General features: G+C 32.7%; 13 protein-coding genes, 1 long non-coding RNA gene and 2 pseudogenes across 19 annotated transcripts; 6 read left to right on the top strand and 10 right to left on the bottom strand.

Moving 5' to 3' along the window:
- Positions 1 to 6,094: 6,094 nt before the first annotated feature.
- LOC114193998 (putative LRR receptor-like serine/threonine-protein kinase At3g47570) lies at positions 6,095 to 6,516 on the bottom strand. Its single transcript, XM_028084016.2, has one exon. The coding sequence runs from the start codon at positions 6,446 to 6,448 to the stop codon at positions 6,155 to 6,157; it is 294 nt and encodes a 97-aa protein (XP_027939817.2). The 5' UTR covers positions 6,449 to 6,516; the 3' UTR covers positions 6,095 to 6,154.
- A 72-nt stretch (positions 6,517 to 6,588) lies between these two features.
- On the bottom strand, positions 6,589 to 9,323 carry LOC146884451 (uncharacterized; annotated as a pseudogene).
- A 6,084-nt stretch (positions 9,324 to 15,407) lies between these two features.
- On the bottom strand, positions 15,408 to 18,652 carry LOC114195517 (uncharacterized). The gene is made up of 2 exons (XM_085665525.1): positions 15,955 to 18,652; positions 15,408 to 15,841 (listed from the first exon to the last, which is right to left on the bottom strand). Exons 1-2 carry the CDS (start codon positions 18,650 to 18,652, stop codon positions 15,486 to 15,488), a joined length of 3,054 nt encoding a protein of 1,017 aa, XP_085521651.1. The 3' UTR covers positions 15,408 to 15,485.
- A 2,519-nt stretch (positions 18,653 to 21,171) lies between these two features.
- LOC114195132 (uncharacterized) lies at positions 21,172 to 23,757 on the bottom strand. The gene is made up of 2 exons (XM_085665990.1): positions 21,859 to 23,757; positions 21,172 to 21,756 (listed from the first exon to the last, which is right to left on the bottom strand). The coding sequence occupies exons 1-2, from the start codon at positions 23,755 to 23,757 to the stop codon at positions 21,172 to 21,174; spliced, it is 2,484 nt and encodes an 827-aa protein (XP_085522116.1).
- Positions 23,758 to 29,737: 5,980 nt separating this feature from the next.
- EGY2 (ethylene-dependent gravitropism-deficient and yellow-green-like 2) lies at positions 29,738 to 35,623 on the bottom strand. The gene is made up of 12 exons (XM_028082752.2): positions 35,330 to 35,623; positions 35,168 to 35,231; positions 33,948 to 34,079; positions 33,399 to 33,449; positions 33,185 to 33,295; positions 33,028 to 33,102; positions 32,824 to 32,929; positions 32,639 to 32,732; positions 31,473 to 31,626; positions 30,654 to 30,861; positions 30,287 to 30,447; positions 29,738 to 30,136 (listed from the first exon to the last, which is right to left on the bottom strand). Exons 1-12 carry the CDS (start codon positions 35,491 to 35,493, stop codon positions 29,888 to 29,890), a joined length of 1,569 nt encoding a protein of 522 aa, XP_027938553.1. The 5' UTR covers positions 35,494 to 35,623; the 3' UTR covers positions 29,738 to 29,887.
- A 622-nt stretch (positions 35,624 to 36,245) lies between these two features.
- On the bottom strand, positions 36,246 to 38,254 carry LOC114193985 (uncharacterized). Its single transcript, XM_028084000.2, has 5 exons — positions 37,960 to 38,254; positions 37,690 to 37,791; positions 37,488 to 37,592; positions 37,204 to 37,378; positions 36,246 to 36,819 (listed from the first exon to the last, which is right to left on the bottom strand). Exons 1-5 carry the CDS (start codon positions 37,987 to 37,989, stop codon positions 36,440 to 36,442), a joined length of 792 nt encoding a protein of 263 aa, XP_027939801.2. The 5' UTR covers positions 37,990 to 38,254; the 3' UTR covers positions 36,246 to 36,439.
- Positions 38,255 to 49,069: 10,815 nt separating this feature from the next.
- Positions 49,070 to 53,979, bottom strand: LOC114194635 (auxin transporter-like protein 1). The gene is made up of 9 exons (XM_028084983.2): positions 53,265 to 53,979; positions 52,905 to 53,107; positions 52,617 to 52,802; positions 52,428 to 52,540; positions 52,049 to 52,232; positions 51,815 to 51,912; positions 50,822 to 51,029; positions 50,367 to 50,624; positions 49,070 to 49,610 (listed from the first exon to the last, which is right to left on the bottom strand). The coding sequence occupies exons 2-9, from the start codon at positions 53,073 to 53,075 to the stop codon at positions 49,389 to 49,391; spliced, it is 1,440 nt and encodes a 479-aa protein (XP_027940784.1). The 5' UTR covers positions 53,076 to 53,107; positions 53,265 to 53,979; the 3' UTR covers positions 49,070 to 49,388.
- Positions 53,980 to 68,588: 14,609 nt separating this feature from the next.
- SYP31 (syntaxin of plants 31) lies at positions 68,589 to 74,778 on the bottom strand. The gene is made up of 5 exons (XM_028084913.2): positions 74,225 to 74,778; positions 72,087 to 72,235; positions 70,948 to 70,986; positions 69,375 to 69,572; positions 68,589 to 69,194 (listed from the first exon to the last, which is right to left on the bottom strand). Exons 1-5 carry the CDS (start codon positions 74,687 to 74,689, stop codon positions 69,035 to 69,037), a joined length of 1,011 nt encoding a protein of 336 aa, XP_027940714.1. The 5' UTR covers positions 74,690 to 74,778; the 3' UTR covers positions 68,589 to 69,034.
- Positions 74,779 to 77,632: 2,854 nt separating this feature from the next.
- On the top strand, positions 77,633 to 79,735 carry LOC114194754 (large ribosomal subunit protein uL10-like). Its single transcript, XM_028085146.2, has 5 exons — positions 77,633 to 78,077; positions 78,199 to 78,267; positions 78,619 to 78,717; positions 78,953 to 79,345; positions 79,423 to 79,735. Exons 1-5 carry the CDS (start codon positions 77,820 to 77,822, stop codon positions 79,564 to 79,566), a joined length of 963 nt encoding a protein of 320 aa, XP_027940947.1. The 5' UTR covers positions 77,633 to 77,819; the 3' UTR covers positions 79,567 to 79,735.
- A 9,576-nt stretch (positions 79,736 to 89,311) lies between these two features.
- On the top strand, positions 89,312 to 90,976 carry LOC114194435 (nematode resistance protein-like HSPRO2 pseudogene; annotated as a pseudogene).
- Positions 90,977 to 93,160: 2,184 nt separating this feature from the next.
- LOC114195676 (uncharacterized) lies at positions 93,161 to 95,608 on the top strand. Its single transcript, XM_028086223.2, has 2 exons — positions 93,161 to 94,643; positions 95,070 to 95,608. The coding sequence occupies exons 1-2, from the start codon at positions 93,442 to 93,444 to the stop codon at positions 95,317 to 95,319; spliced, it is 1,452 nt and encodes a 483-aa protein (XP_027942024.1). The 5' UTR covers positions 93,161 to 93,441; the 3' UTR covers positions 95,320 to 95,608.
- Positions 95,609 to 95,765: 157 nt separating this feature from the next.
- On the bottom strand, positions 95,766 to 100,033 carry EPC1 (Nucleotide-diphospho-sugar transferases superfamily protein). Its single transcript, XM_028086224.2, has 5 exons — positions 99,587 to 100,033; positions 98,312 to 98,708; positions 97,474 to 97,637; positions 97,288 to 97,358; positions 95,766 to 96,149 (listed from the first exon to the last, which is right to left on the bottom strand). Exons 1-5 carry the CDS (start codon positions 99,787 to 99,789, stop codon positions 95,989 to 95,991), a joined length of 996 nt encoding a protein of 331 aa, XP_027942025.1. The 5' UTR covers positions 99,790 to 100,033; the 3' UTR covers positions 95,766 to 95,988.
- Positions 100,034 to 105,961: 5,928 nt separating this feature from the next.
- LOC114175801 (uncharacterized) lies at positions 105,962 to 112,251 on the top strand. 5 transcript variants are annotated; one of them, XR_014984261.1, is made up of 4 exons: positions 105,967 to 106,871; positions 107,046 to 107,103; positions 107,350 to 108,554; positions 110,292 to 112,251. It is a non-coding gene; the product is annotated as an uncharacterized LOC114175801 (long non-coding RNA). The 5 variants fall into 5 exon arrangements; XR_014984258.1 differs by having other exon boundaries at positions 105,962 to 106,483; positions 106,601 to 108,554; XR_014984259.1 differs by having other exon boundaries at positions 105,963 to 106,871; positions 107,046 to 108,554.
- Positions 112,252 to 118,721: 6,470 nt separating this feature from the next.
- Positions 118,722 to 122,726, bottom strand: LOC114194354 (Fasciclin-like arabinogalactan family protein). 2 transcript variants are annotated; one of them, XR_003606382.2, is made up of 3 exons: positions 122,445 to 122,718; positions 119,102 to 120,006; positions 118,722 to 119,004 (listed from the first exon to the last, which is right to left on the bottom strand). XR_003606382.2 is itself a non-coding variant. In XM_028084520.2 (2 exons), exon 2 carries the CDS (start codon positions 119,905 to 119,907, stop codon positions 119,305 to 119,307), a length of 603 nt encoding a protein of 200 aa, XP_027940321.1. In that variant the 5' UTR covers positions 119,908 to 119,998; positions 122,445 to 122,726; the 3' UTR covers positions 118,722 to 119,304. The 2 variants fall into 2 exon arrangements, 1 of the variants encoding a protein (XP_027940321.1); XM_028084520.2 differs by having other exon boundaries at positions 118,722 to 119,998; positions 122,445 to 122,726.
- A 5,775-nt stretch (positions 122,727 to 128,501) lies between these two features.
- Positions 128,502 to 130,033, top strand: LOC114194353 (putative aquaporin PIP-type 7a). The gene is made up of 4 exons (XM_028084518.2): positions 128,502 to 128,906; positions 129,001 to 129,299; positions 129,394 to 129,534; positions 129,648 to 130,033. Exons 1-4 carry the CDS (start codon positions 128,570 to 128,572, stop codon positions 129,738 to 129,740), a joined length of 870 nt encoding a protein of 289 aa, XP_027940319.1. The 5' UTR covers positions 128,502 to 128,569; the 3' UTR covers positions 129,741 to 130,033.
- Positions 130,034 to 142,830: 12,797 nt separating this feature from the next.
- On the top strand, positions 142,831 to 143,912 carry LOC114195476 (WUSCHEL-related homeobox 5-like). The gene is made up of 2 exons (XM_028085962.2): positions 142,831 to 143,231; positions 143,327 to 143,912. The coding sequence occupies exons 1-2, from the start codon at positions 142,883 to 142,885 to the stop codon at positions 143,530 to 143,532; spliced, it is 555 nt and encodes a 184-aa protein (XP_027941763.2). The 5' UTR covers positions 142,831 to 142,882; the 3' UTR covers positions 143,533 to 143,912.
- Positions 143,913 to 144,179: the final 267 nt, after the last annotated feature.

Here is a 144,179-nt window from a genome sequence, read left to right as displayed (position 1 = left end):
ACAAAATGGAAAATGGAAGAGAAAGAGATACAAAGAGGAAGATGGAGCTGTTCCCACAAGCCCTAACACTCCTCCAAGCTCTCCAAATCGCGTTACTCGAGCTCCAAAATGTCCAAGATAGGTTTCCCCTCGCGAAAACAGAAGAAAAAGAGCCAACTTGCCACATCAGCGAAAACGGGCGCCTGGCGGAAGGGTCTCACCGCCAGGCGCTAGCCATCAAACAGTGGGCAAATTCCTCATCTACCGCCCGGCGGTGGCCAGGTGCCGCCAGGCGGTGACTAGCAGTAGCGCTTGTCTGGCGCTTGTCTGGCGCCTGGCGCTGGCGGCCTGTTGCGCCTGACGCTGTCTTTGTGTCGCCGGGCGCTTCCTGTTGATATTTTTGCTCTTCTCCTTGCTATTCCGGGTCACTCATTTATCCGGACTTTTGGAGCAAAGCTTCCAATCTACAAAAAGGATACAAAAAAATGGGGATTAGGGTATATTTGGATCAATGCAACTCACAATGTATTTATTTTCAAAAGTAAGGTAAAATTGAGGATTAAGTAGGTTAAAAGCTTTGGAAGAGATGATTTTGCTAATGAAATATAGCTTGGATAATGGTAAAAATTAACATTATCAGTATCACAAACAAACTTAGATAACTTATCATTTGAAGGAAACATCTCTAGATATTTATAAATATAAATAACCAAAGATTTTTTTTTATTAAAAGGTATATTAACCTTTACAAGACACCCTCACACTTTGAAATATTTTAAATGTGGTTCTTTTTTCTTTTATAATTCATAAAAAGTTTTATCTCAATCTTTTGTGTTCAAAATATGGTAAGCAAGATATAGAACTTCACTAATATAATGTTAGGCAAGCTAGAACTTGAAGCATAACATTTACCATATCAAACAAAAGCATTTTTTTTCTTTCGCTGCCCCATTACATTAACACCATATGAATATGTTACTTAATGAATAATACCATGAGTTTCACACAAAACACTCATTTAAATATACATGTATTGTCATTTCTCTATTTAATTAATTTTGTACCTCAAAATTTAATAATGTGAATGGTCTCTAACCAAAATTTCTCAATATATAACATGATATATAACATCTTTATCAATGGTAAGAATAGACAATATTAAAGCATAAATTAATATAACAACATAAGCATGAGCTATAGACATCACAAAAAATTATTCAATGAGCATGAATTTTATTTATCCATAATTTCATTTATTGTTACCAATAGAAATAGAAACAATTATACACCTCAATTTTTAAGCTTAGTTGAAACTGATTTAAATATAACCATAAGAAACACATTAGTTCATAAAATTTGTTTTCAGTCTTCAATCTATATTATTTTTAATTTTAGAAATGAATGCAGATGAGTAATCAAAAACAAAGAATAACAAACACGTTTTCTCTCTAAGAATGAAATCAAAAAAATAGAAATAGCAAGATAATAAATTTTCTCTCTAAGAATGTTAGAAAATGATTACTCAAATAATACTAATAATAATAAAAATATAAAATGATATAATAATAATTATTAAATCAATAATAATACTAAGACATATATATAAAACAATGAATATTAATCAGATATAATAAATAATAGATAAAAGGTAAGGAGTAGAAATATCCTGGGTTGAGGCACGCATAGCGCTATCCTTAGAGAGAAAATGCCCCTATTGCACAGGGCTAAACAAATATATCAATACATAATCATATCTGTTTCTTATCATATGCGTTTCTCTCCCAAGATACAACAACCCGTCAGATCGATCGAGTGCAACGAAGGATCTCCGAACCTTATCAACACCATTGTTTTAAGATAATATAGAGAAGAAAACTTTTGAGAGAACTCTAGTATTTGTTGTTTTGTTGTTGTGTCTTTTCCCATGCACCTAGGTGATATTTATAGGTAGAAAATGGAGACAAAGAGGTAAATAATAATTGGAATATAGCCATTAGCCATAAAAATCATTAACCCATAAATTAAAGGTCTATAAAAACTTCAGTAACAGTAGAATTTCTATTTTAATTATTTATTTTTTAAATTATATTAAAATATTTCTAACACTACACATATCATATCCATGCATCATAGATGATAACATATACACTTGTTTTTGTGTAAAAGGAAGTTGTTGAGTTTTGCCACCGGATATACTCTACAACGAGTATTTTTCAATAAATAATAATTTGTAATCACAATTATTAATAATATTATATTTAAATGTATAAATTCGTGTTAATTAAAGTTTATGAAGATAAATATTTTTAAGTTTAAATATATTTTTAGTCCTTAAACTTTGACATGAAATTGAAATTCAATTGTGTTACAAATTTTAATACAGTTTAATCTATAGTCTTTTTAATTCAATTGAGTTTAATTTTTTTGACATATCAAATGAGGTTCCACCTCAAATGTCAATTGTCAATCTAAAACATTGTTTAATACGTACAAAAGAAATTAATGTCACTGGATAAAAATGACTATATCGATTCATTTTTAAAGTGTAGGGCCAAACTGTATTAAAGTTTGAAACATTGACAAATTCTAATTTTTGATCAAAATGTAAGAACTATAAGCATATTTGATTCTATTTTTAATATATAATTTTATTTTCAATAAAAATATATATGATTGATGTATAATATTTTCGATAAAACAAATACTTTTTTAGATATTGTTAGTATTTGATAATGTAGGGAGTTGAACTCAGAACCCCTCTCACCTTCCTTTCCAAACCCATGAAACTAACCTTATGTTTTCAAATTGTTAGTAGAGAGAGTTAAACCAACAACTTCTTCCATCTTGCCTTCCAATTTTATCACTAAGTCATCATTTTCTTATAGAGTTTAGTAAAATACCAATTTTGTTATTTTAATTATATGTGAACATTACTTTACATTTAGTTTGACTTAGGAAGACTTTTAAGAAAATCTCAATCTCTCCTTCAAACCATGCATTAGAGGTCTAATAATGTTAACATCAAAGTTTACAACACAAATGTCTAATTTGGATATTTTGGTGGCAAGATTTCACGGAATGAATATTAAGTTTTTCTCCTACCATCCATAATACTTCTTGAGTCAATTCAGTATGAGCTAACTAAACTCTTACTCTTGATTTTGTAATGTCTATAGTGAATTAGGTGTAACATAAAACACTCTTCAATACAACTCAAAAAGACATTACCAAAGAAGAAAATTAAATTTTTTCCTAACCCTCAAAAGCCCTATAATATTTGTACCTAGAACTTCTCTCATTGGTAATGGGTTTGAGATTTCCATCATATTTCCCATGACTTAAAAGTTTCACCAAAAAAAGAACTCAATAACTTTATCCAAATTATCTTATAAATACCTCAAACTGAGCATTTACTCTTAACCTTCATTCCTTGAGACAAGATATCTCCGTCATCTCTTTCGATTTACTTTAAATAATCAAAATATCATTATAAAATTTTATTTGTACTTGCTTTGTTCATCACTTCAACCTAAAAAGATTTCCAATCAATAAGAAATTGAGAACCTACAACTTTATCCGAACCAAAAATTTCTAAATTAGTAAAAAGGAAGAACCTTCAACTTTAGCTTCATCAAATAACTCTAGTGTTAAGTTATTGTTATAATTCTAAAAATACATATCAATGATTCCTTCTTAAAACCAAAATCTCGTATTTTATCATTTGAAATATCACAATAAAAATTGTTTGACAAACTATCTCAACAGCAGAAGTTTCTTTTATTCATATTTCATTTTATGAATGACAGAAATTCAGAAAATATTTTGGAGCATTAAATACATAAATTAAAAAAAAATAACTTTTATTTATATACTAATTCATATATACATAAGAAAAAAAATTGAGAAGACCAAGACTCCTCTATAGACCTTTTAAGATCCATATCGACCTTATTAATCTTTTCCGTAATTATAAACAAATAAATTATTGTACTTTCAAGCTCTATGAGTTTGAATTTTAATTTAATTAATTTGTTAACTGATTATTCTCTTCTTTTCCATATATTATAAATATCAAAGGAAAAGAAACGCGAGTTCACGTTGAGGTAATAAATCTTGATTATTTATCCGCACAAAGTCAAGGAAGACAACATTAACTCATCTTTTAAGGATATTTTTTCTATCAACATCTCAAAAAGTTTTGATTTATTTATTAAAATAACTGGGACATTTATTGTTAAAGTCGAGGAAATTTTCTTTCTATGCCTTCTTTTAAGACGATCACCGATGAATAAGTTGGCAAAGTAATAATTAATAACTTTCCCATTTTGTTTTAGACATAGAATTATTCTTCTTTTGCTTTGACTATTTCTAAACATTCATTATTTACATAATGTTGATGATAATAATCATCATGTTTATTTGGTATTAAGGTCTGGGCTCGTATACATGATTACAGAGTATCGTTTAAATTCGTCCCGTTTTTACGAAAATTTTTTACATTGATTGAATATGAGTATGAAAAATATCTCATTTTTTCGATTGGATATATATATGGATATGTAGATGTACATATCCGTCTCATTCCTCTCTCCATACCCATTTTCGCCATATCCTCGTCTTCGTTTAAATTATTAAAATATTTATAGCCTATTAAATAATCTTATATATATATATATATATATATATATATATATATATATATATATACACACACACTATACATTATTTTTTTATTTCTTCTAATTGTTTGACTTATCGTGAAATTCATTTGTATCTTCAAAATATTTTTTATCTTATCATTACCTTTATGCAATAATGTTCAAATGATGCATGTCAATTAAATATTTTTATGTCTTACATTTAAATATTTTTACTTTTTCTTAATATTTTTATTTATTGTGTATTTTATTTTCATATGAAAATGTTTAACCCTCTCAATTTAAGTATTCAATAGCATAAACATTTTATTTACTAGGAAATATAAAAAAATTATCTTATTTATTATATAACTATTAATTTTTGTTTCATTTGAAAAACTTCTTTGTTTTACTAAAATAATTTTTATTATCTCTCAATCATCGACTATGTTGATATTTGAAACTTAGATATTTAAGTTATTTTTTATTTTATCATACCCTTAATTATACATTTGTTTTCCTTTGTGCGATCTCATTCGATGTCTCTTTAACTGTTTTTCAGACACACATTTGTTTATTTTTATATCTAGAATACTATTTTAATTTTTTTTATATAATTATTTTATTTTCTAACTCATTATCATATATATAATTTTATCACTATAATTGTATAAATAATTTTTATTTATTATAATATAATAACTTAATGTAATTACCATGAATGTTTTTCATTACCATCAAACATATATTGAAGTTCACTATATGGAAGATTCATATTAAAAATTTATTATTATTAGTTTAATCTTTGTTCTTTGTTTGATATTGATAAAGTAATTTATTATAAGTTTTATTTGCATATAGAAAGTGTTCTCATTGAATTTAAAAATTGAATAAACAAACATTTTAAAAAAAATTAATTTAAATTTTTTTTCCTTTTCAATTTTTTTAAAAATATTTTTAAATTTTATCAACTACTTTTCGTTAATATTTGCAAATTTTATAAATGTTCTGGTTCTAATCAAATTTTATTTGGTACTGTAATTTGAAATGTATATAATTATAATTTTTTTTTCTAAATATTTGATATTGAAGAAACAACTCTCATTCTAATATTCAATGTTTGATAATTACATATATCTTTCATCGTAATTCTTTATTATTTTATAAAAAAATAATTAATTAATATTAAAATAATAAAAAAGTGGTTGCTACCGTTATTTAGTAGGAATAAAGATGAGAAAAAAATATGATACATGCGACTTTTTTTTTTTCAATATGGAAAGTATAAATATAAGTATAGAGCAGATATAACTTGGAAATAAACCGGACCATGGACAGTAAAAAGAATTTGAAAACAAAGATTTTCGGTTTTAGGAAACACATATATAAATATTTTCTGTCTGAAGGTCTTTTTTTCAAAGCCTTTTTCATTATTGAACAACAAATTACACCACTAGGCAGAAACTGAAGAAGTTGAAAGGAGATTAACACGTGAAAGAAAACATACAAGTGATGGACGAAGACTTAAAAAATTGTAACTATTGACTCAGTGACAGTTTCTCTTTGATTGTGTCCAACTCCAGTACCACATCTTTTATGTCCATTCGCTCAACAACTAATTCTGCACAACATCTAACTCCAATCCTAACTAAGTCAACCAAACACTCCCTAATTTCTGTTTCCATCACCCTTCTTCCTTCTTCACCAGTTTGCACAAGCAAACGTGAATCCACAATCTCAGTGATTCCTTCTGGAATTGCCACTTGGCAGAATTTGTGTAGGCTTACACCCTCACCAAACATTGCATCTGTTGGTCTCCTTCCTGTCACCATTTCCAACACAAGAATTCCATAGCTGTAGATATCTCCTTTAGTTGATACTCCACACCCTGTTCCGTACTCTGTTTCCACACAATTTTTTATCACAACAAATTAAATACATACATATATATACTGATGTTGCCACTGGGTAATTAAAAAAGCAGAGGTAACCATTTTAAAGGATAGAGAAGCATTGCACCTGGTGGAACATATCCAATGGTTCCTCTAATTGCAGAGGAACTAACTTGATCTCTGCTGGAATTTCCCGTCGCCACATGAAGGAGTCTTGCTAACCCAAAATCACCCAAGTGAGCAACCATGTCATCATCAAGAAGAACGTTGCTTGGCTTAATATCACAGTGAACTACGGCTTCCTCAGAATCATGATGAAGATAATCCAATGCATTAGCAACGTCAAGAGCAATATTTACCACAAGATCAAGGTTGAGACTCAAATTTCTAGATTTGGGCTCTACTTTGTCGTGCAGCAAACTTTCTAGACTGCCATTAGGCATGAACTCGAGAACTATAGCCTTGAAATCTTTACCGTTATAATCAATACTTGAACAACAAGTCAAGATGTTGACAAGATTCCGATGCATGATCCTTCCTAGAGCCTTGCACTCAGCTGCGAAGCTCTTTGACGCCCCAACTGTTTCAAGATTCAATACCTTCACAGCAACAGGTGTTTCGAAAGGGAGAAGATATCCACTATATACAGAACCAAAGCCTCCAGACCCTACCAAATTGGATGATGAAAATCCATTGGTTGCGTTATGCAGATCTCCATAAGAAACCTTTACGTACTTATTTTCAGGAGAACATGAAGTTGATGGTGTTTTGGGCCTTTTCCTGAACAAATAGATGCTGATAAACACTGTCAAAGCAACCAAACACATTCCAACTTCAATTGCAACGATGAGAATGAGTTTCTTTCTAAAAGACCACTTGTGTTTCTTTGAGGGCAACTTAGAGCATGCAGGAAGCTTCAGTTGAGGTATCCCTCCACAGAGATCCTTATTTCCAATGATTGAAATTACTGTAACATTATTAAAGACTCCCCCTATGGGAACCTCACCATAAAGATGGTTAAAAGACAAGTTCAAAGTATACAAAAAAGTCAGATTTTGTAGTTCAATAGGGATTGTGCTTGAGAAGTTGTTGTTAGAAAGGTCTAGGATTTCCAGGGATCGTAAGGAGCCCAAGAACAAAGGTATGCTTCCCCGGAAGAAGTTTTTCTGCAGCAAGAGTTTGGTTAATGCGGAACAAGCTGCAAGTTCAAGAGGAATTTCACCAGACAACCTGTTTTCGTATAGATATAGTACGGAAAGGTGCGTCAAGTTTCCAATTTCTAAAGGAATGGAGCCAGTGAAAGAATTGTTGGATAAGTCAAGATTTATCAAATCTTCTAGATTGCCAAATGTTTGGCTAGGAATATCACCACTTAAGTTATTGTCGGAAACTCCAAATGACTGCATGCGTGTGCAGTGTTTGAGACTTAATGGAATGCTTCCTTTCAATTTATTGGTGTGCAGATAAAGTTCAGACAACATAGTAAGATTGCTGATGGCAGTAGGAATATTACCAGACAATTTGTTTTCTTGCAGGGCCAATCTTACTAGATTTTTAAGCCTTCCAATTGAATCTGGAATAGTTCCCTCCAGATAATTGTCTATCATGATTAAGTCGGTTAAACCGATTAGCTGCCCAATTCCTTCAGGTATCGTTCCAGTTATTTGATTAGACTCCATACTGAGCGAAGTGAGATTGGTAGAAAAATTGCCAATAAGATCTGGCAACACACCACCAAATTCATTCGAACCCAAAAAAAGTATCTTCAATCGAGTACAATTGGTTAAAGAGGAAAGGAAATCTAAATCTTGAGCTCTCCCACTTCCAAATCTATTATCAAAAATGCTAAACGCCTTAAGTTTAGTTAAGCTTCCCAAAGTGGGATGAATTTGCCCACTGAAACCATTTAAGGAGATATCAAACGCTTGCAATCCGGTGATGTTGGATATTGAAGACGGGAAAGCCCCATTCAACTGGTTATCTCCAACAAAGAATGCTCTAAGGTTTGGAAAAGCAAGTTGCATTTTTGATGGAAGAGTACCAGATAACCGGTTTACCCCGAGAACAAAAATTTGAATATTGGAAAGGTTATAAAGAGAATCAGGCACTACTCCTGAAAAATTATTTAAACCAAGATTCAGCTCCTTCAAATTTGATAATCGGCCCAAAACATGTGGTATACTTCCCACCAAATGATTTCTTGCCACTGTGATATTTTGGAGCGATGAAAGATTCCCCAAGGAAGATGGGACAGTACCAACTAGATCATTGGCACCAAGAAGCAACTTATTAAGCCGTGTCATGGATCCAAGTCCGAACCAGGAGGGAAGTTTTCCATTGAGTTTGTTGTACAACAAGTTAATGACCTCAAGTTTAGAGCAGTAGAAAGGTGTACAGGAATCTGACCATTTAGACTGTTGTGGCTCAAGTCAAGAACCTGCAACCTCTTTAATCGACCAATTTGTGCGGGAATTTCCCCATACAAGTTGATGTTGGAAAGAATGAGGGTTGTGAGGAAGCTTAGATTTCCCAAAGATGGTCCAAGAGTGCCACCCCAGTTTTCATTTTCCAAGTGCAAGACAGAGACTCTCATGTGACGATGTCCGCATGTAACACCCTGCCACTCACAGAAATGCAGAGAGTTGTTCCATGATGGAAGAGCATTGGCGACTCCATTGGTAAGCTTATGCTTCAAAGCAAGTAAAGCCAGCTTGTCACTCTCTGAACTCAAAGAGAGAGCAACTGTATGTGGCATCATGTACACTAAGTTCTGTGAAACAACACTGAGAAGAAACATGAATAGAATTACAGCCATTGTTTTGCATAAAGGATGTGGTCTTATGTTTTTTATCTGCATCCTTAAAATCATGTTTAAGAAATCTATAGCGTATGTTGGATGTTGAAGCACGTGTAATTTTATATGAAAGCTACTTGGTATACTATTGATTTTGCATCTTCCAAAAGATGGACGCGGTTTCCTATATTATTGGGTGTGCTTCCAAAAGCAATGTTCAAATCAGTCGCAGTCACTACATAACTTGAACTGTAGACTTATTGAAACTTAACGGTAGATTTGCTAAATTTACTTTGACTTTTGAGATGACTGATGTCGAATTACTTAAGTAAATTCAATTCCATTATTATTTTTAAGATGCCATGTAAGTAAATGCAATGTAGCTATGTTTACAAATAATTAAAAGACGCAGGAAGAAATGTTTTAGTTTTACTTGTGTTAACAGTTGTAATTGAAGATGATATAGAATTTATATTTGTAACTAGACTCAAAAATTTCTAAGTGGATTCTGTCATAGTGAGAAACACCAAAGAAAAATTGATGCATTTTGTCCCGTTAATGTAAAATATGGCTTTATTCTATTGTTTGACATCAATCCTTGTCGTTCATATTGACATTGCCCTGCCTTATGGAAAGTGCCAACTTGAATGATTCTTTATCTCTTGAGTGGGGATTGGAGGCAGTGGAAGACGGGGTGTTAAAATGGACCCAGGAATGTCAATTATACCCTAAAAGTTTATTAAAAAATTACACTTAAAAGAGTTAAATGTCTATATTATGAATATAAGTGAATGATAACTGTATTCACCAAACATAAAGAGCTAAAAGAAAAAGAGAACAAAACAATTTTAGAGTTTTACTTCAGTGAAATTTCAAATATGATTGAAAAACAATACATGCATTACTCATGATATTGAATGTATTTTTTTTCCCTAAAAAAGTGTCTTCTATATATAGTAAAGATTCATTAAACAAACTATTATTTGGATCATAATAATTTTGTAACGGATAAAGAATCAAAACAAATTTTATAACGGATCATAATATTATTGTACAACAGCTAGTATTTTTCAATAAATAATTTTAATCACAAAATTAATATTATATTTAAATATATAAATTTATGTTAATTAAAGTATACTATGATAAATATTTTTAATATGCGATTTTTTTTTCAATGAAAATATTTATGATTGATGTATAATATTTTAAATAAAACAAATAAATTTATTTGTAGTGTTTTTTATTTAGGTTAGGGTTTATGATTTTTCAGTTTAAATGCATTGATTCAAAGTTATATATAAAAAACAAAAATATTTGTAATGCTACACTCATTACAAATTAGGTGAGTGTATGAGATTTAAACGAAAATTCTATTAACTTTATTACATAATAATCTTCTAACATTACAATTTAAATATAATGAATAGTAGATTTGAGGAAGTTAAAATGAGTGGATTTGAGAAGAAAAAAGAAAATGTAAGAATAAAGTTGTTTAGATTAAAAGATTTGGAATGAAAGTAAGATTATAGAAGTTACCGAATGTGATAAATTTAATAAATTAAAAAATATATTTTAATTGATAAAAATAAAATTATTATTATTTATATTTACTACTATTATATTTTATTTATTATGGCTACTATTATTTATTTTTTCAATATTATTATTATTATTTAATTTAGTGTGTTTTATTTGATTTTAATATTTTACCAATCTTTACTGTAAGGCCCCTTTTATTTCTGCCATCTTAATCTTTAGGGCTGCCCTACAGCAGTGGGCCTAAAAGGCTGGCCCATGATATAAGAACCCTTCGTGTTGTCCTAATTCCATATTTCATTCACTTTCAGAAAAGAACCAGCCGTCATCCCCTTGCTCTCACGGGCGCTCTGCTAGGGTTAGGGTTCTACCGTCTTCGAGCTAGTTCGAAGTTGTTTTCCTACTCCATGTAAGTGTTGTGGCAAGCCCATACTTGTTTCTATTGCTCATTTCGTTCTTTTCCCAGCTAGGGTTCCTAGTGACCATATCGTGCTTCTGTTCAGCCATCTTTTCAGCTCTTACGTTCGCTCTTTGAGTTGTTGTGCTCGTGTGTTCGGTATAAAGGGCGCGTCGAGTCGTTTTGCTAGCTATTCCTAGGTAAGGGAAGCTAGAACCCTACTGTCTGATACCATGTTGTTAGTTTTGATGGTGTTCTGTAATTTTTCGAGTGTATGTGCGACTGTGAGTGTATGGCATGATTTGGGTTGTTGTTTAGACATGAACTGTGTTGAGTACAGCGAAGATCAGTGGCGAGATCTGTTAATCTCGCCCAAGCGAGTCAGTCTCGCCTAAGCGAGATGAACAGGAAGCTCGCCTAGGACTTTTGCGCGAAAGGCCGCCTAGGCGACCAGCTCAACGTTTTGAGCGAACGAGCACCTCGCCCAGGCGAGAGGGATCTCGCTTAAGCGAGATCCCGTGCGTGCTCCTGCCCCCTTTTTGAGCCCTCGCCTAGGCGAAGAGGGACTCGCCTGAGCGAGCACGTCTCGCTTGAGCGAGACCCTTCAGCCCTGAGCGAGGGGCTGGGCGAGGCAGTGTGCTGTTTGGATGTTTGGTTGTTCCTGGATGGTTAGTATTGGTTTGGAAATGAATGGGATAACGAGAAATATGTATATAATGGGATGTTATGTATGCTTGGCATGATTCGTGAATTTGCGTATGACGGGTTGGGTATGATCTTGGCATGTGAAATGAATGAGCTGGAACCAAAGGAATACGGTATTGACATGAGACGAGACCCTAGACTCATGGGATGGTGATGATCAGATGTGTGGATTCAAAATTGATGCGTATGAGGAATAAATCTCATGGATGGGTATGGAATTGTAAACATGATTTTGATGTTCTCCTATTATTGTTTTATAAATGTTGGTCCGGGTCAGCGTGTAATTCCTTGGGGTCTCTAGGTGAGACCTCCGGGGGTACGCTTCAGTGGTCGGGACGTAATTTCATGGCCCCTGTTAGTGGGTGTCCATGGTGGTGCCCCATCTGTATAACTAGGTAAGGATTCAAGGTAAGGACTGCATCTTGACACTCTAAGGGGCCAGTTAGTCTCACTTAGAGCGGACTGACTCCTGTGGTGAGAGTAGCAGGAGGTCTGAAATTCATTAAGGGCTAACCTTGTGGTGAGAGAAATTTGATTCATCGTAACACTTGTAACACATAGCTCAGGATCGAGCAGCTCAGGGTCGAGCAGAGGTATCCATCACAAGTGCAAGCATTCGCTGAATCTGACCAAGTTATACGTATCCGGATGAGTCGAGTCGAGTCGTAGTGTATTAAATGAGGAGTCATAACATGTTTGGTTGTTATATGGATATGAGATGATGAAAATATATTTGACTGTATGATGAATATGTTGTTGGCTTTAGCTTACCCGTTTTGTTGCATGGTTGTATTGTATGTGGTTGTTCTTCTTGCGATGATCATCAATTTGATTGATGGGAGCAGATGGACGAAGTTCTCATGGTCAACAAGGGAATGGCGAGTCCGCTGCTTAGCCATATGGGCTGGAGTTGTTCTATTCACTATTTCTTTAGGGCTACGACCCCTGTATCGTTTTATGCTTTCGTACTCTACACTCTTTGTTAGGATTGTATATGGTTTATGTTGGCATCGTGGTGTGCCCAGGTTGTAGGGGTTGTGTTGAGGACCCCAAGACTACGCTACTATACTTTTATCGCGTGACGTTTCCTTTAATTTCGTCTAATAATTAAATGGGACGTTACATTTACCACAAGGTGTTACTCCCAATTTCATTGAGGTCCATATTCATAAAATATATTTGCATGCTGATGCATAATAAAATCGGGTCTGATAATAGAAAATATTCTCTTCAAGTAAAATCAGTATACCCTCTTTGTAAGAGTCTTGCTTAATTGTTGGAAAAAAGAAACATTTAATTATAAATTATAATGTGACAGATAAAATAAAGTCATATATCTGCATGCCAAATAAAAACTTCAGGTCACATACTCCCATAATCTATTTTTTATGGAGAATTCCCTTCAACTATTTATGGTAGGCATTTATGAGGTGTTATAATGGAGAGATAAGGGGTTGAATAATAAAGAAGAAAAATCATATTTTGACTCACATTTTGTATCATGTGGCTTAGTGTGGAGCATTGAGTAATGTAAATGCTAAGTCACGTCTCAGGAAGTACAAAATGAGAATCAAAATATCATTATCCAATCAAGAATAAACTTTAAAGGCGAATAACGAAATTAAATAGAACATTAAGAAACAATAAAAATAAAGGGGAAACTTAGATGTTAGAAAAAAGACGAGGATAAAGGGGCTAATAATGCTAAGAGAAGAAAAATTACTGATGCTTTGGTTAATGATCTTAAATTTATTATGTTTTTAAGAGTTTTTATATATTTTTTCTTATGCAAATATCACGAATAATATACTATTATTTTTAAAATAAATATATAAATGTAACATATACATATCTTATTTGATATACATATCCTATCCATACAACATAACAATTATTTTATTCATCATTTCAACTCAAAAAGATATCCTATCATTAAGAAATTAAGTTAAATAAAAAATTTTAAATTAGTAAAAAGAAGGAACCCTTCAACTTTAGCTTCATCAAAAAATTCTAGCGTTAAGTTATTATAATTTAAAAAATGCATGATGATTCCTTCTTAAAACCAACTAAGTTAGCAAAGTAATAATTAATTAATAATTTTCCTGTTTATTTTAAAAATAGAATTGTTCTTGTTTTAGTTATTTTTAGACATTTATTATCTATCACTATATATAAAGATGATTTCCTTTTTTTTATAATTAGACATAAAGATGATTCATTTTTTGTCCACAATTACTTATTTCTAATTTATCCTTTACGATATAATTATTTATTTTTTTAAAAAAAATTAACAATTATTTTTACATATTTTCTACAAAATTATTCTAACAGTTATATTTTATTTTTTACATTCATTAACGGTTATTTTCATTTCTTCTCTCTATTATTTCACTTTATTATTAATAAATATAAATTTATTAATATAATATCCTATATATATATATATATATATATATATATATATATAGGATAATGATATTTTAACCTTTTTTTTTTACTCACTCTTAATACACTACTTCAATTACCATTAAATAATCTATTTTAATTCTTTTTAGTGATTTTTAATCATGTAATATGATGATATAATGGTGATTAAAGTACTGAGCTAGAAGAAGTAGGTCAAAAATAATTGGTTAAAGTATTGCTATCCATATATATTTAAAAAAAGTGTAACCCGCAACGGTGTTTACCTAGTTTAGACAGATTGTGGTTCCCTATGGTTATAATCATATTTTTTATATATGTGTTATGGTCATTGAGAGATTGTGGTCGGCATATATATGGTTATATGACATTAGTCTTACACATATAAGACCTTAGACAGCACTTTAACCCCAAAACCTTAAGGCAATGTTGTTATGGGTCTTTATTCTTATACAGTGTTTAACTTTGTCTTTTCTATCAAATGTGAGACTTTGACTCACACTTGGACTATTCCCAACACTTTGATATTCAGGATTGAGCTCTCATGGACCAACCATACCTATTATTGGTAATTTTATCTCACATATTTTTCTTTATGATCTTTTATTTGTTTAGTTACATTAATATTCAACCGTTATATTATTCCATTTTCAAATAAAGATACGAGAAGTTGCACACTCTTATTTTTTTTTCTTAATCAAGTAACAAATGTCCTTAAAATTAAAAGGATTTACATTTCCTTTTCTTTAACATTAAATAAAAATGTGCACATTATAATTATATCATTTCAAAATAAAATAACAAATAAACCGTGTTTGAATAATTCAAAATTGGACCATGGCAAATAAAAATATATAAATACAAATATAGGGCAGATACAAATCGGAAATAAATTGGACCCTGGGCAACAAAATGAATTTCAAAGCATAGATTTCTTAGCTTTTAGGAAATACGTAAAAATGTGTTCTATCTCAAGGTCTTTCTTTCAAAGCCTTTCTCATTATTGAACAACAAATTACACCACGAAGCAGAACAGGAAGTTGAAAGGAGATTAACATGTGGAAGAGAAAAGATACAAGTGATGGAGGTAAGACTTAAGAAAAAATGTAACTAGTGACTCAGTGACACAGCCTCTGTTTGATTGAGTGCAGTTCCAGTACCACATCTTTTATGTCCATTCGATCAACAGCTAATTCTGCAGAACATTCAACTCCAATCCTTGCTAAGCCCACCAAACACTCCCTAATTTTTATTTCCATCATCCTTCTTCCTTCTTCAACAACTGGTACAAGCAAACGTGAATCTGCTATCTCAGTGATCCCTTCTGGAATTGCCATTTCGCAGAATTTGTGTAGACTTGCACCTTCACCAAACATTGCATCTGTTGGTCTCCTCCCTGTCACCATCTCTAACACAAGAATTCCGTAGCTGTACATATCTCCTTTAGTTGATACTCGACAACCTGTTCCGTACTCTGTTTCCACCACCATTTTTATCACAACAAATTAAAATACATATATACTGATGTTGCCTCCGGGTATTCAAAAAGCAGAGGTAGTCATTTTAAAGGATAGAGAAGAACTGTACCTGGTGGAACATATCCAATGGTTCCTCTAATTGCAGAGGAACTAACTTGATCTCTGCTGGAATGTCCCGTTGCCACATGAACGAGTCTTGCTAACCCAAAATCACCCAAGTGAGCAACCATGTCATCATCAAGAAGAACGTTGCTTGGCTTAATATCACAGTGAACTATAGCTTCCTCAGAACCATGATGAAGATAATCCAATGCATTAGCAACGTCAAGAGCAATATTTACCACAAGATCAAGGTTGACACTTAAATTTCTCGACTCGGGCTCAACGTTGTCGTGCAGCAAACTTTCTAGACTGCCATTAGGCATGAACTCGAAAACTATAGCCTTGAAATCTTTACCGTTATAATCAATACTTGAGCAACAAGTCAAGATGTTGAGAAGATTCCGATGCATGATCCTTCCTAGAGCCTTGCACTCAGCTGCGAAACTCTTTGATGCACCACCTCTTTCAAGATTCAATACCTTCACAGCAACAGGTGTTTCGAAAGGGAGAAGAGATCCACTATATACAGAACCAAAGCCTCCCGAACCTACCAAATTGGATGAAGAAAATCCATTGGTTGCTTTATGCAGATCTCCATAAGAAACCTTCACGTACTTGTTTTTATGAGAACATGAAGTCGATGGTGTTTTGGGTGTTATGGGCCTTTTCCTGAACAAATAAATGCTGATAAACAGTGTTGAAGTAACCAAACCCACGCCAACGACAATTGCAATGATGAGGATGAGTTTCTCTTTAAAAGACCACTTGTGTTTCTTTGAGGACAACTTAGAGCATGCAGGAAGCTTCAGTTGAGGTATGCCACCACAGAGATCCTTATTTCCAATGAGTGAAATTGCTGTAACATTATTAAAGACACCCCCTGTGGGAACCTCACCATAAAGATGGTTAAAAGACAAGTTCAAAGCATTCAAATAACTCAACTTTTGTAGTTCAACAGGGATTGTGCTTGAGAAGTTATTGTTAGAAAGGTCTAGGAATTCAAGGGATCCTAAAGAGCCCAAGAACGACGGTATGCTTCCGCGGAAGAAGTTACTCTCCAATGCAAGCTCTGTTAACCCGTAACAAGCGCCAAGCTCTTGGGGTAATTCACCAGACAATTTGTTTCCATGAAGATACAAACCGGAAAGGTGCTTCAAGTTTCCAAAGTCTGAAGGGATGGAACCAGTGAAAGAATTGTAGGATAAGTCAAGCTTTGTCAAACCTTCAAAATTGCCAAAGGTTTGATTAGGGATATCCCCATTCAAGTTGTTGGTGGAAACATCAATTGACTGCATTCGCATGCAGTATTTGAGGCTTAATGGAACGCCTCCAACAAATCCATTTGTGTGCAGATCAAGTTCAGACAACATAGTAAGATTGCCAATGGCAGTAGGAATATTACCAGACAATTTGTTTTCTCCTAGGTTTAATCGTACTAGATTTTTAAGCCTTACAATTGAATCTGGAACAGTTCCCACTAGATAATTATTTTCCATGGTGATATCGGCCAAACTGATTAGCTGCCAAATTCCTTCAGGTATCGTTCCAGATATTTGATTCGACCCCATAGTAAGAATACTCAGATAGGTAGAAAAATTGCCGATAAGACGTGGCACTGCACCACCAAATCCATTTCCATCCAAACGAAGTATGCGCAAATGAGTACAATTTGTTAATGATGAAAGGAAATCCAAATCACGAGCTCTCCCACTTCCAAAACTATTGTAAGCAATGTTAAACCTTTGAAGTTTATTTAAGGTTCCGAAAGTGGGAGGAATTGGCCCACTAAAACCATTCGAGGCGATATCAAACGCTTGCAATCCGGTGATGTTGGATACTGAAGACGGGAATGTTCCACTGAACTGGTTCCCTCCAAACAAAAAGGCTCGAAGGTTTGGAAAACCAAGTTGCATTTTTGATGGAAGAATACCAGACAACTGGTTTACCGCGAGAGAAAGAATTTGAATATTAGAAAGATTATAAAGAGAATCAGGGACTACTCCTGACAAACTATTTAAAGCCAGATTCAGTTTTTTCAAATTTGATAATTGACCCAAAACATGTGGTATACTTCCCACCAAATGATTTCTAGCAACTGAGATATTTTGAAGGGATGAAAGATTCCCCAAGGAAGGTGGGATGGTACCAACTAGATCATTGGCACCAAGAGACAACTTTTTTAGCCGTGTCATGGATCCACTTCCAAACCAGGAGGGAATTTTTCCAGTGAGTTTATTTTCCAACAAGCCAATGGCCTCAAGTTTAGAGCAGTTGGCAAGGTGTATAGGAATCTGACCATTTAGGTTGTTGTGGCTCAAATCAAGAAGCTGCAACCTCTTTAGTTGTCCAATTTGTGTGGGAATTTCCCCATACAAGTTGATGTTGTAAAGAATGAGGGTTGTGAGGAAGCTTAGATTTCCCAAAGATGGTCCAAGAGTGCCACCCCATGTTTGATTTTCCAAGTGCAAGACGGAGACTCTCATGTGGCGTTGTCCGCATGCAACACCCTTCCACTCACAGACATGCAAAGAGCTGTTCCACGATGGAAGAGCATTGGCGACTCCATTGGTAAGCTTAAGCTTCAAAGCAAGTAAAGCCTGCTTGTCACTCTCTGAACTCAAAGAGAGAGCAACTGTACGTGGCATCATGTGCACTAAGTTGTGTGAAACAACACTGAGAAGGAACATGAATAGAATAACAGCCATTGTTTTGCACAAAGTAGGATGTGGTCTTACGTTGGAGTTGAAGTAGTTGTAATGTTTGGATGAAAGCTACTGGGGGACCATTGCCTTTGCATCATCCAAAAGATGGACGCGGTTTCTTATGGTACTGGGCGTGCTTCCAAAACTACACTTCAAATCAGTCAGCCATTACACATAACCTGGACTTAAGACTTACTACACATTGGTTGAATTTTTCTCCCCTGGACAATCAATGACTTTAGTTGTAGAAACTTAACGGTAGATTTGCTAAGTTTACTTTGACTTTTGAGATGACTGATGTCGAATTACTTAAGTAAATTCAGTTCCATCATTATTTTTAAGATGCCATGTCAGTAAATTCTGTTGGGTTTATATATTGATGTGACATGGGTCATAGGTTTGTAGTCATTGAAATTATAGTCATTGAAAGATTGTGTATCACATTATAGTCTTACACATATAAAGCCTTTGACATGGTTTTAATCCCAAAACCTTAAGACAATGGACTGTTGGGTTAAGACAACGGTAGTATGAATCTTTATTTTTATATAGTGTTTAATTTTTTCTATTCTATCTAGTGTGAGACTTTGGCTCACACTTTGACTATTCCGGACAAATTCAAATTCAATGTAGCTATGTTTACAAATAATTAAAAGACGCAGGAAGAAATGTTTTAGTTTTACTTGTGTTAAAAGGTGTAATTGAAGATGATATAGAATTTGTATTTGTAACTAGACTAAAAAATTTCTAAGTGGATTCTGTCATAGTTTGAAACACCAAAAAAAAAATTGATGAATTTTGTCCCGTTAATGTAAAACATGTCTTTATTCTATTGTTTGACATCAATCTTTGACATTCATATTGGCATTGCCCTGCCTTATGGAAAGTGCCAACTTGAATGATTCATTATCTCTTGAGTGGGGATTGGAGGCAGTGGAAGACGGGGTGTTAAAATGGACCCAAGAATGTCAATTATACCCTAAAAGTTTATTAAAAAATTACACAGAAAATAATTAAATGTGTATATTATAAATATAAGTGAATAATATAACTGTATTCACTAAACATAAAGAGCTAAAAGAAAAAGAGAACAAACCAATTTTAGAGTTTTACTTTAGTGAAATTTCAAATATGATTGAAAAACAACACATGCATTACTCATGATATTGGATGTATGTTTTTTTCCTTAAAAAAGTATCTTATATATAGTAAAGATTCATTAAACAAACTATTATTTGGATCATAATAAATTTATAATGGATAAAGAATCAAAACAAATTTTATAATGGATCATAATAATGTTATTTGGATCATAATATTAATGTACAACAACTAGTATTTTCTAATAAATAATTTCCAAGTGAGGAACTTCCAGATCTGGACCGGTGGTTGGGCGAGTAGTACTAGTTGGGTGAGCATGGGCCAGTGGCTAGGCGAGCATGGGCCAGTGGCTGGACGAGTGCTACTAGCTGGACGAGTGAGTCAGAGCTTGAAACTTGTATTTTTGAGTTAAATTGGGTGGTATTTTAGTTATCATAGAAGCTTTGTAATTATTATGAATGATGAGTATATAATATGAGATTGTTTATATGAGATTGAGTTGAGATTAGTTGATGTTACCCCAAGGAGGATTAACAGTGGTTGTGCTAGGGTATGCATTGAGGTAGGGATTGTCTTGGCAGTTATCCTGACGCTCTAATAACCATTCAAATTCTCAAGTAGAGAGGAATGGAGTATGTGGTGAGAGGAGCAGGAGGTCCTAGCCTAGAAGTTTTTTCTTGACCATAGGTATTAACGGACTTACCTTGTATGTGATAGAGTTTTCACTCTTAATCTATCACCCTACAGAGCATGAGATGTCACTACAAGTGCATAATTGACTGGATCCGACCTCAATGCATGTATCCAGATTAGTTGAGTCGTAGTTTATAAATATATATGTATGTGAATATCTGCTTGTCTGTAGTTGTTAGATATATCAATATTATATAGTTTAAGAAAATTCTTTAAAAGTCATTAGCTTACCCTTCTTCTGTGTTTCTGTCTTGTGTTGTATGTTTTCCTTTTACGATGATCACCTATTCGGTGGGAACAGTGGTGGTTATAGTTTTAGAGACACCTCTGAAGGTTGAGGAGCCATCTTTTAGGTCGGAAGGAAGTTTTCATGGAAAGTTGTTGTAAGTGGTTAGCTTGTGTTTAGAGTTAAAAATGTTTGGTATGTATAATTAATATATTTATATAGTCCGATCATTTGTAAGACAGTATTAATATACTTTATACATTTGTTTATCTATTTTGAACGCAGGTGGAATATCCTATTTTATTAGTTTTAAGTTGTTAAAATTGGATGTTACACATTGATTCAACGTTATATATCAAAAACAAAAAAAAAAATTATAATGCTACACTCATGAAAACATTCTTATATTTTTGTATACAATATAACTCATTCTTTAAATGCATAAAATGTAGAATCTAATAGTCATATATATTACATTAAAAGGACAACAATTGAAAAATAGTTAAGGAAAAGTAAAGTAATAAACTATGAAAAACGGAAAAATGTTGAGACTGAAATTTCTCGACTCGGGCTCAACGTTGTCGTGCAGCAAACTTTCTAGACTGCCATTAGGCATGAATTCAAAAACTATAGCCTTGAAATCTTTACCGTTATAATCAATACTTGAACAACAAGTCAAGATGTTGAGAAGATTCCGATGCACGATCCTTCCTAGAGCCTTGCACTCAGCTGCGAAACTCTTTGATGCCCCAACTGTTTCAAGATTCAATACTTTCACAGCTATAGGTGTCTTGAAAGGGAGAAGAGATCCACTATATACAGAACCAAAGCCTCTAGACCCTACCAAATTGGATGAAGAAAATCCATTGGTTGCTTTATGCAGTTCTCCATATGAAACCTTTACGTACTTGTTTTTAGGAGAACATGAAGTCGATGGTGTTTTGGGCCTTTTCCTGAACAAATAGATGCTGATAAACAGCGTTGAAGAAACCAAACCCACTCCAACGACAATTGCAGTGATGAGGATGAGTTTCTTTCTGAAAGACCTCTTGTGTTTCTTTGAGGGCAACTGAGAACATTCAGGAAGGTTTTGGGTTGAGAGTGGTGTCAATGTCTTATGTGGTTAGGTTCAGATCTCATTGGTGTTGTTCTCCCCAGTGAAACCCCCTCTGTAAAACTTGACAGAAAGCTTCAGTTGAGGTATTCCGCCACAGAGATCCTTATTTCCGATGAGTGAAATTGCTGTAACATTATTAAAGACACCTTCGGTGGGAACCTCACCATAAAGATGGTTAAAAGACAAGTTCAAAGTATTCAAATAACTCAACTTTTGTAATTCGACAGGGATTGTGCTTGAGAAGTTGTTGTTAGAAAGATCTAGGAATTCAAGGGATCCTAAAGAGCCCAAGAACGAAGGAATGCTTCCGCAGAAGAAGTTACTCTGCAACACAAGCTCTCTTAACCCGGAACAAGCGCCAAGCTCTTTGGGCATTTCACCAGAAAATTTGTTTCCTTGAAGATATAATACGAAAAGGTGCTTCAAGTTTCCAAACTCTGAAGGGATGGAACCAGTGAAAGAATTGTATGATAAGTCAAGATTTACCAAACCCTCCAAATTTCCAAATGTTTGATTAGGGATATCTCCATTCAAGTTGTTGGTGGAAACACCAAATGACTGCATTCGTATGCAGTATTTAAGGCTAAATGGAATGTCTCCAACGAATCTATTTGTGTGCAGATAAAGTTCAGACAACATAGTAAGATTGCCGATGGCAGTAGGAATATTACCAGACAATTTGTTTTCTTGCAGGGCCAATCTTACTAGATTTTTAAGCCTTCCAATCGAATCTGGGACAGTTCCCTCCAGATAATTATCTGCCACCACGAAGTCGATTAAACCGATTAGCTGTCCAATTTCATCAGGTATCATTCCAGATATTCGATTCAACCCCATACTAAGAGTTGTCAGGTGGGTAGAAAAATTGCCTATGAGATCTGGAACCACGCCACCAAATCCATTACCATCCAAAAGAAGTAGGCGCAATTGAGTGCAATTGGTTAATGATGAAAGGAAATCCAAATCACTGGCTCTCCCTGTTCCAAAACTGTTGTACGCAATGTGAAACGTCTGAAGTCTCTTTAAGGTTCCCAAAGTGGGAGGAATTGGTCCACTTAAACCGTTTGAGGAGATCTCAAACGCTTGCAATCCGGTGATGTTGGATATTGAAGACGGGAAAGTTCCACTGAACTGGTTCCCTCCAACCAAGAATGCTCGAAGGTTTGGAAAAGCAAGTTGCATGTTTGGTGGAAAAGTACCAGATAACCGGTTTACCCCGAAAACAAAAATTTGAATATTGGAAAGGTTATAAAGAGAATCAGGCACTACTCCTGACAAATCATTTAAACCAAGATTCAGCTCCTTCAAATTTGGTAATCGACCCAAAACATGTGGTATACTTCCCACCAAATGATTTCTTGCCACTGTGATATTTTGGAGGGATGAAAGATTCCCCAAAGAATGTGGGACAGTACCAACTAGATCATTGGCACCAAGAAGCAACTTATTAAGCCGTGTCATGGATTCAAGTCCAAACCAGGAGGGAATTTTTCCATTGAGTTTGTTGTACAACAAGTTAATGACCTCAAGTTTAGAGCAGTTGGTAAGGTGCATAGGAATCTGACCATTTAGATTGTTGTTGCTCAAGTCAAGAAGCTGCAACCTCTTTAGTCGACCAATTTGTGTCGGGATTTCACCATGCATGTTGATGTTGGAAAGAATGAGGGCTCTGAGGAAGCTTAGATTGCCCAAAGATGGTCCAAGAGTACCATTCCAGTTCTGATTTTCCAAGTGCAAGACAGAGGCTCTCATGTGGAGGCGACTGCATGTTACACCCTGCCACTCACATAAATGCAAAGAGTGGTTCCATGATGGAAGGGAATTAGGCACTCCATTGGTAAGCTTCTTCTTCAAGGCAAGCAAAGCTACCTTATCACTCTCTGAACTCAAAAGAGCGACCGTAGCTGGTGCCGTGTACACCAAGGTTTGTGAAACAACACTGAGAAGAAACAGTACTACTGTTAGAGTCATTGTTTTGCAGAGAGCAAGATACGAAGTGCATACATGAAATGTTTATCTTAGGTAACTTATTTCTTGACTAAACTTTTCTCCACTACATCACTCTTGATTTAAAAAAGAAAAAAAAGGACATTAATTTATTGACTAAACTTTTTTAATGACTAAAATCCAATGGGCTAAACTTATTTATTGACTAAACTTTTTTCCACTGTATTCACTGTTGATTTAAAAAAAATAGATATTAATTTTTCATATTTCCATAATTGGAGTCCTGGTAAAAGACAGTTGAAGAAGTGCTCTTTTTATTTTGATATATTATAAAAATATTGTTGTTAACTAGTATGATAAATAGATCGATTCATAAGTTTTAAAAAGCTGTACATGTTTAAGAACATTTTTTTTTTTCAAGAAAAGATTACTTTACAAACTTTTCAAAACAGGTTATAACAAGCTACTATTTTTATAAAAAAGAGATTACTTTTTAATTTACAGATATAGTTCACTTTTTTTGAGGTTTCACTTTAAACTAATCTATTTTTTATTTTTTACAATGAAGAACAATTCAATTTGTGTTGATCTATTTCTTACAATTAAACAAATTTAACCGTGTGCGCTTATATTAATTTATTTAGAAAAGTATTATTATTATTATTATTATTATTATTATTTTAAACAACTTTCAAAAATAAGATGTGCATATAGATTTAGATGATGTTTAGATAGTGTTCGTGCATCTAAAAAACATGTAATTCAATTTTTGCATGTGTGTTAGAGGATATATATTATCGATGAATTTATTCTATACCTAGGTTTATATTTCAAGCAAAAAAATAGCAGTCAATATGAAAGCAAAATAAAAATAACATTGCATGTTGATTTTGTCTAAAAAAGTAGCAAGAACGAGAGTTGAGAAGGATTAAAGTCCCGGTTTCTTATATGTCGTCATTCCAAAAATATATTTGTGAGTAATTTGTATATTTAAATGGTTAAATTATACTTTTTGTTTTTATTTTTATATTACTAAATTTTTAAAAATTTTATGTTCATTTCAATTACCAATTTTGTTTGGATTTATTTTGGTCTAATTAAACCTTAGACCTATCATATTTATATAAGGTATAATAAAAGAATAATTTAACTAATTAAAATATAACATATATATATATATATAAGACTAAAAAATTGATTAAAATTCTAATCTTTCAAATTTCAGATATTAAAATGAAGAAAAAAATAGAAATTAAATAAAAAAAATATTTGAAAAAAAACATAAGGCATCCTGGCTATCCTAAGTAGGGCATTATTAAATAATGAAGAAAGTGGAATTAAAAGCATTGGCATAATTTTATTCAATGATTTTGTTGAAAGATAGGAATGAGTTGGCAACAAAGAAGGATCTTAAATTTTTTTTAGTGAGACTTGGAAATTAGGAGTCTTCGGCTTTGTAAAACTAAGGGGCTGTAAATGATTAGATAGAAAGAAAGTGAGGCCTGTAAGAGAGCATTGCCATATTTAAATAAAAAGTTGTACGGAAAGTTTGTAACATTTACATCTCTATTGCATAGTAATTGTCATTAATTTGGGTCATTAATCTGGTTTCACACATTAATTGTCCACCCAAACTTTAATTTCTCTGATGCAAAAGAAAAACTACTTCAATATGACAAGAAGTCAAGATTGGGTTCATAAAACAAATATCTCAGTGATGTAATTAGTGAAAATTAATCAAAACACCATGATCATGGCAAGATTCTACAAACCCACTTACACCAACAAGGAGTCCACCACTCCAAAAATCATTTAACATGTTAAAGATGCATTACAACCTCATATTCGTTAAAATAAGATGATTAGATTTAATTATATGTAATATACTTATCTCTTTTGAAATCTGATAATTTTAGTTTAATTTTATCAGTAAAAGTGTTGTGATGGATTAGAAGAAGAAATGTGTGACGTCCCATTCTCAATAGATTAAACTATTAAATAAAGCATCACAAAATTATAGTAACGAGAAGCACTCAGATGAACATAAACGTAGAAAAGGTAACTGTTACAGTCATCCAGAAGTATACTGTGAAAACAAATTTAGGCATACCACTATGTCATAAACAACCTAAGAGAAAGTTAACAGTTTTACAAAAACACAACAGGAACATAAACAGAAATGCAAGGGTAAGCTAGTGTAATTTAATCTTATCATGATACAACGGACAAGTACTTAAACATTCCTTAACATGCAACACAACAGGCACAGAACATCATGTTATGGCAAACAAGCAGGACACTATGACTCAATTATCAGGATAAATATATTAGGATCGGATTCACTGGACGCTTGCACTTGTGGTGGCCTCTACTGCTCTGCAGAGCCATTGCCAATGGGTTTCACCCTACCACACACAAGGTTAGCCTTTAAGCGTCTAAGGCCATTATCCTGCTATAGACTAGGACCTCCCGCTACTCTCACCACTTGGGTCAGTTTGCTCTATATAAGACTCACTGACCCTTTAGAGTTTCGAGATGCGGTCCTTACTTGAATCCATATCTCAATATACACACTACACGCCACCATAAAGTCTCTCCACAAAACTTATGGAATTACGCCTATTTCACACCAATCTCATGTTTCGTATCTCATAACCACCACTTGTTATCTCCACATTCATTTCTCATGCACATTCTCAACAAACCAAACAAAATTTTATATATTACTCATGCTAACACACAGATTTCAGTGCATACAACTCCTACAACTCATGAAATCACACCATAATCTTGCATGTTCGAGATAAATAGCCACACCCAAGGTAAACAGGAATCCAAAAACATAAAACTACACTATTCTCGCCTGGGCTAGAAGACCTCGCCTAAGCTGCAGCGACTGTCTCGCTTAAGCTAGGCTTTCTCGCCTAGGCGAGGCCTGGAACAGTGGCACTCTGCGAGCCCTCGCTTGGGCGAGTCCAGCTCGCCTGGGCGAGATTGTCATTCGCCCAAAAATATAAAACCCCTCGCCTAAACGAGGAGGCAAACAGAGTACACTGGCTTTCCTCGAGTACTCGCTTGGGCGAGCCATTCTCGCCTGAGCGAGACAACGCGTCGCTCAAAACCAGCTTTGGTCGCCTGGGCGAGATGCTCGAGCAGCACCAGGGCGAGCTCTCTGCTATTCTCGCCTGAGCGAAACAAGCTCGTTTAGGCGAGAATACCAGTTCTCCCCCACTGTTTCACACATGTAGCACCACAACTAGACAACATTCATCAAACAGTTCATTCACATACAAGCACCTTATTTTAAACCATCCCATTCACGAAATAAAGCAAAAATATATGGAAAAGCACTAAGATTTCACAAACAGAAAAACTAGCTCCCCTTACCTTTTCTAGACACGAGAAAAGAGCAGCAACCTAAAGAACGCAACCTGGCACAACAGCTTTACGGACTACAATAGTGAGCTAAAACGGAAACCCCAAGACCCAAAACGAGAGTGAGAAATGGAACCCTAACCGCAACAAAACGCCAACTAGAAGGAAGTGAAGGAGAAAAAGGAAAGGCTATAATAGATCTGGGATACTTACCAAAGAAGAACACTGAGTTTAGCTTGAAGATGGAGTTTTCTCTGTGGCCTAGCAGAGCTCCTTGCTTGAGTTGTGGGATGGAGAGGAGGGTTGTTTCTGAAAAGGTGACAAGAGTCTGTCAGATTTAAAGAGGGGGTTTCACTGGGGAGAACAACACCAATGAGATCTGAGCCTAACCACATAAGACACTGACACCACTCTCAACCCAAAACCTTAAGGCAATGGGTTTATGGGTCTTTATTTTTATATAGTGCTCTACTTTCTCATTTCTGGTCAATGTGGGACTTAGATTCACACTTGTATTCCTAACAATCTCCCCCTCAAGGGTGAGTCCCTTCAACCACATTGGTACACCCCCCTCCAGCGGAAGCTGCCCAACCACGAGTACTCCTTTTCTGCCCTTTTCTGTACCCAACCACGAGTACTCCTTTTCTGCCCTTTTCTGTACCGCCGTTATTCTTAACGGGACACGCTTTACCTGGAACCCTTATCTTGGGACTCTTGCCAGGAAGACTTTCGATACTAGGACCATACTGGTACTGCACTCGTCTGAGCCGGTATTAACCATCGGCTCTGATACCACTTGTCAGGTTTTACAGAGGGGGTTTCACTGGGGAGAACAACACCAATGAGACCTGAGCCCAACCACATAAGATACTGACACCACTCTCAACCCAAAACCTTAAGACGATGGGTTTATGGGTCTTGATTCTTATATAGTGCTCTACTTTCTCATTTCTGGTCAATGTGGGACTTAGACTCACACTTGGATTTCTAACAATCTCCCCCCCAAGGGTGAGTCCCTTCAACCACATTGGTACACTCCCCCTGCAGCGGAAGCAACCACGAGTACTCCTTTTTTCTGCCCTTTTTTGTACCGCCGTTTTTCTTAACGGGACACGCTTACCTGGAACCCTTAACTGGGACATTTGTCAGGAAGACTTTCCATACTAGGACCATACTACACTCGTCTGAGCCGGTTTTTAACCATCGGCTCTGATACCACTTGTCAGATTTAAAGAGGGGGTTTCACTGGGGAGAACAACACCAATGAGATCTGAGCCTAACCACATAAGACACTGACACCACTCTCAACCCAAAACCTTAAGGCAATGGGTTTATGGGTCTTTATTTTTATATAGTGCTCTACTTTCTCATTTCTGGTCAATGTGGGACTTAGATTCACACTTGTATTCCTAACAGAGTCAAATGAGACAACTGAGTGGGGTATTAGGGTTCTGCTGTAGGGCTGGCCTTGGGTCTACGAAGAGGCCAGGCCCAACACATGAAACTGAAAATAGGGCTTACAAGATGTCTATAATCTGAAGGATTATCTTGTGATATAAATTTTTTAATGTATTGAATTTGATATTTTTATTATAATTGTCATTAAAAGATGTTGTGATGTTTAAGAAAAATAAGTATTTATAATATGATATATACTGTTGGAGGTAAATTAGCTGATATATCAATGCATTAGAGTTAAATAAAAAATGAATCAAATCTTTTAAAAAAAATTTAGAGTACAAATATTTTAGAAGAAATTATGAGTGTCATTTTAAGTTAGCTTCTAACTTTTATTAACAAACAAACCTGTTTAGTCAATTAGTAGTATTTATTAAAATAATTGATTTAATAACTTGTAATATTTTTAAGATGCTTCTTTAAATAACATTTTAACTTCTAGTTTCTTAATCATTATTTACTGTCCTTAAAACATTTATTAAACTTACATTTTTTCCCAAGGAGGAATTTTATTATTCAATTTTTATTTTTATTATATGCACTAATTTTTTTTTATACATTTTACTTTAGCTACTCACTATTTACGTATTTATTTTATTAGTTAACACTACATTTATGATATTAATATACAGTCATATTACCATATATTATTATGCTTATTTATAATGTCTATCATGTTATTTTCATTTTAAATTTAATTGAAACATTTAAAATATAAGATTGAGAAATATGAAGAAAAAAATGAAACCAATAAATTAATTACAACATTTTTAAATATAAACAAAAATTACAAAATTTTAAGATTAATTCAAAACTAAGCTTGTAATTGCTCAAAAATATTTTTATTATAAAATAAATTAAGATTTATAAAACATTTATCTATTATTTAAATTGATAAATTTAATACGCCATTTTTAACCACTTTCCTTATTCAACTATAAAACTACATCTGAAACAGAGTTGACCTTTTCAACTTTAAACTGACTCATATTACTTTTGCCGAACAAAATGTAAAACATCCTCAAACTTTAAAAACATGATACATATCTTGCTTTCAAAATTTCAAGTATTTTTTCTATTTTCCATCCATTATACGTTGTGGAAGTTGGAATTTAAAATTAAAAAAAGAAAATGTTCATGTTAATGAATCATGAATAACTAAACTATGATGTTTGCAGCCTAAAAATTTGACGTGTGATTATTCACCCGGAATGAGCAAACGTTGAGAGTATAATTCACCAAAAATCCTACCTTCTAATCTGTTATAAAATTTTCTAGCAGTCTAAAGGGACACTGCCAGAGTTCAATGAGGCAACTATGTCTAGAAACTTGTGAGGGTTTCGTCTGTAAATGGGAAAGGATATGGGAGGCATACTAACAAGCCTAAGAGCAAAACTGTTATTCCAATGGCAACATATTTCTCATCAGGATCAGTTATTTCCTCAGAGAGTGGTGCAATTGGACCTCTTTGCAAGAAGAAAATGAGAACTACCCAGTAGAAAGCTACATCATTAACCAGTGACGAGAGTCCCAGTAACGCAATTGAAACTCCTGTGAAGCGTAATGAAGCCTGTGGAATAGACTGAAGTCAGTATCTTCACGTAAGGGAAACAAAGGAAGCAACTATGTGATGTAATTAGTCAAATATTATCATGATACTCACAAATCAAGTTTTGCTTATAAGAGTTTGCTTGTTCAAAAATGTTACTAAATCTTGTACCTTTCTTCCCCATAGGGCAAAAGAAATTCGCCCTCCATCAAGCTCTCCGGCTGGAATACTGTTGATGGCATTGATAAGGAGTCCTGCCCAAGCCCAAATCACAAGAGGGTTGATAGAAATTGCAGTTCCTTCCTTGAGAACGTTACCCAGAAGCAGCTTTGCTAAAAAAGTAAATAAAAATGGTCACTATATATTGATAAAAGTATTTAGTACTACATCGGGCAGCCACCGGATTTAATTTGTTGCTCCTCTGTGGTAGTAATAATAGCAAATAAATGCTCATTTTAAATTATTTTGATAAACCCATAAATGAATGCAGACACAGTCTATCTAAATTTCTTTATGCTTACTATAGTGAGTAGCTTACCAATACCGCCGGCAAGAAACGACTCGTGAAACACAGAAGCATCAACAACAACACCAAGACCATCACTGGGAGGCAAGACAAAACCAATAAGCAGAAGCAAAAGACCCAAGAAATAGCCAGCTAATGGTCCGGCAGCTGCAACCTTGAGCAGATCTTCACGATTGGGTACTATGTTTCTTATCCTCGTAATGGCACCAAAGGAGCCTATCTGCCGACCAAATTACGCATCAGATTTCTGTATCTCGTATTAAGATGCTAGAAATTCTACATAACAAGAGAAAATTTGGCCATTGGCCAATATCTAATTGTACATATCAGGAAAATGTCCGTTTGAATATCGACACCAAATTATACCATATTAAATTAGTTGGCAATAAACATGAGAAGAAAAGACATCACTCCATCTCTACAGCACCACAATATTAACCAATCCAGGAGAATTAAGATGAATGCCACCATTTTCAGACACCAATTACAGTCATGCAATTCCGAAGGCAAGATTTGACTTTGTAGAAAAGCAACAGAAGCAATTCCCAAATGACAATGTAACAAAAGGTCTCACGCAATTTAATACCAACCACCAGTTATAATGTGCAAGACAAGCACAGATGGAATGCTTCAAATTGTCATGCATCAACAAGGATAAAAAATAATCCAACATAAAAATAAATGCATGCTCTATGCAAGTATACATACTCCGAATAATTTAAGTAATACATACCAGATGAAAAACATGATACCCTCCATTATTGTCATTTAATTGAAGAAATATCTTTACCAAAAAAATATGATAGAAGATAAATAATTTTATCTTATAACCTGCCAGCTAGGAACAAAGTACGGGACCCCAAGTTTAACTCCAGTGTCTTTGGCAGCTAAAAAGTGACCAAGCTCATGTACCCCCAGAATAAGTGCAGTAACAAGGGCTCCAGGTAGGCCATCCTTTAACAAGTTCAGATTATCGAAAGATGATCTGGAACATTAATAATAGTAATTTGGTGAAACATAAAAAATGTGTAGTAAACTAACAAATATCTTCTTATATGTAGAATAATTATTCATAAACATTTAAGAAATAAATCTTTAACTGATAATCAAGTGCTAAAGCCTATGCACACCAATCTAAACTTATGCTGTAATTAGAACCTCCAATATATGGAAAATACTTTCACTAGCATTTGGTTCAAAAAAAAGTTCTGTTTTTTTTTTCACTTTTAATTACAAGAAAAATCACTTTATTTTCACTTTTCTCATTTGCAAAAAGTTTGCATGACATGTCTTTGTTTCACACAAAAAAAAAAAATGTTCAGTTTTCTTTTTAAAACTTTCACTTTTACTTGAAAATTCTCCTTATTTTCACTTTCGTTATCTTCAAAAAGGTTTGAATGAAAACAGTGAAATTAAAAGACATGTTGTAATTAAAAGTGAAAACAGAATAACTTAGCTAAACCAAGTGATTTCTAAATTTTATTGAATAATTATAAATGCATACCAAATTGAAGCATAATGGAACAACTAATCAACCAAGATAATACAAAAAGACCAATGAATTATTCCTATGAAAGCTGGACCAGAATTCATCACTAGTTGAAGTAATTATTGAACCAAATGACACCTAAATTTCCCTTTGTAGTTATAGGTGCATACGAAATTGAAGCATCTATAATACGAAACAATCAGTCAACCAGGAAAATGACAACAAGAAATAAAGATTTATTCCTATGAAAAAGACAACAATTCATCACTAATTAAATTATTTTATGAGACCATCCTATTTAAGAATATACAGCCTGGAAGATAGACATGTATTTACCTAAACAGTGTATTTGTAATACTTTTGAACTTATTACTCAAGCGAAGGAGTATACACGATTGTATCAGTATAGTAAATAAAACACATGAAATAGTTTTGTGTGACAGAACACTCTTGCCTAAGACATATCAACGTATGAAGTGACAATTTAAGGCATAAGAAAACAGCTCACAATAAATCGGATTGCAAAGCAGGAACATTGCGAATAAGTAAGGTAAAAACCGTAACCAGTCCAAAAGCTCCAGCAGCAAACCACTCAGGTACGGCTGCCATTATAAGTAACACCAGAATTACAAATGATGAGCTTTACAAAAAATAATTTTTGATCCACAATGTTGCAAAAGCTAAAACAAGTACCAGTTGTCTCTGGTTGTAAGGTTGTTCTTGGAACTACAACAGCCACTGGCTTGTCATCCTCTGGATTTACTAAAAGAAAAAGCTTGTACTCGTCTCCAAAATTATCCTACAATAATAACCATGCATAAATATAGTTCAGACATTGATTTAGACTAGAATCGCTCACAAAATCACTTAAGCAGAGAAATAGAAAATACTACACACTTTCAATCTCTTAGAAATTTTATCATAACTTTTAGCAGCTTGCCCTCGCAAGTTCCCTTTGAACAACACTCCACCCTGGCAGAAAAGAAGGACCCAAACTTCATACAAGACCTCTTCACGTTAGGAAAAATACATTATAGGAAAGATAGGCTCACACCTCATAAGGATCTTGGCTTGTTACAAAAAAGGTATCGAAGCCAAAAACTTGGTTCCTTAAAATTTCGATTGTTTCCTTAGGAATTTTTATTGCTTCATCCAATTTCTGAGGCTGTAAAAACACATAAATAACAGAAACATGGAAAAATTAAAAACGAAAACAGAAAAGAGAATGGCTCTTCTAAAGGAGGAAATACTTGATACAGAGTAATCACCTTCACACCTGGCAGAGGTGACCCACTGGCAACTTCATCGCTATCCAAACTCTGTTCTAACCATAAGGCCGCAGAATGAGAGATAATAAAAGTATCACATAATGTTCCTAACTTCAAATGACAATTTTATTTTCATCTTTTCTCTTTTTGAGTACTCAAACTGATATTGAATCCATGAAAGAATAGTTATAATATTTATTAAGGAGATTATAGCAGCATACAAAATTGATGGAATCAGAGTGGCAAAACTAGGTATCATTTTAAGGATTTAGTTCTGACAAATGGTGGTGATGCAGACTTATTAAAAACATTGTATCGCAGCCTAAAAAATTCTTTACACATTATAAGTAAATAAGAAATGAAATCAATTGCATAAGATAAATTCTTGAGTACATTATGTCCGTGAGTAACAGGTTTTATAGAAGTCTTCAACAATAAGATAATAAACAATGAGAAGAGAGTGCATGTGTGTGTGTATACTGAACAACCTTTGCCAACATATTTGTGTCTAATCAAACTTATAATGGAAATTCACCAAGTCAAAATTACCTGCACATCATTTTGATCCTTATTTGCATCACTAAATTCATTTAGTTGTTCTCCATCTACAGGAGCAGAGGTACTTTGCACAGAGGAATCTTCCGAAGGTAGTGTTTCTCCATTTTTATATGCTTCTTTCTCCTAGGTAAATTAAAAATTGCATATTGTCAGGGTAAAAGCATGTCTAAATTGTGTTTGAGTGCAAACAATATAAGGAAAAAAAATATTTATTTTTATCCTAATAACTAAAACACAACCCATTAAATTATGTTGAATTAAAATTTGCTGAAAGGTCCACATTCCAACTGACAACTTTTGCCTTTTTGATCCCCTCTCTATCTCTATTCAACGTATAAGCTGTTTTCAAGGCAAGAAGTTTGTTCATTTGAATTGATTTTTTGTCTAAATCCATCCATGTGATCCACTAAAGTAAGCACAGCTCTCTAACACATTTTGTTTTTCATTTAGGAGACTCAAAAGATTGTCTTATCTGAAGAAAACCTAACTCCTTGGCTTCTTGCACCAAAAGTTATTCGTTATGTATTCCAATTTGGCTTAACGATGTTTTAAGTACCTAGTAAATTTAGGTGTTTTGATTGAGTCTGTTAAAAGATTTTACTTTCTATTGAGGTAATAAAACTTAATTAAGGCTCCAATTTATCCACCATTTTCATAAATTGAAATGAGAGAGAGCATTAATAGAACGTAACGGTAGTATAATTCATCCTCATACTTCTCCTTCACAATCAAATATCCTTTGGGAGTTGAGACCTCAAACTAGCCAGCTGCAAGCGTTAACAAACGAGTTCAATAAAAAATCCAACTCTCATCAAATTGTGCTGAAATACGGCAAGCCTGTAAGGAAGCCTTTGGCTTAGTTGATGAAGATAAGTAAACGTTCAAGAGTGTCATACATTGAATGATAAATTTAAAATATTTAACGAAAAATATTTATTAAATTAAAAGCACAAACACTATATTAAAAGTATTAAATACTACTTAAGCATTGTCTTATTATCATTCGTTAGCAGACCCGAAAAGAAAACATGCAAGAAATTTCGAGCAATTATGGAAAGTTAAATTAAATTCAAGTCAGAAGTCATCATGATATCACACTTCAACTTCTGAAGCCTAATGTCAGTGAAAACGAACATGCTGACTCCTGAAGAAAAATCCAGCAACAAAAGGAGTTAAAAAAAATGCAAAAACAGGCAGCAAACTGAAAGTACCGTCTCGTCGCCGCCGTTTTGTGGCTCAGTAACACTACAAGCAATCCCTCGCCTCCGGCTCGATCTATTCCAGTTGAAAACCCAACGGCATTTGAAGCCAAATCAGCAACAATCGGAAAACAGAACGATATCCGGTACATAGAAAAAGAAACTCGTACCTACCTCGGGTTCCGGAACAACTTGAACGAAGTAAACCGACAACGCGAATGAGGAAAGCCGTGGGAGCGGTGAAAACGGAGATCAAATTCGAAGCAAGAGGTGCAGCGGGACAGAGGAGGGAGGAGATTCCCGCGAAAAGCTGATGGAGCTGCTAGCGAGAGACTCATGGTTCCGTTTGGAGCGAGCAGTGCCTCTAATTGAGATGAAACCCTAGCGCCATTGAAACGAATGAAGATTGAAGAAATCGGTGGAGAAGATGAAGCAGTGGCAACAAGGAGGAATCAATTATCCGCTATAATTTTTCTTAAATACCCGCGCAATGATATTTTCTGCAGGGACGAATATGAAGCGGGCGGAGTTCCGAAGGCCAATCAGCGCTTGACACCTAAGCGGATTAAACGACTAGATAGAATCCTTTTGTTTTTCTTTATTAATTTTTTTTATTGAATTTGCAACGTGGAATATAAACAGGACACGCGTTTGTTATGGGAATTCCTTGTCCTATTATGCAAACTTAATGATAAACATAACTACCGTAAAAGTCATGTTTATTGCAATATATTACAAATGAAAATAAAACCACAACTTTTCATTTTAATAAAAAATAAAATCTTTATTTGTCATCAATTTGTTATTATTATCTATTTTTTAAAATAAATCAAGATATTTAATATTGTAATCTTCTTTAAACTTCAAATCTTTTTAAGATCCCTATAATAGTTCTTTTTAGAAGATAATCACAAGACAAAACATACGTCACTAAAGTTGGTTTTACCTCTTTTGACAAAACATAGAAGTTCAACTTTTGTCAATATACTTTAAAATCATCTATCTATTGACTACCGTGTTGAATTTTTTTTATGGTTTAGATTAAAGTCCTGCTTCATAGTTTAGATTTCAAATTCATTGGCCCTGGACAGAACAGAACATGACAAATTTTAACTATTAGTGGGAGAACAATTTAATTGCACTTTTGTTTAGGATCTCATGTTAATGTTAGACAATGTAACAAAAATAAATCAATTGAGACATCTTGAGTGTCTCATGGATAACAAGTGGATACGTATGAGCCTAGCCTACTTGCAATGGCAAAACAATGGTCAATAGATTCATTTACTTGCATTCTGGTTTTTCATCCCATCTACACCTGCGCCTTCTACTACTGCCACTTCGAGGAGCTTCATACTGCCCAATCATCTTTTCAATTTGTTCAGATAATGGTGGAATTGGAAAGTGGACATATTCTTTATCCTCATCACCACCATTACCAATCCATCCATAGTAACCTTCACGCTTGTGACTCGGAAGAGGATTAAATGCTTTTGAAGATTGAATCATAAGAGCCTTGTCAGAAGGGCTCTTAACTTTGTTCACAATGGTGCTATTATCATTGATTCCTTTGACATGATCTGAAGACTTTTGCTCATTTTTTGACTTGTTCGTGCCTTGTTCAGGTCCTCCTACTGCAGCCTGCAAGGCCAGATCCCCAACATCTACAAATTGACAGGTTTAGCATAAGCAGAATAATAGTCAGAGTAAGTGTTACTTTACTCTTCTGGGAAATCAGACATTTTTCTCAAATGTGATGCAGTTAAGCAGCAATTATCATGTCTTTGAATTCAGAATCAGAACTATTGTTTTGAATTACAGAAAAAACTTCAACTTCTATCTTAGTTTTGGTTCAGTTTAATGAATTATAAATACTAGATAATAAGTCTAGTGAATAAATAATTGTGAATGTCATCCAAAGAGATATACCAATTATCAATTATCAACCTTGATAATTGAAGTTCAGAACGCTAAAACTCTTGATGGCAGTGAAGGGTTATGCTAACATATTTCAAATGGGTGTAATTGAGAGGATGTAATAAAATTACCAATTTCTAGATTGTCGAGTAATGCATCTCCTTGATCACTGGATTGAGTAGTTAAGTCAAAAGCATCACTACCAGTATGCAATACAGTGATTTCAGACACCAGTCCAGAAGAACCAACATCAGAAATCCCAGCACATGGTGTCACATTATTCACACCATCTCCTCTTTCACCATCCTGCAAATAAAGTACACATTACTTTGCCTAAAACAAATAAGTAACATTCAAGAGAATTCTTTCAAAAAAATCATTTGATTGTACATTCTGCAGATGCTAAACATTTTACCTTATCTTTTTCTGCAGCAACTTCTTGTTTGCTAAGTAAGGTCTCGATTAAGAGCTTGTAAGAGGTCTCTTCAATAAAGGGCCATCCTTGAGTTCCACCATACACCTGAAAAACCCCACAGGTTAAAATGAAAACCAAAACTCTAAAAACGAAACATTTAGCATTTTTCTTCCTTTAGATCTTCAGAGAAGAGAAAACCAACATCGAGAAGCTCTTCAACCGTTTCTCGAGTCAGTCTTGTCCCAAATCCAAATTGACGCATTGCGTCCAGGGCAGCATCCATGCGCGTGGTACCCGTCGTCCTCTGCAGACAAAAGAAAGAGGAACACTCGAAAACACGTTAAAACGAAAGAGGAAGAAAAAATTAAAACTTGATAAACATAACATGAAAAGATTCAGAGGTTTTAGAAAAAAAAAATTAAGGAAGGTGAGAAATAAGGGGGAATGAACAAGAAAGCTTGAAATGAAGGACCTTTCTGGGTTTTCGTTCCCTTGACGCCATTTCCAAGCCTCCTTTCAGCGCAAGAAAAAAAAAACTTTCTTTCCTTCTAGTTGAGTTGGTGAGGAAGAGAATACGGTGAATAAAATGAAAGGGAAAAAATACACTTCAAAATTGAAATGTGTAACTGGTTCGGTATCCTCTGCGAGCTTCACTAAGAGAAGGTTCCATGAGAGTGTATATTACAACTTATGTAAATATTAACAAAGGTGAACAAAAACAACATTTTCATTTGGGGAAATGTTTCTTTGACACTCAACTTATAAGGGGAATATAGTCGAGAAAATGGAACCCTTTCATTTATTACATTTTTGTGCGGTTGCGAGAAAACAAACAGAGGATGGAAAGAGAATAAAAAAGAAAGAAAGAATTAAAAAAGTATGGGAGGAAGAAGAAGTTTGATATTTTTACCTAGAACACGGTATATGAATTAAAAAATTACTTAGATAAATAAATATGTGTATAGCATAATTGTTTTAGGTCAAATTTCGATTTTTGAGAACATCTGATTAAAAGAAAATTAGTTAAAAAATAAATCACAACTCGATTCTCAACAATAAAATTTTAAATTATAACTTAAAGGAAATGGATTAAAAAAAAGTTAGAATTTTTTTTTTTCATGGTTCAATTTTTCGGAAACCAAATTCTAATCGGAAAAAAAAAAACACGCTTGATATTTGAAGAGGAGTAAAAGAAAATATTTGTATAATAGGTTATTATCATTATATGTCGGAATATTTTTATGTTAATTGTAGTGTTTTTTTAACCTTTCTCCTCTTCCAAACCATTTTTTTTTTCCTTCTCTTCCGACCAAACTTTACGTTATATTGTTGAGATCAATCCATTAAATTTAATTAAACAAATATTAGTATTAATTAATTTGACAAATAAATATATATATATTTTGATAAAAAATGATTGTGAAATATTGTCACGATATGTAAATGCTAAAATTTTTTATATACTATATTATTATTGGATTATATATTTTTCATATATGAATTGCAGTGAAAGAATGTAATTATATATATATATATATATATATATATATAACATTAATCTTTTATATATATATATATATATATATAAACTATTTAATATTGTATTTTTGTTTAAAATTTTAAGATAATACGGTTATGGTGTTATAATTAATTAACGAATTAATTCTAATAGTGACTCATTTGAAATATTATGATGGATCCAATTGTGATTTAATAAAATATAAAGATTTATTGGTTATTATTATGGGAATTGATAATAAAATAAAATAAAGATAAGATAAAATAAAAACCAACTTGATGGACATTGGTATAAAAAGGAATTGGGTTCTGTCTCTGGTCATAAGGTTTTTTTTACATTAACCCATCAAGAACGTGTGAGAAGAGAAAGAAAGGTGAAAAGATAGATTGGGAAACAGTGATCGAAGAGCACACAAGATTACAAATTTGAAGAACGCATATTCACAGGATCTCTCATTGATCAAGGTTAGTGCTCTATTATGTTTTATTGTGAGAATCATAAATCTTAAATATTCTTAATTAGTTTTTACATGTGATATCAGAATAAGGTTATAGGATTTATGATTCTCCTATTATATAATGTTTCTCTTATGTTTTTCCCTAATGTTATAAACCCTAATTTAATTTTATAAACGATGCTGCTGCCATTAAAATATTGCATTCACTATTGTCATTAATCAGAATTTATGTGTGCGCGTGCTTTACTGTAATGGTGTTTTGTTTTTAATTGGCAATTGAATGAAGATATAATAATACTGTTATGTGTGAAAGTGTTATTATTATTATTATTTTATTTTATTTTAATTTAGAATAAAGTAATGTGTGAACGTGTTTTTTGAAATGAGGTAGTGAATGGAATAAAACTACCCATGTCTGAACGTGCTTAGGAAAAATAGGTAATATTTTGATTGGTTTACGTCACCAATAAAATTAATATTAATTATTTTATTTATATAAATAATTAATTATTTTATTTTAATTTATAATAATATTTATGGTTGTTATTGTTAAATTAAAATTAATGAGGATGCTATATAAATTTTATAGCAATTAAATGTATGTGTATTTATTTATTTGAAATTAAGTATGATAAATTTTGTTAGTCACCAAATGGCCAAAATTTTAAAGTTTATATAATTTCAAATTATTAATGTTTTTTATTTTAATTACCCATAATATGGATGCTAAATTATGAATAATTAAATTTATGGGTTAATTGAAATTCATTAATTATAAGACATTTAAGGATCGCCGTTGATTAATTATTCTCATAATTAATGAACATGATTGTAGATAATTTTGTATGCGTCACTAGTTTTATTTATATACCCAAAGGTAGTAGGTGATTCTAGTTGATGCATATTTTAATTATCAATAATGTTATAATATGATTAGCATCATTATGTTTATGTTTGTATATTATTGGATCTCCCAAAGGAGAACATTAGTATGCATAGAATGATTGTTTATATCTGAATCTGTTTTTACGTTTAGTTTTATGACTCAAAGCATTGATGTTAGGCATGTGTTAATTGCAGCCTCTATTCCGATATCTTTACACTCGTATGCTTCGTCTGTTCCGGTCTTTAATGGGTTGAATTTCCCTTACTGGAGTGAGCAAGTCCAATTTCACTTAGGTGTGTTGGATCTTGATCTAGCTTTTCAAGTTGAAAAGTCGGCTGCTATCACGGATGCTAGTAGCAATGAAGAGAAAGCCCATTACAAAGCTTGGACAAGATCAAACAGACTTAACTTAATGTTTATGAGAATGAGCATAGCAAGCAATATAAAGTCAGCTCTTCCCAAAACTGATGACGCAAAAGAATGAAATTTGTGGAAGAACGCTCCCAAACTGCTGATAAGTCTCTCGCAGGGACACTGATGAGTACGTTGACCACTATGAAGTTTGACGGTTCGCGTACTATGCATGAGCATGTGATCGAGATGACAAATATCGCAGCAAGACTTAAGTCTTTAGGAATGGCAGTGGATGAAGGTTTTCTCGTGCAGTTCATTCTGAACTCATTACCGTTTGAGTATGGTCTGTTCCAGATGAACTACAACACCATGAAAGACAAGTGGAATGTGCATGAATTGCACAGTATGCTAGTTCAGGAGGAGACCCGACTGAAGAACTCAGAAAGCCACTTTATTCAATATGTGAAGAATCAAGGAGTTGTTGGAAAGAAAGTTTCTAAGAAACATGGAAAGGGTAAAGGACCACTGAAGATTGACAAGTCCTCAACCAAAATCCAGAAGAAAAATGACAAATGTCATTTCTGCGGGAAGTCTGGACATTTCCAGAAGGACTGCATAAAGCGTAGAGCTTGGTTCGAAATGAAAGGTGAGCATAATGCTTACGTATGTTTTGAATCAAACTTAACTGAAGTTCCCCATAATACGTGGTAGATTGATTCTGGATGTACGACTCATGTTTCTAATGTGATGCAGAGATTTCTTACAACCCGAACCATAAACCCAAATGAGAAGTTTGCCTTCATGGGCAATAAAGAGAAAGTTTCAGTGGAAGCGGTCGGGACTTATCGTCTAATCCTCAACACTAGATATCACTTAGACCTTATGGATACTTTTTATGTACCTAGTATCACTAGGAATTTAATTTCTTTGTCTAAGCTTGATGTTGCTGTATACTCTTTTAAGTTTGGGAATGGTTGTTTCAGTTTGTTTAAGCGTACTTTTATGATTGGATCTGGTACACTTTATGATGATTTATATAAATTGAATTTGGATAATTTATATGTTGAAACTCTTATGACTTTGCATCACAATGTTGGCACTAAACGTAGTTTAGTGGATGAACGATATGCTTATTTGTGGCATAAACGTTTGGGACATTTTTCCAAAGAAAGGATGCAAAGATTAGTAAAGAATGAAATCCTTCCTGATTTAGATTTTACTGATCTGAATGTGTGTGTGGATTGTATTAAAGGCAAACAAACTAAACACACAAAGAAAGGAGCCATGAGAAGCACTCAGCTTCTTGAAATCATACACACCGATATATGTGGTCCGTTTGATGTAAATTCTTTCAATAAAGAGAAGTACTTCATCACCTTTATTGATGATTTTTCGCGTTATGGACATGTTTATCTACTACATGAGAAATCTTAGTCAGTAAATGCCTTGGAAGTTTATATAAATGAAGTGGAAAGGCAATTAGACAAAAAGGTGAAAATCGTAAGGTCTGATAGAGGTGGTGAGTATTATGGAAGATATGATGAAAGTGGACAACACCCCGGTCCGTTCGCTAAGTTCCTTGAGAAACGTGGTATGTGTGCTCAATACACAATGTCAGGCACACCACAACAAAATGGTGTATCAGAAAGGCGTAATTGAACCTTAATGGATATGGTTAGGAGTATGTTAAGTAATTCATGTTTACCTGTATCATTGTGGATGTATGCTTTAAAAACTGTCATGTATTTGTTGAACAGGGTTCCTAGTAAAGCTGTTCAAAAGACTCCTTTTGAGTTATGGATGAATAGGAAACCTAGTTTGAGACACCTGCATGTTTGGGGTTGTCAGGCAGAAGTAAGAATATACAATCCGCAAGAAAAGAAACTGGATGAAAGAACAATCAGTGGATTTTTCAATGGTTATCCAGAAAAATCAAAAGGGTATATGTTTTACTGTCCTACCCATAGTACAAGAATCGTTGAAACTGGAAATGCTCGGTTCATTGAAAATGGTGAAACCAGTGGGAGTGAAGCTTCATGAAATGTGGAGATTAAGGAAGTTAGAGTACAAGTTCTTATAACTAGTACTTCTTTATCAAGAGTTGTTGTTCCACATGTTGTAGAAACTCACAACAATCAAGAAGAACAACAAATTAATGATCCCGAGGTTAATAATGAACCCATAATAGAACAACCACAAGAAATAGTATTAAGAAGATCTCACAAAAATAGAAAGTCTGCTATTTCAAATGACTATGTGGTTTATCTACAAGAGTCAGAAAATGACTTAAGTATTGATAATGATCCAATTTCTTTTTCAGAAGCCATTAATGGTGATAATTCTGATAAGTGGTTAGATGCCATGAAAGATGAGCTTAAATCAATGGCACATAATGACGTATGGGACCTTGTGGAATTGCCAGAAGGATGCAAGAGAGTTGGGTGTAAATGGGTCTTTAAGACTAAGCGTGACTCTCAAGACAATATTGAACGTTACAAGGCTCGTCTTGTTGCCAAAGGTTTTACTCAAAAGGATGGCATTGACTATAAGGAAACATTTTCGCCTGTTTCTAAGAAAGATTCTTTTAGAATTATCATGGCATTAGTAGCTCATTATGATCTTGAGTTGCATCAAATGGATGTTAAAACTGCTTTTCTGAATGGGAATTTAGAAGAGGATGTCTATATGGACCAACCAGTGGGGTTCGCTGAAGAAGGAAAGGAGCACATGGTGTGTAAACTTAAGAGATCTATATATGGACTTAAACAAGCTTCTCGGCAATGGTATCTTAAGTTCAATGATACTATTGTGTCCTTTGGATTTAAGGAAAACACCGTTGATTGGTGTATATATCTGAAGGTCAGTGGGAGTAACTTTATATTTCTGATTCTGTATATTGATGATATCTTGCTTGCGACTAATGATCTTGGTCTATTAAGTAAGACTAAGAGGGTTCTCTCTAATAACTTTGAAATGAAAGATATGGGTGAGACATACTATGTGATAGGAATAGAAATATTCTGTGACAGATCACAAGGATTGTTAGGTTTGTCTCAGAACGCATATATTAATAAAGTTTTAGAGAGATTCAGAATGGATAAATGTTTAGCATCTCCTGTTCCAATACAGAAAGGAGACAAATTTAGTCTCATGCAATGTCCAAAAAATGATTTGGAACGGAAACAGATGGAAAATATCCCTTATGCATCTGTTGTTGGGAGTTTGATGTATGCTCAAACTTGTACGAGACCAGATATTAGCTTTGCAGTTGGTATGCTTGGTAGATACCAAAGTAATGCAGGTCTGGAGCATTGGAAAACCGCAAAGAAAGTTTTAAAATACCTACAAGGAACAAAGAATCACATGCTTACTTATAGAATATCTGATCACCTTGAGGTGATAGGTTATACAGATTCAGACTTTGCCAGTTGTGTGGATACAAGAAAGACTACATTTGGTTATGTGTATCTTTTAGATGGAGGAGCGATTTCATGGAAAAGTGCGAAACAGTCTGTCATTGTTGCATCCACCATGGAAGCTGAATTTGTGGCATGCTTTGAGGCCACAGTTCAGGCTAATTGGTTGCGGAACTTTATTTCAGGATTTGGAGTAGTCGACAGTATTTCCAAGCCGCTGAAAATTTATTGTGATAATTCCGCAACAGTCTTTTTTTCTAAAAACGATAAGTATTCTAAAGGTGCTAAACATATGGAGTTGAAATACTTTGCCGTTAAAGAAGAAGTTGAAAAACGTAAAGTGTCAATAGAACATATTAGCACAGATCTTATGATTGTTGACCCTTTAACAAAAGGGTTACAGCCCAAATTGTATGCTGGTCATGTAAAGAATATGGGCATTATGTCTACTAGTGAATGTTGAATGTTAATGTTTTGAATGTTTATGTGACACTCAGAGCTCCCTAATGTATAAATTTCTGAAATATGTGTTTTCTTCTTTATGTTTATGCATGCAAATTATGATGAAGAAAATAAATTATGTTATGTTATTGCTTTGTAAAATGACATTATGTTTGAACCCATTATGGACTTCTCGTTTTAAGGTTATATTAAGGAGAAAGTGACGATATAGTAGTACATGGAAGGATCATGTCAATCAAATGATGTGTGACCGCCATGACTCTTATTATTTCTGTATCTTTAATTATGAATAATGATGGAACCAATTTATGCAAGGTCTTTTAATGCGCATTATGTTTATGTATTAAATCACATGAGTCAAGTGGGAGAATGTTAGAATTAATTGACAAATTAATTCTAGTAGTGACTCATTTGAAATATTATGATGGGCCCAATTGTGATTTAATAAAATATAAAGACTTATTGGTTATTATTATGGGAAGTGATAATAAAATAATATAAAGATAAGATAAAATAAAAACCAACTTGATGGACGCTGGTATAAAAAGGAATTGAGGTTCTGTCTCTGGCCATAAGGTTCTTTTCACAGTAACTCATCAAGAACGAGTGAGAAGAGAAAGAAAGGCAAAGAGATAGATTGGGAAACGGTGATTGAAGAGCACACAAGATTACAAATTTGAAGAACGCATATTCACAGGATCTCTCATGGATAGTGCTCTATTATGTTTTATCGTGTGAGAATCATAAATCTTAAAAATCCTTAATTAGTTTTTACATTTGGATCTTTTATCTTATATGATTATGAGTCTTTTATTTTATATAGTATTTAACTTTCTTTATTCTATTTAATATGAAACTTTAATTCACAATTGAACTATTCCCAACAATTATTTATAATTAACATTATTTCTGTTTTACCTGTTTTTTTTTTATAGTTTATTATAAAGACAACCAACTTTATTTAAAAGAAAATAGGAAAAGTATTGATAAGACTAAGTAGACTTTGTTGTAATTATTTGCTGACTTATTATGAAAATGTGCTGCGAGTAAGAATAGGGACAGTATTGTGAGCACATTTTTTAAGTTTGACTTGTATAATGATTCGTATTTGTATGACACTACTACTTCTAATACTTTAAAGAGAAGTCGTTTTTAGTGAATACTCGTGCATGTGTGTATGTATTTTTTAACTATGTGTGATATTATTTAGTAGGTGATAATATTATAATATTATTAAGTTAATATATAAAGTAAATATATAAACTAAAATTATATTTATTACAAATAAAGTAGAATACATCAGAACATATGAAAGAATAACCATTAATAAATAAAGAAGAAGAAAAGAAGCATAAATTCCATTATATAAAAGAACTTGTAAAAGTAACGATCATTTTTGTAAAATTTAATAAATTATTATATTTAAAGGGTAAAATTGATATTTTGAAATGTGGACACAAAAAGAAGAATCCAATTTATATATTGTTAGAGATAACTATTTTTGAATAACCGAAAGGAAAAAAAGTTGCTTGTTTCGATATTATTTTAGTTGTTTTATTTTATGAGTAAGGTTAATTATTATTATTTATTAATAGAATAGTTGAATTCACAACTTATTTTTCACCTCCGATTCTAATTTTACTGAATAATAAAGATAGTTAAAATCACCGCATTATCTCGTCTTCCTTTTAACTTTACCACTCTAATCAAGTTTAATTCTGATTTTATTATTTTTCTTTTTAAATTTTTATTGAAATCTTAAAATGTTAGCATGAGAGTATTATCAGTGTAAAATGTAATTTGTGCATGGCAGTACGGAGAGGGTGAGTCGTGTAATTAGTTTTTTTTTAAATAAATTTTTTAATTTATTTGATATTTCAAACATATTTTTTTATATAATATTAAATCAGGAATGTGTCAAATGGTATAAACAATTCAAATATGATTATGAAACGTATTTGAAATGTCAAATAAATTTAATAAAATTTGATTAGACGGATTATATCTATATATTTTTCTAAAATTAAAAAACTAAATTTGACTAAAATTTTGAAAAGAGACAAAAGAAAAAAATTAAGAGACCCTCGATTCTTGCGACATGGAGTGGTTTCCTTGGAATCATGCCAAAACTCGGTAAGTTTCAACAAATATTTCAATGAAAATGTGATCCACGATGCTAAAATGATGTAAATTGCAAAGAAAAATAATAGTTTAACAAAGTTTTTCTTGATAAACTCTTCTTTTCAAGTCACACCAATTTTTTTTTCCTTACACCAAACCTTTCTTTTATCTAATGAAGTGTTGTCACGTTGACATTTTCAAAACTTTACTAAAAAATAATTTTCCAATTTCAAAAGTTTATAAATATTGATGAGTGCTTATCCAATTAGATTTGTCCATTATCAAGGAAGGGAAAAAGTTATAAACTGACAGGACTTTAAGATAAAAAAAAAAAAAAAAGTTAGCAAACATAATCAGCAAAACAGGTACAAAAATATTGGTTAAAGGTTGATGGGAATGTGAGGAAGAAAGTCGTGATGGTGGAAAACTGAGGGAGAAGAGCAATAAAGCATAAATGAAGGACCTTTCTGTGAAAAGGTAAGAGGAAAAAAAAAGTTCCTTTGTTTCTTGCTGAGTTGGTGTGAAAACGACGAAAGTGGAGTAGATCAAATATAGACAGACCATAGTCCCTTCCTCTGTAAAAAATATTTCTAGGTAAGTCAAATTAACTGTTTTTGTATTAATTAAGAAATAATAATTATACTAAGTTGACTGGTACCAACATAAAATTTTCATCAACTTTTTAAAAATTAATTTTCACAAAAAGAAAAAGTTGACTGATTGTTTTTAATGATCAAGCAATCTCTTCATTACTTTATTTTGATCAGTGGTCCAAAAATCTAACACCAGCTAAAATCAACAATAAATGCTAAGAGCTATTTAGTTATTATAAGTATTGTTACTTCAGAACATTTTTGTTACCTTAATAAATATCCTCACCTTCCTCTTCTATTCTGAAATAAAACTTCAAAGTTTTTATATTCTAAGAATATATAATTTACATTTGAAAACATATAAATGCCAAAATTTAAAAAAAAATGTGAATCAAGATTTTACAAGAATTATGCCATTTTGACATCATTTAGCTTTATATATTTAATATACAATTTTATAAGTTATTATTTATTATTATTATTTAATATGATATTATATTATTAAAAAAATAATTGTAAGGGAAAAAGGTAGTTGTGAAATAAAGTTTTCTTTTTTAAGAAGTAGAAGTTGCAACCTCTTCCAAGTTATGTGATATTACTTTGTTCTGCCTTAGACCATTTCTTCCTGCACCCCCATTGGAAGAAGCAGACTTTACAGTAGTAAGACTTGGCCCAATCTTTAAGAGCCCACATTCAGTTGGCTTTATTTTACATAGTTTTTCTTTTAATTCTCTCCCCCCTCATCATTGCACATTTCTTTAATTTTCCATTTTGGATTTAGGAGTTATTAATTATATTATTGATTTACTGTATTTTAATTTAATTTTTAAAATATTTTATTTTATCAAATTATTAAAACTATTTTTTTAAAATAGATAATTGTTTCTTCATATTTGAAGTGTTCCATAATCGTAGAATTTTAATTTAAATATTAAAATATATAGCTTATGTATGTTGTTAAATGATAACAACCTGAAAATTTGTAACTTACTTTTAATATTACAAAATATTTTTTTTATGCTATTTCATATATCATTCAATTATTATAATAATTATTTCAATCAGTTTTTAAATATTGTGGCAACTTCTGTTAAAGTTCTATTATGGTATCTGCTACTCACCCCAACACCTCCATGCTTCCTTGCCAGTGTCTAAAATTGTATTTTTTTAGCATGCTTTAATAAAATATATTATTAGAATATAGACGTATAAGAAAGTTATACACTCACTCCTTCAATTCTTCAATTATCATGTTATACATATTGAAAATTTTAACTTATATGGGATAATTATTTTAAATTATATACTTTTATTTAGTTGATAGAGTATATCAAATTTATACCTTTGTTAACTATATATATATATATATATATATATATATATATATATATATATATATATATATCATGTCATTGCCACACAATTGTAGGAGAATTTTACTGTTCCTTTACAATTGAAGGTTCACCTTAAGATTCTATATTTCTAAACAAGACTCTTGAAACTTTAAAAAAATGTTGAACTTGATAAGTAATGGCTAAGATGCAGAGAATATAGGTAAAGGTGAAAGGTACAAACACCAAACTCAAATAAGCCTTTTTACAAAGCCCTCAATTATTGCTCACCAAAACTCTCAAACTTTCCAAGTCATACATACATACACCCCAGTATTCCCTTTTATGTGCTTTCAATTTTGACTACAAGTCAAACACGCAACACAATGGAACTCAACTTAAGTCACCAAGAAAAAACATGTATGATCTAATAACACTGGAGATTTGAAGAGGAAAAAATCATTATATTGGAAAGCAAAGATATTATTGGAAACATGCAGGCTATACTTGAGGTTGCTATAATCCAATGACCAAACAACAATCCCTATATAAGCTAGATATAGTTCATGATTACCATTAACCAAAATGATTCAAAAGCGATGAAATATAACAGTGTTGCCTTGCTACACAAGGGAACATCAGCATTAACATAATATATATATGTATATAAGAAGATTGAACCAAGATATAGGGAAAATACACAATGGGGAAGATGCTGATGTGTCCCTCTATGTATCATGCAAAAGAACATATATAGAGTTTTCAGTGATGCAGTGTTTGGTTGGAAGCTGGTGTTTTATGCGGGGGACACTGGTAGCACTTGGCAAAGAGTCCAAATGTGTCAACCTGTTTGATGAAGTTTGCCATGCTAGCCCACCCTCCAAATCCAAATCCCACCACAAGAACCCACACCACCACAAATGCATTGATCACATACATTAACGTCCAGCTTGGGATGAAGAAGGGCAATTTCTCAGCAGCATTCTGAAAACATAGCACAGATATAAATTATTTAATCTTAACTAGGTGTTTGATCTCACATAGTTATACAAGTTTTTCATGATTGATCTACTCTGAATGAGTTTCCAAGCATTACAATAAGACAAAAAGTAGTGTTACTGTTAGTTGACTGTAACAAGTTGCTGACTTATGCTATAGGAACAGTAATGTAAAGACAATGTAGGGTCATTTGAGAGAGTTAGGTTTTCCATGGCCCATTTCATTGCTAAAATGTGGACATTGGTTAGAATAGTATCAGGGGGCTAGTATAGTATGACTGTAGCATATAACTGAATGACAAAGAAATGGAACCAACCCCATCGTGTCTCATAAATTTTCAATTTGAATAATTTATAGAACAAGTGGAGTAGGGGTTAATAATACTGCCAGTGACTTAGGAAAACTCTTCTTCCAAGTTCAATCATGGAGCTGAAATCATACCCTCAAACACTACATTACACAACATGTTTTTAGCTTTCTTTTAAAAGGTTTAGCCTTTTCGTAGGGAAGAAAACACTGTATCGTACTGTTATAGGTTAGCTACAAGTTGTGCATAGAGTGCACATATCAGCCTATTAAAACTCAGATTTCGACCAGTATAGCAATCTAAACCGTGAATGTTAGTATATGATACTTTATGATTTTATAGAAATTTAACAAGGCAAAGTAAAGCTAGTTAGAAGAGACAAAGATTAGGTACAAACAAACAAAGATGAGATATGAATGGATTGGACTATTTACCTGTCGTGCAGAAGCAGACCTGTAAGTAAGCATGTGAGCTGAAGCAGGGATGATATAGACGGTAAAGGTAACCAAGAGAGCCCCCACAGCAGAGTTTATAGGGCCAAAGAAAGGGAAAATAATAGCTAAAAACCAAATTGGTATCACCACAGGTAACCTTGCAAGTGCCCTCAAACATATGCTCTTTGTGTCATGCATTCCTATCACTTTCTCCCACACAAAATACAATGGTGTGCAAGCAAATCCAAAAGTGATAAACTGCCATCCACATGTAATAAGTAAAACTCATCAGTTTATAAAACTTTCTGCTGTTCACATTAAAAACAAGTACTTTTTTTTTCTTAATGTAAAACTATGTTGTCTTGTCTGTAAACAAAACCAATATTGTTATATAATGTTACATGAATAAGTTTAGAAGTTGGATATTTTGAGGGAAGGGAAAAAATGTTATGGACCTGGTGAATCAGCATTAAGATGACACCAGTGTCACGCCAGCCAGAGCGAGGGAGAAGAGAGAAGGCATTGGAGTGGTCCAAGAGTTGGTCACCGAAGGCCCAGTAAACGGCAATGGCAGATGGTAGGGTGAGTGTGAATACAAAAAGAGTGGCATAAAGATAGATATATTTGAACTTTTGAGGTTTCCACATTGCATGCATGATTTCCCTGTAATAGTCATAGGGTCCACACGTTAGTGCATAATGCAGCAATATTAACTTACATCCAAATGACCCAGATGCTCTTTCATCTCAATATCATATAAATTCCTTTCATTTCTACTACTATGCTCCAAGTCCAAAAGAAAATTCGGTTTGTCAGTCCTGGATATGTCCAAATGAGTTACTAGAATTGTTTTCTAACCCACTTTGCACCACACGGCTAGCTTAACCCATAGAAATTATATTAGAAAAGGAAACAAGTTGTACACAAGAGAATATTTTTAAAATACACATAAAGAACTGTGCATTTCCGTACTAATCTCTTATTTCCATGGCCCCATAGCTCGAATTTCCTCTTGGATGATGGGAAAAGAATATTAATAAACGTTTAAACATTCAATATGCATATAGTATAATGTTTTGGTAAAGTAATAATCCATTTGTAATACATGTCACTAGTTGAGTTATTCATTGTACTTTGGTATTGGAGTTGTGGGAAGAGCAGAATGTAAAGATGGATAGATTAATTGAATGGATAAAGTTGAGAGGGGGTTGGAAGTGGAGGCCAAGATACCAGTTTAATGGTTGCTCAAAAAAGTGCCAGATTTACTGTTTTGTCTTATTTTCTGAGGCCCCATAAGAATGGAGGCAAAAGCTGCAATTGAAGAAAGTGGTCGTGCAATAAACTTCTACTCTCCTTGATGTTTCATTGTCTTAAGACAATAAAGAAAACTATCATCATTGTTTTGTCTAACTCAGCAAGCAAAATATTAAAAAAACATGGGGTCTTACACTGTGACGGCGTGCCCGCCGAAAGTGTAGAGAATGTTGGTGGCTCCCGTGAAATACAAAACCAATTTTTTGGGGCCCGTGTGAGTCACATTTTCAACCTGCAAATTTAAAGAGGGAGAGACAGAGTTCTTATTTTTTATTTTTTACACCAAGTTATTATGATCAAACGACTTCTAATAAGAGAGACCCCACCGAAGAAAATAAATCAACACCGTTGTACTTGGTATTGCTCACCTGGCCATGAACAATGGCTGCAATGGTTAAGTACCAGGCTGTGTACGTGGTCATGCCAAGACCAAGGAAAGACCAAATCCTGTAGTTGTGAAACGAAGGTATGAACACGGTTGTCGCACAGCATGCTCCGAATATGTAAGTCCAGGTCCTCTTATCCAAGTGGTCGTTTATGTAGTATATGTTACTGCATAATCACAAAAACACAAAAACACCCACTTAAAATCAATGAAACTTTCATTTGTCTAATCAAACCAAGATTATAACCTAGGTTCTAAAAATCAGTTTGACTGTAATCTTGGCTACAATTTCAAAGCTTTTCAGTTTTCTGTCACCAAAATTGTGGCCATTTTGGTTTACCTTGACTAAAGAAAATTCATACCTTGCACAAGCTATAAGCTGGATGACAGATCCGAAGAGAAGAAAAGTGCAGTTAAAGGCCAAGCCAATGGCTTTCCAGTATGGACCAAGTAAACCTTCCAGCACTTCAAACCACTGAAAAATATGAAATTAGACCAAAGTTGTTAAAAAATGAACTTTTTTTCCGTTTGGTTTTAGTTTTTTGTCTAACCTGAATGACATGGTTTTTGAAGCTGACATTCTCTTTCTCTTTTCTGCTCCTGTACTCGATGTACAGAATGCTAATCAAATAAGCAGTCCAACTTCCCATTATTCCATAGAAGACTTGGAATATGACGCCAGAGAGCATTCCCAGCTGAGCAAAAGAGTATGGCAGTGTTAGCAGAACCTGCGCAACCTGCAAAGCACAAAACCAAAAACATAATCAAACCAGATTCTTATACAGAATCCAAGTTTCAATGATGAGAGTGACACTCCACGGACTCATATCTTCTGTTACCTGATTTGAAGCACAGCTGAACCATGCATCATAAACAGATCCACCGTGCCACAGAAGGTTTCTTAAACTGGAATGTGAACCACCCACCTTCTCGTCCTCTCTCTCCTCACGCTCAACAGTTTCATTCAGGCTCGACATCATGGTTTCTTCACCTTGCTTCTGGGGTAACATTGTTCCAAGATTACTATAATAAAAAGAGAGTCCTGAAAACAATATCAAACACTGAGTTAGCTAGACATTTACCAAACCCAGGTAAGAAAGTCAGACAAATTGACAAGAGAAAACAAAGGATATTTTGCTCCATGGAAGAGACCAAACCTTGTAGAAAAAAAAAGAAAGAAAAAGAAAAGCAACACTCACCTAATATTGGTGAATGTTGAAAGGTGAGAGTATTCTCTTATAGCACGGAAACAGAGGAAACAGAGGTTTTATGGTAGCATAGAGGAGTGTGTGAGTGGCAGGGAAGTTTACTTTTTTAGGTAAAAAGAGAAGACTATAGCAGCACTTGATTGGGTTGGTGATGCGGTTTTGCTGGTAATTTCAGAGGATTTTGATTTTTGAACTGTTTAAACTCTGTACAAAAAGGTCCAATTAGAAGAATGGTGGCAGGCCTTAAATATGGGTTTGTGCACTATGTGGTGCCGTTAAGGTGGTGAGTCAGTGAACCTCTTAAATGCGGGTTCTGAAGAAGGAATTGGCAGTTTTCAATGCAGAAGAAGATACTATTACTAACCCAGCAAGCAAGAAATGGAGACAAGAAGGGGAAAAGGTTGTGTTGGGATGGTAGAAAAAACAAGTGAGGAAGAAGAGGGTTGAGTTTGGAGGATCGAGATCTGACAAAAAGAAAGTACACCAGAGAGAGTAAACTTGTTGGAAGATGGAGCTGTGTGCTTGCTTCGAACTTGATTAAAAGAAACAATAAAAAAATGAAAAGGAAGAACTGCTATGATAACTCTTTGGTTTATTCTTCACAATCACATACATAGATACATGTTGGTTGGTTTGGTTTGGTTTCCCTTCTCTTATAGTTTGTACTTTATCTCTGTCTTCTGTTCATGTTTCTCACTCGACTCTATTCAAATTGGTTGGTGCCTCATGTTTCTGTACGAGGATCACTGTCTGTCGTGGTAACAAAGAAAAAATATAAATCATTTACTTCTTTCGGACAAAATCTTCATATTGAATAAATGTGACCATGGAAAAGGAAATCAAATACCCTGGTTCTGAGAAAATTATATCTGTTTTATTCTGTAATTATTAATTCGAAATTGAAACACTTTCTGTTACTGAACGTAGTGTTGTGTAGTCTTTAACCAAGCATGTGTGTGTGTAGAGAAGCTTTATTGTTGTTTTTTTATTTATTCAACAAAAGGGTGCATATTGATGTAGTGTAGATGACAACCCACACAATAACATTGAAAAGTGAACATCGTTGTTACAGCTGTCAAAGTAATGTTGGAGAGTGGATAAAAAAAAAAAAGGGACTCACTGAACTAAGATACTTGCTCAATTTGATTGACTTTACTTACCAAATTTGTTGTTTATGGTAATTCGACATTTGGTGATCATAGATAATTTATGCTGTTTAAAAAACTGTTTACTAGTTTAGAATAAGTTTAAAAACATTATTCTATTTTTTTATTACTTCAGATAACTCGATTAGTATAATTTATCAATAGTAAGTTTTTTTTCTTTTAACAAATAAATGAAGAAGATAAATTAATTTAATATTATTTTGTAAATATTTTACTTTTTAACTTGGTTCTTTAAATGTGTTACTTCTTTTCTTAATCTATGCTCTTTAAATATGTTGCTTCTTTTCTTAATCTATGCGCAAGTGTTTTATTTTATTTTTTTAATTTTTATAAATGTATCTTTTTTTAATCTCTTCAAATATATGAATTTTTTGTTTTTAGTTTCAACATGTATATGCTACTTTTTTTATTTAGTTTATAGAAATATATCAATCTTTTTTATTTTATTCTCTGGTTAAGTTATATATCTATATGACAACTTACCGTCAACATTAATACTTTAACAGGGTTATTAATGTAAATAAGATGGCATATCATCACAATAAAATCAACACGCCACATTTAATTTTATTTTGACAATTATTGAAATTTTCACAATTTGAATATTTAAGTTAAAGAGGAGTTTGCATAGATAATTTTTTAAATATCATGATTAGTTTTTAAATGATTATTCCTCTCTTATAATCTATTTTTGAGCATTTATTTTCTTTTTTGAATCTAATATTTGAAAAGGTTAGTCTCTCGACTCGACTTCATTACGTGAGTCATTGATTGAATACATCAAGTAATTAATTATAGTTTCAATACTTTTTTTGTAATTCTTCAATTCAATTTGTTGTTTCGCACTAAACAAAAGGCAACCAGATTTAATATATTCACATTGACCTATTTTACATATATATATATATATATATATATATATATATATATATATTTTGATGTTGATTTTTGTTATGGGTTTTTGAAATCTTTTTTATGTTGAAAATAATTCTTTCAACATTCAAATTTTAAAAATTTAAAGTTTCGTGATTTATTTTCTTCTTCTCATATTCTATTCCCACTCTTCATAATTTTGATGCTCCGTTATTCTTTATTAAACTTATTTTTCTAAGGTTAATGAGTGATTTATTTCATGGCTGATGTGAATTATTTTGTACATATCATAAATGTTTTCACTCATATAATAAATCAATCACTGTCCATTTGAATTGTTTTGTTTCTTCATGTCTCACTTTAAGAACAACTCATATTCTTTCATACTTGCATAAATAGAAACATGGTATAATTCATCAAAAAACAAGAACTAAGAAAATGTGTACATATTTTCTTTTTCATTTGCAATCCAACAACAAAAATATTTAGAAAATTTTATATTTGGATAGACATAAAAAAAGACATCAACCATTATATCTTAAACACCCTTGTCAATTAATTTAAGAAAAAATTCATTTTAACTTCTAGAAATAATAGTTTTTCTCTTGTAAAAAGTTGAGATTTATTAATTGATATTGGGAATAGTCCAAATGTGAGTAAAAAAGAGTCAAAATTTTACATTGGATAAAAAAGACAAAGTTAAATACTATATAAGAATAAAGGCCTATAACATCATTGTCTTAAGATTTTAGGATTAAAGTGGTGTCAAAGGTCTTATATGTGTAATACTAATGTTATATAACCGTATAGAACCACGATCTTTCAATAACAATGACCATAACCCATATATGAAAATATATATATATATATATATATATATATATATATATATATATATATATATATATATATATATATATATATATATATATATATATAAACCCATCAATTGGGGTATCTTTAACAAAAAAATTAAGAATATCCATCAAGTTTAGGATTTTAAAACTTTGAATGACTATCAAAATCAACATTGAGACCGACTGTAAATAAAAATAAGTTGTATATAACTAAGAGGAGATTGTAATAGTTTAAAAAACTTTTAATTAGATTAATAAAACCTCAAAAATAAAAATCATGTAATACTTGATTGAGAAATATTACTTAACCATGTAAAAACTTACTATATGAAACACTAAATGTGTTCAAGCAATCAATTAAGAATCAAAAGAAAATGGAAAGATATCACCTAATATGATATGATGAATAATTAAAAAAAAAAAAGAATATGAGTATGGGTTTATGCAATGCAAGTATTTTACTCAATACCTTAAAGTTAAAAGCTTCCTCAAAGAGATTTGTGCACAAAAACATGTTTTTCTATTATTGGAAAGTTCTTTAAAACTAGAAAAAATGATATGTAATTCTTTAAGACTTGTTACTTTCAAAATATATAGTTTTTATTATATACTCGTAAAGATGTTGTCTAACCATTTATATTCTTTGAAATGTTTTTTATTAAATATGAAAATCTAATAAAGATATTATAATCAATGGTTTATAGTTATAGTTGATTATATGCTAAAAACATGTGTTTACATCAAGATTTAAATAATTGATTACTCAAGGTAATCCATTATCTCATCTATGATTAACGATTATGACATATTGTGCATCACAAGATATTTAAATGTGTTTTAGCGTGATTGGCTGTTATATTATAAAATAATTTTACAAATATTTTACAAAATAAGTGTAAGTTTTCTCAAATATATATAATTAAAAACATATATTTAAACCAAATTTTAAGGATAAAATTGGAAGATTCGTTATAGACTATAGTTATTTCAAGTAATGATTAAAAAATGGCACCATTTGTTTCTTATATTAAAGGGCAACAAAAAATATTCTTTGTTACTTAAATATGTTACTAAATAAACTTATATACTCTGTCATTTACTTTTTTATAGATAAAATTTAAACATTGGTTAAATGAATAAACAATCCATGGGAGAAGCTACGATGTTTTTTTATGAGAGAACAAACAAAATAGTACATCAGAAGCAGTTAAGTCACCATATAACATTTTACATTTTGTTGTTGTTGTTTTATAACCAATATAATAATCAGTTTATATTGTTTGATATGTTTAGACATGGAACAAAATAAAGTAACATTTACTAAAAATGTACATGACATTGCGTAACTTTGATTCGGAATTGGGAAAAAAAAGTATATAACAAAATATTTTGATAGTCTTAAAATAAATTTCATAATATATTTTTTTGGGTATTTGAGAGAGGATCACTAAAAGAGATACAACATCAATGATGTATGAGTCTGTCTTCATCTTTATATAATACTAAACTTTCTCTTTTTTACTTACTTAATGTGAGACTTGTGGACTAGTTAGGCTTACAGAAAGAGTTTCATTGGGAGATACAACACCAATGAGCTTGAGACCAATCACATAAAACATTGACATGACTCTCAACCCAAAACTTTAAGGCAATGAGTTTATGAGTCTTTATTCTTATACAATGCTCTATTTGCTCATTTCTAGCTAATATGAGACATAGACTCACACTTAAATTTTTAACCAGACTTAGATTCATGTTTAGATTCTCAACCATTCTTGCTTGTAATTTATAAATAATGTAGATATTCTATAGACAATTCATTTCTCGAGCTCGTTTTATCTAATTTGTCAAATTTGATGATTTATTATACTTAAGAAATCGGAAATAATTATTTTAAAACTTATAAATATTGTAAGCACCATTTTATGTGGTAGAATGTTGAAGAAAAACGAAAGAACTAAGAAAGTGGTAGAGAAAAAGAAATTGGTGAGTCAAAAAGAAAGAAAGGGCAATGCATTGGATATGTTTAGATATATGAATGAATGAATGAAGTAAATTAAGATTGTGAGTGGTTGGAGGGACCATTATCTCTCTCTCTCTCCTTCACTGTGTTTCTAACTTTTCCATAATATGCTCCTTGTCTCCCTTTTCCTCTTACTCCAATCTCATTATTTTTCATAGCTACCCAAAACTTTTATTTTAAGAAAATTAGCATTATCCTTTCCCATTTTCTGTTCACCCTATCAAATCACACCCCATATCTGAGTGGAGGACAATTTGTGCATCTCTAGGTACTTCCATTGCTAAACACAAAACAGAATCTGAGATCATGACCTAATCCCTCACTTAACTCACCCCTTCACTTGTACTTTTCCTACACACACCCATTTCTATAATCTTTTCCAACTATTCTAAATCATATATAGCACCTGAAATCAAGGAATATAACCAAGTACAGCTACAAACCTATCAACATTTTCTTTACATATGTTATAGGTATGAAATATATATAATCCTCTTTTAGTAAAGAAGTTAATTGATTAATTTTATAGTTTTTTATAGTTATTTTTGTTCATTTTGCTTTTGTATATTAAGAAGGTCAAAAGAAAAACATTGGTGGTTCAAATTTTGGAAAATGGTCATATTTGTGTTTTGTTGATTCCAGTAGAAGATATTAGATTTAAATATATTGTTGGTTACAATTTTCGTCCTATTTTTTTAAAATTTTCAAAAAGATCTTAATTTTTATAAATTATGATCAACGGGGTCTTTTTTCTAGATGTCATTTAAATTGTTAACGGAAGGTGAATAATGACGATTATGTGTCACTTCGTGATTTTTTTAATTTTTAGTTTTTAAATTTTTTTTTTTTAAAATTAGAAGACAAATTCTTCATTATTTTCAAAATTAAAAGGAAAGTTCTTTATTATTTTCAAAATTAGAAGGAAAATTCTTCATTATTTTTAAACCAACTCTAAATCTATCTTTTACGTGTATCAAACATCAAACATAAATTAAATTTAATAATTTATTTCCAATAATAGAATTATGGTTGGTTTAAAAGTAGTGAAAGAAATATTTAATGTAAATTTAAATTTTAATAAAAATTTCAATATAACACTCATATAAAAATTAAATTTGTTTCATTTGGAGAGGGACAAAATTGGGATTGAATTGAATAAAGTTAACAAAAATTGGGACTAAATTGAACAAAGTTAACGAAAATTGGGATTAAATTGAACAAAATTAACAGAAATTGGAACTGAATTGAATATAAGTTATGAGACACTAACATGTGACAATGATCCTGACTTCACATGTGGCAGTGACACTGGCTTGACACATGACATTGTCACGTATCACATTGATGACTTGACATGTAAACAACTTTTTAAAATTTTTTAAAAAATTAAAATAAAATTAAAAGAATCGCAAAGTAACATATGACATTCACTGTTTGCCTTCATTCCATTAACAATTTAAGCCGTGTCTAGAAAAAGGACAAAATTTACCACAATTTACAAAAATTAAGACCTTCCTTCCATTAACAATTTAATCTACGTATAGAAAAGATATCAAATTAACCACAATTTACAAAAATTAAGACCTTTTTGAATATTTAAAAAAATGAGAACCAAAATTAACAAAGTTTACGAAAATTAAAACCAACAATATATTTAAGCCAATATATTGATACTAGATATTTTAAAAGTATTTACCTTTATTTAATGCCTAAAAAATTATATGTACAATAGTTTAAATACTTAATACTTCCTAAATTACACTTGTTTCGATTTCAAATTTAATGAGATAATAATATTAGGATTAATCGCCGATCCAAAATATTATTGATTTTGAAGTTTGAAACTGATATGATTTTGTTCTTAATATTGTGTTCGCATTGAGTGATTTAATATTAAAGAAGATAAGAAGGAGCAAATATATGCTAATTATGGGTATTTGTCTGAGGTGATTTGTGAGTATTGGAGAGCGCATATATACGAGATCATCCCCTCCTCCTATCTCGCCTCACATGAGGAGATTTGAGGGTGATAAACACTATTTTACAATAATATCTCTCCTTCGCATTCTTTTCACATGCATAATTGTTTTTATTTGCCTTCCTACTTTTAGGTGCAACTCTGATGACCATGACTGCATGAGGGTGGTTGTGGCATGCAAGGGAATAAGATTTTGAGAAGAATAGTGGAAGGGAACCGGTTCCAACCTTCCTTATAACCGATTCCAACCTGTGAACATTTTTGTTTTCAAAACATACTCATTTACATCTACAAAGGCATGCAATGTCCCAATTGACAAAATAGTAATTTTATATTTTAATTTTTTTTAATTTATCATATCAATCAAATCATTCACATACTTTCACAAACTTCACCTTTAAATCCATGCATATTCACCTCCAAATCTCTTAAAAAAAACAATACAAACTTTACTTAATTCACGCAAATTCATTCACTCACTTTTCTTCAAATCCACCTTCACAAGTGAAAATGTTTCAAATAATATTGAAGAAAAAATTTATTTAAATTGTTATTAACTTAAACTCTTAAATAATAGGCTTAAATACCGTTTTGGTCGTCATTTTCGTAGTGTTTGTTGCGGATGGTCCTCATTTTGACAAAATGTTTAAAATGGTCCTCATTTTCGCAATTCGTGTTTTATTTGGTCCTTTTTCTGTAACGCCGTTTAAATAATTAACGGAGCATTGTACAGGTAGCACGATTTATATTAGGGTGTGTTACGTGTACTGTAAAGGTGTGATAATTAGATATTTGGGGATAAATAAGTGAGCTAGGATTTTGGTAAGAAATGTTTGGGCAGTTGGTGAGTTTTGACAATGTTGTTCCTCCATTCCCAATTGGTGTTGATGTAATCTTCTTCTTCCTGCAATCCCATTATATAGGTATGTTACGGTGTTGTATCACTTTGTGCACTGTTGGTGGTTCAACAAGAAATGAATTAACCCCAATTTGTAGCTGCGGAGAAATGACAACTTTGAGGATGGCAAGAACTCCAAAGAATATTGGTAGAAAATTTTGGATACAATCTGTTTTTATTTTTGTGTTAATAATAAATTAGTTTTAATTTTTGGTTTATTGATTTACAGAGTGGTGGTTCCAATAATGTGGGCTGCAACTTTTTCAAATGGTGGTGTTGATGAAAAGGATGTCATTATCATGACACAAATGAGACAGATTAATGATTTGGGGAAGTCATTGAAGGTTGCTGAGAAGAGGCTGCAATTAGTAATAGGGTTCACTTGTGTTGTTATTGTATTATTCGTACTATTATTGTGTGTAATCTTTTAAAGTCCAATCTGTTTTGTACTATTGTTAAATGAAGAAATGAATTAGTTTAATTATGTTGATATTAGCCCCAACATGTTCAAAATGACATCTTAATCTGAGCATTGAAGTAAGTGATATTGATCTAAGCTTGGGAAAAATTAAATTGATCTAAGTCTGGAAGAAGTTAAATTCATAACATTAATTCATCCTCATCAAAATGCACTACATCAATGCTTGGCAAAAGTGAAATTGAACGAAGTGTAAGGAAAGTCAAAATGCAGTACATCAATAATGAATTCTACATCAGAAATTCCAAAAAATAACTAAGACGTTTGTAGCTGCTATCATGGCCTCCTCCTAATCTGTAATTTCATCATAAACTGCTGAGATAGTTCTTCTGGTGTTGGTAGTGGTGCTGCTTGACTATCCACTTCATTCCTTGGTGGTTGAGTTGTTTGAGTTTCAGCAGTTGGTGCATTCTTAACAGTTTCAGTAGTTGGTGCATTCCCAGCCGTTTGGGCATCTAGTGCAGTCTCAGCTGGTGTTGCAGTCTGCTCATCCACAGGCTTATCTAGGCAATTGCTCCTGTTATGTCCAATCTGACGACGACATGTGCTACATTTTTTTCTATGACCTCCTTTGTTGATTTATGTGTTATCCTTTCTCAACTCCCACTCTTCCAACCTTCTTTTTTTCTTGGGTCTTCCTGGTAAGATCCTCTTATGTGGTGGATGGATGTTAGCGTAGGGAGTTCTTTCCCATAAGACTTCACCATTGACTAGAAAGATGATGGATTGATATATTTCTTCGTAAATGGATCTCCTGAAGCAGATTGGTATGAAGTCCTCAGTATTGACATTGATGAAATTCATTACTGCAATAGCATGGCAGCAAGGGATAGCAGTCAGAAGCCATTTCCTACAGCTGCAATGTTGAGCATCCACATTCACTGTGTACTTATCTCCAACCATGGATATGTGCCTCACTTCAAATACCTCACCTACAGACACAAACTACACAAAATCATGGAAGTAATTTAGAAATCATGCAGAACATCACAACAATCGAAAGACAAACAAACCCCAAACCCACGATCAAACATAACCCAGAAAACCCTAAACCCATTTACCTCGTTGATGATGATTAACCGAAAAATTGAAATGAAGAGCACAACTGCAATCCAATGATGAAATGGCAAGTATTAGCTACTTCATCTACAAATCCGAGCTCAAGAAAGACGAAGATGAAGAAATTTTCCTAATTGCAAAATTTCTCGTAAATTAAAAAATTAACGTTAATTAACCATATGTACAGTACACGTAACACACTCTAATACAAACCGTGCCACCTATACAACGCTACGTTATTATTTAACGGCGTTACAGAAAAGAACCAAATAAAACACGAATTGCGAAAATGAGGACCATTTTAAACATTTGGTAAAAATGAGGACCATTTTAAATATTATGTCAAAATGAGGATCATCCGCAACAAACACTACAAAAATAAGGACCAAAAATGTATTTAAGCCTAAATAATATAAGACTATTAAAAACACCAAAACAAACCCCACAATCAATATTTAAGGAAAATAAGAGTATACGATTGAAATGACTTTTACATTCTCCCAGAATTAAACTAGCAAGAGTTTCAATTTTCTTAAAAAAACAAGGATTTGACTTTAAAACCTTGTTTTTATCTTGATCAACTTCAAACCCATTAAGTATGCTCTTTTCCAGTAAGAATAATACTAAAAAAGCAAATAATTTAAATAAATTTGATCTAAATAGCAAGTGTAACATTCCTCATGCACGGAATGTTGAAAAGAAAGAGATCCTCTTTTCCTACCATATTCTGTTTTTGCTTTGTTAGAAGATACGAAACTACCGTACCAGGAAAGCGTACGTATACGGTGTAGACGTACGTTGAGGTGATAAATTACGAAGAGTTGTATAACAACGATCCGAAAATGGATGAGTTATGAGTGACAATAATGAAAGTAGGTTAGGTAACAACGCATTAAAAGAAGGTTCAACCTTATCTTTTTTTTTTCGTAAAGTTCTAAGCTAAAGACTAAAGAGATGGACTAATCCACACTATAAGTACACATATGTTTGGTAAACATTGCGTCCATTCAAATCAACACGCAAGTTTACTCTGTTTAATTGTATCTTTTTCTGATTCTTTTTGTCCATTATCTAGGCTTATTACCACCTCTCCATGCAAAGAGACAAGACACCTCTTCATCGTTGCAATCACAACACATAACGTTTCTACGATCAGAATCAATATTACAATTTTTGATACTTTCAGTGTTTGCATAGCCTAGTTAGTCACCCCTAACTAGAGGGTTCAAGCAGGAAAATGATGATTGGAAGGAATTTTTAAGGTACCCACAAAGGAAAAAAAAGAAATATATGTTAATTGAAAAACCAACCAAAAGGAAAATATTGGATTTATTTGGCTTTTTCAGTGAAAAGCCTCTTTTTCAATATCATCCCTTAAAAAAACAATTATACGTGCAAGCTTCCTTTACTTTTTGGGGCTAAACCACAATTTTCTCTCGCTTTCCGTCTTCACCATCGACTTTATTAAGATCAGAAACAAGGATCCTAGGTTTATGGTCTAAGTCCCCACAATTAAGTTTAATTAAGGGCTCAATCATGCATTCTATTGAAAAGAAAATATTTTGTGTAATGAAAACAATCATGGTGAATAGAATATATACGTTTTGAATTCATCTAAATATGCCTCTAGTTCCTTTTATGGTTAGACTTGAAAACTTGTAGTGGGATAATAATGAATGTAGGACCAAGAATTATAAATGCAAAGCATGGAACTTTGTATTTCAATTCCAAATCCAAACCCACTTAACATTCTTCTAAGTGCTGAATCCCATTATTAGTGTCCGAGCAAGTGCAATATAAGAAAGCTTGCCCAGCAATATTATTGGTTCTTGTCTTCTGTTGGATGCAGTTCAATTATATATGTAATCTATTAGCTTTCATTTGTTTAATTTAAGTGAGATAAATTTAAATATTTCTATAAAAATTGACTGGAATTTTTGTGAATAAGAAAAGGAAAATGGTACTGAGTATGCAGATTTTTTATGTCATTTTTCAATCTTTTTGTTCTTAGAAGGGAGAGGGTGGAAATCTCTGTCATAATAATGTTTAATGTGGTATTGACTGCATCATTTTTGTTGCAGCAGCATGGCTGTCGTGTAATCACTGCTTTACTGATTTGAATTCGGTGGGTCCTACGATGTGGGATCCCAAATATTATGGGGTTTGGGCCCATTCATCATTGCCATAATTGGTTTGATTATTAGGAGCTGTTTAATGCATTAAAATATGACAGAGAGAGAGAGAGAGAAATATCTTCTTGATATGCAGAAGAGTTGACAGAGGAGAATTACCCATCCAAAATAGTAAGAACAATTTTATATCTATTTGATATAACAAAGGGAAAGCGGAAATGTTGAAAGTGAAATGTATATTATTTACACAAATACACTGTACTCTACAAATTCTACTTATGGCACAAAACAGTGCTCAAATGAATTTGCTAAAATAGTGTATGTATGTGTAAAGAATAAAGATCAAAAACCTTTACAGTTCTCACTTTTACCTGTTGTCCTATTCAATTAAACGAAAGTATCAGTTGCAACACTTTTTGGGTGTGCATATCTACATAGTTATATTTATGTGGCTGAACTTGAGAATGGAATAGAATTTTCTAGGTAGGGTTAGGGAACTCAATTTCCAACCATACGTTTAACTGTGCAGATCTGTGAATCAAAATTGCAGAATTGGCATCACATAGATAATCTTATAGATATATATATAATATATATATATATATATATATATATAGGAAGTTCGGGTTAATTTTTTTTGCTATTAAACTAGATTGTCGCCATCTCAAAGATGGATGAATTGTTTAAGGAACTATTATTCCGACAGCAGATTTTGCTGCCAGTGTCATGGGGAATCTTAGCATTACCTGCATTAAAACTCAAGCAGCGATGGAGATAACCTAATACACTATTGGAAGGAGAATAAGAATAATGTCACTGTTTAAATGTTTGAAATCTTGGTCTTTCTTTTATATAGTTTTTTGTTTTCCTTTCATAAAATAGTAGTACCAAACCAAACTATAATACTCTTCAGCAGTACAAATTATGAGAGTCCTACTACTAGGTTGCCTAGTAATTATCTGGTTTTAATACATTAACATTGTGATTCAATACATAAACAAATATTCCACATGCACCTCAGGAATGTGAGCAGTTTAATGTACACAAAAATGTGGATCATGTAGTTCGGGTTGGATCATGAGGGAAGTTGATGAAATTGATTCAGGTACAGTTTCACGTCTCTTAAGAAAATGATTGTCATAATGATTCATGATAGTACTAGAGTAGAGGGAGTGACTTTTTACTTACGTGATTAGGTCTAAACCATTAAACAAAAGCTAGTGTTTCTAATTGCTATACAGGGCAACATCATGAAGCCATTTTTTTTTCTTGGTGCAGCATTATTATTATTGTTGTATGGTAGCACCAAAATCAAGGAACGGTTACGTCAAATTTGACATGCATGTGAAACACAAAGTAGGCAAATTCCATCAAATAATAAAGAGTCATAACACAGCAAGTTCAGGGTCAATTCCCACTTGAAATCCCACCACAATCAGTTGTTTCACACTTTTACTCCATGCATGCTTCCCCTGCACTGCAATTGCTGTGAATTATGGCAACTTTTTTTCTACTTTGGCCACAATAATTTGTGAGGGGTTGGCCTTTTATCTTCCTAACCCATATTCTCATGTGTCTTCTACTCTGCTTTATAGTGGGGATCTAACAGGCATCACTTTCAAGCACTGCCCAAGGCTATGTCTCTCTAGGTTTTCAAGGAAGATTCCGCTGAATTAGACTCCTAGGCCTAATTGATGGACACCCATCACCAGATATTAATCTTATCATTGGAACAAAGGCATGAATTTTTAGCCACTGCTTGTTGCCATCATGCCACTCAACTCAGGCCAGAATTGATTGAGGGGACAATAAAGAGTTGTGAAAAATCAAATCATTCTAAAAAGTTCACATTTATCTTCGCTTAAAAGATGTGAGTGGAAATTTAAGTACCGGTGGTAAATCAAAATTATAATAATCTCTCTGATATGAAGCTAGTTGTTTGTTATTATTGACAGATAGAATAACTCAAAACACAAACAACGTTCAAATAGCCAAAGTAAAAGTGGTTTCTAGGGTTCTTTATTTAACACAGACTAAGAGCAAGTTTAGAAGGATTGAAGCGGGCTTAACTCAATGTTTTTCATGATCTCAAAGAAGACCAATCAAATAGTATTGCCTAAAATCTCTCCCCTTGAACTATTGTCAGTACCTTTATTGTTGTAAGTGAATGACCAAGGAGGGCCTAACTGCACCTTTTCTTTTTCACCCGAAAATTAGATCATACAGTGCACTTTTTTTTCACCTGGAAATTGGACCATACACTAAAGCACACACCTGTTGACTATTCAGGGATCACATCATCTATTATAGGTAGTTAAGCACAGCATGTAGCGTCCTTGTCCTCAAGTAAATTAGTAAATAATGTGCTGCGCATAAAGTTAGAAGCAGAGGTGTACCAAAAGTTAGAAGCATAAGGGACGAGAAAAGAAACAGAGAAAGCGATGAAGAATATGAAGTTTTCTTGATGGGTATAATCAACATCAGTCCTTGCTCCAAGGCAAACATTTTACTTGTACTTTTGGATCAATACTTCTATCATATGCGCCTTTATAATTTTTTCACTGACAAGTCTATAATAAAACTAAAGATTTGATTGAATAAAATAATATATCAACGATTTAATAACAGTTCAACAGTGACCCTACATTCCAGTATTATTCCATAACCACTACTTGTATATAGATTCATTTAACACGAAATAATAATACTCATGTAACACGTTACCCGTAATGATAGTTACCATAAATTTTTTCCAATATAATATATCATCAAATATGAAGAATTTTAGTCAACTTTATGAGACTTGAGGGAAAAAGCCACGTGAGTTGATGTGTATTGGAAGTGCTTTATATAAGAAAATGAAAGTTTTGAAACTTGTATACCTTGAACCTGTGCGTGGCCTTTTAAAGTGAAATGCGCCTGATATCGTAACAGATTATGATGGAACGTATCAAAGCAAAACGAAAACTTAAGAGCGGCCATGTACACGTGCTATCACCTTTAAGTCCCCTTGTCTATCTCTGCATGTCATCAAAATGCTTAGGCTAAGCTTGAGATTATTTTCCTATCTTTTTATCTCAACTATTGTGATCAAAGTGGAATTTATAAGGACATGAATTCAGATGCTAGAAAGAGAGGAAGATTCTCATGGTCTGCCAAATCTTTTCAACTTGGGCTAGGTAAGATTGACTTCAAATTTTTGCCTTTTGCATGCTTACTGTTACTCGAGGATGCTTGAGTGCGAATCAGTGACCCACTAAATTTTCTTTGAATATCAACAGTCAGAACTCAGGACCTCAATCTGACTACACTTTCAAATCCTTATTTTCTCTGCCTTTTTATAACGTAATATCTTTGACCAGACTTGACAGGTGGCGGCAAACAACAGAACTAATTAAACCCACTTAAAAATCTGGCATGAAAAAGGAGATTCTTAGCAATAGCTGCAGAATGAGTTAGTGGATTCCCACCCAACATTTACATAACCTGCTTTTTGAGTTTGGCTGCATCCTTATCTACGTAAAGAAAAACATCCTCATGTGAATAAATTAGTGCATTATCTATGAAGAGTAAAGACTGCTATAACAAAAAGCAAGAGAGTAAACATTACACGAACACCACTTTGAAATATTAAATAGTTGAAGAAAGAATCCGTCTTTAACCCACAAGTACCCGAAATGGATTCAAAACAGGCAAACCAAAAAATTTAGCACATACAACAACAAAAACTACATTGCAAACTTCACAAATAATATCAACGTTATCCTGAAACATACTGAAAATCTTTGGTATATGCCAAAGAATAATAAAAAAAAAGGTTTAATAAAACATAATTCTATCTGGCACAAAAATTTAAGAACAAAATCAATTATGATATTACAATATCAAAAGCTTACATTGTCAGGTAACTGAACAAAGACTTCTTGTATGCTACCATAACTCGTCCACTACGGTATCTAGAAACGGGATATTTTCTTTTTCCCTCTTAATTGCATCTTAGAAAATCCCTCACTTAAAAAAAAATTATTGCGAATCTTACATCAGTTGCCAAACACTCGTATATTTCTTACTCAATCTGCTTAATTTGGGGCGCCCACGAGGAACGGAATTTTAATAACACTATAATAACATCAAAGAATATGGGAAGGAAAAAAGTTTACAGATAACGGAGCTCTATCTACATGCAAATAGAATACATCCGCACACTTTGCTGCTCTTGTAATTTTGTCTCCACAGAAGAACGAAGACAAATCCAAGCCGTGAAGTAAAACTTCCATGATTAGCGCATGTAAGTATATTAGGCCACAAAGAATATGAAGATCAAGAGGAAAAGTATCAGAACGGCAAATATCTTTATTAGAAGCCACCTATTTGATGATATTCGGTTGAGATGCCTCAATAAAGAACTGTGAGCTCCTTCAACATTCGCCAATGACTCATCCATGTTGTCATCAATCCTGCCCGTGCAAGTTTGGCACATTTAATGCTAATTGCTAAAAGAACATGAACATCTACAGCTTTGCATACAATTATATCGTAATTTAATTTTTTAACACGTGCCAAAACCATAAGTGGATGGAAAAAATCAGTGCACTATAGTAACCTAGGTGTCAAATGTTTAAGTTAAAGGAGGAAACCTGATAGCAAGCTCCCCTTGATGGGCAACCATTGTAGCCAAATGCGAGAAAATCCCACTAAGTTCTGTGATGGTAGACTCCACATTGTGCAGAGCAGTTGACCTACTTTGAGTGTAGTTTTCTTGCCGAGGAATAACCCGCTGCACCATAGACATTTCCATTTGCTGAGTTGGAGTGTTGTCCACAGCCAACCTTCGTCTGTATCAGCAATTTAACCAAATGTTGTACCTTAAGTTAGAAAAAAGTACATCCTAGGCATGATTGATATATCTCAATAATCAAAGGGTAACAATTTACAAAAGAATTTCTCTTTTCCTTCCTTTTCGTCAGTCTCTTAAGAATTTTATGTAGAAATCATGAATTTAATAAATATTCTTGATCCTAATAAAATAACAATAAAGTTTTATATTTGATCTTTTTTCATTTATACTTCACAATAAATTAAAAAGAAGATGAAAGGTACGAGTATAATTATCAAAGGAGTAATTATTGTTTTCTTGAAATTGATAGATAAATAAAAACATTTTTTTTTCCAAAATCCGAGAGATAGAAAAAGAAAGGAGGGAGTGAGAAGCTTGGTTAGGTGTTAGGAGAAGAATTGAGATAGTAACAAGCTCCAAATTGAATGGCCACATCAAATGATTGTCTTTTCTGGCGTTTCGGTAAATGCCCATGTAAAGACAATCATAAACGGCAGACATTTAAACATCAAAGATAATCAAAACTTTAAACATGTTATTCTACTTTGTTTAGAAAAGCTACAAGGGAATACTGGCAAGTCAATTAATCATACCAGGTGGCAAGATGTCTGTCAAATAAAACTCAATCAATGTAAGATATAAAAACTTTGCATTAAGAACTAAAAAATAAAACAAAAGGCAACCCTGGCATTTAGATATTCGTTGTATTTAAGTGACTTCAATGGTAAACTTACAACAATCATCAATCAGATGAGTTATGGATTCAAGAGACAGTGTACACAAAATAAACATTTTTAAGTTTATAATTGAATACTGCGAATAAATGAACCACATAAAATAAAATAAACTAATAAAAATAACTTCCAAACAAATTATGATTCTTGTTGAGCTAGAAGTTTCATTCGTTTACTTATACAGCACAGACAAGACCTGTCAAATCCACCAAGAGAGAGAAGGGTGTTAAATCAAGTTTGGACCAGAAAAGAAATACTTGCCATGCCTCTTTGACAGAGCCTCCCCTGTCGTGGGAACCTAAATGGCTACCCCAAACCACGAGCAATATCAGGTTAGCTGTGAAATGGTGTACCAAAGTTGCAAGCTATTCCCTAGTGTATTAGGGCGTGCTTGTAGTGGAAAGATTAGTGAATGCCTTGGACCCAATGCCCATCATCACATAAATACATATTCAAGAATTCAACAATAAACACAATCGGAGACTTATAATCCATGAGAACCATCTGATAGCCACTTGGTTTTACATGAAGTTAGTTTAAGGACATTTTTCTATTTCTCAGTTTACATAAAACTATGCTATATAGAAATGTAAAAGAGGATATTTGATCTTATAGCTTTAAAAGGGAATTTAGACAAACCTTAGTTGATTGCTAACAGGAGCTCCATTTGATGATAATCTGCATCAGATATATCGATATATATTATTTTTCAGCAATTAAACTTTTAGTGGTCTATCATTTTTTTTCATTAAATATATACAAACCCACCCAGTATTAACTATTTACAAATTGGGACGGGTCTCAGAAGTAACTTCTGAAAGATAAATAAATAAACTACACAGTCCAACAACACTATAATTTATAAGTATCATCATTAACCAGAAAATTGTGTTTATCATATCATTGCTCATTTTAGGCTACTCACATATGTAAAATGCCAAAACTTGTAACAATTACATTCCAATGATGCCCTAAAACATTTTAAGTGGAAAATGGAAACAATTATGAAGTTAAGATATTTTAAGAATGTTCCAACAGGTTTGGCTGATATTTACTGAGACAACATACTGAAAGGAAGTTCAGAAAATGGCTAGTGAAGATAATTATCTTCAGTCGTTCAAAGCACAGTTCAGAACTTTGGGTTTATGTAATTAGCATGTTCATACAGGAATATTGAATAGAATACCCTGGCCCTGGCCTTGCATTATTAGGACTCAAATGTTGAGTCTGACTTTCAATTTTCTCAGCAAGTGGAACAGGGATCACCTATTTAAATATGGAATATATTGTTCTGCTTCTCTCGGCTATCACTGTTCTTATTAGTTATCTAGTCAAGAAAAGTATCGAAGCTGTTAGACTTTCTCTTTCTGCTGCAAAATTTCATGATTTAGTTGGCAAATAAATATTGCTATAAAAATTGATAATTCAGCTGAAATATGGAACTATAAACCATCTCAAAATGTATAATATTAAACAATAAATGGTCAGACTAAGAAATCATGACTCATCTCAGCACCTACAAGCATGCAAAATATGACAAGACTGTTCAAGAGTCAGAAACTTCTATATTTTCAAATTTGGATACAGCAGCAGCTAACTCCCAACTTTTACATAAGCATAGTAACCGGTAGCTCCCCATGAGCCAGGCTTTTCAACTTGAACATTGAGCCAATTTCCTTAATTTTATTTTACATTATGGAAGTTGGAAACGATTATTGATGTCTCACATAATGACAAATGTTAAATTTTAACTTGTTAGGGAAAGAAAAATTACTCACACCGATTCTTGTTGCAGATTGTCATATGCATTCACCGAATTTAACCAAGGTGGCGGCTCAGTAGCTGGCTTTGGTTGATGCTGGAAAGGGTTCTCCCTTGATGCATTCTTGGAAAAAATCTGCTTCCTGCTCTCGTGAGCCTTGATATTCTGGAGTATACATGCACATGCACAATATTAATTACAAGGTTAAATAATTTTTATTGTTTTTTCTTAAGTATTAGTTTCATAATGTATGAGGTAAATGATTTAGACTAATAGGTATTAGTCCACTCTACATTTTTTTCATATTTATTTTTAGATAGTCTACTCTTAACATTTTTCTACATTGTCTAATCTTTGTTTTTTATACTCTTTACATTTTTCTGTATCGTCTAACCTTTATATTTTTAGACTGTCTACTCTTTACATTTTTTCAGATTGCCCAACCTTTGTATTCTAAATTGTCTACTCTTTACAAATTTTCAGATTGTCCAACCTTTGTATTCTAAATTGTCTACTCCTTACATTTTTCTACATCATCAAACATTTGCATTCTTAAAAATATTTATTATTTCTTTTTCCAACCTCTAAATTTCTTTTAATATAATATATATTTACTAACCTAAAAATCACACAAACAAACATTGTCCTAGTGTGTAGGCACAGGTTTAAGAATACTAAATTATAAGGGAGAAAAAAATATAGTTAGTCATACCATAATTTAAGAAGCCCGATGCACCACACAATACAGGCAATCAAGTAAGACACAACACAGGCAGTAGATTAAGACACAGCACAACCAGTAGGGTAGACAACACAGTATGGATGTATAGGATTTTGGTTCATGTACTTTTAAATTGATAAATTTAGTCATTTGCAGAATTGTCTAGATTTTCAAACAAGAACCATTAGTCATGTCCAGATAGTTTTGGTTCTATAGAATTGCCTAACATTCACTATCTAACACTACACGCGCCATTATGCTTCATTTCCATCATCGAGAAACAACATAGCTTCCAACTCTGGTTCATCAAGACACAACTTAGCTAATTCAAGTCCAGCATCATCAAGTGGACCATCTGCATCTCCACTAATGTTGCACAACCTTGTCTCTCCTCTACTATTCTAAAATCTTTCCTAGATAAAAGTTGAACATAAGTAGTATACCATAATGCACATAAACCAAAGTCTATGGCCTTAAGGAATCCATTTTGTTTCTCTTCAGACATGAATAAATGAATAGGTCCTCTTACAGCACGAAGAACTAAGCTGCGCACAAGTTTAACACAAATTTTCAAAATGAAGCCAATATCCTGAGTTGTCAGCTATATGGAGTAATCTCTTATTCTCTCTTAAAAAGAATAATAATAACAAATACTCATCGTATCAGTATCAAAATGTATCATACACATATCGATACATGTTGGACACAATTATTTTTGCACTTTTGGAATAGCGAGAGTTCATAGATGATAAGTACTAAAGAAACTGAGAAAATATATCTCTTTGCAGGTTTGTTATGTTGCTCCAGTCTTATAAGAGAACCACATTTCTTGCCGCTATTTCAATAAATGCCATCATACTGTTAGTATGAGCACCCTGGCGTGACTATAAAACAGTAAGGAGATCACAAGCATAGTTGGTTGATAACATCAACTGACCCAGACTCATCTAATCTTTGTCCCCAATGCTCTTAAATAGCTGAAATGCAGAAGATACTTTCTGCCAATACTTTATCGCAAAACTTACTAACTTGAGTGCTGGACTACCCAGGTAGGTAGCAACCGCCGCTGCGGTAAGAATATAAAAGGGTGTTTCATACTGACCATGGATAAAACGAAACTCAGTTGCCAATTTAGCATATACACAATCAGCACCTTCCCCAACCTAGTTCAACCTAACATTTTCCAATCCTACAATGATTAAACTATATTTCATCCTTCTGCTGCTGTAAGTATAATAATCTTTCTATACACTTACAAAGTTACAATATTCGATTAAGAGACTAGCAGTGGCATCATATCATATCATATTCCTCCAAACACAAGAAACTGTTTATTACCAACTCTGTCAGTTCTAAAACTAATTTTTCAATGAGAAAAACGTTGAGTCATGCATTTATCAAAATAAATAAATATCAAGTGTGAATTGACTAGCCTCTGTCCTAGCAGTTAAGACATCTTGAAGATGCTTCGTGGCTCCCATTAGTTTGCTCTTCAAGTCATCACAAACCGCGGTTGAATGCACAATCCTATCCTGCGAGTAACTTCCATCAGCCATGTCCATGTTCTGAATGGCTTGCAAATCGGAGAGAGCCGAATTCAGCGCCGTGATCTCGTTCTTAATCAGCGCAGTCAGCTCCTGAATCTCCACGGCCGGATCGTTGAACATGGACGACCTCCTCGCCAGCTGCGCGAGCCTCGCCACCTTCTGTGAGGTCTCATTGATCCCCAACCCGATGCGTGAGGCCTTTCGGTTGAATTCGGATCTTGAATAGGAATCATGAGAGGTGGAAGGAGCAGTCTCGGGTTGAACCGAAGACGAGGTCCCTCCTCCGATCTTCTTCAGAGTCTCCGACAGTAACCGGAACTCCGATGTGCGGTCACGGTAAGAGGAAGCCATCGGAGACACGTCCGTTCGTTCCAATTCCAAGATCTCATGAAGGATTTCATTTCGGTGGTCATCCCAACTAACTCTAGGCTTTTACTTTCTGCACTTCCACAATTTCTTCCCGCAGTCCACACATTTATAAAATAACATTTTACTCTCTAAAAAACTGATTTTCAAAATATATATTTTGAAACAGACTTTTTAAAATTTTTAAAGTAAACTTTTCGGAACAAAACTTTTAAAATCAAATATTTAGAATAGAATTTTAGGAATTCAATTTCTGAAAAGGTTTTTTAAAATAGAATTTCAAAAATGATTTGTTCGAAATGCGTACAATACCAATTTTTTGAAATATTCTTACATCAAATATACTCTAAGAGGAATTTTCCGAAACATATAAAATTGGATCCGGAAAGAATTTTTTCAAAACCAGCTTTCTTTTACATTTTTTTTTTTCGCTTTTTCCTCTTCATCACTCTACTCTTGTTTTTCTTCTTTCTCTACGAGGATAGGCAGTAGTGTAACGATGGAGGATATTTGAGTCTTTACCTATTATAGTTGGGGTATATTCAGTAATTCAGTGGTGCAGGAAGAAATAAATATCTAAAATTTGACACTGAAACAATTAAGCAATAGACACCTGTTAAATTACTTTAACTACCATAATTAAAAAAAAAAAAAAAAAATCAACCGTTATTCTAGTAAGTGTACTATTTATCAATCATAAAATTCTTAAAGTCATACTCGTGAGAAAGATTGTCATTTTTACCACGTATACTTGATTGTATATATTTTTTTTTTCACCAAAGTCTATAATCTTTCTTTATTATTTTTCTTTTGAACAATTTTGTTTTCTTATGGGAAAAGTGTTTGTAGTCCTTATGTTTCTCGGTAAACTTACTTTTAGTTCCTATACATTCACATTTATGGATTTTGTCCTATATTTTTACAATATGTTGATAATGTCAATTCTCTCTTTTTGTGTATTTATTATCATAAATAAATCAATTATTTATTAACTTTGATCTCGTTATATCCTTAAGTTTAGTGTATTTTATTTTATTTTGTATTGTGTTTTAATTGTTTTATGTTTGTTTTATGTCTAATTTATCTTTTAAGTGTGTTAAACAAGTAAATAGAAAATATTTGTGGTGAAGGAAAACAAACAATAACTCAATGGAGTATGATTCTACAAGAAAATATTGATTTTGAAGTTAATATTCGCGTCGGACGCCATTGAAATCACATTAGTGCTTCAAATACATAATGTTATCAAATTTCTCAAGACTAAATAGTTGAATGCATGAGAATAAAGTTAATGGAATATAGTTTTGACAATTGTATATAATCTATGTTAAATTTTTGTTGCACACCAACTGTTTGATAAAATACTAAAAATAGTTTCTTTGTATTTTTGTGAGTTTTGTTGTCTATTTGAGTTGTGAATTTTGAAAGTTGTCATGTGTTGCACAAGTCCTTGTGGAAAAAACGATACTTATTAGTTACTACGTGCCACCGGTGTAAAGGAGGAGTGGGAGAGCTTCCCAACACCCGTAGCAACCTCCAAGAGGCTTTCTAAACGCCCAAAAGTGTTTCTCTATTATGCAAAATGAGGAATGGTCCAAATCCTCGTGAGAAACCATATTAAAAACCCATTTTTTGACATGTTAGCGACGTCACCACTCAGCCTTGTCTCAGTCGCGCTCAACGCCAGGTTTTACGAATTCAATGATGCTCAGCCCTAGTTCGCCACTGCTCAGCTCCCGTCTTCAACTGCTCAGCTTTAGTTCTCAACCGCTTAACCTTGAGCAATTTGACAGCATTATGTATTTGAAGCACTAACGTGATTTCAGTGGCATCCAATACGAGTATTTGTTTCAAAATCAATATTTTGTTGTCAAATCATGTTCCCTTGAGTTATTTTTTTTTCCTTCACCACAAATGTTTCTTATTAACTTGTTTAACACATTTAAAATGATTAAACACACAAAATAAAACACGCTAAACTTAGGATATAACAAGATAAAAATTAGAAAAAAAATTATTTATTAATGACAGTAAATATATTAAAAATAGATAAAAATGAATTATCATGTGTAAATTTAGTCATTTCGTATACTTAAAACCTAATATCTAGTAATGGTTTTTAGCCACCATAAAATTGAAGATAGTAAAGTTATGTTTAAGAGTGATATAATAAAAGTTATCAATTAAAATATACAAAGATTAAAATCAAGTTTAACCAAAAGTATCCAAACCAAAAAACAATATTTCTCTTTTCTTATTTATACGATTAAACTGAATTCTGTTCTGGTTCTATTTTTCATATAATATCGTTATTTAAAATATGCACTTGAAAGTATTTGTAGCACTATGTTAATGATTATTACTTGATTTTTTTAACATTTTCCCTTCTTTTACGTTTATTGTTTTTTTTTAATTTGTCTCTTTTTTTCTTTTATTATGATGAGTAAACTCATTTAACTTGAATCTATTGAAAGAGTCATACACATAAGAAAAAAAGAAGTCTTTCACAGTGTGACTGTCTTTGAAAAATCGTTTTTAGTTCAAAGAGAACCACTAAATTTCTCGGAACGTTGGAGATAGAAAGTGAAACGATTTATCAAAAATACATATATAAACTTGAATGAGCTTGCTTTGATGTGATTTAACAAAAAGAAAAAAGAAAATACTGAAGACAAATACTAATAGACTTAACTACAATGCACAAACTAACTTTGATGTGATTTTATATTAAAACCTTACTCGGAGAGACAGGTAAGTAATAGCCCATTTGAAAAATAGCCCAAACTAAACTTTTTCTGTGTGAAGCCAATTGGGCCTGTGTAAACTAAAGCCGTCCGATTCGTTACGTGAAATGAATCACAACCGTGGGATTTAGGTTTCTCAAAAACCCAAATTCTTTACTTATAACCAAACCATTCTACAGTTTCCTTTATCCCGCTTCCGTTCTGCCCCCTTACCCTCACACTCTTCCGCACCACACCTCAACGAAGAAGAGGTTAAAGAGACGGCACCGTTTTGCTGTCCGCCTTGACCGAGCCAGAGCTTCGTCTTGGCCCTCGATTTTGCCGTGCAAAACTCACGGTCGCAGACAACTCCGTCGTCGTCATCATCAACAATGGCGCCAAAACAGACTAAGGCAGAGAAGAAGATAGCTTACGATGGGAAGCTGTGCCAGCTTCTCGAAGAATACGGTCAAATCCTCGTGGTCAACGCCGACAACGTGGGGTCAAACCAGCTCCAGAACATTCGCAAGGGTCTCCGCGGAGACTCCGTCGTCCTCATGGGGAAGAACACCATGATGAAGCGCTCCGTCAGAATCCACGCTGAGAAAACCGGCAACAACGTGTATCTCAGCCTCATCCCTCTCCTTGTCGTGAGTTTCCCTTTCTCCTTAATCTTTTTAAGCTTCTACTGCTTGTTCTGTTCAACTAATTGTAATGAGTATTGGGGTTTTAATTGCTTGGTTGACAGAACTTGTTTTTGCGTTATAATAGGGCAATGTGGGATTGATTTTCACCAAGGGCGACTTGAAGGAAGTCAGTGAGGAGGTTGCTAAGTACAAGGTAAAGTGATATTTTTCATCCTCTTTTATTCTATATTCTTATTTTATTTATTTTAACATTTTGTATATTGGCTAATGTTTCTTCTTTACCATTGTTGTTGGTATGTGTTTCTTTAAAAATTTGTGGACTCATGTTAGTCAATGTATCTCTTTAGTAGTTGTTTCTATTGTTATATTATCGTGATCATGATTACTTCGTGATTGTAAGGTGGTAATAGTAAGTGCATTTTTGAACAATTTGTTCCATGTTATTACTTGTGAAGTTTTCATTAGGTTTCTATTTTGCAACTGGTGTCTATTGTTTGTATTTTTCTTTAATTGAATGTTCATTCAAACATTGTTCGTTCAACAGGTTGGAGCACCTGCTCGTGTTGGTTTGGTTGCACCAATTGATGTCGTTGTTCCTCCTGGCAACACTGGCCTCGATCCATCTCAGACATCTTTCTTCCAGGTTAGTGATTTCTTAAAAACTAATTTCTAGACTGGAATTTGTGGGGGCGAAAGTGTTAAAGTCTAGTAGTAGAAAATGTTGAGAAATAATACCATTTCTAAGGAGTTCTTACAAACTTCTCTAATGAATCATGAATTCAGTTTTCTTAAACATAATAAGTAGTTTTTAAATTATTTTTGTTGTTTCTATTATTATTTATTTAGATGGTATGTTTACGTGCGTTCTCCTATTATAGGTACTTAACATTCCGACCAAGATTAACAAGGGTACTGTGGAAATCATTACCCCTGTGGAACTCATTAGGAAGGGAGAAAAGGTTGGATCTTCCGAAGCTGCATTGCTTGCCAAGCTTGGCATAAGGCCCTTCTCATATGGGCTTGTGGTCCTTTCTGTTTATGATAATGGCTCTGTGTTCAGCCCCGAAGTCCTTGATCTTACCGAGGATGACCTTATTGAGAAGTTTGTTGCTGGTGTTTCGATCGCTACTTCTCTTTCATTGGCTATTTCATTCCCAACCCTTGCAGCTGCACCACATATGTTTGTGAACGCCTACAAGAATGTTCTATCTGTTGCCGTTGAGACAGATTATTCTTTCCCTGAGGCAGACAAGGTCAAGGAGTATCTCAAGGTAATGCTTTTTACGTTTTGACGGTGTAGGTTATGTTTCCCCATCATATTTATTTACGAGTTTTATTTTAAATGCAGGACCCAAGCAAATTTGCAGTAGCTGCTGTTGCTGCTCCTGCTGCTGCTTCTGGTGCTCCAGCTGCTGCAGCAAAGGAAGAGGAAAAGAAGGAAGAGCCAGCTGAAGAATCTGATGATGACATGGGGTTCAGTTTGTTTGACTAAATTATGAATGCTTATTGAGGTTGTTGCTTTTCATGTTTTTGCCTTTTTGAAGTTAGAATTGATGAACCTGTTTGTTTTAGGTGTTGTATCGCTTTGCTGTTTTTTTTCCTATTCATGTTATATCTTGACTAGTTTTCTAATTTAAATTTTCCAAAAGTTATAAACTTAACATTAGTGTTCCTTTGCTCTGTAAAAAAGTTCTCTTTAGAAAAAATGCAATTCATTGTTGGATATTTATTTTTGGTTACATCGAATTTTTACTCTATAATACCATGTCTGATGAATCTCATAGGTCACTATACTTTTACAAAATTATGAAGTTACGGCTTTTTATTCCTAGCCAAACAGACAAGGTGATTCTGAATTTGAACAAAGATCATTGAAGTGTGATATTCATTGATATGCCAAAATTATAAGATGATGATTTTTGAATTATTTGTGCACCAACTTTTCGTGTTACAAGATATAGTGACCTTCTTTAACAATTTAATGTGTTTTATACTACATTTATTTTTCACGTTTATATAATTTTATATACGAATTTTTAAAAAAAAGGAATTTGACATTAATTTATTTTGTTGAATCTTTAACATGTATAACATATTTTTTATCTTGTAGTCATACATGGCGAATTGAATGGAAAACCGTGCTTATGTTTCCTAATGTGATATAATATATTCATTATAACTTATTTTGTAAGTTCTCAATTAAATTCTAGCACCACATTTTCAAAACACTAAGAATATGTTTAAAGGAATTATTACGTTCTTCCAAATAATTATGTAGGTTAGTTAAAATGATTTTCTCGGAATTGTGTATAAAAACTCAAATACAATTTTGAAATAAATTATTTTTATTAGAAGTTGTGTTAATTTGTCACTTACAATTAGTTTGATACTTATCAATGAAATATCTAATTTATAAAGTTGTAGTACACTATAATGAAATCTTTGAATAGTGATTAATTTTAGTGATAAAAAATAATTAGTCACTATATAGTGATCAAATTGACAACTAAAGTAGTTCCAAAAAATTATAATTAGTTTCTAAATTGATAATTAAAATAATTTTAATTATGAATTAGTTTTTAAATTAGTCACTATCATTAGGTGCTAGATTTTGGTTACCAAAATAATTAGTCTCTAATTAGGAAATTTCGATTCACTCATTAATAACCATATATTTATTATGTTTGTAAGAATTAGTGTATACATAACCTATACAAACGAATAAATATGCTCTATGTAATTTATAAAAGTTATCTAATTTTGTTGGTATGTTTTGGTTTAAGAACAAAATATAAAATAAATGGCATATATATAGAGATGGCAAATAAACTTGTCCCCGTGGATATTGCCCGAACCCGTCCCCGTTTTGACGGGGAATCCCCGCATTGACTGGGTATGGGGAATCCCCGATTTTTTCAATTGGGAATGGGATGAATATATCTCCGCCATAATACCCGTCTCCGCCATATTTTCATCATCGTTTAAATTATTAAAATATTCACAATTAATTAAGTAACCCTATATATTCTTTTTATTTTTTATTTCTTCTAAATATTTGGTTTGTCATGAAACTCATTCGCATCTCCAATATATTTTTTTATCTTATCATAATCTTTATGTAATTATGTTAAAATGATGTATGTCAATTAAAAAAAATTATGTCTAACATTTGAATATTTCTATTATTTTTTAATATTTTTATTTATTGTATATTTTCCTTTCACATGAGAATGTTTAATACTCTTAATTTAAGTGTTTAATAGCATAAACATTTCATTTACTTGGTAATATAAAAAAATCTTTTCTTATTATTATTAATTTTTATTTCATTTCAATAACTCTTTTATTTCGCTAAAACAATTTTTGTTATTTTTCAACCATTGAGTATATATGTTGATATTTGAAAAGTTTTCTTAGATCTCTAAGATATTTTTCGTCTTATCATACCCTTAATTATACATTTATTTTTTCTTTGTGCAATTCTTTCCAATAGTCTCCAAATTGTTTATAAGACACACATTTGTTAATTTTTTAATATTTTTATTTTTGTTTATTTTCATCATGTAGAATACTATTTCGATAATTTTTATCTAATTATTTTTTATTTTCTAACCCATTACAATCATACTTTAATTTTTTCACTATAATTGTATAAATAATTTTTATTTACTACAATATAAAAATTTAATGTAATTGTCATGAATATTTTTTTATCACCATCCAACATATATTGGAGTTTAAAAGATATAATATCTGTGATAAAAATTTATTATGTTTATTATTTGTTCTTTGCGTCATTTTTTTTATTAACCATTGAGTATATATGTTGATATTTGAAAAGTTTTCTTAGATCTTTAAGATATTTTTCATCTTATCATACCCTTAATTATATATTTGTTTTTTTTTGTGTGATTCCTTCCAATAGTCTCCAAATTGTTTATAAGACACACATTTGTTAATTTTTTAATATTTTTTTTGTTTATTTTCATCATGTAGAATACTATTTCGATAAATTTTATCTAATTATTTTTTATTTTCTAACTCATTACAATCATACTTTAAGTTTTTCACTATAATTGTATAAATAATTTTTATTTACTACAATATAAAAATTTAATGTAATTGTCATGAATATTTTTTATCACCATCCAACATATATTGGAGTTTAAAAGATACAAGATCTATGATAAAATTTTATTATGTTTATTATTTGTTCTTTGCGTCATTTCTTTATCAACCATTGAGTATATATGTTGATATTTGAAAAGTTTTCTTAGATCTCCAAAATATTTTTCATCTTATCATACCCTTAATTATATATTTGTTTCTTTTTGTGTGATTACTTCCAATAGTCTCCAAATTGTTTATAAGACACACATTTGATAATTTTTTAATATTTTTATTTTTTGTTTATTTTGATCATGTAGAATACTATTTTGATAAATTTTATCTAATTATTTTTTATTTTTTAACTCATTACAATCATACTTTAATTTTTTCAATATAATTATATAAATAATTTTTATTTACTATAATATAAAAATTTAATGTAATTGTCATGAATATTTTTTTACCACCATCCAACATATATTGTGGTTCAAAAGATACAAGATCTATGTTAAAATTTAATTATTATGTTTATTATTTGTTCTTTGCATTGCATCATTTTGATCAAGTGATGTATTATAACTTTTATTAGTGTATAAAATATAGATTCATTATAATTTAAAAAATTGAAGTAAACAAACATTTAAAATATATTTTAATTTAAATATTTTTTTCCTTTTATATTTTTTTAAAAATATTTTTTCCTTTTATAGTTTTTTTAAAAAATATTTTTAAAGTTTATCAACTAGGTTTCATTAATGTTTGCAAATTTAATAAATATTTGTGTTCTCATTAAATTTTATTTGGTATTCTAATCTAAAATGTAAACAATTATAATTTATTTCAAAGTATTTGATATCAAAGAAACCATACTCCTAATATTGAATATTTGATAATATTATGTTTCCTTTACTGTAATTTTTATTATTTTATAAAATAGTAAGTAAACGGGTACGGGTATGGGTACGAGATTATACCCGTTACCCGGTGGGGATGGGGATGGGACAAAAGTTTGATACCCGTTGGGTTTGGGTATGGGGATGGGGATGAATTTTTTTTACGGGGATGGGTATGGGATAGTGAAACCCGTCCCCGCCCCGCCCCGTTGCCATCCCTACACACATATATATATATATATATATATATATATATATATATATATATATATATATATATATATTAATAAATAATAGGAGTGTTAAAATGGGTCAGTTCAATGAGTCAGTCTATAAGCTTGAGTTAAAAGAGACGTGTCGGGTTGAAGATTTCAACCCATCAATTCATTCTGACCCAACCTATCAATTTGATGGACCAAAATATGGGTCAACCAGTCTTAGCCAATTGGTTCACTTTTTAAAAAATTAAAATAAAAATAAAAATATTGTAATTTAAATCACTTATGGTATATAAAAGAAATTTAAAAATAAAAAAAATTTGAAAACAAATTAAAAAATTTAAATAAAAAAATGACGGACCAGCTCGGTCTGGTTCATTAGCTCGTCTTGTACGGGACAGGTTATCATTATTGGTCCGTTTCTATTTGATGGACCAGTTTGGTCCTGACTCATTTTTTACAGGCCATTGACATGTCGGGTCAAAACGAGTCAGGTTGACCCACTTTACCACCTCTAATAAAACATTTTAATCATATATTTATTCAACAAATAAAAATATTTTACTTTAATTATTACAAATTATTTTCTATTTTTTTTACAAAATGAGAAAAATTGCAAATTCTTCTAATAGAGAAGAATGGATACTTATGAACTAAAGCGTTCAATTTATTTTTTCATTCTTACCTTTATTTAAAAGATTATTTTGATATGAATATATTTTCTTTATTATTTAGATTTATTATATTTATTAGCAGAAAATCGATTAGGTGGAGACCAATTAGGTGGGGGATTGATTAGGTGATATCTCAAAAATGAGCTTAAACACCTAATAAAAATTATGTCTAACACCACATAATTTCCTTAACCTTAATATGTCATATTAGATAAAAATATTTTCATATAATAATCATAATTAGACCTATCATCACTCCACGTATTTTATTTATTTCCCTTGCTCCTTCATGTCACCCCAAAAAAATTAAAAATCAACCATTTATTCTCATTATCCTTCCTTTTTTTTTTCCAAGTAAAAGGAGCACTATAAATAAGAGATTGGTTGCACTTCAATTCTAACAGGGGAACAATGTTAAGTTCTCTTTGGTACCATATTTAGGTATTGTTCTAAAGAAAAATGCTTCAACTGCAATTTTTTTTAATTTCTCTATCATTTATCTCCCTAGTATATGACAAAAGTTATTAATATCAGAAATTTGTGTAAAAACAACTTAAGCTCTAAAAATGACAGTGACGTTTACGTCATTAACAACTCTCTCTAGAAGTCTCCATATATGGGCTTTGGACACAGTCCATTCACCCACTTGAATTTTCTCCAAAAGATTATTGTCATTAAATAATATATATGTTTTTCAATAATCAAAACCCTAAATATCTTCCCTTTTGAAGTTGCCAACGGCTGCTGACAAGTGACAAGTTTGAATACTTTTAAAAAGTTTAATTTACACCAAACAAATTGTATACTCTTCTAACTATTACTTAAATGATGCTATTTTTAATTAAATACCAAAGTATTTTTTGTGGTAAATAATATCTTATCTTTGTCAAGGCACGCGTCATGTAAAAGTTAGTGCTAAAAACAAAATTAGAAAATTGAAAAGAAACGACTCTTAGGGTTCAAAGTTCAAAACTCAACGCTTGGGTTATCCAATCCCAAATGAATATATGAAAAGGATTGTTGCTGAACCAAAATAAGAGATGCTATGCTTATGCATCCGTAGACGACATTTGCATGAAAGATCAGTTCAAACAAATATTCTTATTTATTTCTTTTTATTGCAGGCTATGCTCAAATAAAATCATTTATTAAGTACTTGATATAAGTAGTGATCACAATCTCAGAAAAGAAATAAAATGAATAATGTAAATATTGGTCTATTTTGATAAAAAATATTATATTCAACTAGTTTTGTTTTATAAAGTCGATCAAACATGTAGGAAGATAAGTTTGAGTCTGATTTTTTTGGTATTGTTCTCATATGAACATTAAAATACACTGTGTTTGTATTTTAAATATCTTTTTAATATATTTTAAAACGTCAAAATTAACGGTAATCAGTGTATTATAGAAACACAATAAAAAAAATAATACAAAGAATTTAACAAAGAATCCAAATTCGATAAGTTTAGGTCTAACTAATTACTATAATTTGTACTAGTTTATGCAGTATAATTTGATTAGATCTAATAATCCATAGAATTTGATTATTCTAAACTCTAAAAAAGAAACTATTTATTTTTGGGAAATGGGTAAATGTTGATGAGAATGGAAAGGTGTGTAGAGTGAGCAGAATTTTTGGCAGCATAGAATCCAATAGCCATAAAAAGTGGTAATGGAATGGAATGGAAGAAGTGCATGCCACTATCTTCTTGTCTTTTCAATTCATCTTCTCTTGCATGCATTCTCTTCCTAACCCTAAGATTCTACCTTATCTCTTTCTCTTTTTTCCTTTCATAGATCATCACAATAATTAATTCACTATCCCTAATATCCTTTCACGTTACACTTCTACGCCCTAATTTCGTTCCCCTTTCTCTCTCTATTGCAATCAAAATTCACTTTTTCTTTCTTCCAATTTTATAACAAAAATATTGGGTAGTAGCTGCGTCAAAAATGATCATTACTAGGAAAAATAGATACACCATTCATCCATTATAGGCCTCCATCATGATCCCTTTAAGGTTTAGTCAAGTAGGCTTATTTAAAAAAAGAAGAAGAAAGAATGAAAAAGAAAAGACTATATATATAGGTTTTGACTTTTAAAATATTTTTTATTTAAATAAGTCAGCCGGAACCAAATTTTGAAAAAAAAGAAAAAACTGTTACCGTTGACATGTTCGTTTGTTAATAAATAATTTGATTTTTTTAATAAAAAGTCTTATTATTTAATATATAACTATATAGAACTCTTACAACGATTTTTATTTTATTTTTATCTAAAACTATGTAGAAAGATAATTATGAAACAAAAATAATGGTATATATGTATAATTATGAATTAGAAGTCACCTTATGGTAAGTTTCAAAATATGCATGAACTTATTCCACAATAGCTAGTTGTTTAGTTTGGTTTAAATTATGTGGACACACACATATGCCAGCATTGACTTTTTAAGTCAAACAAATACCCACCCCATGTTTTGGTTCATCTCCAACTTCCCATTATCCTTAACTGTTTACAAAGATAAAAGCATCAAAAATACCAATAACATTTTATCTGCTTTTATTATTATATTTTTACAAATTTACGATATTTTACTCTTATATTGAGTTTTCAATTAGTAATTATTGATGTAAAAATTCTTTTTTTTTTCTAAAGTAACTGACACGTGGATGAAATCACGTGCAAGGCACGCTCCATGGGACCAAACAGATGGCACAAAAGCACTGGTGAGTTGTATTACAGAAAAACGCAGTGGGAATGGGACACACCCATAACCTATGCTTATCTTTCTCTCAAAAAGCGAAACAGAAGAAAAATAATAATTAAAACTATAATTGTCACACACTTCGATGGACGATGGTGAGATGAAAAAACATTAGAATTAGTAGAAGATTAGAAAATAATATAATAATTAATAAAATTGAATACTCAGCGGTGGCCCTAAGAAGATTGAAAAAAAAAAAGTTGTGACGAATGAATGAAGTAAAGTTGGAATGAAGGGTTTAGGTAGTTTTTTTTTTTTAAATGTTGACATCTAATTTTGTTTAGCCGACTAATGATGGCATAATTTTTAATTAATTATGTTTTATTTATTTGTCCCAACTTCCAAGGGATTGTTTGTTAGGTTATTTGTTGAATGATGAGGAGTCGGTGGGCGGAAGAAAAGGGGAATATTGTGAAACTAGATTCCTCTTGTTTTACTCTACTCTGTACCTTACAATTGTTTCAACTATTTTATTTTATTGTATAATTTTTTAAAATATACTACTTATCACTTTTTATCTTATCTTATACAAACCACACAAAACTTTTTAAATATTTATCTGAAAATTGTTATAAATATTCTTTATACAGCCTCAACCAATCTTCAAAGAATTTACTTCTTACTTTTATCCCATTTATCACATCATTCCCTTTGTTACAGAGCTTTGAAATCAGAAATTCTGTACCTGTAAATTTTGGAAGCTAATTAATTAGCTGTGACCTTTGGGTTCATCCTTCTAAGGGTACATGTAGGTCTAGAATGAATGACACACTTGAATTGTTGTTGTTCTTGTAATTCAATATTTAGAATTTGACTAGTTTGGGAAAAACTAGTGTATTTAATTTTTTAATTACAAGAAATTTAATTATACAGAAAGAAATTACAAGATGATAGTGTATTATCATTTGTTTATCCCATCTTTACACATAATATAGGTCAGCTGTGCCTCAATTAAATTAAAGAGAAAAATTGGCACATTTATGCATAAAAGTCTTAAACAGGAAAGTTGGTACAATCTTTTATTTAACATTGCACTAATAAAGTTACATTTTTCTGTTTGAATTAATCCCAAACACTAACTTATTACTACTTAAAGCCTTCCTTGATAAATCTTTAATGGTGAAAGTGAAAACAAATACCAAAATTAAATAATTTGTTTTCGTGGGAAATATAGAAGAAAAAATTCTTTGTGAAGAAAATAAAAAAGTGGATACGATGTGGTCTAAATTCTAATATCACATTTTATTGTCGTGTGTTGTGAAATAAAGAGTTGATATTAATAATAATGAATTAGAAAATTGGGATAATAAAATTTGATAAATGGATTTGATTAATATGACAAAAAAATTAAAACCAATTAGGTTATGTTATTTATCAAAATATCTTTGGTGTAATTTAAGAAAAGGTATGAATTAAAATTGAAAAATATTAATTATGAAGCTATTATTTTATAAAGTGAAAATAATGTTAAAAAATTCATTTAAAAATTAAAATTTAAATAATTAATTAGAAATGAAAAATTAATAGGTATAATTTACTTAACCTGTATAACATTATATTACCTAAATAATTGATTAAGAATGATTGGAAATTAAGAAATAGGAACTAATTTAAACCAATTCCGGATTAAATTATATTCGTATATTTTTATTTAAATCTATATCTACCTCATTGTGTAAATGTAGAGAAGGTTTGAAATTAGTATTTTAAATGTCCCCTTCAAATCCTTCCAAATAGATACCCAAAATTATTGGTCGGTTGAATTAGAGTACACATAAAACTGTTAATTTATGGTCGGTTAATAGACTAGGATATATATTATTAAAATTTTATTAAATAAACAAGAATATCTGAATTTATTGAAATTAGGTGGTGATACATAATTATCCTGCTTTTTTTCCAACCTGCATCCAACACGATAAAATAATAATTTTATATTAAAATATATAAAATGTTTTAGGATGAATGAACTAAAAAAGTAGAAAATATGATTACTTTTTAATTGGTGTATTGGAAGGGTGTAGAAAAAATGAGGACAGGTACATGAAAATTTTGGTAAAATAAAAAAAATTAGAGGAAACTAGAGAAATTGAGAGCATTAGAGATTTTGTGACCTGACTCTCCAACCATTTGAAGCTGTGTGACTTTAGTTTGTGATGATGTTTGAGTCTATAGAAACACGCAGAAAGGAGAATCATCTGGTGAAAGAAGGAGCCAGAAATGAGTTTGAGAATTGAAACAGTGGGGTTGAGTTGAACGCGTATGAGTATTAGAATTAGAAGGTCCAACTTCAACGACTCCACCAAACAAACGCTCTTCTCCTTCTTCAACTTCCTTTCTTGTCCTTTTACTATACACTTTCTTACGGATAAGCTCCATGTGCCCCTCTTTTTCCTCCATCACCTATTTACTTACTATTATTTATATTATAAAAAAATATTTTTCAGAATTTGCTTTGCGTTTGGAAAAGGAAAATCATTCCACTCAATTGCGACTTTCAAATTCCATGTTCTTCATGTGTGTGCATGCCCTCTGTCCCCGGTCCACACGTCTTTCTCTCTCTTCTCTTCAAATTTCCACTCTCTCTCTCTCTCTCCAACCTCATCTCCGTATAAATACACTTCTATCTTCCTCCTCCTCCTCTTCAAATTTCACCATAACTCTTCTAATTCACAAAACTACATCTTCTTATCCATCTATCACTTTCCAAACATGGTTGATCTAGATTGGCAAACAAAAATGGTTTGTTCCAACTCACCCAAACTCTCTCTCTTAGAGAACAACATCCCAATCCCCACTTTGCAAATTCCCCTTCGCCAAAACGACATCACCGCTGCGTCGTCTCCGCTATGTGCTGCCTACGACAACTACCTTCGCCTCCCCGACCTAAGAAACCTCTGGGCCACCACCAACTTCCCCGATTGGCCCAACGAGCCCATCATAAAGCCCGCCTTACACGCCCTCGAAATCACCTTCCGCTTTCTCGCAACCGTTTTATCAGACCCGAGGCCCTACGTTAACAAGCGCGAGTGGACCCGACGCCTGGAGTCCCTCGCCGCGGCTCAGGTCCAGATCATTGCCGTGCTCTGCGAAGACGAGGAGCAAAACCCCGAGACACGTGGCACGGCACCCGTGAGTGACGTCAACGACTTCGTCACGGCTCAGAGAAGAAGCTACAGCGAGGAGAGCCTGCTCCCGCGTCTCGCCACGTGGCACAGATCCAGGGACGTGGCGAGGAGGATCCTCGCCACCGTGGAATGCGAGATGATGAGGTGCACGTACACGCTGGGTCTGGGAGAGGCCAACCTCGCGGGAAAAAAGGTTCTCCGCTACGACGACGTTTGCAGGCCGACCGAGATCCGATCCCTGGAGACCACGCCGTACGATCACGTGGAGAACTACGAGAACGGGACGGTGCACGCGGCGCAGCAGATCGTGGAGTGCTGGACGCGTGCGGGGAGGGGGTTGGTGGAGAGATTGGTGGAGTCGGTGGAGAGGAGAGAGTTGGAGAAGGCGGCGAGTGAGTGCCACGCTGTGGAACGGATCTGGAAACTCCTGGCGGAGGTTGAGGACGTGCATGAGATGATGGATCCGGAGGATTTTCTCCGGCTGAAGAAGGAATTGGGGATGAGAAGGCAAGGCGAAACGGAGGCGTTTTGCTTTAGGTCGAAGGAGGTTGTGGAGTTGGCGAAGGTGTGTAGGGATCTGAGGCAGAAGGTGCCGGAGATATTGGAGGTGGAGGTTGACCCGAAGGGTGGGCCGGGGATGATGGAGGCGGCGATGAAGGTGTACCGGGAAAAAACGAAGGGGTTGGAGAAGGTTGTTGTTTTGCAGGGTATGCAAGCGATTGAGGTGGCGATGAAGAGGTTCTTCTTCGCTTACAAGCAGGTTGCGTCGCTTCTCATGGGAAGCTCCGAGGCCGATGGGTTAACTCAGATATTCCTTCAACCCACCTATTTCCCTAGCTTGGATGCTGCCAAGACATTCCTCAGTTATTACTGGGAAAATAACGCCAATCAAACTCAAAACTTGGTAGTTCCTTGGTAGTTAAATCGGTTAATTAATTCAATTCATTTCATAGTTAAACCTACCCACACAAACAAAAACAAAAAAAGGTTAAATTTTGTAAACACATATGCGTCTGTAAAATATTATTTCTCAATTTTTTGAATCATATTCTTTTCTCTGCTGTAAGCTGTTCCCTTACGGTTGAGCAAATAGATGCATTACAACAAATTAGTTCGTGTTTGTTTTAGATTCCATTCACACACTCTGCATGGTTTCTATTATCCACCCTTACTGGGTCAATAAAATTGAAAAATAGCATCACTTTTTTTCTTAATAAAAATACAGTTATTAATTTTAAAAATTGCGAGAAAGCAGAAGAATATGAGGGTACAGATAATGGTCTAATACGGGACAATTTCGCAAAAGCTAGGTCTTGGAAATTCTTCTCTTTGACTTGAACTATTTGTTTGGATGATACGTATCAATGGATATATATACGTATAACATATCGTATGAGAAGGTTAACGAGATTATAACTTGTGCTCATTGTGGACAAAACAATGAGTTAACTTATATTACAAAATATTTTCACTTTTGTTTGACCATAATATAGAATTTGATTGGAAGACTTCTTACAAAAAATAACTTCATTTGACTATTCCAAATACTCAGTAATGATTTTGTTAAAATTGTTTTGTACCCAGAAAATTACGTGATTTGATACCCAAAAAAATCGAAACGAAAAATAGGTCTGCAATTAATTCTCTTCCAATGTCTGTAAAAAAGGTCAAAACATGTTGGAAGAAAGTAAATTAATGAGAGGAGGTCAATAGTTTTTATTTTGTATTCAAACCTCTCATTCATTATCCTTTGAACAAAACCATTTTTTAAATATCCATTTATTTTGGGTTTTTCTGTTACGGATATAATAAAGATGGTAGAACAAGCAACTATGCGTGTGATACCAAAATAGAACTATATGAGGAATTTGAGTACTGCATGTTTTATATTTATTCCACTGCAATTAGGACAGTGTGGTATTTTTGGTAAAACAATCTTCCTCTTAGAATATGTGACCAGAGACTTGATTATTAGATTTTTTTTAATATAAAAAAATCGTTATATGTTATTTCTTAAACAAGTATTTTTAAAGATTTGTTTGTAACTTTTGACTAGAAATGCTTAAGCTGGTAAAACAAAATTATTTTTTGGAATTTATAAATTGAGAATATTTAACGTATACAAGAAACAAATTTGCTTATAGTCTTTAGTCCTCATAGTTTATTTCATAAACTACTTTGTTGAGAGACGTGAGAATCTGACTTTAAAATATATTTACTGTAGTAAAAATATTACGTTTCTCTTAACATGTGATAAATAATAATTCTTTTAAATATACTATGTTACTATTTGATTCTCAACAAATTTGTATAAATATTTCTAAAAATATTTATGATCGATTAAAGACTTTCAACCATTAGAAGGAATAATAATTTTAAGAATTTATGATTTCCGTAATTGAAAAAGAAAATCCTTTCTATCAAAACTCCTAAATTAAAAAAAACATTTTCTCCATCATAAAATTAATTTTCTTAAATTTAACAAAACAAGTTTATCAAATAATTTAAAATGATATAATGAAATAAAATTGCTTAATGAAATTTTAAGTAACGTGTTTTTTATTATTTAATGTCTGATCAACTCAATTAATTAGTGACTAAATGTTTCAACATCAAGTAACGTGTATATATATATTTTAAGTTTTGGCGTTATCAAAAGGCTTCACATGATTAAACACCATACACGATCCTTTAATAGAAAGGATACGGTGTGAAGAATTTGTTTTTGTTGCAAAATATCTCTAACAATAATTTTATTCAAATTAGAAAAAACTTCTTACACCAAATTTTTAATTACGTATATAGTAAAAATTTGAATTTAAAATTAGATAAAATTAAAATAACTCATCAATAATCATACTCTGATGAGATTTAAAACTAAAGTTCGAAAATTTAAAAAACATAAAAAAAAATAACCTTTTTCTTGGGTATCTGCTAAACATGAGCAATCGGTGATCCAAAAGCACTTTTTAGTGGTGCCCAAAGTGATCCATTGCGTATGACTCGCATAGCAATTTGGGTCACAAAACGAACCATTCAACCAGAAAGACCATAATCCACCAATCAATAAATATCATACAAAATCCGTTGAAAAATAATATTAAAAACAAAGAAAAATATCTTGAAACTTTATCTCTTTGCCACGTTAATCAGGCCCCACGTGTTATCCACTCCTCACTTTTTTCTTCAGCATTCATCATCAATCAAACTCCAAACTTTTTCAGTAAATTTAGTACCCTCTTCTGTTGACATCTGTTTTCTTCTCTGTTAGTTTTCCATATACAACACTCGATTCTCCAACTCCCATAATTTCTTTCATTCTTCTCGTTCTTAATTCCTCCTCTCTGAATTTCATACACACCCTTTTTTATTGATCGTTTTCATTTTTACCCGTCTCAGTTTTACAAAAATTTTTGTGATCTGATTGTGTTGTCGATACAGAAAACAATAATCTTTTTGGGGTGGTTTTGATTGATTCTATTTGGGTTTATTCAATTATGATTGTCTTTTAGGTGTTTTGGTTTTTCTGTTATTATTGTTTGTGTGATCCCTGGAAGAACCTGGTAATCGAGCATGGCTTCTAGAGTCTCTTCCAATCTGAAATGTTGGCACTTCAGGACCCCTTATTATTGTGATTCATGGAAGACACCTCGTGTAGCTTCTTCTTCTTCTTTGCTACTGAGGCGCGTCACTGAGAGGAACAACAATGTTATGCCATGTGGGTTGGTCTATAGGACAAGGAAATCGAAGGTGCAAAGAGGGAAACCGGTTTACTCTGCACTTTTCGATGACTTTCACCAAGAGGAAATGATGAATCTGGTTCAGATTGGTTGTTGTGATGAAAATGGTAATGAAATCGCTTGTGCTGTCTCTGATATTACCCCAAACAAACAACTCAAAAATGTCTCTGGCAGAGGTTCCTCTGAGGAGTTCAGGACAATGGAGCCTGAAGTTTTGGAGCCTTCTCTTCTGGGAATCCAGCCTGAGCCACCGAGCTGGCCAGAGAGGGATGAGATTTTGAGACTCAGCTTTGAGAGGAAAGTGAACAGTGTGGAAATTCCTTTGTCCATTAGGATGATCAAGAAGAAGCTACAATTAGAGGAGGGTCTCAAAGAAGCTGGTGAGTTCACTGAATTAACTAACTGTTCTATGAAAAAGGCCTTCTCCTCTATGATGTTTATCATGCATGAGCTTCAAAGCCAGGCCTTGCAAACAAGGGAGACTCTGTGTGGTGAAGACTTGGAAAGTGTCATGGCCAAGCTTGGGAGAGAAATGGATGCTTCGTTTGTTTGGCTCTTCCAACAGGTTTTCTGGAAGACCCCAATTCTCGTGGCTGATGTGATGGTCCTCTTAGCTAACTTCTTGGTATTCTCAATGAATGAAGACACTGTCAAAGCGATCATTCCTTCCATGATCACAGAGGCTGTAACCTTGACCAACAACGAGAGTAAAGTACAACGTTTACTAGACGGTACTGATGATGATCAAGGTGAGTATGTGAAGCAAGAGTTGTCAGAAGAGGAGGAAATGCTGTGGAATTCCTTGCAAGAGGAGGCTGCAATTTTGCAAAAGGAATTGAGGAGTGAGGTTTTGGACCACGAGACAAGGGAGCAGTTTGTGGCCCCAGTATCCGTGGAGCTTGAAGAGGATCATTATGAGGAATATATCAAAACTGAGCTTTATTACAAAATGCATCTGCTTCGGACACCTCACTGTTCTCTTCTGCTGTCTAACTATGCACACTTTCTATTCCTTGTTCTTCATGACATTGATAGGTGAGTTCTCTACTTTGTGATCAAATCTGTTTGGTACTTGACGATGCTGCATTCTTTAGCTAGCCTTTTCATGAGTGAGAAAGAAAAAAAGAATAAGAGGAAAAACAAATCTTGTTGCTTGTTTATTCTCTATGCCGAGAAGAGTGTTTAATTTATGGTTTAAGTAAACTCATTTGAGTCTTTGTGAAGATTTATTTTGGTCTAGAATAGCTTGAAGTGACATTTTGCAATATTGACATAAAAATGAGGGTACTGCTTGAGAAGTGAGTGCTCTGGTATTGGTAAACTTTTCAGGGGCGAAGGCATGACAGATAATGTAAATGTATCTTCAAGTTTCTCTCTTTATCATTTTCTACAGGGTATTTTATTTCCATTTATGATTTATATTATTATTATTTTTTGAATACATTTTTAATTGATTTTCAGGGCAGAAGAGTACTACAAGCGTTCGGTGTTGGTCGAAACACCAGAGGGTGAGGCATTCAGTCGCTATGCTGATTTCTTGTTGATGATAAGAAAGGATGTTTGGGCAGCAGAACTGAGATATCTGCAAGCATTGGAAGCAGATCCTGGCAACAGTTACTATTTATCAAAGTACGCCAATTTCCTTTGGAACACCGGTGGACAAGATGCTAATAGTTTTCCTATAGAAGAATTGGACAACTTACAACTATGACAGTGTTCATATGATTCATTACAGCTATGACGTTGTTCATATGATTCACCATGGCTGCTGAGTGATGGTACTTTTTGGTAGAATGATTGTTGTGAATGCGTTTTTTTTTTTCCGTTGTTGTAAATTACTTTTATGAAGGAAGTGTAAGTGCCAACTCTACCTTCTACCTTTGAGACCTTGAACACACAATTTCTCCATCACAACTTCAACTTTTTGTTTGTAGTGATTCTGTATTCGTTTGTGGGAACTAATTAATAGTTATATAATTTGATAAGGAATTGTTAATTAATTACGGTCTTTCACGAATCCCATTTTTCCAGTATTCAAAATCACTTCTATGAACCTAGCTAGTCCCGATCTATCTAAGTAATATGAGTATCTTAGATAGAGCTTCATCACCTGGTTGTAATAAGCTTTAATAATGTTGTAGAATCAAACTCTTAATATTATGAGAAAAAAGCACCACAGGATGCTGCCTTGTATTACTTAACAATAATACAAGAAATTAACCTAAGGAATTTGATCAATTAGTGGCAAAACACATGAATTGTGTATAAGATCCAATATAATACAGATCTGTGTGACTAACGAGAATGGAGTAACTCAACTAGCAACTAATAGACGAAAGTGGAACTTCTAAAAACCGCAAAAGAAATCAAAATTCCAGCGTCACCAAAACCAGATATTGCGGCTATCGACGGCCTTAACTGAAGTAGATATCAAGGGCATCCGCCCATACACGGCAGCAAATCTGTTGACGCACTCTGTTCTTCTTTCACTGTGACCTCCCAAACTACTGATTCCAGTCGATCCAATCTCAAATATTTTACCTGTTACAGAAAATAACAAATCGATCAAGTTAATTCTCGTATAGTATACACGGGTGCCATATGTCAACACTGTAGTTTAAAAATAATGAGTGCATTGTTCAATTTTGTATTAGCCGTAATGAACTTCACAGAAAAAAACCATTTATTAGCATTAAACTTTACAATCAGCTACCCAAGACTGTGCACATTATTAACCCCGTAAACAGCAGTGTAACTGGCCAGTGGCTTGATAATAATAATACAAAATATGTCACAAAACAACAGCACCATCACGAGTTTAGAAAATAAGTGTCAAATGAAGAATGAATCGTCAAACTGTTTCAGTGATCACCAAGAGAAATTAAAGATAAAAAATAGTACTATGATTAATTCATAGCTAAGCTTGCATAGCTCGATTACGCTGATACAGAAGGCACTACAATTCCATACTGTAACTTTTTGGCTCCAAACTGAAACAACAAATGTTCTGATAAGTTGGAGATGATTTCCATCTCAATTCTAGCTGGGTTAACCTTGCTGTATTTGGATGCAGTATGCATTATACACTGTAAATCCACCGTCTACCATATGACTGGCATAGAGGCAAGGGACACGGAGTAGAGAACTAATTTCACAAAAAAAAAGGACTTAAATAATGTTGTTTTCTTTTGCTAATAACATACCTCTTCATGTATGCTAACAAGATATCAGTTACCATCATATGCAAGAAAGAGAGGAAAGAGGAAATACCTCTAAATGAACACAGCATACTACTAGTAGTTCTAGCATTAATTAGTAGCAAAATGCCAAAAAAAAGTTTTCTTGTGCACTTTTGACATAGTAAAAATATGCATGCAACATTTATTGGCTCCCCATCCTCAACTTAATCACACTAATGTCATGTAGGGGATGAATCCCTATACAACACAAGTTCATCACTAGAAAAGACCATTTGCGGGAAAACAAGGGCACTATGCACTTTGAGCTAGTTATGAAACTTCTGAATTAAGCAACCAAAATAGAAAAAATAATAATCCATGTGATTCCTATGCAATGATTGTAGAATGTAGAGTAGTTTAGTTCTTAAATGTCTTCATCAGTACAAGAAGAAACAAAAAACACTCAAAATCAAACAATTTGTTTGATATGAATCAATTACCTTTAACCCAGATGGGAGGTGCACCAGTAGCATTTGCAACAAGAAAAGACATTGCAATATCTTCACAATTCCTGGTAAATAAATTCAATTATTGAGTAAAGGATTAAGAAAAGGTGGAACCAAGGTTGAGAGATTCAAATCTGATTAAAAAGAAGGTGATGAATAATTATTTATCAAGGGAAAAACCTGTTCTTGGTTACATATTCTTTAATTGATGATGGCATCTCGTTTGTATAAATGTTGAAATACTTTTTGTGAAAGAACGCTGCCTTGGAGAGCACCATGCTATATGTACCCGTCCACCACACAGACCACCATCCACCATAGCTAAATTTGTTGTCATTATCTTTCTGCGAGCAAATGGAATAACTTGAAACATTACCCACAGAATTTTTTCATATTTTTCCAGTCCCGGCACTGAACTCGTGAAAATTAATGGAAAACTAAAATCAAGGAGGTTTAAGGATCAAACATTACGGCAATCAATAAGGTTCACTTCAAGTTTAAAGATGCATCAAACAAAGACTAGAAGGATGAATTGAAGATTAATAGACGAAATTCCTTCTTCCATGACAGAAACTGAGCTTTCTTTCCCTTTAAATCAGATACTAATTAAGAAAAATATAACAGGCCTCAAAAGTTCAAAATAAGAATTCATACTTGAAAGTAAATTACACAAGATATCCAAAATGTGCTCTTTCTGCAGTTTCAATGTGAGTGGGAAGTCCCTCTTAAAATTGAAATGGATCTTCACACTCTAAACCCTAAACCATATTTTCACCAAGGTATGCCTTCTATATTTTGCAAAACAACATTCTGAAAGGTAAATGTAACGAGTAACCAGAGCAGTTGTGAATGAAAGTTAAAACAGAAATTATTGACTTGCTCCACGCCTCCATTCGAAATTAGTCATACACCTCCTCTCATGTTTGAGCTCCAAAAGCAAAGGCCAAAAACATATTATGCGACCAAAATTAGCAGGGATAGTGGAAAATGATTCAATAAAAAGAAAAGAAAATCATACCAATGAATCCATCCAATGGACACGAGGTACAAATCCAACCATCGTATCAGGCGCACTTTGCCAAACGTCAAATGCAAACTCCACTGAAGAGCAAGGAAATATGACATCGTCATCAATAGAAAAGACAGCATCTGTCTCCAAATCCTTTATTTCTTTAAATCTATTGTTCAAGCTGTCTTCCGTGTTGATATCAAACTTCAATTTCACTTGCCGTCCATCTTTAGGCTTGGACTTTACAACGTGGTGCAGAAATTTTAAAAGAATATCTGAAGGAGGATTGGGTTCACTCCACACAATATGTACTGATTCAAGACGAGGACATGATGAATAATGCTTGATGGACTGCTTTAGTAGATCATATCTCTTCCACGTGTTCATTACTATAGAATACCCTCTCCTGTGAGAAAAAAAAACATTAAACGACAATGAGTCTATGATATCACAAACAACATAGGCTCGTTGGTCTTAAGAAAACAAAATTTAGTATGAAAAAATCAGTCCCCAGACCAAATACCACGAACATATTAATAAAGAATATATGATTAAGGAGGTTGAAGTTCTTCTGAGCTGGGTTCTAGGGTAATAATAAAAATTCTAAACCACCAAACCGCAATCCTATTCCATTCACTCGATTTTCAGTTCAAGATTGTTTGGTGACTTAGAAAAACTCATAAAAAAGGTGATGAACCTAGTAATATACAAAAAAAAATCCATAAAGTACGTGGTTATCAACCCAAATTCGTTACATATCTAATATCTTCATCACTTGACAACAAAACACAGGTAGTGAATAAAGTGTAAACGATATTTACAGTAGTAGTGACATCAGGAAGAAATTTCCCAAACACCAACTTCTAAGATCCCAAGACCCAAAAAACCATTCATCCCTCTAATTTGCATAAATTCCCTCAGAAGAACACCAATCATTTGAATAGCTTGCATCCAAAACGACGATAGCTTCACCCTGCTGTGCACTTTCCAAAATTAACCTACCAAATAAAACTTACAGACACTCGTATCCCTTTCTGTATGTTGTTTTCCCACAAATACAGGAACAGGAAAACGACGAATACAAATAAAACGGAATCTGATAAGTCAATATGGAAATCCAAGAAATGCAAACAAACTTTTCCGAAAAGTAAATCCGTTGCCAAAAACGAAGCGATCTTAATCGTTTAATTTAAGTTTTGGAATTATCCGTATTAAGAAATTAAAATATTTTTGGGAATAAATTAATGAAGTGAGAAAGAGAGAAAGGAAGGAAAGAATGAGAACCTGGGATCGGATGAGCGAGGGGAAAGAGGCGTTTGGTTGTTCCATAGGACAAAAGAAGAAGCGCTTGTGGAGAAGGCGAGAAGCGTGAGGGCGACGCAGCAACAGAGGAGAAGCTTGATCTTGACTGATTTAACAGTGGAGATCGCGAGTAGACGGAACCGCTGCTCTGTCCGACGGTTCCAACCGCAGCAGCTCCCTCTCATCACCGCCGCAAGGAATGCGTGCAGCCGAGGCGAAGATCTCTCCGAGACTCAGCGGTCCGGCTCAGCGGCGAGGCATCCGGTGGCGGAAGCGAAGGAGTGAAAAAAAAATTGAACGGATTGTGTTATGTGTGCGCTCTGGTTGGCTTGGACGTGTGAAAGTGAAAGCTTAATGTTGTAGCTCACTGATCGTTGGGCCTTGTCGTCGTGTGCCTCTGTCTCAGTCGCAGATCACATTGACAGGAATTGATGCCAGAAATAAAACGAAGAGAAGCTTAACAGAATATAATGAGAGAAAATGGGAGAGAGAGAGAGAGAGAAAGAGAGATTCGTTATTTTCTTTATCTTTATTTTTATTTTTTATTACATTCTCATTGGTTGGGTTCCGACATGGTATTTTGTTTGGGCCTTGGGGGCTGGTATCAATCGCTTCAGTCACGAACATACGTCATGTGCTGCGTGCCACGTGGATCTTTCTTAACCGGTGGATTGATCGGACCGCCATCTCGTGGCGTCTGAGAGGGGTGGTTCCTGCGTCCCTTCACACATTGATTTTTACACGCAAGCATGGATGATGATGATGATAATGGCATGTGAGTGAGTTGAATAAAACGAGTCCAACAAAACTTCGTTGCGGTGGCTTTGGAAAATCTTCATTTGACTTGTACAACTGCGATTCTGTTCATCGTTACTAACTATCTGTTTTGTTTCCTAGTTTGGTAATTAAATTGATTTTTAGCTCTTAAATGGTATAATTAAACTGAATATTTAACTCCTAATAATTAACTACCGTTACATCAGTTTAAGTGAAATTTATCTTAGATTACATGTTTTAATATTCACATTAATAAGTCAATGTTTTTGGTGAAGTTAATCAAAGCAAATAGAAAATCATCATAATACATTTCCTGAGATTTAAATAGAAAATCAAAGCAAATAGAAAATCATAAAAATTTGAAGAAATAAATTATAAATGTTTTTTATATAAATCAAAGTTAAACCTCACTAATTTCACGTGAACCAAACTATTTAATAAAAATAAAGAAATATGAACATAAATGGTATTTCATCATATTCAAAACCGCACCGATCAACATCCTTAATAATAATCGCAGCTGTACGGCATGACCAAAATATACAAAAGAAATGTCAACTTACAGAACAAAGACCACGAATTTATTGGGTCAAAGTTTAATTTCATACAATTCTTTTTTTAAAAGTAAGGAAACAAAAATTGCAAGTGCTTGAGAGTAATTGGTACATTTAGAGAAAAAAATTTCATAATAATCGTAAGTGACTAATGAATTAATTAATTATTGAGCAACAATATTGGTAGTCAAAGCAGTTTCGGGGTTATTTATTATTTAAGTAAATGATTAGATAAAATATTAAATAAGAAGTGAATCTAGTTTGAAGAATGATTAACGTTATGTTTTCCGTTTTTATGAGTATTTATGGTATTTATGGCAAGTGTTAGTAAGATTGATTTGTTTTTGAACAAATTAAATAATGATTCATTTGCGTCAACGTTTTGGTTTGAAGGAGGGTTTGTTTATTTGTTATGTTATTAATTGAAGGCCCACAAAATAAGTGTGTTTGAGGCATTGGTGGAAGAAAATTCAAAATTGGAGGAATGGATATAAAATATATATATATATATATATATATATATATATATATACACACTAGTGTAAACACAGGCGCTATCGCGCCTGCGTGTACGCATTTTTCGAATTATATTTATAATTGATGATATTGTAATGTTATTAAGTTAATGAACAAAATAAAAGTATATTTATAAAAATTAAAGTGAAATATATGGAGAAAATATGAAAAAAATAATTGTTGATGAATAGTATGAGAAAAAAGAAAAAGGAGATAAATAAATAGTTTTATAAAAACTTGTAAAATTAACCATTAATTTTTAAAAATTTAATAAATAATTAAATTGTAAAGGGTAAAATTGGAATTATGAAATGTGGACACAAAAGAGGGAATCCCCTTTATATATAGTTATAGATAACAAAAAGGAAACACGGAGTTGAAAAATAAAAACAAAAGAAGAAACTTCATTTGGATGTTACAAGGGTTGGTGGCACCATTTGTAACTAGATGAGATATTTATAATATATTTAGATTTCAGACGGACCATTTATGATATTTTCAGATGAACATTTAAAATAACTTTGGTTTGATTACCGTACCTATACCTATTATTCGATTAGATTAATGTTTCATAATATGAATTGGACCATTTTTGTCAATTATATTGCGTGTAGTCGTGAAAATAACCCCTTGGTCCTTTTTTTTTCTAGATATTTTGCAATAATATAAATATATCTGAATTGACTTTTCCCTTTAGAGAAGATTTGAAAAGTGGAACTTCTTCGTTTTATTTTATCTTTTTTTATTGCTCGTTTAGAGAATATTCCATGATGTTGTGACGTTGATAAATGACTTTTAGACGATTAAAATTTCTTTGACAAACACAAATAGTACTAATAAGATGTGTGATATGATAAAGAAATACAAATACTATAAATAGTTAGTTGTTACGTGCTTCGAAAAGTTGGATGTTCAGAATTTCTTTACTTCATCTGCTGATTTTAATGTAAATAAAAGTTTAGCAATTATTCAAGTTTGGACATGTGGATGATAATGTAAGCTGCTCTTTCCACATATGGGCCGCCAAAAAAAGACAACGATCGATGATAATCATATTTCTTTTAAAAAATTCATATACTTAACAAAATTTATGTTCTCAATAAATTCATTTATGTCCTTCATCAAAATATAATGTACTGAGATAGTTTTGTTATATTGATTTGTTATTTGTTTATGGTGATTAGACGCTTAAAGTGCAATATTTGTTTATAAACATTCTATTACTCTAGTTAATGATGTTATTTTTTTTCGAACTTTTGATTTGGGCACATTTAATTTATACAAAGTTGGTTCTTTCCTTTTGCATGCATCCTTTAGACGGTTATCTAATCTATGATTGAGTAACTATGGTAACTACCTTTGTATCTTGCAGAACAAATATAAGGAGTAATGATTTTAGTGGCTAAGTCAATTACAAGTTATTTTGTTTTTCACTCGATATAACAACAACAAGTATGATTAAATACCTTAAACACCAACCTTTGTTATGGTATGACATCGCCAAGGTGCAAAAGTGAAGAGTCTGTAAGAACAAGAATGACATGGTATGTCTTGTTACTAAGCCGAGTTACTTACCACTAATTCCTTAGGCTTCTTCCAAGACTGATTTTTGGTTTCTTGAATTCCTGGGCTTTACAGGGAAACTAGGATTTGAAGTGGGTGCAGGGTGTGCAAATGATGGGTGTGAATTCTATGATCTTTGGTGTCATCTCTCCTGATAACTTCTTCCAATCGAGATCTTTGACTCTTTTTATAATTTTTCAAAACCTTTCTATTCATTATTTTATGCAATTTTTTGAATTGGGCTGGTAGCGGTACATGTGTTTTGGAGGAGAATTTGTTAATTTCGGTTGAGCTGGAAAACTTTTCTTCTAGAAATGATATAATGAATTAGAATTGATAACTACTTTGGATAAAATAATTTTCTTTTTTAATTATTCTATTTGTCTACCAAATTGGGGTGTTTATTGAATTGATTGTGTTAATCCCTTTCCATAACAAAGGATATTGCAGAAGTTTTTATAAAATTTTTATGATTGTTGTATGATTGCCATTAAGGTTTTTCTTTCTTATGTTGTCAGTGATCTCTTGCTTCTTTCTCTATTGTCCCATATGCATCTTTTTCCAATTTTTTTTCTTTTTTCTATTTGACTCTTGCCCATTTCTAATCTTAGATTTCATGAGTTCAGGATTTATCGTGAAATTTGTGACCCTTTTAAATGATGCAATTGAATACTGAAAGGAGATATTATTGATCTTTAGTTTTATAATGCTGATTTATTTATTTATTTTCTTAGGTGTAGCAAAATTTAAGTAATTTTCTTATAGTTTTTATTTCATTTTACTAAGTATTAAGAGCATTGGGCAATTTGATTTCAAAACTTCATTTTGTTGTTTTTTGTTTGCCGCATTGACAAATGAATTTTGCCTTGTATTTCAAATGTATTTCAGACTATCAATAATACGTTGCCTTTATTTTCATTTGCCGCTTGAGGATTTAAAAATTTGAACACTTAAAAATTTAAAAATCTTGGTGCTTGTTGTGAATTTTAGGTTTTGTTATCTTTACATTCATTATTTTCTATGCAATTATGTAGTAAGAGTCATAGTCCATTGTGTTGTTTAGACTTTTGACTCTTTTGATTTGATTATCTTCTATTCTTTTTTGTAGAGAAGACTTACTGTGAATGTATGTTGGGTCATTGACACTATGACGACAGATTATTGGACTTAATGGGTTACTTTGTTTCTTATAAATCCAAGAGTTGGTTGAAACAATTGCATTCATCCCTTTTTCAGCACACACTGCTTAGCCTTTAAGATTTCTTTTGTTGATTGCGTATCAAAAATCTTTAGTTAGGAACGGTTTACGACATGGAACCTAATATCTGAGTTTGCTCTCTATATTATTTCTCTGCATTGGTATTTTGGATTTGTTTCTTGTATTGTTAGCCAATTATTTGCAATTACGTCTCCCTTGGTTTTTGAATTACCGAACTGCATGACTTTTAAGCATGTGAGGATTGAACAACAAAGTGTTAAGAATGGCTCTGAACTCGTAATAACCTAATTTCTTAGCTTTTGAAATGTCAGCATTTGATCACAAACATTGGCATTCAACTACCATTGTTTCTCTGCAGAGGTGTTTCTATTATGCAGTTGAAATGGGGTTTGTTGTTGAAGAACTGGCCATCTTCTGTTTTTACTTTTCTTTGGTCTACGATAAGCTCATTTCACCATTTTTTTTGTGCTTGGTTTGGTTCTCACAGTGAACTCAAGTGTGGTCGTCTGTGGAAGAAATTAACTATCCTGTAAAATGGTTTGGTGATTTTGTATTGATTTGGGTGAAGTAAATGGTGTTTGCGATCAATTGATGTGGTCAGATTTTGGTGGTAAAGAGAGTTTAGTACGACTCACATTCTTATTCTTGCATATTATTTGCACTCTTCGGTACTCCAAGATCACAGTTCTATTTACTTGCTTCAGGTTGGGGTCTCACAATTTGTGATAGGATGTGGGAACTAGATGTGGGAACCAGATGCTATCTTGTTGCAGACTATTTTACTCCATCTTAGTCCCTTGCTGATTATGTTGAATCTGAAAACTTTTGCTAATACATATGTGGGCATCTGAATGAAGATCCAGACAAACTTTAGGTTTTATATTATCTTTGCGTTCATTATTTTCTTTGAAGTTATTCTTCTGTCTACTTTGGTGGAGTGGTGACAGGCACTATATGAGTACAGAGGCATTGGCATTTGTATTTTTTAGCCTTTAACTCGTTTTCAGTGATGACTAGACTTACTTTGGATGTCTGTTGGGTGATGAACGCTCCAGTGATGACTAGACTTACTTTGGATGTCTGTTGGGTGATGGACGCAATAGAGGTAGATTTTTGTTTGGAACGACTAGTCTCTCTTAATGGTTGAATAGTGGGAAGGTGTATGATTGTGCATCTCATTTTGTTGCGTTTCCATTCACTACTTTTCTTATGCGCTTGATTTGGAATGGTTGTAGCCTCTCTATTGGTTGTAGGAAGGTACTTGATCTCTAAACATTATGATCATCGAGTCTGTTATGGGAATTTCTCCGTTGGTTTTTTAATTATTGAATTTATTATCTCCTATAAAGCCAAGCACAATGAAGTGTGATGTAGATGTGCAAATTGTGCGTCGAAGTTCTGTGATATGTGAAGCTAAAGGTTTTATTTACCATCACTTTGTTGTGCTCTTTTGATTCAAATTTTACCTTGCTAATCTTGTTAGTTTGATTCTGATCTTGGTTGTGTTGATGGTGGTATGTCGACAGTGTGGGAGTTTGTCACGGGCACCACAAACTGACATTTGAGGAGGATTTGTTTGCTATGTTTTGATGAATGGAATTGTGGGATGAGTATTATTGATAAGTGTTGTTGGGCTTATATCGATAAAGATGTTTTTTCCAAAATCAAAAAGAGCGATTCGGCAAAAAAAAGAGGTATTTAATTAGCTCATTATTCTAGAAAAAAAATTGATTAGCAAGAGCCTCTTAATGGGTTTTACTTGTTTAGAGAGAGCCTGCTAATGGGTTTTACTTGTTTTCTAGGTATATATTTATACATATAATTTCGCTTGATAATCCAATGAATCTCTATTGTTTGACCAAAAGACTTTTTTGATGGAGCAATGTCAAGTATATGTAGAATCCCGTATATCTCGTTTGATTTGATGGTTTCCTCAATTCTTGATTGTTGTTTTGACAGAAGTTCTGAGAAGAGTCAGAAGTCTTATGGATTGTCTGATTAGGATATGTCCAAGTACCAGCAGTGTACGTACTAGTTTGAAATATGTGCTGTGATTGGGGTTTACTAAACATCACAGCCCCTTTTAGGTTGGGTTCTCACTATTTGTGATAGGATGTGGAGGCAGTCGCTATCTTGATCAATCTTAGTCCCTTACTGCTTTTTTTCAATCTGAAAATGTTTTTATTTTGCTAGTTGATATGTGGGGGACGGATTTTGGAAGCAGTGGATGTAGTTCCAGGGAAACTTTAGGTTCTATTATCTTTTCATTCACTATTTTTTTTTTTGCGTGGGAGTTCTTGTAACCATGCACTTTGAGTATGAAAGGATTTGGCATTTGAAAAGTTGTGCCTTTGACTCGTTTTGCAGTGAAGACTTGCTTGCTATGGATGTCTATTGTGGAGGCAATGGCGGGAGATTATTGTTTGGAATGACACAGAAGTCTCTCATTGGTTGTAGTCTCTCTCCTTTTATTACGTTTCCATTTACTATTATTCTTATGTGGTCGATTTGGAATGGCTATAGTCTCTCGAATTGGTTGTCGGAAGGTACACGTATCAGTCAGGAGTGTTATGGTGTAGACGTGCAAATGGTGCTTGGAAATTATGTGGACTGTGAGGCTAATGGTTTTTATTTACCGGTACAGTGCTTTGTTTTCTGGATTAATTTTTAACTGGCTAAACTTGAGTGCCGTGTTTTCTAGATTAATTTTTAACTGGCTAAACTTGTTTGTTTGATTCTGATCATGGTTGTAACTTTTAATACAAGAGTACTGTTACAAACTGACATCTGATGTGTTATGGGTTTACAAAAGGCATTGTGGGATGAGCGTGGTTGACAAGTTCTGTTAGGCTTTACTCTTTGATTTGATGGTATGCTCAAATCCTTTCCATTCATTATTTTCACTATTGTTGGATTTTGGATAGGAATTGATGTATTTCTATGCATGCCTAATACTGGAGTTTCGGAGAATAATTTGTTAATTTCAGGATAAGTTTCTTGAAATGGTATGACGAATTAAGTCGACTAACAACTCTAGATAACATAATTCTTTGTTTGCTTGAATTTATTTTCAGCACACACCAAGGAGTATGACACTTCTCTTTCTTTTTGATTAGAACGGTTTTAAACAGCACCTGATGACCGATCTTAGCTTGTTATTTAGAGTGACTAAGGCTACCTTGGTTTTATGGGATCATCTTCCGTGAGTTTTGATTTAGTTGGTTGGTAAGCTGGCAGTATCATATTTCCTTATTTTCTTATGAAGAATAATGTTTCTAGAGTTGGATATAATGAAACAACGTATGTAATGTCTTTGTTGTACAAGTTTGAAATATGTGATGTGCTTGTGAGACATTTTTTAGGTATGTAATGTATTTTTAATAGGTAGTTTTATTCTTGCTTTGAACTACGTAGGTGTTATGTTAATATGATTTTTTTATTGTAACAATTGCCGTGTATAAAATTATTATGATTGATGGATTGCCTTTAATAGTTATTACACCGAAGATCCTTGTTGATGATTCTCATTATTATAATAATTTTATGGCATTTTTTTTCGTAGTTATTTTCAAAGATGTATTTTACAGTTAGATCTGCAATAGTTCTTTTCTTATGGACTCTGATTTATTTTTTATTCAATTTTTTTTAAATTATTTTTTTGTTTGTGATTTGTAATAGATGCTTAGGGTGTCACAGATATGTTTTCATTTTTACACTGTCTGGAATTCTTTTCTATTTTCTAATTTGAACCGAAGCACTCTAATTCTTTTCCTGGAAAACATTTTTTTAACTGCTTTCTTTATTAAACCTCGTAAGTCCTTCCTTGTTCTGGGTTTGATCAATCATTTTGTGTAACGTCTGTAGTCTGTTAGTCAGAATCTTTTTAAACCCTTGTTTAGTACGTTTGTTGTATATTATGATTATGATAATATGATAATTTTGTTGTATAATTTGTGTGACTACTTTTAAATTCAAAAACTTAGAATTGAAATTTTTACTTTTGTCTTTGTTATATTTTTATTTTTATTTTTATAATATTTTGAAATTCAAAATTAATTATTAAAGTATCGTTGTCTTCTGTAACATCTCCTAGGCTCATTGTGACAATTTTCCTCAGCGTACAGCTTCATGACACGCGTCCTGCATCCACGCTTTGCGCTTTCTGAACGGTTGAGATTCAACTTTGGTTATTATTATCTCTCATCTTCAAATATTCTCTAAAATGTTTCTTCTTCGCTTCTCTGTTTTTTCGCAATCCTCTTTAGATTTTTGCTCCTTTCATCTTCTTCCCCGCCCTTTCCTTGCTGTCATTTTTCTCCAGGTGCGCTTCTTTTTTTCTTGGTCTTGTATTCTGCATTTCCTTGTCTTTGCCGTATTTGTATGGTCTTTCAACTGCTTATTTTGAGTGAGTGTTTTTCTCATTTCATGCATTCTACTGCACATGTTGATTCCCTGCATTCATTTCATGGTATGATAGCATAATTTTTGACTTTATATGTTTGCAATATACTAGTACTGATTCTATTTCACGTTTTTTTTTCCTATAAATTTCTAGGGTTGTAAAATATTTATTGCTTAGTTTCAGACTTGACGTGCGTTTGGTCTTTGTTTTTTCCAGTTTTTCTTAGGTCATTTCAACTTGTTTATTTGTGATAAGCCCATATTTACCTTTATTTGTTTATATGCTATTATTAAACATGGACTGTACTGAATAGATTTAAGATTTAACAAAGAATGGAACTTAATTGAAATAAATAGAATTAAACTAAATAAAAACAATAAATGTAAGAATTAAATGACTAATGAAACCTCATTTTAAGGTATTGAATCTTCAGGATGTGTACATTTATCTGAAATGGAAAATATTTAACTAAAATGAGACATCATGGGTGTAGTCTAATAATAACCATTCTAGTACCATGGCTAAACCTGTAAAACTGACTTAAAAATATTATAAATTATGACTTAAAAGATTAGATATTCTCAAAATCTTTGAGATTAGATTTTAATTAATTTTAATATTAAAAATAGTCATGTGGATGATCAGTGATTCATTTGATTGAAAATCGAAATAAAGTTGAAGAAAATTATATTTTCAAATAACTTATTAAATAAAAACATTTACATCTTCGCTTGAATAATTTACTAAATTGTTAGTTAAATCATCAAGTAACAAAACTTCATTCTATCTGCCATAAATAAAAAATGAATTATTTTCTTACAATGGGATAAATATTTTTAAAATTTATAACCAATAAATATTTAAACTTATAATCAAATTTAAAATTTATACGGAATAATCCATCTCCATCGGTGATATGATGTTATTTCAAATTGAATCAATTTTCAGTTATGAAAATTAAATGAGTCAAATATCTTTAAGTTAATTATGTAAGAAAACTTAAGAAAAAAAATTTAGAAAATTAAAATAAGATTAAACATAACTATATTACTGTAAAATCTGAAATAATGACAAAAAATCATAAATAAGACTCACACAGGAGTCTTATTATAATAAAATAATAAAATAATATAATAAAATTATATAATAAAACTAGTAACGTGAAAAATATTTAAAAACTAGTAAGTAACGTGAAAAATATTTAAAAACTACTAACGTCAAAGATATTTAAAAACTAGTAACGGTCAAAGATATTTAAAAACTAGTAACGTCAAAGATCCCTGATACTGTTTATAGACGTTGAAAAAATCTTGAGAAGACCCAAAATTTTGTTCTTTCAGATGTCTGGATTCGAGGGTTTCGAGTAATACAGTTATTGGGAAAACTCTGTGCGACCAGAAAGATTTATTTCTTGTGTTGCACAGAATCAATTTAAATTTTAACACGATCGATGATTTTGAACTGTATGGTGTGCTTGCGGGATTGAATTATACGGTGTTTAAGGATCGATAAATGTACTTTTGTTGGTTTGAATTATATGGTGTTTAAAGATTGATCGATGTGGACTTTCGGATTGAACTATATGGTGTGCTTTTTGTTGGATTGAATTATATGGTGCTTAACTATCAATCGATGTGCTTTTGTCGGATTGAATAGTGTCGGATTGAATTATATGGTGTTTAACTATCAATCGATGGGCCAAGAGAGACTATCAGTTGTTTTATCGCAAGAATTATCATTAGATCGTGGAGGCAGGTGTATATTATTTTTCTTACAAGAATGTTTTATGTTTTATTGAGTTTCCATTTACTATTTTTCTTACGTGCTGAAGGTAGTCTCTCTCATTGTTTGTAAGAAGGTACATTTTTCAGTGATGGTGATTGTCTATGGAAGGGCAATACTTAATCGGTGAATCATCCAGACTGTTACGAGACTTCTCCATTGGTTTTTCAATTATTGTATTTGTTTATTCATCTTATCTTCTAGGTCCTTCAACTTCTTCCCAGATTGGTTTTAGTTTTCTTGAATTCACGAGCTTTGCAGGGAAACTAAGAATTGAAGGGGGTGCAGGGTGTGCAAATGGAGGGTGGAAATTCTGTGATATTGGTATCTGGCTTTGATCTTTGTATCTCAATGTTTTATTTACCAGTTCACGGATGTGTATTCTGATTTATTTTCTTAATGGGTGGACTTGTTTTGTTTGATATCATCATGCTTCTATTGATGGTTTATGGTTCAAAAGAGGCACTTAGGATGAGCATTTGGGACAAGTGCGGTTGGAATTTACTCTCTGGTTTGATGGTATGGTTTTCTTCTTGCTTTGAAAAGTTTTACTCAATTTTGACGCCTTCTCTGTATAACTTCTTGTAATTATTGAGATCTTGGACTCTTAATAATTTTTCAAGACCTCTGTATTTGTTTGAATTGGGCTGGTAATGATGTGTTTCTTACAATAGTGATAATGGAGTTTTGGAGAATTTGTTTATTTCAGTTGAGTTGGAAAACCTTTTTCTTCGATAAATGTTATAATGGGCATTTTACCATTGGTTTCTTAATTCTTCATTTTGTTTATCCATCTTAATCTCTAGGTCCTGCATCTTCCATCCATATTGATTTTATTTTTCTTGAATTCATGGGTTTTTCAGGGAAATAGTGGATGAAGATGGGGTTAAACCTTAGGTCTCATTATCTTTGCATTCATTATTTTCTTTGTCGGTGTTCTTGATATAAACTTGTGGAGTGGGATATGTCGTTCTATAGTTCATTATTTTCTTATGTCGGTGTTCTTTGCATTCATTATTTTCTTATGTCGTTCTATAGTTCCATCTTCTAGGAAGACAAGCAATGTGTGGGGTAGCATACCTTGTGAAGTATTTGATGATTATTATGTATCAAATTTTGGTGTTTGTGCTCTTTCTTTGTAAGCATGTCCTCGAGCCTGAGTTTTTGTTTGTACGACTGCTTTTCTGATTTTGAAGCACTCTTCGGTACCCAACATCACACCCTATTTACTTTTGTGGGGTCTCACTATTTGTGACAGGATATGGAGGCAGATGCTATGTTTTGTTGGCTATATTTCTCTTTCGTAGTCCCTTACTAATTCTGTTGAATCTGAAAAAGCATGTTACTTTGCTAATTGGTATGTGGGGGACAGGTTTTGGTAGCAGGTGATGGATATCCAGAGAAACTTTTGGTTCTATTATCTTTTCATTCATTATTTTATTCGCAGAGTGGAAGTTCTTGTAAACAGGCACTGTATGGGTATGAGAGGCTTTCTAATTTGTATAGTTTGCCTTTAACTCGTTTGGCAGTGAAGACTTGCAATGGATGTCTGTTGGGTTGTGGAGGCAATGGCGGTATATTATTGTTTAGAATGACCGTAGTCACTCTCATTTGTTGAATAATAGTAGGAAGGTACATGATTGTGTTTGGAATGGTTGTAGTCTCTCTATTTTTGTTACGTTTCTATTCACTGATATTCGTATGTGGTCGATTTGGAATGTGGATGTAGGAAGGTACATATATCAGTCATCGTGTTTCTATGTAAATGCAGTAGTTGATCATTGACTTGATGATTAATAGAATTTAAACCTCCCTTGATTTTTGAATTATTAAACTGCATGATTTTCTAATCAAGCTTGCTATGAGTGACTGGTTCTTTCCCTTGGTTTTATGTGTATCTACTATTTTCTCTGGGTTTTGGGTTGGTTGTTTTCCTTGCTTGTTTCTGTATCAGGAATTGTTCCAATTTTCTTACTCGGCAATTTGGAGAATTACTTATGTACTTCTTTATATTGTCTACAACTATCTCCCATATTAATTGGATATCCTTTTTATAAACAACAATGCTTTTGGAAAAGGATTTGTTTGAACTTGGGATGAACTTAGATGACTTTCAAACGAATTTCGGTCGGGGACAACGTGACCATATTTGGGCTAAGGTCGACTTGACAAAATTTCAGTCGAGATCGACTTGACTGGATTTGACTAAATTTCGGCCAGGGACGATTTTGCCTAATACGACCAAATTTTGGCCAGAGTCGACTTGGCCAAATATGGCCACATTTGGATCAGGGCCTCATCAGTCAAATTTTGGTCAGGGTTGACTCCACTAAATTCGTCGGTCGGAACCAAGTTGACTGAATATGACCAATTTTCAATCACAATCGACTAAGTTGAATATAGTCAAATTTCGTTTGGGACTTAGTCGACCGAATACGGCTAAATTTGGGCAAGTGCTGACTTGACCAAATTGTGGTCATGATGAACTTGGCTGAATTTGGTCAAATTTAGGTTAGGAACGACTTGCCTAAAGATGACCAAATTTCGATCGTGATCGACTCTGCCAAATATGGCCAAATTCAGGCCACGACAAACTCGGTCTAATTTTGGATGAGGCCAACACGACTGAATTTTGACTGGAGTCGACTCAATTAAATTCGGCCAATTCTCAATCGGGGCCAACTCGATTGAATTCGACCAAATTTTGACTAGAGCCATCTAGGCTTAATACAACAAAATTTTGGTCGCGGTTGTCTTGGCCGAATACGGTCAAATTTTGTCTAGGTCGACTTAACCCAATGCAGTCAAATTTGGGTAGGGGTGAATTCAACCGAATACTTCCAAAGTTTGTTCAGGACCAGCTGGGCCCAATTTCGATCGAGACCGACTTGACAGAATTCAGCTTAATTTTGTATAGGGTCACGTCAACTCAATCAAATACGACTCAATATGGACTCGTCTATCTCAACTTTTAGCCCAACCTAACCAAAAATATAAACTGAAAATTTGGATTGGATATTTTGGAATATCCATTTTGAAAAGTTGAGACCGACAAGACCAAATTTAGTCATTTTTGATTGAGTTGGCGTGACCCTATACAAAACTTGGCTGAATTAGGGCAAATTCTGTCAAGTCGGTCCCGATCGAGATTTGACTCGGTTGGTCCTGAAAAAATTTGGAAGTATTCAACCAAATCTGTCAAATTCTTTGGTGTCATCCCTATGGACACAAATTTCGATCCACATCCATTATTTGGATCCGAAATGGATGTGGATTAGATTTTTGATAGAGCTAACACCATAAAATTTGGCAGATTTTTTGTCGAGGCCAACATGGCCAAATTTGAGCATGGGATGAACTTCGATGACTTTCGAACAAATTTTGGTCGGGGATAATGTGACCAAATTTGTAATAAGGTCGACTTGACAAAATTTCAGTCGAGGTCGACTTGACTTGATTCGACTAAATTTCGGTCAGGGCCGATTTTGTCCAATACGACCAAATTTTGGACAGAGCCGACTTGGCCAAATATGACAACATTTGGATTGACTCCACTAAATTTGTCGGTCAGGACCGACTTGACTGAATATGGTCAATTTTTGATCACAACCAACTAAGTTAAATATAGTCAAATTTCGTTCGGGACTAATCGAACGAATACGGCTAAATTTGGGCAAGTGCCGACTTGACCAAATTTTGGTCATGGTGAACTCGACTGAATTTGGCCAAATTTAGGTTGGGACCGACTCGCCTAAATATGACCAAATTTCGATCGCGATCGACTCTGCCAAATACGACCAAATTCAGGCCAGGACCAACTCGGTCAAATTTTGGATGAGGCCAACACGACCGAATTTTGACTGGAGCCGACTCGATTAAATTCGGCCAAATTTCGGTCGTGGCCGACTCAGTTTAATACGGCCAAATTTCGATCGTGATCGAGTCATTTGAATACGGCCAAATTTCACCCTAGGTCGTCTCAACATAATACGACCAAATTTGGGTTAGGGCCGACTCGGCTAATTCTCAATCGGGGCCAACTCGATTGAATTCGACCAAATTTTGACTAGAGCCATCTAGGCTTAATACAACTAAATTTTGGTCGCGGTTGTCTTGGCCAAATACGGTCAAATTTTGTCTAGGTGTCTTAGCCCAATGCAGTCAAATTTAGGTCGGGGTGAACTCAACTGAATACTTCCAAAGTTTGTCCAGAACCAGCTGGGCCCAATTTCGATCGAGACCAACTTGACAGAATTCGACCAAATTTTGTATAGGGTCACACCAACTCAATCAAATACGACTAAATTTGGACTCGTCTGTCTCAACTTTTAGCCTAACCGAATCAAAAATATAAATTGAAAATTTGAATTGGATATTTTGGATTATCCATTTTGAAAAGTTGAGACCAACTAGCCCAAATTTAGTCGTATTTGATTGAGTTGGCGTGACCCTATACAAAACTTGGCCGAATTAGGACAAATTCTGTCAAGTCGGTCCCGATCGAGATTTGACTCGGTTGGTCCTGAAAAAATTGGGAAGTATTCGGCCAAATCTGTCAAATTCTTTGGTGTCATCCTTATGGACACAAATTTCGATCCACATCCAATATTTAGATCCAAAATGGATGTGGATTAGATTTTCGATGAGCTGACACCGTAGAATTTGGCATATTTTTTGTCGAAGTCAACGAGGTCAAATTTGAGCATGAGATGAACTTGGATGACTTTCGAACGAATTTCGGTTGGGGACAACGTGACCAAATTTGGGCTAAGGTCGACTCGACAAAATTTCAGTCGAGATCGACTTGACTCGATTCGATTAAATTTTGGCCAAGGACGATTTTGCCCAATACGACCAAATTTTGTTAAGAGCCGACTTGGCCAAATATGACCACATTTGGATCAGGGCCTGATCAGTCAAATTTTGGTCAGGGTTGACTCCACTAAATTTGCCGATCGGGACCGACTTGACTGAATATGGCCAATTTTCTATTACAACCGACTATGTTGAATATAGTCAAATTTCGTTCGGGACTTAGACGATCGAATACAGCTAAATTTCGGCAAGTGCCGACTTGACCAAATTTTGGTCATGATGAACTCGGCTGAATTTTGCCAAATTTAGGTTAGAACCGACTCGCCTAAATATGACCAAATTTCGATCTTGATCGACTCTGCCAAATACGACCAAATTCAGGCCACGACAAACTCGGTCTAATTTTGGGTGAGGCCAACACGACCAAATTTTGACTGGAGCCGACTCTATTAAATTCGACCGAACTTCGGTCGTGACCGACTCAGTTGAATACGGCCAAATTTCGATCATGACCGACTCATTTGAATACGACCAAATTTCACCCTAGGTCGTCTCAGCCCGGCTGAATTTTGCCAAATTTAGGTTAGAACCGACTCGCCTAAATATGACCAAATTTCGATCTTGATCGACTCTGCCAAATACGACCAAATTCAGGCCACGACAAACTCGGTCTAATTTTGGGTGAGGCCAACACGACCAAATTTTGACTGGAGTCGACTCTATTAAATTCGACCGAACTTCGGTCGTGACCGACTCAGTTGAATACGGCCAAATTTCGATCGTGACCGACTCATTTGAATACAACCAAATTTCACCCTAGGTCGTCTCAGCCAAATACGATCAAATTTAGGTCAGGGTCGACCCGGCCAATTCTCAACCAGGGCCAACTCGATTGAATTCGACCAAATTTAGACTGGAGCTAACTAGGCTTAATACAGCCAAATTTTGGTAGCGGTTGTCTTGGTCGAATACGGTCAAATTTTATCTAGGTCGAATTTAGCCCAATGCAGTCAAATTTGGTCGGGGTGAACTCAACCGAATACTTCCAAATTTTGTCCAGCACCAGCTGGGCCCAACTTCGATCAAGACCGACTTGACAGAATTCGGCCAAATTTTGTATAGGGTCACACCAACTCAATCAAATACGACTAAATTTGGACTCGTCTGTCTCAACTTTTAGCCTAACCTAACCAAAAATATAAACTAAAAATTTGAATTGGATATTTTGGATTATCCATTTTGAAAAGTTGAGACCAACTAGCCCAAATGTAGTCGTATTTGATTGAGTTGGCGTGACCCTATACAAAACTTGGCCGAATTAGGGCAAATTCTGTCAAGTCGTTCCCGATCGAGATTTGACTCGGTTGGTCCTGAAAAAATTTGGAAGTATTCGGCCAAATCTGTCAAATTCTTTGGTGTCATCCCTATGGACACAAATTTTGATCCACATCCATTATTTGGATCCGAAATGGATGTGGATTAGATTTTCGATAGAGCTGACACCATAGAATTTGGCAGATTTTTTGTCGAGGCCAACGAAGCCAAATTTGAGCATGTGATGAACTTGGATGACTTTCGAACGAATTTCGGTCGGGGACAACGTGACCAAATTTGGGCTAAGGTCGACTCGACAAAATTTCAGTCGAGATCGACTTGACTCGATTCGATTAAATTTTGGCCAGGGCCGATTTTGTCCAATACGACCAAATTTTGTTAAGAGCCGACTTGGCCAAATATGACCACATTTGGATCAGGGCCTGATCAATCAAATTTTGGTCATGGTTGACTCCACTAAATTTGCCGGTCGGGACCAACTTGACTGAATATGGCCAATTTTCTATTACAACAGACTAATTTGAATATAGTCAAATTTCGTTCGGGACTTAGTCGACCGAATACGGCTAAATTTGGGCAAGTGCCGACTTGACCAAATTTTGGTTATGATGAACTCGGCTGAATTTGACCAAATTTAGGTTAGGACCGACTCAGCTAAATATGACAATATTTCGATCGTGGTCGACTCTGCCAAATACGACCAAATTCGGGCCAGGACCAACTCGATCAAATTTTGGATGAGGCCAACACGACCGAATTTTGACTGGAGCCAACTCTATTAAATTCGACCGAACTTCGATCGTGACCGACTCAGTTGAATACGGCCAATTTGGGCAACACGACCGAATTTCAGAATATATAACTCAAAAATATTTCAAAATATATAATCTAGAATTCAAAAACATTAAGTTATTTATTATTACTATTTTTATATTTCCTTTCTAATCACACTTTAAAAAATCTATTTTTTAATTATTTTTCCTAATGAGACAGAGGGTTGATATCAACAATTACAAATACAGGCAGTGCCTATATTAATTTTTAACACTTTATACATTTATTGTACGAGACAGCAACTTCACAAATATAGAAGTCAAGGTCAGGAGGTTTTCTTATTTGCTACATATATAAATCTCCAAATAGCTTTTCTACATTTAAGGAATTAATTTGAAACAGATAAAACAAAAGAAGTGTAAAGAGAGTGAATATCATGTTGGAAAGCTTTTAGCTCCAAAATTCACAGTATAAAGAGATTCAGAAGCATAGAGACTATACCTATAGCATTAAGGCTACTGCAAGAAACACTCACCTTGAAAGAGATGACTTTTAACTTCCATCTTTAAGCATGATTACGCTTTACCTTCTATTGACGAAGCTTTTGCATTTTCAATTATTAAGCTGCACCAAGAAAAATATTTTGTTGTATGTGTAAGAACATATTCTTTCTTATGTTCACGGTGTCATTTTTCCACTGAAGCTTTATATAGTGGCATCAAATCAGTACCTAAATGGGTTAGAGATGTTTTAGAAATTGGCTGGCATTGGTCTTGATGAACAAGTGTCCAGCATGATATCTGAATTGTGTATACTTGTACAAAATGTTCACTGGTTATGGTTTGCCACGTATCCATTTATGGTTATTCATGGCTTTGATTTTCAATCACACAGACCCACTGGATTTTATCTTTTGGACTAAACTACAAGTACAAGAATATAATTATCAATTGCTTGTTCTGGAGTTTATTAGATAAGGCAAAGTTTCTAGTTTCTCCAAGCTTTTCTTGGGTCAATTTCATTTTGATGTTTTCATTCTGGTTTTTGCTGGAAGTTTTGTAAGTCATATGGATTGAAACAGACTGATATTCGTTCTTAAGCTTTAAACCATTCGTAACTTTGACTTTGATCACATTAATGACTGAAGAATGTCACTTTTTGCTTCAAAATCTAAGGGATAAATCAGTACAGGATTATTTTCACCCAATACAATAATATACTCAATTCCCCCACTTTTTGCTTAACTAAACATCCAATGCTTATTACCATTCTACCAAACTAGCACATTTCCATATTACTTTGTGATTAAGATCCACCAAATAACTATGGAAGCCGAAAAGTCAAAAACAAATAAGAAAATTGGGAACTTGAGAGGGTGTATACTATCTAGCAAATGGTGAGGATCCATTCCTTTTACTGACACAAACCAATCCAACACTCACTTTCTAAAATATCTTTTTAACTTAAAAGCCTATTTGTTTTATAAAATAAAAAAGACCTAAATACAAACTTTTTTTTATAAAATAATGAATCCAAACATCTAGCTAACTATTACAAATCTTCCTTCAAAAAATATTATACATATGGTGGAATCGCATATGGTGGAATCTTCCTTCAAACTATTGATCATGGTATTTGAAAAGAAGAATAAAGAAATCAAAATCTGCAAAGCCAAGTCAAAATGAGTTGGAAGTGATTCGCTGCAAACCAAATCGACATTGGGAAAAGACAGTTTATTCTGAAGGAAAAAAGGCACTGACAGTTTATCTGAATGAAGAATGGCACAAAGAAAAGCCAGAAGGTCTTTGTGCAGCAGATCTGTATCCTTCACGTCGCTAATAATCCTTTTAGAGTGTATTGATCCTCATAATTGATGTTGGTAATGCACCAAGTTCAGCGAAGGTTGTGATTCTTGGAGTTCCAGGAGGGACACTGTTATTTCCAACAGTTACTGAATAAGCATTCAATCCTCATCTGAATCATTGTCAGATAGAACCGATTGCTCAAATTCAGCATCCATAATAATCCCATCCATGAGATGCACAACAATCTCTTTTTTTCTAACATCTACTATTTCTGATCGAATCCTGTTAACAACAAGCATTCCATCGATGTCTTTTGAAATGTACAATGGAAATCCAGATAACGAATCATAGTTCACAAGCTCACCCCATTTCACATTAGAGGAAGAAAGTGCTCGAGGGACAGTTGAAAATCCCAAAATACGAGTCAAAATCGCAAAAGTATCATTAAACCTGTCCGATTTCAAAGCATCGTTCACCGACAGACGCAGATCTCGCTTAAACGCTTCCTCGGACGGAACAAACATGGTAAAAGCAAGATCTTGCGGCAACATGTCAATCATCATTTCTCCAAACTTGCCCAAGTTGCCATCTTGAAGGGAAACTTTTCTGGATCTCGTTATTGGGTAAAACCCCATTGCACTTTCCTTTGTTGGGGCATCCGGAAGCTTGAGAAATGTCATGGTCACGATAAAAAAACAGCATACACATACCAACAAGCTCACAAGAGCAATTGAATGCTTCAAAACTTGACGCCTCCTCATTTTGATGAAATTCAGTACCCCAATAGTTGAATAGTTGCTATTCTCAAAATAAAGATCTTAACTTTTGACCATGGTCAACAAAATCCAACACCTGAGTCTCTAAAACAAGAAAAGGAGAGTTAATGTTGAAGGGTCATAATAAACGAAACTAAATAAAGTACAATATCCATTAATAAGTGAATCTTTAAGGGATCAGAAACTACTAGGAACTCAACTGCAGTCAAATGATCAATTGACAATTTGAGACTAGTGAATAATTGATCTTGGTATCAAAGAAACAAGTTATACCCAGTTAAACATCTAGTTATCGTCGCCCCTGATGGTGACTATACTTTGTTATTTACTTCCATATTCTTTTAATAAGTATAATTGGACACAGTGTTGATTTGGTCTAAGTTGACCAAATAGTTTATACTTATTCATTCTTTTAAATTAATTTTGTAAGAAGTTGTAGAACAAAAGTTACAAGTCTTACATTACAAAAGTTAAAAGGATATTTTATGCATAAAGTCAGCTTTTAAGGACTATTAAGATTAATCCTGAATATTAATGGGATAGGTTTATATGAATGTAAAGAGGGTGGATATGATAAGACATAGACACTTAGAATGCTCTAACTTAGAGTCTCCATACTTCTTAACTATAACACTTTGACTTCCATCGGGGTGTCTAGTGAAACCTTTCCCATACCCCTTTTTCTCAAGAAAATCCTACTCCAACATTAGGTGATAACAAAATTATAAATTTCAATTTCAATTCCTTTGTGCTACAAGATTGGTTAATAAAAGATGATAATAAATTATTTTTATAATTAATGTTATGTGCATATTTTTTATGCATACATTTTGTGTCTCCCTAATTTTTACTTGGGAGCAATACCTAAGAGTTATCATGGAGGAACGGTTATAAGAACTTGGAATATAGGTTTTAATGAGACAACTAGCCATTGTAAGAGTTCTCTCTGAGCCACTGTGAGAGCTCTCTCATCGAGCCATAATAGGAAAGAAATCAATGATTCGTTTAAGACTTGAGAGGATGCATGGCGATATATATGATTTCGACCTACCAACTTTAAAGTAAGTCTTGTCGCTTAATGACCTAAGTCTATCAGCTCAGATTTGTGAAAGGTTGTTCGATCGCAATATAATCACTTGTTCGATGTAATGACAAGTATTTATCTAGTTTTATGGAAAGTTGTTTAATTACAAATATCTTATTAATTATTCAGAATGTCACTCAATTATTATAATAAAGATATCCGATCAACTTGAAGACAAATGTTCCGCTTCCAATCTTTATCTATCCTTATAGTATGAAGAATTATAACTATGGGAGCTATGTCGTGTTAGACCCATTTCTAACCTTTACCTAGTTTTATATATCTATTTTCCGACTAGCATACTTGATCACATGGGAGATCACACAAATACTGTATAAACAATAATGAAATTATAGCATTTATATCAAAATAATGAACTAATTTAGTTAAGAAAAGCAATAATTGTTTATAAGGACACTTTTTAAATAAGGTTTGGTTTTGAGAATTATTCAGATTTCTCGGAACATTAATGAGGCAGATTATATAAATATAAAAAGAGCATATGATTCAAAATACACAAATACTTAGAACAAGTCAATTTTGAGTGATTATTATTCTTAGCATATATCATTATTGTAATATTGTTATCAGTATCTAAGAGACTATATTGATTTATTTTTAAAAAAATGGGACGAAATTGAAAAAATGTCATAATATTGAAATGAAAAAAAGCCAAGAAAAGTGTAGGACCGCTCCAACCAAAATTTGCAGGAGGTGATGCGTCGTGCCTTTAGGCAGAGTAGAATGACCAACAAATAAATTTTCCAAAAGACTCCAATATATTAAACGATAATTAGTCTTTAAGAAAACAAAATTTAGTATGAAAACAAAAATCCCAGGCCAAAAACCCTAGGTCCTATTACATTCACTCGATTTTCAATTGAATATTGTCTGGTGAGTTAGAAAAACTCATAAAAGGGTGATGAACCTCCTAATATAAACCATAAGTACATGGTTATTAACCCAAATTCCACTGCATATCTAATCTTTTATCACTTGACAACAAAACACGGGCAACGAATAAAGTGTAAACTATGGTGATAGTAACAGTGAATTCATCCTTCTAATATTGCAAAATTTCCTTCAGAACAACACCGATCATTTAAATAGCTTGCATCCAAAACGACGATTTCTTCAACCTTCTACGCTATTTCCATAATTAACCTAGCAAACAAAATCCATAGACCCGCATATATCCCTTTCTCTTTTACTTTTTTTTTTCAATAAAAACGGAATATGAGAAGCCAACACGTATATAGAAATCCCTGAAATGCGAAAAAAAAAAATACTTCGAAAAAATAATACTTTGCCGAAACCAAGCGATCTTAATCATTCAATTTAACTTTTTGGAATTATCCGCATTAAGAAATTGGATTTTTTTTGGGGGGGATTAAGTTAATTAAGTGCAGAAGAGAGAAAGGAAGAAATGAATGAGAACCTGGAATCGGAGAAGCGAGGGGGAAGAGGTGTTTGGTGGTTCCATAGGATGAAGGAAGATGCGTTTGTGGAGAAGGTGAAAAGAGTGAAGGCGACGCAGCAACAGAGGAGAAGCTTTATCTTCTCATTTAACGGTCGAGATCGCGCAGAACCGCAATAGCTCCCTCTCGTCACCGCCGCAAGGAATGCGTGCAGCCAGGCCAAACCGGCCCGTTTCAGCCTAACTTTTAGGACTGTTTCAATTTATTTTCAATATTTTGTCAAAGATATTTAATTATACAATTTTCATGTTGTAAGAGTGTTTCAAAAAACTTGTTTCCAAAGATATTTCAAAATTCCTGTTCCAATAATCGTTTTCTATTATTTCGTTTTATTCCAGAAATTCTGTTTTGAAAATCTGATTTCAGAATTTCTCTTTCAAAAATTTCGTTCCAATAATTTTATTTTATAAATTTTGAAAAGCCTATTTGAGAAAGTTTCTAGAATATATATTCTGGAAGTCACTTTTTCATAAGTAAAATAATCGTTTTAACAATTGTGGGAGTGTCCAAAGAAATTGTGAGCGTGTGCTAAGATATTGTCGGGGATGCAGGAAGTAAAAGCCTTTTGTTTATTTAGGAAAACAGTATGATTTCATATTGGGCCTTAAACCTAAAGCCTAATAGGAGAATAATATGTTAAGAGGTCTGAGGTGTGAGGTCCGAACCAAAAACCTAACAAATATTTTTTTGTAACTTGAAGCAAAAAGTGAAGTTAGGGATGGCAAAAATATTCGCGTCCGTCGATATCTGTAGATAAAATTTATGACGGATACCCACGAATATTTTTTATCTGCGGGTAACGGATAGCGGATATTTTAATATCCGCTTATAAACAGGTCGGGTACGGGTATCATACTATCTGTATCCGCGGGTATCCGTTACCCACAAAAAATTAAAATTAAAATTTAATTTATATTTTATTAAGTTCAATTTAATTAAAATTAAATGTATATTTTATTACGTCAAATTTAATTATAATTATAGAGTAATTTAATTTATATTTTTTTATAATTTTATATTAAAAAATTTATAAAATATTTTTTTTAAAATATTTGCGGATATCGGGTATCCACGGGTACCCGCGAATTTTAAAAATATCCACGGATATTTTTTAAGCAAATACACGATGGGTGGGTAAAGGGCGAATTTTTTTTTGACAAGTTGAATTGCTGGTAGGCACTATCCATACTCGACTCGATCCATTGTCATTTCTAAATATAGTTGTTCAACTCATCTTAACATGAAGATTGATTATTAAATTATTAAAGGATAATTTAATTAAAAGTATTAAATATTAAAAATAGTTGTCTGTTGTGTAATTTCCAATAGCCATCCCACATTTTTCTATCACCTATCATTATATTTCATGTTTTGTTAAGAACTTTCGAAAACCAACGTCTTGGAATTTTTTAATTCTTTAAGATAAGTATACACATTAATGTGGATAATAACATCGATTATATTAATAATGAATAAAAATATATCATCCTTAACTTTCTTTTATATCACATACGTTACGTGTGAAATATTATAACTCTAAAATGATAAACAAAACAAATAAAAGCTGAAGTTTAGTGATTGCCTTTTGAATATATTTATTATTTGTTTGTACCATAAAAGTGTCTTCATGAATATCTAGTATTTTTCTCTGTCAGTTATCATTGTACTAGTTGATTTTCCATAGGAGACTTTAGCTTTTTAGCATTAATACATTAAGAAACACTGATGACATAGTGTTCTCTCCATCCTCACCCTAATTTTGTAACTTTGATATTTCAATTAGATAAATAGAAAATTTTTACACCTTTTGATGCTATTTTCTTTTTCTAAAATATATCCCTTTCCCAAATTCTCCAATAAATAAGTTTTAAAAGCAAAAGAGTAACTCCTTAATTAAAAGGTAAATGATAATGGTGTTAGGAATCTAAGTACGAGTGTACAGAAAAGTTGTCTCGTTAAGAAGAACAGTGGTATAGAAAATGGCAGAAAAGGAATACTTATGATTAAAAATGTTTTCGCTAGAGAGAGGTGTACCAATGTGATTGAAGGAACTTATCCTTGAGGGAGAGATGATTAAGGTCTAAGTCTCATATTGTCTAAAAATGATAAAGTACAATACTATATAAAAATAAAGATCCATAAACTCATAACCGTCAAGTTTTGGGTCGAAAGTGACATCAACATCTTATGTAATTAGACTCAAATCTCATTGATGTTTGCTCTCCCCGATAAAAATTCATCTGTAAACCTAACACATGACTGACTGAAAATAATGTTCAACGCGAAATGCAGCATATCTATTCCTGAAGTAACAAGAAAATAATAATAATATATAAAAATATGCTGACGACTGCAAGGAAATTCTTTTCCTTTTGCTTTCACTTAAAGGTATAGTGATTGAAACAATTAATTATGGCACTATTAATGAGCCTAATCCTTCCCCTCCAAATAGATAGACCTGAACAAAAGTGTAATTAACAAGAAAGAACCATTAATTTTTTTCTTTATCTGGAGCCAAATTCGTGAAGAAATTTTGCAAACTTGAAATGCAAATTAGTTCATTAAGCATATTAAAAATTATGGCATGACATACGAGTCTGTGGCTTATCAACACAAACCTGTGGCCCAAATTTCGCAGACGGTCTCGAATGATTAATTTATTATATAATTTAACATATGGTATAGTGTCATTAGTGGCTGTACTTTGAGGATAAGAATAATATTAACAAAGAAAAACAATGCATCGCAAGAGAGAAATAATCACCCACTTTGTAAAGTTTTATCCACACATTTATTCAAATATATAGTCTGTTTCTCTTAACATGAAAAGGACTGCTAATGGTGACCACAGAAAGCCATCATTTCGAGAACAATAAATTATTGTCAAAACAGTGACACAAGAACCACTTTATACTAGAAGTTTCCAAGCTTTCAAATTTAAAATATATATTATGGTAAATCTTCCTATTATTATATATTTATATACCTAGCCACGATAGGTGCCAGGTTTTGGTTTTTCCCCTGCTGGGGTCAGAGAAAATTGAAAGTTGTAATTACTATTAAATTCATAATTATATTAATTCACGGCTTGCTATTTTTTTATTATAATCGAACAAGTGTTAGGTATCACATAAACTAATATAATAGTTATAATTAAGGACCACAAATTATGTTTGTATAATATTTTATATTGTTGTACAAACATTTAAATATAGACAATTTATATGTAACATTAAGAAAAGACTGTACTTGTACCTCTTAAGATACAAGTAAAATACGTGCTCTTACATTGCCATGTAACCTGGTATCAAACTTTATATAATTAAAATAATCTAAAATCACCTAATTATAGTACGCACAGCTGTTTTAATTGATTAAAAATTGGTTCAATTCAACTGTTTCTCCATCCATGTTCCTGTGCTTAATGAATTTTGAGATATTGATAAATTGGACAACTAATCAAATTCTATCATATTGATTTCCTCAATTTTCATTTTTCACTCTATAAACAACTAAGAACTTTTACCTTTTAAGAGATGTGTTTATCAGTTTTATGTGTTGATGTTTGTCTTTCAGTCCACTCCTCTTAATAGCCGATGAAATAATTAGGTCTTTAATAAACAATAAATTTTTAAAAAAAAGTTATTTGATATCATTCGACTACTATTTTTAACTAGATAAAATATTCTTAACAAAAAATAACTTTTATACTTTTAGACAAAAAATATAAAGTAAATAATAATGAAAGATAGTGTCAAATGATAATAAAAAAAAAATTATATCAAAATATCAATATCCTAAACTTTACTAGGATAAACTCTATTATTCAATATCTTGATATTATATTAAAAAATAAATTTTAAGTCTATCTCAATTTTACACACCAATTCATAATGTGTGATTTACTCTTATAAATATAATATAAATTAATTTTATCTCTAATTGATACGATGTAGTTGATATAAGACTTCCAACAAAACAAAATTGTAATTTTTATCTGGCATTTAGTGTGTTATTTATTTTTTAAGTCACTTTTATTATTTTATTTTTTTGTTCTTGAATGAACAATGCTTTATTTGTTGTAATGATAGAGATATTTCATTGTCTACATATAAATTTTCTGAAAAGAAAGGAGACATACAAAACAGAAATTTTATAGGGAAGTGAACAATCAAAGTGGAGTTGTGATCTCTCACTCAAACAGAAAGCATAATGCAAATTGCAAAAAGGGGTTCAGAAAATGCCTAGCTATTTTGTGTGTGTGTTTCTGAATTAGAAGCCACAAGACAAAAAATATAAAGAAGAGTGTAGGACCCTGCCACCCAAATTCTGCCTGGAGCTGATGCATCCCTAAACCTTGTGCCCTTTGCCAGATTAGAATGACCAACTCATAAATTTTCCAAAAGATTCCAATGTTTTTCCTCACAATTCAAAACTCAACACCATCAACAACCCTTCCTTTTATTAATCTTATCCTTACAAGTCACTCACACTAATCAACCCACTAAACTAATGCATATATTAGCTAACTAATACTTATAAACAACAACGCTCCAACCATATTCAAATTCTTTATTCTGGTTTTGCTTCACGACTTTTGTATCTCTGCGTATTACCAGAGGAAAAGCTGCAATTTTTATTATTATCCACAAAAAAAAATGAAAGCTACAGTTATATATATGATCATTGTCTCATCCACGAGAAAGAAACAAAATATATTAAAGGGCTCATTATGCTTGCTTCAATTCAACCATGTAGAATTAACATTATTTAATAATGGACGTGAGATAAGTTAATCACTGACATCCATGTGCCGACCATGTTTTACAAATCAAAAGGAAGAAATGTTTGTATATATATAATAATTAACGGACACAAAAACCTTCTGTGTTCATCATTATCGCTCTATTCTTTTTGTTTTCTGAAAAACCCTGTTCATCTAATCATTGATGAATATTTCAAATTTCCTGCAACTCCCTACCGTATAGTTTTTTCATAATATCGAAATGATGACATGGATTTGCGAACACAAACAATTAAACATTTGTTTCGAATAGCAACGGCATCTTCTAATTTATTACATGTACTTTTTTCTTGGTTTAGAATTATTATTCCACAATAATCAATGCACATATAGAATAACTTTAATTCATATTCAACTTAAATTTATTATATTAAATTGTGTTACCTTATTGTTTTTGTATTTGAAAGGTAAAAATAGACAGTAAATTTTCTTTCTTAAAGTACAACTCACTCGGTGTCTTAAATAGTCTGAAATAAACAAATCATTTTAAATACTATTTTTTTCAAATTAGTGTCGAACTAAAAATATAAAATTAATAAGTAATTAAAACTTTAATTACTTATTAATTGAAGAGAGAAGATAACTAAATTATACATTAAAAATCTGAAAATTGCTTGCATGGTTGTTTGATGTGTGGGTTTACGTGTGGTTCAATGGAGCCAAATCCTAAAAAAGTAAAAACTCAAACAAAAAGAGAAAAAAACTGTAGACACCTGACAGCAGTAACAGCGAACTAACAGTGGGGCAGAGTATTTGCGTGTTGGTTTCAAATTCTCGAATGCACCGTGCCGATGCATGAGGTGGTGACACGTGTCTTTTGCAGGCGCGAGTTCAACGTGATTATTTGTCGAGTCTCGACAACAGCACCGCCCATGAGCAAGCGCAGCGAAGGACCACGTAGAATTCGGTCCCTGCAACTGTATCCGTCAAAACAAAACGTTTTACCCTTCTTCTGTTAACTTTTTTCCAGGTTCCGTTATTTCAAACCACGGTAATCCACGTCCACGTTCCAGTGCTGCGCGGAACATGGTCGGTCTTTCTAGGAGTGGTTGGAATCACGCCAGCTAGGACAAACCCCATCAATCATTGGTCTCTATCAAACAAAACAATAAAAAATTCAACATATTACGCTTGCGGGACCCACTCCCACTACCCTCACCCTCAGTTCTATTAACTCTAACTCATTAGGATTATAAATCCGCACCTTCCTCCTTACCCTATCACACTCACGCACTCACAACTCACAGGAATCCGAGGCAAGAACAGGGAGAAGAAAAAAACATGGAGGGGAAGGAGCAGGATGTGTCGTTGGGAGCGAACAAGTTCCCGGAGAGACAACCGATTGGTACGGCGGCGCAGAGCCAAGACGACGGCAAGGACTACCAGGAGCCACCGCCAGCGCCGCTTTTTGAGCCCTCAGAGCTTACTTCATGGTCCTTCTACAGAGCAGGGATAGCAGAGTTTGTAGCAACTTTTCTGTTTCTCTACATCACCATCTTAACCGTCATGGGCGTCCTCAGGTCTCCCACCAAGTGCCAATCCGTTGGTATTCAAGGAATCGCTTGGGCCTTCGGTGGCATGATCTTCGCCCTCGTTTACTGCACCGCCGGAATCTCAGGTTCATTTTTTTTTTCTCAACATCTCAGGAAAAAAATCCTTTTTTTTTAGTTGTTAAAGATAAACAACGTTGTTTGTTTGTGTTTGTGGTGCAGGTGGTCACATAAACCCTGCGGTTACCTTTGGGCTGTTCTTGGCAAGGAAATTGTCGTTGACCAGAGCGTTGTTCTACATAGTGATGCAAGTGTTGGGTGCTATCGCTGGCGCCGGAGTGGTGAAGGGTTTCGAGGGAAAAACCAGATACGGTGCATTGAACGGTGGTGCCAACTTTGTTGCCCCAGGTTACACAAAAGGTGACGGACTTGGTGCTGAAATTGTCGGCACCTTCATCCTTGTTTACACCGTTTTCTCAGCCACCGATGCCAAACGTAGCGCCAGAGACTCTCACGTCCCCGTAAGCGTCTACCTCTTTCTTCCTCTTAATTAATAGAAGTACACAAGTCTGGTGGAGCTAACTAATTGTGTGGTTTGGTTGAATACGTAACTAGATTCTGGCACCTTTACCAATTGGGTTCGCTGTGTTCTTGGTTCACTTGGCCACCATCCCCATCACCGGAACCGGTATCAACCCTGCTCGTAGTCTCGGCGCTGCCATCATCTTCAACAAAGACCTTGGCTGGGACGATCACGTGAGATATTTAATTTCATTCTTTCTTTCTGTTCGGCCAATTTTAGGGTTTTCGGGAAAACCAATCTCGACCGTCTGATCTCTGACGCTAATTGATTGTCTCTTTTTGTGCAGTGGATCTTCTGGGTGGGACCATTCATCGGTGCGGCTCTCGCTGCCCTCTACCACCAGGTCGTAATCCGCGCCATTCCCTTCAAGTCCAAGTGATTGAATCGAACGGTTCATGGTTAATGGTTAACCAATCAAGCAATGTTTGTGGGTTTTTCGGTTTCATTTTATCCAATGATCTGTTTTATCTTTTTTTTTCTTTTAATTTAAAGTGTTGTATTTTGTATGTAAAGATGTAAACTTATGATTATTATTAGGTGGTGCATGTGTCGCGTAATGGGCCAAGTTATCCTCCGCTTTTAAGTTGGAAGAGGCCCAGCGCATGTGTGATGTACGGCTGTGATTGTGTATTATTATGCAAAATCAAAAATAACACCAGAGTCATTTATGCATCTTTTATAATATTATTTTTATTTTTGGTGTCCTCCCTGTAATTTTTGTCCTCTTCCCTGAAATATAAGTGAAGGTTGGGTTTCTTTATCCACGCCTGTGGCCGTTATTAGTAGCCAGGGATAATGAAAAATGCATGGAGTGAAGTTGTGAAAAGAGTGGGGTTGGAAAGTAGGTGTGTGTGGGTGGGTGGTGCTGTCTATTGCCTAAGCTGGGACCACTTTCCTCGTCAATAATGCTCATTCGGTAGTGTTGTCTATTTAATAATGATTTCTGATCATAGCCCAGAGAAAAATAAATAAATAATGTACATTATTTTTGTTTTTTATTAAATAAACTTAGGATAAGCTTCATCTTGCCAACGGGATAGTATTTTCTTCTAGTTACTTCCATGGAACCCTTCCCTCTAGAGACGTGGCACGCGTGAGGAGCATCGGAGAAGAAAGCGTTAATAATGTGACACGTGTATCGTTGCTTTTGTTTATCGAAAGAAAAGAAAGTGATTTTATGGTTTTTTAATTGTCTTCACGGATTCGTGAGCAAGAGAAGGGATAAGGATTTGGGGACATGGTATCGTCTTCTTCTGAGAGGTTTAATTTCGTGTTTTGCAATTTAGCAAACATCCAATTTCGCTCCTTCCAACATTCTTTTAGTGATCCGACTAACACCGTTGGATTAAATCTAATGGTGGGAAATGATTCGGAACCCATGGTACCCGATTCATCTTGCCTTATGCCAATTCTATCTTTGATGCGACTGTTATCTAACATTTTACCGTACCGTGTTACTTCAATTGTTTTTTATATGACTTTTACATCGTATTAACTAAGTATTATGTTTTTTTGTTTGTTTTTGTAATTAATCTTTAAAGACATGATTTGGTTATTTTAATAATTAAATCATTTAAAGTGTAAAATAACTAAATGTAAACAACTTAAAACATAAATTTTACTATACCTTTTTATTTTTTATCAATAATTTAATACGTAAATTATTTAAAATGTATGTATAAATTAAAGTATAAAATAATGGAGGCAAAGTTTTCCTAAATTTAATAAAATCCAATGAAAATAAGAATGTATATTAAAAACTTAAATTCACCTTGGTCTTGTTCCGAATCCTTGTAGAGAATAATTGAATGAGCTAAATCTGCCTACTTACTTATTGTATGACTGATATTTTTTAATAAATAACTCCAACTCATCGATAATTCGCCTTAGAACTCTATACGCTTAAATTCATATTTAAATAGAATTGATTGTCCAATTAGTAAAATATTGAAAGAAAAAAAAGAACTGCGGTTGCATTACTTAAATAGCAATGATGTCCAATTACATTAAAATAAAAATGTATTCACGGGTCCATTCTGAAGCCATAACCACAAGTTATACGAATGGGGTAAAAGAAAAACAATAAAAAAGACTTGAATTGAAATGATAAATGTCTCGATTGCATATTTCTTTATGTTACCAAACAAGTAAGATAAGATGTCTATTTCGATCTCTCGTCATTCACCTTACTTATGTCATTTTATTATTTCCTAAGGAATCACTCTCCTTCCTTTCACAACCCTATTTACAAAATATTTCACCAATATTTCTTACTATTTTTAATAACTTATTTATCGGAAGTGTTCACTCACTATCTATTCTGTATAAAAATATATATTTCATTTCTTTTTATTTTTCAAATATTTATAAAAAATGTTGAGACTTTCAAAAAAAAATTACATAAGAGATGTATTATCAATTAGATATGAGGCTAATTCACTTATAAAGAATTGACATCATTTTCTCAATCCAAAACTTTAAAGCAATTAATTTATTCTTCATCGTTGTATAGTACTCAACTTTACCATTTTTACTCAATATGATACTTAGACTCATACTTGAATATCCAACAATCTCTCTCAATCTAACAATCCTTTTCAAGAGTTTCTTCACATTAGTACTTCCTATCTCTAGCTTTCACATTTCACACCCTTTACTTGTGACGCCGTTTACATAACGAGACACGTTTGCTTGATCTTTCGTCACGAAAACTTTCAATATAAAATCAAATTCATATGAGTCAATCACCCAAACAAACCTTACTTAGGCTTTGATAGCACTGTTGGGATTTTCGAGAGAATCACTAAAAATATACAATATCAATGGGATATATGCTCAATCCTTACAATAAGATATTGATACCACTCTCAACCTAAAACCTTAAATTAATGGGTTTATGAGTCTTAATCTTTATATGATGCTCAACTTTATCATTTTTATTCAATATAAGACTTAAACTCATATTTAAATATTCAACAATATATACATATATATATATATATATATATATATATATATATATATATATATATATAACTATCATTTTATACACACGGATGAATATTGAGTCTTTTTTATATATCATTCCATTAAACTAAATGAAAGTATTTAAAAATAAATCTTTAAAGTATAAATTTAGAAAGAAAAAAATTAAGTACATTTGAAATCAAATTATTCAATAAAGTAATAACATAAATAGATTTGACCTTTCTAAAAAGCAAATTTAAATAAGCTACATCAAAGTATAAATTTTATAATATTGATCTTCTACAATATAATTTCAAACTCATATATCTAAATTATATATATATATATATATATATATATATATATATATATATATATATTTAAAGTTAAATTTTAAATAATTCTCCTAATAGTTTTATTTTGATCGATTAAATTTAAAATAAAAAAATTCAAATATAACAATAATAAAAATGATAGACGATAAACAATTTTTAAAAAATATATAAAAATAAAGATTAATTTTAAAAAATTTAACCAATAACGCAAAAGATCATATCTATATAGCTATAAATTATTTATTTCACACTTCACACAATATTTTAGTACTATCAAATTCAAACTAAACAACTAAAGACAAATCAACCACCACCACCAAAAGATCATCCATGGGAAGTAATAAAAAAAAAAAAAAAGTACCGCTCGCAAGCGAATTTTAAAAAAATAAAAACATATTTCAGTAAAAACAACCTGTATATATAGTAAATACTCTTAAATGTCTTCATTATTGCGACGATCTCTTCTCTACTAGTACTACATTCCACAAATCATTGCTCTTCAACACTTACAAATCATTTCAAACAACACAGAACCTACTCGCAAATCTGTATGAATAATAAATAAGTGAAAAATAACACAACATTAATGTTTTTGGAGCTTTTTTATCCTATATTATATATTCAACTTTTTAATTAGTTTATTTTTACTCAATACGAAAATTTTAATTTATATTTAAATTCATAAAAAACAAACTAACTTGTGCTGATATTTCCTTTTAATTTATTAGCGCACGTCTTCTCTAGTCTTCTAATTCTTTTCCATTTAAATTGTTTTTTTTTTTTCTGTTTTTATCATTCAAATTTAACATTTTTCATCCCAAACAGTGAGGAATCACTTTTTTTTCTCTACCCTGTTGTCATTATTCTGTTTCAGTGTATCCCAAGAAGGTTAAGGTGGGATTGAATTTAACCACTAAAGTAGCGAAGGTGCTCAAATTGACATTTTTTTAGCATAACCTACAAATTGGAAGAGGTACTAACAACTTATTTTTATATATTATATATAGAAAGTGGTTGATTTTCACATTCCAATGAGCTGATCAATTATTATAGTTAAAAGCTTGTTTAAAGAACGAATAAGGTATAACTACTATCCGCTAGTGTTGAAATTCATTCGCAATTTGGTTTTAAAAATGTTCGTTAACGGTTCAATATCGAGTAAAATAAAATATTCAATAAAGTTTGTTAAGATAAGCTCTAACTTGATTATGATATTATGTTAGAAGTATATTTTAAGTTTAACTCAACTCCACAAAATCAAATTATGAAATTATTTTATCTCTAATTGATGTGAGACTTCTAGTAATTCTGATTTTATTTTAAAAACATGATAGTGATGATTGACGAAGAAACAGACGTAAAGTATATTTATGCGTAAGTTGACGAAACTGTTTATTAAACTCTTGTACGTTCTTGTTTTTAATAAGATGATATGAATTTGTCTTGTTCTATAAAACAAAAATTCTTATTGAAGATCAAATTTTGAATCTTATTGGAGATGATGGTAAATGTGCTCTTCTGCATATTTGTTTTCATGATGTTTTATTATATATTATTGTTATTAAATAACACCCCTAATATCAGTGGCGGAACTTAGACTAAAAAAGTAGGGGAGCCAAATTAGATTTGTTATATATAATTTTTCTTTAGAAGAAAAACTCTTCATTTTTTCTCTTCATTTCCTCTCCTTAAAACAAACACACATAATAGTAGAATTCAAAAAAATATTACTATCATTCGCTGTTATATCATACTATTATATCATTATACCAAACCAGAATACCATTTTCGTATCTCATCAATTTGATTTCTGAGAACTTTAGAGATTTGTTTTTTATTGTCTTAAATTCTTGGTTCTTATTAAATTTCTCAAGTTTAGTTAACATAAATGCATTTTTTTCATCTTTATTAAAACCTTCCTCTTTGAAAAAAAGGAATCAATTTACTTTTTATCATAATTTTTCTAATATAAATTTATCAACACTCGCCTATTTAGAAAAAATAAAATTTATATTCACAAATCACAATTATCACAATGCAAAACATAACAAAACTCATACTAGTTGAATTAAATAAGCAATATTGTATAAATTCAAAACTTAAAATTTTTTTATCATAGGTAGCTATACATAAATCATAATAAGATACTAACTTTGATCTGTGAGAGATCATGCAAGAATTTGTATTTATCTCTCTTCACACACTTTTATGATAATTTACATGGTAGAAAGATTTTATAATCAGAAAAAAAAACTAATCTCTTTTATAAATTAATGTCTCCATTAAAAAATTTAATTTATCTTTTATTATAATTTTCCATAATATAATCTTAATATAAATAATATATAATATAATTTTAAAAAATATATAAATATATGTAAAAAAAATTCAAAAAAAAAAAATGGGGGAGCCGTGACTCCCCCTTGTCATTACCTAGTTCCGCCAATGCCTAATACTATTTAGGTTTAATTACTCGTATAGTACCCAGTTTGGGGCTACTGTGTCAAATAGGTACCGGTTTTAAAAAAGTATCAATTGCATCCCAACTTTTGAAAATTGTTTCAATTAGGTCCCTTTCAGACAGAGTTGACTAACGCCGTTAGTCAACGTGCCACGTGTCAATATGTGGTTTTTTTGATTTTTTTTTTAAAAATTATTTTTTTAATTAAAAAAATAAAAAAAAAATGCCACGTGTCAAGTCTCTCTGTGTGACACGTGGCATTGTCAGTGCCACGTGGCATTGTAATGCCACGTGTCAAGGTCACTATCAGATGTCACTGTGTTGATTTCGATTTAGTCCCCATATATGTCTTTTTGTTTCAATTTAGTACCTAAGTATGTGTATCTGATTCAATTTTATCCCAATTTTTTTTAATAATTAAAATATTTTTGTAATCCATTTTTTATAAGATTAGAAATAATTAAGTATAAATATTTTTACAAAATTAAGTACTAATATTTATAATGTTTCTCTCAATTTCAGACCAAATTTATTATTTGTATAAATGTTATACTAATATTTTTTATTAAAAACGACTTTGTAACATATTACTTTATTAATTACTTTTTTATTAAGTACTCATGTTTTGTTAATTTTTTTTTTCAAAATAGAACAATATTGTGTCTTACTAATTTTAAATCAAAATTTCTATTGGTATGAATGTTATACTAATTTTTTTTATTAAACATGACTTTTACCACTAAATTTTAATATAAATATCAAATACTTAATTTTTGTAAAACTTTTATACTTAATTACTTTTAATTTTATAAAAAAGTATTTTAATTATTAAAAAATATTAGGTCAAAATTGAATCAAATACACATAAGTAGGTACTAAATTGGAACGAAAAAACATAAATGAGAACTAAATCGAAATCAACACAATGACATCTGATAGTGATACTGACACGTGGCATTGCAATGCCACGTGACACTGACAATGCCACGTGTCACACATAGGGACTTGACACGTGGCATTTTTTAAAAAAAATTAAAAAAATAAAAAAATAAATAAAATAATTAATTTAAAAAAAAATTAAAAAAACCACAGATTGACACGTGGCACATTGACTAACGGCGTTAGTCAACTCTCTCTGAAAGAGACCTAATTGAAGCAATTTTCAAAAGTTGGGATGCAATTGACACTTTTTTAAAACCGGGTACCTATTTGACACACTAGCCCCAAACTGGTTACTATACGAGTAATTAAACATACTATTTAAGATATAAATAAAATAAAATAAGATATTAGCATGTCACAATATGGTATGTGCTTTTCAAGTTGAAAAGTTATAAAATGATTAGGATGAATTTGTTTCCTTTGATTTAAATACCTAGTACATTTTCGTGAATTAACTATAAAAATGCAATGGGATTTTCATTTAGTTAAAAAAACCAAAAGTATTTTCATTTTTAATTACTATGTGTAAACACTTTTTAATTATGTATAAATTATTTACATTTTAAAAGTAGTAATTAAAGGATAAAATTGAAAAAATAAAAACTGTATTTAGTTATATATACATACTTATAGATATAGCAATTAAATTTAGTTATTGAAATAAAAAAATATTATAAGTAATATTGGGTAAATAATTTTTTATTATGGTAATTATTTAAATTGGAAAAGTGGTTACTAAACTAATAGAAAAATAAATAATCTTTTATAATAAATAATTATTTGAATTCAAAAAAGTAGTTATTCAAATGATAAAACTGAAAAATATTTTTTTTATTATGAATAATTATTTAAATTTTAAAGTAAAAATTAAGAGTGTAAAATTGGAAAAATAAACACCACAAAAATATATCCACTACTTATATATTTCTAATGGGGTGTTATATAGTAAACATAAACTTTAGTTAACATATTGCTCAGCCCAACATGATCAGAAAAACAATCCCAGCTATATATATATATTTTTTTTCTCTCCAGATCTTGTAAATTTTACATTCTATTCATTTTTAGACGAGATTTTCCGGATAAAAAGGACTTTGAAAAGTTTGCTCTGAAATAAAATGGAGGTGTAAGAAAGTTGTGTTTTGCAAGAAAAAATAGCCCAAAAGACAATATATACAGCAAATCAAGCCAATAAATACTAGCCCAAACATATCTGCCTCAATTAGTAAAGGTCGGACTATCACCACAAACAAGGCCCAAAATTTGCATCGAACATATGGGGCTTTTCTCTCTGCAACTCCAACCGTTTCTTCCACACCCCCAAATCTCTGCTTTAATTACACGCGTTCAAACCAGTGGAAAATATGATGTGAAGAGTAATAAGTTTGCTAGGAATATTATTCAGTGTCGGGTCTTACTGAGAATTTATTGCTCCTCTGTTTTTCTTTTATGTAGTTTTATGAAAATATATATATATATATATATATATATATATATATATATATATATATATATATATATATATATATATATATATAATACATTTATATAACACTTTCAACTTTCTTTGAAACATACACAATTTAATAGATGATTCAATTTTAATCTTTAGATTGAAAAAATGAAAAGAACATTTTTATGTTATTTTAGAAATAAGTCATTATCAACGTAATTAAAGATCTCGAAGCCTATAGTTATTGCAGTGCTAGTGCTGATATGGTCTTTAACTGTTAAAAGCCGATTTGGTATGTCAAAAAGTCGATCTAGTTGTTTGAACCAATATTAGAGGTCACTAGATTAGGAATATACGATAGTAAACGAGGAGATTAAAGCTCATAACTCAAATAACTGTTCTAGACAGGACAAGAGGTATGAACTAAATGGAAAAATTTAATAAACACAGAATTAATACAAGAAGAATCCAAGATGTCAAAAGATAAACATAGAAAAAGACATCGAAGCAAGAGAGGATGAGAAGACACTTTGAATGGTCTAACGGATCAAATTCTGAACCATTTAGCTAGAACATTTATAAATCTATAACCCCTTATACCCTTCAATTAACAATGACTCTGTTGCTAGAAAAAAGGTTTAAATGGGGGCAGGTCTTTAGACTGTTCCGGGATTTGTAGGATTAATTAACTGAGTACACAATAAGAATTGTCCAAGAAGTTAGAGCATTTTCCCAAAATTCACATTCATCATTGGGCATTCTAAATTAATTTATGCAAATAATTATAACACTATTCCTGGGGGACTGTCTGCATTATCTCTTATTATGAAACAAAAGGAAAAAAAAAAAAAACTTGCTTTTAGTTTGGTATTAACATAATGTTTCCATCCATGCATCTCTTCACTATACTTCATTAACATATAATTTTGGTTTGAGAAAACTTGAAAGATTCCCACCAGCCGGGGCATGCAACAATGAGAGTGTATATGAGTGGTGAAAGCAACTTCTGCCACTGATATTGATAGACAACGTTGATAATTTGGTATTATAGAGTTTTTGGGAGGGAATAAGGATAATTGTGTTGGAAGTCCCAATCGATGATAAGTTGGTTTATAATATATAAATAGGTGTAATCTTTACTTTACAAGTCGATTTTGTAATATTGAGTTATGCTTAAAGTTTATTATTTAATATGATATCAAAATCATTGATATCCAAGCGAGATTTATTATTTGTTAGATCTATTGTACCAACTCCAACTGTTATCGGAAGATTTGTTATTTGTTGAGTTTATTGTTTCACACGTCATCGAATCATTCATTCATGTTTAGTCGGATCATTCACTAATGTTCAGTCTCTTCTTCGTATACCTCGGCCTAAGAGATCATTGAAAGTTCTACATTAATTATATAAATGAATGCAAACCTTATTTTATAAGTTAATGTTGATGAATCAGAATTAAAGTCATCTTATTAAGATATTGTTTAACCAATCTCTCTAATTCACTGACAGTATGTTATTGTCGTGTCTGGAAAAGCACATCCACATTCTAAGGATTGTATTGTATTAGCATGGATCGAACACATTTTTTATTGTGTATAAAGAAGAAACAGTGGTGCAATGCAGTTAGATGGGAAGAATTAAGAAAATGTGCTAATTGGGTAGGTAATTGTTTTCGTAAAAGCAGCGACAAGAAAGTAAAAGACACGGATCATACGGAGAAGGGTGTGGCGGCGTCCTACCTTTCTTTCTTTCACGCCTGTTGCACCATTGCATCTTCTCCTCCTTCTATTCTTAACCCTTTTTCCCTTTTTTTTATTCTCTTTCTTCCTTATATACTTCCACAAATCCATCAACACACCTAAAAGCAAACCACCTTTACAATTATTCATACCTAAAAGTCTTCTATGGGGGAATTATTACATTCTTACATATCAAAAAATATTTTTTTTTTCATATTTATCGGGTGGTTACGCCTAAGAATGATAGAAGAGACCCACATGATTGGTGTTTCCATCCTATTTATTTAGAGATTATTTGGGTAATCATCCATCAGTTTGATGGGTTATCATAATTTTGCAATTAAAAGATATTTGAATGAATTATAAACAGTTTTCTTATATGAAACTTTATTGTTCATTGATCAAACTATACATCCAGTAATATGAAAAAAAAGTAATAAAAAAAAGTAATAGAACAAAACTATTATAAAATAAAAAGCTGATTTTAGAGGAATCACTATAGCCCATGCATCATTAAAAAGTATACAATTTTTGTAAAAAGAATTGCACAAAAAGAAAAGAGGTTCGCAGTTTTTCTCAAAAAAAAATTACATGACAGGGTTTAAAATTTTTTCAATAATAAAGTGTAATTCTCACGAGTACTCCTAACTTGTCTGTATTGTCCCTTTTTTTAACAAACATTTGTTTAAGTCGGTTTTAACCATCGGCTCTTATACCACTTATTAGGTTTATAAAAGGAGATTTCACTGAGAAAAAAAATATCAATGAGACTTGAACCCAACTAAATAAGGAATTGACACCACTCTCAATCTAAAACCTTAAGACAATAAATTTAGAGTCTTTATTTTTGTACGGTGCTCTGCTTTCTTATTTCTAACCAATATAAAACTTTTATTCACACCTGAATTCTTAAGAGAGATAACTTATGGAGAGAGAAATGAAAAATCATTTATGAAACTGAATTCCGAAGAAAAAACCAAAGACTTTTTTACAACTCAAAACTCGAACTCTGAGAACACAGTGATTATTTACTGATTATTGTTGTTGTAATGAAAATTTTGACCATTTGCAAGTTGGCATCATCTTGTTGTTTGATGTTAGGCTTAATGAGTTGCGGAAATTACTTAATATCTGGTTTGGTGGCTAACATGAGATATAGAGTGAACAAACAGCTTGGGTCCAAAAGACGTAGGAGTTAGTGCCCTAGTGCTAAGTTTGAAGAGACAAATAACACTCGTGAATAGTACAACATCCTCGGGAATTGTAGAAACTGCAAAGAAGAATGTGGTCTCTGTCTTTTCTTGACTACCACTTTCCTGTTCCTCAACCACACTATCATTATTTCTTCTTTTATTTTTCCATGCCCATTATATCATCGATCAACCAGAGAAAGTGAAACACTTTCAAGCTCTATCTAGATTACACATAGTCTCATGAAATAAAATTTAAAGGCTTAAGTTTTAAATATATTGAACTTTATCGAAAATATTTCTTTTCTTCTTGCATTTATAACATGGTATGTCTGAAAATGTTAGCAGAAAGTTATAAAAAGAAAAGACAGCAGACATGGAGAAAATGAAGTAGTTCCATTCAAATCACTCTAATTGGTGAATTGTTGTTGTCTCTGGAATTATTCCCCCACGTCTTAGAAAGAAGATTCCTATGAACTCAAGTCAACTCAGTATTGGTAGTGTTTGGTTTAATTTATTTTAAGAATTTTTGAATAAAACATTTTTTATTTTAATTTCCATAATCTAACTCATTATATTCATTTAAAAAAATTGCTTGGAAATCAATTTGAACCTACAAATTTTAAAATTACTAAACATATTTAACTTAAATACAATCTTATTCTTTAATATCAATATTAAAAGTAAATACTAAAAATTATTAAATAAATAATTAAAGAGAGAATATTTTGAGAATTGATTAAGAACAAAAATTAAAGAAATATGCTAAATAAAACTCCTAAAAGTAGTTCAAAGTAGATCTTTAAAAAATAAATAAATCTTATCACGTAGTTTTAAAAAAATATATATTTAATAATTTAAAACCTATTAAAATATATAATTCAAGTATTAAATAATGGTAGAATCATACATCATAAAACGAAAGGAAGTGTTGGAAAGGCTTATCTCTTTATATTAAAATATTATACAACTCAAATTATATATGTAGAAATTAGCATATTATGTTTCATTTTTTTAAAGCTAGAGGAAAGTTAAAAAAAAATACAAAACTACGATTTTTAACAAAAAATATCATTGGTCAAGTTTGTAATAAAATTTCTTTCATAAATCTTTTTTTAATAAATAATCATTTTTAGTCTAATTACAGTTTTTCTTTTTTTTTTTTATTAGATTGAATTCTCACTTTGCAGGACATGTAACATTAACTATTTATACGACCAATACATGTATGTTAGAAATTTTTTTGACACCACAAATTAGCTTTTAAAATTAAATTACACGACTTTTTTAGCATTTATATTTGTTGTTGATGTGCCCAATTAAACGAATCACCTACAAGTGCTTATCTCAAGTTCAATTTTAGGCAGGAGGATTAATTAGCATTAAAGATTTTACACTAACATTTATACATATATATAATTAATATGTTGAGTGTTTGTAGAAGGTTTCACACTTATTAGTAACATAGTCTGAATATTGTGTACAAGTGAAAGACTTATTATGCTATATTCTATACTAGCTTTTGGAGTTGATAGATGCCAAACTCATTAGTATAATACAACGTTAACTTTTAACTATTTTCCATCAACTTTAGCGGGCAACCGTTTCTTTTTAAAAGCAAAGTTTGGCTTAACTCACATGTCGTGATGGAATTGGATTAATTCGACAATTAATGCTGTCGAAGCACTAAGCATCAGAGATAAGAGACAATGAAAACTACACAAAGAGTATAAATTTTAGGAGTAAGTGCACACTTTACTGAAAAACACACTGTGTTGTGTCTAAGAAGAACTCGAGGAAATAAAAATAAATATAAACGAAGAAGAATCATATAAAATATGGTTAAACATGAATTAGTGAAACTTGAAGTTCGCTGTCCCAAGACCGAAACTTTGAACAACGGCTGCTTTTGCGCATGACTTTCTAATTCTTTATTGCCATGAAAGAACACCACTCTGAATGAAACAGATCAAATACACATAATGTGGAATATTTTTTATACGTGTTATTTTTCAGTGGAGACACAGCAAATATAAAAGCCATGGTAAAATATAACAGTTATATATGCCCTATTTTATAGGTGTATAACTGTTCATTTCTCAAAATAATAACAATTATGCAGTGTTTTCATGAAAAGAAACACAAAAAAATACTGATGGAATGATGGAACATGACCTTTTGTTTTGTCCCATAAAAAATGTCGATGTAATGGTCCCCTAAATTCAAAGAAGACAGAATGTTGATTGTAAGATCTGTGATCCCCACAAAGCAATGCAACAAAAAATAAAAGGACAAAGATTTGGACATTAGACTAATGAGTTAGGGTTTTTATATATATATATATGCACACGGATTGGGATCTTTATGGTTCAGATAATCTGAGAAGTGATAAAGTTGAGTTCAGAAGCAGAGAGAGAGAGAGAAGCAAAAGATGGACGAGGGCATGTCAGGCTTTTGCATCAGATCAGGGAGTGTTCGTGGAAAAAGTGGGAGCACTACTTCTTCTGCCACTGGCACCAAGTGTGGGCGTTGGAATCCCACAACAGAACAAGTTAAACTTCTGACCGAACTCTTCAGGTCAGGGCTCCGAACCCCAAGCACCGACCAGATTCAAAAGATCTCCACTCAGCTCAGCTTTTATGGTAAGATAGAGAGCAAGAATGTCTTCTATTGGTTTCAGAACCATAAGGCCAGGGAGAGACAGAAGCGCCGCAAGGTTTCCTTTGACGACAACGATGTCGTCATTCGTAGACAAAACTCCTTCAACACTTCCTCACAAAGTAACTATGTTTCATCTGTTTCCATAGGTTTACGTGTTTTTTAAGTGTTCATGGAAAAGTTTATGTGTTATTGAGACTCTTCCTTATTGTTTTAGGTCTTGCTGACATGCATCGAGTTTCAGAGCCAGATAGGGTGGTTGAGACGCTTCAACTCTTTCCCATAAACTCCTTCGGTGAGTCTGAACCAGAGACTCTGCGGTTACATGCAAATGAATGTAGGGATAATAGTACAGTGTTTTCATACACGATGGATGAACAGATAGAGCACCCACCATTGGACCTGCGCTTGAGCTTTCTGTAAAATGGTTTCGATCTTTTGTGTGGTGGTGGTGGAAGGCAAGAAGATTTTTGAATAAATTCATTGTTGTTAGTTGGTAAAATTAGGTTTAGCATAAAGGAAAGATTTAGGGGTGTATCATGGAGTGTTAAGAGATTAACATTTACCTAGTGATGGCCACATTAAAATATTGTAAATGCCTAGACATTCTCCTCATGCTCCTTAATTTTGGTTTTATCTCACTGATTACACTTTGTTGGATGGCTTGGGATTCTAATTTCTATCCTCATGAGATGTCTCACCTTGGAATTCATAACGGATAACATTAGTACTTTACTGTTCTACGAGTTACAAATGGGTCGTAGTCATACCTCGGGTCTCATTCCATTTTGAATATCATGAACCGCGCATGTGATATAAAGTCTCAACTTTTCACCTTGATCAACAGAATCCAAAATCTCAGTTGCTAAACAAGAAGAGACAACGTTGAAGGATCATAATAAATGAAACAACAATAAAGTACAATTTAATAAGTACCGCTTCCTATCAAACAAAATTCAAGTGCCAAAAATTTTTACGATCACGACGTCAATGCCAAAAATCTTGTTCCTTTAAACTCAATGTATGTCCCACTCTTTTTTCCTTTTAAAACTTGGTTTTCGGATAGTATT

The sequence above is a fragment of the Vigna unguiculata genome, chromosome 8 (genome assembly GCF_037176805.1).
Source record: "Vigna unguiculata cultivar grain cowpea cultivar isolate G323 ecotype 2 chromosome 8, ASM3717680v1, whole genome shotgun sequence".
In the NCBI taxonomy this organism is placed as follows: Eukaryota; Viridiplantae; Streptophyta; class Magnoliopsida; order Fabales; family Fabaceae; genus Vigna; species Vigna unguiculata.
The sequence above is the reverse complement of the archived record's forward strand: the minus strand, read 5'-3'. Positions and strand labels throughout refer to the sequence as shown.

What these genes read in the sequence shown, in the direction of transcription:
- LOC114193998 (XM_028084016.2), bottom strand. Translation starts at nt 6,448, where the DNA reads ATGGTGACAGGAAGGAGACCAACAGATGCAATGTTTGGTGAGGGTGTA.
- LOC114195517 (XM_085665525.1), bottom strand. Translation starts at nt 18,652, where the DNA reads ATGGCTGTTATTCTATTCATGTTCCTTCTCAGTGTTGTTTCACACAAC. An exon ending in CATTGGATATGTTCCACCAG is followed by an intron (nt 15,842 to 15,954) that starts GTACAGTTCTTC and finishes TGGTGGAAACAG; the next exon opens with AGTACGGAACAGGTTGTCGA.
- LOC114195132 (XM_085665990.1), bottom strand. Translation starts at nt 23,757, where the DNA reads ATGACTCTAACAGTAGTACTGTTTCTTCTCAGTGTTGTTTCACAAACC. An exon ending in GCGGAATACCTCAACTGAAG is followed by an intron (nt 21,757 to 21,858) that starts CTTTCTGTCAAG and finishes TCAACCCAAAAC; the next exon opens with CTTCCTGAATGTTCTCAGTT.
- EGY2 (XM_028082752.2), bottom strand. Translation starts at nt 35,493, where the DNA reads ATGAGTCTCTCGCTAGCAGCTCCATCAGCTTTTCGCGGGAATCTCCTC. An exon ending in AAAACGGCGGCGACGAGACG is followed by an intron (nt 34,080 to 35,167) that starts GTACTTTCAGTT and finishes TAATTTACCTAG; the next exon opens with GAGAAAGAAGCATATAAAAA. An exon ending in CACCTCTGCCAGGTGTGAAG is followed by an intron (nt 33,296 to 33,398) that starts GTGATTACTCTG and finishes GTGTTTTTACAG; the next exon opens with CCTCAGAAATTGGATGAAGC.
- LOC114193985 (XM_028084000.2), bottom strand. Translation starts at nt 37,989, where the DNA reads ATGGCGTCAAGGGAACGAAAACCCAGAAAG. An exon ending in CGGTTGAAGAGCTTCTCGAT is followed by an intron (nt 37,593 to 37,689) that starts GTTGGTTTTCTC and finishes GGGGTTTTTCAG; the next exon opens with GTGTATGGTGGAACTCAAGG. An exon ending in TTGCTGCAGAAAAAGATAAG is followed by an intron (nt 37,379 to 37,487) that starts GTAAAATGTTTA and finishes CTTTATTTGCAG; the next exon opens with GATGGTGAAAGAGGAGATGG.
- LOC114194635 (XM_028084983.2), bottom strand. Translation starts at nt 53,075, where the DNA reads ATGTTACCCCAGAAGCAAGGTGAAGAAACCATGATGTCGAGCCTGAAT. An exon ending in TCAAAAACCATGTCATTCAG is followed by an intron (nt 52,541 to 52,616) that starts GTTAGACAAAAA and finishes CATATTTTTCAG; the next exon opens with TGGTTTGAAGTGCTGGAAGG. An exon ending in CAGCTTATAGCTTGTGCAAG is followed by an intron (nt 52,233 to 52,427) that starts GTATGAATTTTC and finishes GTGATTATGCAG; the next exon opens with TAACATATACTACATAAACG.
- SYP31 (XM_028084913.2), bottom strand. Translation starts at nt 74,689, where the DNA reads ATGGCTTCCTCTTACCGTGACCGCACATCGGAGTTCCGGTTACTGTCG. An exon ending in TCTTAACTGCTAGGACAGAG is followed by an intron (nt 72,236 to 74,224) that starts GCTAGTCAATTC and finishes TGTATACTCCAG; the next exon opens with AATATCAAGGCTCACGAGAG. An exon ending in CAAGGGGAGCTTGCTATCAG is followed by an intron (nt 69,195 to 69,374) that starts GTTTCCTCCTTT and finishes TTGCACGGGCAG; the next exon opens with GATTGATGACAACATGGATG.
- LOC114194754 (XM_028085146.2), top strand. Translation starts at nt 77,820, where the DNA reads ATGGCGCCAAAACAGACTAAGGCAGAGAAGAAGATAGCTTACGATGGG. An exon ending in GCCTCATCCCTCTCCTTGTC is followed by an intron (nt 78,078 to 78,198) that starts GTGAGTTTCCCT and finishes GCGTTATAATAG; the next exon opens with GGCAATGTGGGATTGATTTT. An exon ending in CTCAGACATCTTTCTTCCAG is followed by an intron (nt 78,718 to 78,952) that starts GTTAGTGATTTC and finishes CTCCTATTATAG; the next exon opens with GTACTTAACATTCCGACCAA.
- LOC114195676 (XM_028086223.2), top strand. Translation starts at nt 93,442, where the DNA reads ATGGCTTCTAGAGTCTCTTCCAATCTGAAATGTTGGCACTTCAGGACC. An exon ending in GTTCTTCATGACATTGATAG is followed by an intron (nt 94,644 to 95,069) that starts GTGAGTTCTCTA and finishes ATTGATTTTCAG; the next exon opens with GGCAGAAGAGTACTACAAGC.
- EPC1 (XM_028086224.2), bottom strand. Translation starts at nt 99,789, where the DNA reads ATGAGAGGGAGCTGCTGCGGTTGGAACCGTCGGACAGAGCAGCGGTTC. An exon ending in CCTCGCTCATCCGATCCCAG is followed by an intron (nt 98,709 to 99,586) that starts GTTCTCATTCTT and finishes TTTTTCTCACAG; the next exon opens with GAGAGGGTATTCTATAGTAA. An exon ending in GAATATGTAACCAAGAACAG is followed by an intron (nt 97,359 to 97,473) that starts GTTTTTCCCTTG and finishes TTTATTTACCAG; the next exon opens with GAATTGTGAAGATATTGCAA.
- LOC114194354 (XM_028084520.2), bottom strand. Translation starts at nt 119,907, where the DNA reads ATGAGGAGGCGTCAAGTTTTGAAGCATTCAATTGCTCTTGTGAGCTTG.
- LOC114194353 (XM_028084518.2), top strand. Translation starts at nt 128,570, where the DNA reads ATGGAGGGGAAGGAGCAGGATGTGTCGTTGGGAGCGAACAAGTTCCCG. An exon ending in CTGCACCGCCGGAATCTCAG is followed by an intron (nt 128,907 to 129,000) that starts GTTCATTTTTTT and finishes TTTGTGGTGCAG; the next exon opens with GTGGTCACATAAACCCTGCG. An exon ending in CCAGAGACTCTCACGTCCCC is followed by an intron (nt 129,300 to 129,393) that starts GTAAGCGTCTAC and finishes ATACGTAACTAG; the next exon opens with ATTCTGGCACCTTTACCAAT.
- LOC114195476 (XM_028085962.2), top strand. Translation starts at nt 142,883, where the DNA reads ATGGACGAGGGCATGTCAGGCTTTTGCATCAGATCAGGGAGTGTTCGT. An exon ending in CTTCAACACTTCCTCACAAA is followed by an intron (nt 143,232 to 143,326) that starts GTAACTATGTTT and finishes TTATTGTTTTAG; the next exon opens with GTCTTGCTGACATGCATCGA.